General features: G+C 46.0%; 1 protein-coding gene across 1 annotated transcript; it reads left to right on the top strand.

Moving 5' to 3' along the window:
- The first annotated feature begins 36,431 nt into the window (after positions 1-36,431).
- Positions 36,432-122,312, top strand: TNKS2 (tankyrase 2). The gene is made up of 27 exons (XM_068257506.1): positions 36,432-36,913; positions 49,633-49,857; positions 61,839-61,934; positions 65,156-65,192; positions 68,087-68,162; positions 70,395-70,489; positions 71,495-71,561; positions 72,304-72,490; positions 73,432-73,553; positions 76,722-76,813; positions 76,911-76,989; positions 79,771-79,942; positions 80,063-80,142; positions 81,860-82,005; positions 91,869-92,034; positions 94,065-94,284; positions 94,480-94,589; positions 96,233-96,421; positions 98,479-98,731; positions 100,247-100,329; positions 102,680-102,800; positions 104,057-104,154; positions 105,542-105,616; positions 108,280-108,385; positions 110,221-110,407; positions 111,429-111,585; positions 113,489-122,312. Exons 1-27 carry the CDS (start codon positions 36,724-36,726, stop codon positions 113,549-113,551), a joined length of 3,492 nt encoding a protein of 1,163 aa, XP_068113607.1. The 5' UTR covers positions 36,432-36,723; the 3' UTR covers positions 113,552-122,312.
- Positions 122,313-144,179: the final 21,867 nt, after the last annotated feature.

Genomic DNA, 144,179 nt, shown 5'->3' with positions numbered 1-144,179 from the left:
GAGGTGTGGAGCCAGTGTCAGCTGACCAGCCTGGTCAGCTGACTACCTCTGGCTACCACATAAGCCCTGCCTTAGTGCGCGCGCACGCGTCACTCTAAAACCAGGGGGACTACGAGTCCCAGCCGCACCAGCACCGCTCTGCAGTGTTCCAGCAAGGGGCCTATGCGCGCTAACTGCCGCGTCCAACGCGGCGGTTCCTCCGCGCTCCGCACAGCCCTGCATGGAGGCAGCCGCCTCACGCTGAGAGGAGGCGGCTGTCCCTCCGCACTCTGCCCTGCCATCACGGGAAGCAGCCGCCCCACGCCGAGTGGAGGCGGCTGCTTTCCCGCAAAGCCTCACAAAAGTACAATGTTTACATTCTTATTATTATTAATTTATTTATTTTTTAGTAAACATTTCTTTTCTTTTGACTAAAAAGAATTAAAAGCACAACAATTTGTAATTTCTATTTCACACCTCACAACACAAAACAGGAACATGTAACACATTTTTAAAGCTAATTTACTTTGTGCACAAAATCTTCTTCCTCTATTCCTTGTGCCTAATTTGGTTGTTCCTTAAAACACTTTTTAAACGGAAACTGATACATCTGTGATGTTTGCTCTGTCTGTCACACACTTTTTAAACGGAAACTGATACATCTGTGATGTTTGCTTTTACTGTCTGTCACACACAGTGGCTTGCAAGTGCACATTTACACAAAGTTATAAAAAGAAAAAAAATAGTTGCCAATCCTATCTTACTTAAATTGAACTTGAACCAAGTAAAATTATTTAAAATAAACACGTGCAAATTAATTTTTCATACTTACCTCACCGTCAGTTCCTCTCAGAAGCTCACAATTTCTTCTAACAATTATTCCTTCCAGTTCTGACTAGGTTTAGTCAGACTTGTCTTTGAGTTCTTTTTCAGCATATAAGTTGCTGTCAGTTATAACTGAAAGAACAACTGATGTGCAAGGTATTGTCCATGTTTCCCTGTGGCTCAAGCGATATTACTGGTTAACAGACTGCTTTTGAAGCCCGCTCATCGAGATTTTTAAAATGGAGGACAGAGAATTCCATTCATCCCAGTGGACAAACATGACACGGGAGAGGAGAAAGATATTGATGGGCAGACTACATAGGAGGCAAGTATGGCGTGTGTATGTTTTTGTTTTTTACTTTTATTTTTCAGTTCAGGTTTACTTTAAAGAAAACCTAAGATATCAGGTACTGCAGTACTGATACTTACCCGGGGCTTCCTCCAGCCTCATGTGGTCCGTGGGCTCACTCGTTATTCTCCCCGCCCGCTCTGTTCTCCCGTGGTCACTTCCTCTAATTCAACCAGTTGTGCTCTTCAGCATATACGTGGCCCAGCTGCACCCACCCCTGCAGCAGTCCCGTGGCTGGGAGTGTCCTGCGCAGTAGTACAGCACAGGTGCAGTATGCTCCTGGTTTCGGTAGCTTGACGGCAGGTGCATGCTCGGCCGCACTGCGTATGTGCAGGAGAGCACAACTGGCCACGACTAGACGAAATAGCGGAGGTGACCACGGGAGAACAGAGCAGCCGGGGAGGATGGCGAGGTAGCCCAAGGACCACAAGGGGCTTGGGGAAGACCCAGGTAAGTATAAATACTGCTGTACCTACAATCGCAGGTACAATTTACATTTCTATGACACCTTTATTTTTCATCATTACATTTACCTCCAAATGTAGGAAAAGTAAACAAAACTGTACATTAAAGAGGAACTCCAGTTAAAATAATGTAATAAAAAAGTGCTTCATTTTTACAATAATTATTCATTAATGATTTATTCAGTGTTTGCCCATTGTAAAATCTTTCCTTTCCCTGATTTACATTCTGACATTTACCACATGGTGATATTTTTACTGCTGGCAGGTGATGTCACTGGAAGTAACTGCTGCTTGCTTTTTTGGCAGTTGGACCCAGTTATAAACAGCTGTTTCCCACAATGCAACGATGTTCACAGACAGGAAACTGCCAGGACCATGGTCCTCACAGTCTCCTGTGTTAGGGGTTTCACCACAATATCAGCCACACAGAGCCCCCTGATGATCCTTTTGTGAAAAGGAAAAGATTTGTCATGGGAAAGGGGGTATCAGCTACTGATTGGGATGAAGTTCAAATCTTGGTCATGGTTTCTCTTTAGAGAGTCTGAAGTGTTTTATATTACCTCTTTTTATTCTGCAGCCATCTTCAGCATTAAAAACCAAACTGATGTGCCGCATCCCCGTGGCAGAACAAGGTATTTATCCCCCTGAAATGCCCGGGCAAAATTCCACAACAGGAAGTAGCAGATTTTGCTGCCTGGGAGAGGTAGAGCTGTGCGCAGTAGCTCTGCCTCTTCTCCAGTCAATCAGCGGAGATTGACTGGAGAAGAGGCAGAGCTACTGCGCACAGCTCTGCCACTACCAGGAAGCAAAATGACACGATCGCAGAATCTTTGTATGGCATTTCTGGGGCATAAATATTTGTGCCCCGGGGATGCGGCAAATCAGTTTGGATTTAAATGCTGAAGATGGCTGCAGAATAAAAAGAGGCAATAACGCTTCAGACTCTCTTTAAAGGACCACTGCAGCGAAAAAAGTAAGAAATTAAAGTACCCCTGAACTGAGAGGGGGGTTGATTGTGCTATGTGCTGTTGTGTGAATGGTGCTGTGACACGTCAGGACATTCTTTCAGTCGAGTGCCCCAGGGATCCCCATTCTAGTCAGTCGAAATCTTCAACTGACTAGAACGTTGAATATGGGCGGGGAGGAAATGGCATTTATCCTCCCTAGGAACACCCCCTTGGACTTGCCGTACTTTTAAGACCTGTTAAAAACAACACCACAGCGCAACTCACCTACTCTGGCTTCCCTTTGCTGTCTTTTCTGCCCTGTCAGCTCTGCTGTTCCGCCACCGTGTCCTTCATATCTCATATCTCAGGTCAACAGATTTTGAGTACTTTACTATGAACATGAACAGATTGTGTAAGTAAACTCTATTCATACTACGGTAAATAGAGGTGGTAAAATTGGTTTGAAGGTGTATATCGATCTTGTCATAGGGGCCCTCATGATCACATTTTGTTCTCAGAAGAGGTAAACATATTAGGGAATCCCTAATAACGACTATATACAGAATATAGGTAAAAAGGTGTAGATAACTCAGGTTCCTTAGCACTCCTGTTTGTGGCACTTTTCCTTTCCACAGCTGTATCGGCATTGTTGGGGCAATGTCATTGTTTACCCCTTATCGGGCTTTCGGATAATGATCAAAGGATACTACACTTGCATATAAAAGAAGTAAGTCTGCGCTAAGGAAAAAACACACAATTCAAACAACGTGGTGCGCTTTAACTAATGTACTGCCATATACATAAATTGTCCAAAAGAATTAATGTTAATAAGCGCTCAGAGGCTAGGATAAAGTTCAGTCTCACAAATCACCACTCCAGAAGTCTTCAACAACCGCTGTAAAAAAGCTTAAAATTTCAAGGATACACTCACAAGGATCCGTAGGTCATGCACATATAACAGATACGCGTTTCGTCATAGGAATGACTCATCAGGGGCCCCTGATGAGTCATTCCTATGACGAAACGCGTAGGGCGGAGCTACGCATCACGTGACCGGCAGTAGTGAGGAGACGCAAGGAGGCAAGGCGGCATACGCAGCAGCGGCTATCCGGGACCGCTTCAAGTTATCTGTTATATGCGCATGACCTACGGATCCTTGTGAGTGTATCCTTGAAATTTTAAGCTTTTATATTAAATGGTTTTACACTATTGGAGCCTTCTTTGAGTTTTAGACTTGCAACGTGACTGGTTCATTGATCCCCACATTGCCTGTATATCCATACCTCCGGATCGATTGGAGGCTATCTGGGTGAGTGCGGACACACAGGGGGAGTGTGTTACTGCACCAGGTGCTGGGATAGTGTGCACTATAGAGGTGACGGGCATTTAATGTACTACTGGATTACGCTATGTCCTGTATCTCTTTTCTTATATGACGTGTTGGCTGGATACTGTGGAGGTGGTCGTGTGTCCTGGATCTTTATAGGATCTACTTTACAGCGGTTGTTGAAGACTTCTGGAGTGGTGATTTGTGAGACTGAACTTTATCCTAGCCTCTGAGCGCTTATTAACATTAATTCTTTTGGATACTACACTTGCAGTTCATCTCAAGTGTATACATGATCATGCGGTCACGCCTTTGTAGACCAGACCTCAAGGAAAGTCTGTATTCAACTTAAAGAACTCAAGTTTATCATCCACACTACCAACCTTCGATGGTGACTTATTCTAGTCACAAGAATGCTGTACAGTTGTGAATAAAACCAGTGATTCTTCTTTAGCCAAACACTTGATGTCAGACTGTTACCATATCTTTCCACTAGATGGCGATGCTGACTGGAATTGTTGACCTACCGTATAATAAGCAACTAAAAGGTTATGTAGTGAATCCTAGGTGCTGTTTATGGATATACACTCACCTAAAGGATTATTAGGAACACCTGTTCAATTTCTCATTAATGCTATTATTTAATCGACCAATCACATGGTAGTTGCTTCAATGCATTTCGGGGTGTGGTCCTGGTCAAGACAATCTCCTGAACTCCAAACTGAATATCAGAATGGGAATGAATTGTGATTTAAGCAATTTTGAGCGTGTCATGGTTGTTGGTGCCAGACTGGGCCGGTCTGAGAATTTCACAATCTGCTCAGTTACCGGGATGTTCACACACAACCATTTCTAGGGTTTACAAAGAATGGTGGGAAAAGGGAAAAACATCCAGTATGCGGCAGTCCTGTGGGCGAAAATGCCTTGTTGATGCTAGAGATCAGAGGAGAATGGGCCAGAGGCGTATCTAGAGGGGTACAGGCATTTCTTGTGCTATGGGCGCCACAGGACCATGGGCACTATGCATTCCCCTGTGCTGCACCACCATGCCTGACCCCATGTCTCTCAGTCACTCAGACTTCAGATCATATTAATTCGGTTATCTGGGGAACATGGCAAATTAATTTCTGTATGCAGGGCGCAATTGACTAGGTGTTAGAGAAGAGGACAGAGAGGAAATAAGTAGATATTTCCAAAAAAAGTAACTTCAGCAATCTCCCAAGCCAAAAAACACAGGCAAACATAACACATGTATACTAGAAAGCATGTTGTTTTTAGAGGGGAAGGGGGCTCTGACTAGTGTTGGGCGAACATCTAGATGTTCGGGTTCGGGCCGAACAGGCCGAACATGGCCGCGATGTTCGGGTGTTCGACCCGAACTCCGAACATAATGGAAGTCAATGGGGACCCGAACTTTTGTGGTTTGTAAAGCCTCCTTACATGCTACATACCCCAAATTTACAGGGTATGTGCACCTTGGGAGTGGGTACAAGAGGAAAAAATTTTTTAGCAAAAAGAGCTTATAGTTTTTGAGAAAATCGATTTTAAAGTTTCAAAGGGAAAACTGTCTTTTAAATGCGGGAAATGTCTGTTTTCTTTGCACAGGTAACATGCTTTTTGTCGGCATGCAGTCATAAATGTAATACATATAAGAGGTTCCAGGAAAAGGGACCGGTAATGCTAACCCAGCAGCAGCACACGTGATGGAACAGGAGGAGGGTGGCGCAGGAGGAGAAGGCCACGCTTTGAGACACAACAACCCAGGCCTTGCATGAGGACAAGAAGCGTGCGGATAGCATGCTTTGTACCACCATGCAGTCATAAATGTAATAAAGATAAGTGGTTCAATAAACAGGGACCACGCGGCAACGCTAACCCAGCAGCAGCACACGTGATGGAACAGGAGGAGGCGCAGGAGGAGAAGGCCACGCTTTGTGAGACACAACAACCCAGGCCTTGCATGAGGACAAAAAGCGTGCGGATAGCATGCTTTGTACCGCCATGTAGTCATAAATGTAATAAAGATAAGAGGTTCAATAAACAGGGACCACGCGGCAACGCTAACCCAGCAGCAGCAGCAGCAGCAGCAGCAGCAGCACACGTGATGGAACAGGAGGAGGCGCAGGAGGAGAAGGCCACGCTTTGTGAGACACAACAACCCAGGCCTTGCATGAGGACAAAAAGCGTGCGGATAGCATGCTTTGTACCGCCATGTAGTCATAAATGTAATAAAGATAAGAGGTTCCATAAACAGGGACCGGCAACGGTAACCCAGCAGCAGCAGCAGCAGCAGCAGCACACGTGATGGAACAGGAGGAGGCGCAGGAGGAGAAGGCCACGCTTTGTGAGACACAACAACCCAGGCCTTGCATGAGGACAAAAAGCGTGCGGATATAGCAGCAATGCTTTTTGCCGCCATGCAGTCATAAATGTAATACAGATGAGAGGTTCAATAAACAGGGACCGGAAACGCTAAACCATCCCAGATGTTCATCGGTCATGTTACTTGGTTGGGGTCCAGGAGTGTTGCGTAGTCGTTTCCAATCCAGGATTGATTCATTTTAATTTGAGTCAGACGGTCTGCATTTTCTGTGGAGAGGCGGATACGCCGATCTGTGATGATGCCTCCGGCAGCACTGAAACAGCGTTCCGACATAACGCTGGCTGCCGGGCAAGCCAGCACCTCTATTGCGTACATTGCCAGTTCGTGCCAGGTGTCTAGCTTCATGCCCGGTTTCAGGTCCAGCGGTGCCAGCCACAAATCCGTCTGTTCCTTTATTCCCCTCCAAATTTCCTCCCCTGTGTGCTGCTTATCCCCAAGGCAGATCAGCTTCAGCAACGCTTGCTGACGCATGCCAACAGCTGTGCTGCACTGCTTCCACGATCCTACTGCTGCTGGTGCTGGGTTAGCATTTCCGGATGAGGTACAGCTTTGAGATGCATTGGAGGAGAAGGAGTCAGAGAGGTAGGTGCTGCTGTTGTTATCCAGCTGTTTGCGGCGTGGGCAACACCCGCGCCGTAGCAGGTGAGGAATCGCTGCCAGGCTCCACAAGGTTCACCCAGTGCGCGGTAAGGGAGATGTATCGACCCTGGCCGAACGCACTCGTCCAGGTGTCAGTGGTGAGGTGAACCTTGCAGGCAACGGCATTCTTCAAGCTTCGGGTTATTTAGCTGACCACGTGCTCATGCAACTCAGGCACTGCAGAGCGCGCAAAGTGGTAGCGGCTGGGAACCACGTAACGTGGGATGGCCACTGACATCATGCCCTTGAAGCTGTTTGTCTCCACCACTCGATATGGCAGCATTTCGCAGGCCAGAAGCTTGGCTATGCTGGCTGGCTGTTACTGCCACGGCCCGGGGGTCATTTGCTGGCAATTTCCTCTTGTGCTCAAACATCTCAGAGACAGACAACTCAACCGTAGCGCTGCACACCGAAGGGCTGTTGGTTGTTGTGTTTGATGAACACTGGGAGACCTCAAGAGCACTAGTCCGGAAAGTGACAGTGTCAGCATCGTCTGATGTTTGTGAATGTTGTGAACCACGCAATGGCTGGGCTACTGCTGCTGCTGAGGCGGGTCTGGTGGTGAGTCTGGTGAACCCAAGGGAGGCAGTGTTGCTGGTGGTACCCTGTCCTGCCGCGTTTGCCCACAGAGTGGGATGTTTGGATAGAATGTGGCGGCTCATGCTGGTGGTGGAGAGGTTGTTAATACTTTTCCCCCTGCTCAGGCGGGTCTTGCACACCTTGCAAATCGCCATGGTAACATCCTCAGTGCAGTCTTCAAAGAAAGCCCAGACTTTAACTGGCTGAGGACTCGGACCTCGTGCGTGATGTGCTGGTGCTGCTTAACCCACTGCTGGACGCTTGAGAGGTCATCCAAGTAATTATCTGGTCCTGTTCTTTTGGATCTGTGAGGGTTGTTGTCCTGGACAACATGGGCAGTATTGAGTGGGTTTTCTTGGGTGCTCCCCTGTGGCCTGTACGTGAACCGTCAGGGGAAACACCTCTTCCCTTGCCCCTCCCTCTTTCACCGGATTTCTTCCTCATTTCACTTATCCTTAAAGTACACGCTGACTGGCAGCAGTACAGTGGCAGTACAGAAATGCTATACAGTGGTGGGTGAGCGGTGTACCACTATTGTCAGCAGTGACACAGAGCACAATGCTATACAGTGGCGGGTGAGCGGTGTACTACTGTTCCCAGCAGACACAGAGTGGAAGTAAACACAATGCTATATAGTGTGGCTGAGCCGTGTACACAGAGTGGCATTAAACACAATGCTATATAGTCTGCTATATAGTCACCCCGAACAGGGTGATGTTCTGCAGAACCCGAACAGTGGCAAACACTGTTCGCCCAACACTACTGGGAGGGAACGCAGATTTTAGTACCTAAACACACGATACAACATGTTTTCCGGGGTCGGACTCTGAGGCACATACAGATGGTCCCGATCATCATCCTCATCATACAACTCTTCTCCTGAGTCTGACCCACCCACCACCTCTGCCACCCCAACATCCCCAGACACAGACCCCTCATCGTCCTCAACATTAACTTGGGATGCTGGCCTGAGCCAGACCTCCTCCTCCACATCAGGCCCCATCATCTCCTCAATGGCAGCCCTCATTAATCGCTCTGGCGACGGACTGATGGACACAACGTTCTCCTCCGGGGAGGGCTGCTGCTGACCACTGGCTGCTGGGGTGGATGTTATAGCTTGCGTGGGGCGTTGGCTGTTGCTGTTGTTGGGAGTGCTGCTCACAGCGGAGGTCTCTGGGGAACTCATGTTGAGCTCATATAGTGGTTGATGGTGAGTGGAGTATTACTGATCCCAGCAATATACACACTGACTGGCAGAGTACGCAATGCTATATAGTGTGGCTGAGCGGTGTACACAGAGTGGCAGTAAACACAATGCTATATAGTCTGGCTGAGCGAGCGGTGTACTACTGTTCCCAGCAGAATCAGAGTGGCAGTAAACAATGGTATATAGTCTGGCTGAGCGGTGTACACAGAGTGTCAGTAAACAATGGTATATAGTCTGGCTGAGCGGTGTACACAGAGTGTCAGTAAACAATGGTATATAGTCTGGCTGAGCGGTGTACACAGAGTGGCAGTAAACACAATGCTATATACTCTGGCTGAGCGAGCGGTGTACTACTGTTCCCAGCAGACACAGAACAGTAAACAGAATGCTATATAGTGTGGCTGAGCGAGCGGTGTACCACTATTCCCAGCAGACACAGAACAGTGAACAGAATGCTATATAGTGTGGCTGAGCGAGCGGTGTACCACTATTCCCAGCAGACACAGAACAGTGAACAGAATGCTATATAGTGTGGCTGAGCGAGCGGTGTACCACTATTCCCAGCAGACACAGAACAGTAAACAGAATGCTATATAGTGTGGCTGAGCGAGCGGTGTACCACTATTCCCAGCAGACACAGAACAGTAAACAGAATGCTATATAGTGTGGCTGAGCGAGCGGTGTACCACTATTCCAAGCAGACACAGAACAGTGAACAGAATGCTATATAGTGTGGCTGAGCGAGCGGTGTACCACTATTCCCAGCAGACACAGAGTGGCAGTAAACAGAATGCTATATAGTGTGGCTGAGCGAGGTACACAGAGTGGCAGTAAACAGAATGCTATATAGTGTGGCTGAGCAAGCGGTGAACTACTATTCCCAGCAGACACAGAGTGGCAGTAAACAGAATGCTATATAGTGTGGCTGAGCGAGGTACACAGAGTGGCAGTAAACAGAATGCTATATAGTGTGGCTGAGCAAGCGGTGTACTACTGTTCCCAGCAGTGACACAATGACAGGGGGGACCCTGGCTAGCGTGGCTGGAGCGCGAACTACCCTGCCTGCCTACCCAAAGCTAAACCCACAGACAAATGGCGGAGATATGACGTGGTTCGGGTATTTATTTACCCGAACCACGTGACCGTTCGGCCAATCAGAGCGCGTTCGGGTCCGAACCACGTGACCTGTTCGGCCAATCACAGCGCTAGCCGAACGTTCGGGGAACGTTCGGCCATGCGCTCTTAGTTCGGCCATATGGCCGAACGGTTTGGCCGAGCACCGTCAGGTGTTCGGCCGAACTCGAACATCACCCGAACAGGGTGATGTTCTGCAGAACCCGAACAGTGGCGAACACTGTTCGCCCAACACTAGCTCTGACCAGGAGAGGGGGCGCAATTTCAGTGTTTGCCATAGGCTCTATATTACCCAGATATGCCCCTGGAATAGGCTGACTGATTCAAGCTGATAGAAGAGCAACGTTGACTGAAATAACCACTCGTTACAACCAAGGTATGCAGAAAAGCATTTGTGAAGCCACAACACACACAACCTTGAGGCAGATGGGCTACAACAGCAGAAGACCCCACCGGGTACCACTCATCTCCATTACAAATAGGAAAAAGAGGCTACAATTTGCACAAGTTCACCAAAATTGGACAGTTGAAGGCTGGAAAAATGTTGCCTGGTCTGATGAGTCTCGATAGTCAGAATTTGGCATAAACAGAATGAGAACATGGATCCATCATGCCTTGTTACCACTGTGCAGGCTGGTGGTGGTGGTGTAATGGTGTGGGGCATGTTTTCTTGGCACACTTTAGGCCCCTTCGTGCCAATTGGGCATCATTTAAATGCCACGGGCTACCTGAGCATTGTTTCTGACCATGTCCATCCCTTCATGACCACCATGTACCGATCTTCTGATGGCTACTTCCAGCAGGATAATGCACCATGTCACAAAGCTCAAATCATTTCAAATTGGTTTCTTGAACATGACAATGAGTTCACTGTACTAAAATGGCCCCCACAGTCACCAAATCTCAACCCAATAGAGCATCTTTGGGATGTGATGGAACGTGAGCTTCGTGCCCTGGATGTGCATCCCACAAATCTCCATCAACTGCAAGATGATATCCTATCAATATGGGCCAACATTTCTAAAGAATGCTTTCAGCACCTTGTTGAATCAATGCAGTTCTGAAGGCGAAAGGGGGTCATTAGTATGGTGTTCCTAATAATGTTTCAGGTTAGTGTATAAAACATCCACTGATTTGTCATCTTTGGCTTCAGAAGCCCTGCAAAGACTATTCATTCCTTTGCCAACTGAAAAAGACAAATTACAGAGGGCGATCAGATGAGCGGAGAGAATTATTGGGAAACCCCTTCCCCCACTTGACCTCCTCTACAGCTCCAGACTGCACTCTAGAGCGTTGAGGATAGCCAGCGATCCCTCTTATCCAGGCCACCACTTCTTCAGTCCGCTCACCGCCAGTGATTCCGGGCCATCTCCTCCAGGATTGCAAGGCACAGAAACTCTTTTTCCCACACGTCTGTCAACCTCTTGAACTCCTTCTATGCCCTCCTGCTCACCAGTACTCCTCCCCCTTAGGTTTAAGGTCGTTGGTGGTTGTTCTCAATAAACTGTCTGCAAGGCTGTAACTGTTCTGACTATTGAGTCACTGCCTCTTTAATGTTTCCGCTCACACTGCTGTATATTGTGTGCCCTATCTACTACTTTGAGCCCTTTATGTGCCAAATCCAGTTCTCATGACCCAGTTGATGGCGCAACTAAGAAGTTTGTGGCCCCAGTGCGACTTTTACATGGGGCCTCAAGAACTTTATTGATATGGAGCCTCAAAACTTACGAAGGACAGCTGCAGTGTCAGAGAGGTGTAATCAGAGAGGGCTCAAACCCACTAGCAGCCTTTTTTAAGCACTAGTGTAATGATCTGGAGTCGCTTTCCACTGTCAGCGCACAGCAAGTGCGCTGAAACAGATGGAAATCCCCACAATCACAGAAGCAGAGTACCCAGTATATATTTGTAGAGGAGAATTCCAACCAGTAGGTGGAGCTGTGGAGTACAGAGGAATACGTCCTCTGTACAGCCACAGATGCCAGATTGAAATTGCACGATTAAGCAACACTGGGCAATATAAACAAAGTAGCAACTCAGAAGAAAGCAAGAACAGAGACAGACTATATCAATGTCTACCAATCTAGTCGCCACCCAGCGACAGTAGACATATCACATCAGAACAGACCAGAATGAGAAAGCCAATCATAAGAAAGGCGATTGCTATCAGCAACACAAGACTGAGTAAAGACAGAGCATGAATTGAGTAAAGGAAGACACAGCAAATAACTACAATCTGAACGCCAAGGAAAATAACTAATGAACTAACTAAACGAGGTCACCGCACGTTATGCGCAACAGTGACAAGCACGTTAATAGCACGGTCACTGCACGTTAAGCGCAACAGTGACAAACTGTACCAACCCTGACTAACGAATGAACACGGAAAATAAAGACAAAGAGATAGCGAGAACGCTTGGTAATCGGTTGCCTAACACCAGACAACAGCAAGCGTTCGCTCCAGACAAAACAGACTGAAGGAGTGACCAATAGCAACCGCTGCCAAGGATATACTCCAAGACTCAGACAAGGGAGATCCACCACCTCTAGCGCTAGGGCGAATGCGATCTAGGAACAGGACTAAACGATTCACTATCAGCCACCGCAGGAGATAGTACAATCGCCAGGACAGGACAAGACAAGACAAGCCTAGGCAGTACAAATAATATACAACCTGACTGCACTAGTAGGAGTGCAAAGTGCACTCCCCAAGAATTAACTACCCTAGAATATTAGCAACCAGATACCAAGAGGCTGAGGCTCTAAAGTTAGTCTCACTAAACAGAAACTATGACGAGCAAGGAATTCTGTCAGGAAGTGACATTTATACTGAAAACCTTCAAAGGAAGCAGACAAGCAGATTGCAAGATAAGTGAATGCAAATCAGTCAGCCTTGCAAACTGACAAAAAGGCCTCTTTTCCCTGGACTGAACTATGCAATCTGCATAGGAAACCAACAAACTGTCCAGGGAATCAAGGCCAGCAGAGAGGATTCTGACAACTAGTGATTTAGAAAAAACTCTTGCTAATGCAATGCTATGAGGGATTTTTATAAAATCACATCGCTAAAGTGGGATCACACCAATAGCATTACATTAGCAAGAGCTCTGCAAATCACAAAGTACTCAGAAAAGCGCTCCTAGTGGGTTCTGGTCCTTAGGAATAGTTCAGTGTTTCTCAAACCTGTCCTCGTGACTCCCCAACGGTGCATGTTTTGCAGACAACCTCACCTATGCACAGGTGGTGTAATAAGTGTCTCAGCTAGGTGGATGCCATGTAGCTGAGACACTGATTACCCAACCTGTGCATAGGTGGGGTTTCCTGCAAAACACCGTTGGGGAGTCAGGAGGACAGGTGTGAGAAACACTGGAATAGTTTGTGAAGGATTACCACTATGCACAGCACATATAGAGGTGTTCATAACCAGCATAGCACCAATAAAAAGCTAATAATATGGATGAAGGAGGGCCCCTAGTCGGCCCCAGTGTGGTCGCACCCTCTGCACCCTCTATCGCTACTCCACTGGACCCATTCATGCTTGGTGAAATAAAAGGATTCTGATATAACAGTGCTGAGCTGAAAATTATTTACATGCAAACCTTGATTAGGTATTGGAATTCACATTTCCCAATAAAATGTAGTAATTAACCATTTGGCAGCTAACTAATCAGCACCTAGTGGCTTAAATTCCCAAATTGTGCTTCCACCTGTAGAGATGGCCCGAATGGTTCACCAGAGAACTTGTTTGCGTGAACTTAGCTGGTTCGAGTTTGCGGTGAACCGCGAACACTTAGCGAGTTCGAACCCGCCCCCTATATTACATCATTGGCCTAAACTTTGACCCTCGGCAGACACATGGCAGCCAATCAGGCTGCACTTCCTCCTGGATCCCCCCTCCTTATAAAAGGCAGCCATGTTCTCACTCTGTGTGCTGCTGTATTAGTGAGAGAAGGGAGAGACATTGGAGAGATAGGGAAAGCGATAGTTAGGAGGTCTGTTAGCTTGCTCCTTGCTGATATTCGTTGATGAAAAGCACCCCAAAACAGCTCTTTTGAGAGCTAATGTTCTTCTGCTGTGTGTGTGGTGTGTGTGTGTGTGTGTGTGTGTGTGTGTGTGTGTGTGTGTGTGTGTGTGTGTGTGTGTGTGTGTGTGTGTGTGTGTGTGTGTGTGTGTGTGTGTGTGTGTGTGTGTGTGTGTGTGTGTGTGTGTGTGTGTGTGTGTGTGTGTGTGTGTGTGTGTGTGTGTGTGTGTGTGTGTGTGTGTGCCACTGACACTGCATATACAACCCTGTCTGTCGCAGCTGGCCCTTGCTAATTGCTGTACTGTGCCAGGCCCAGCACATTCAGTGCATACCTTTCACTGCCTCTGTGTGACTGCACTTTGTATTATACAATACCACCACCAGTCAGTGCATACCTTTTCCCTGCACCTGTGTGACTGCACAATTGTATTATAGCAGCAGTCAGTGCATACTTTTTCCCTGTACCTGTGTGAGTGCACAATTGTATTATAGCAGCAGTCAGTGCATACCTTTTCCCTGCACCTGTGTGACTGCACAATTGTATTATTGCAGCAGTCAGTGCATACCTTTTCCCTGTACCTGTGTGACTGCACAATTGTATTATAGCAGCAGTCAGTGCATACCTTTTCCCTGCACCTGTGTGACTGCACAATTGTATTATAGCAGCAGTCAGAGCATACCTTTTCCCTGTACCTGTGTAACTACACATTGTATTATACCACCAGCAGTCAGGTCAAAAAAGTATTCAGTACCTCACCTCTTTATCAAAATGAATGAGGCATGGATCCCGGGGGGCTACTGCCTGCCCGAAGACTAAATCAGGCCCCACACACAGCATCTTTGCCTGCACTCCATGTGACTGCCTGCCCCAAGACTAAGTCAGTCCCCCACACAGCATCTCTGCCAGCTGGCCGCTGCTGCCTGCCCCAAGACTAAGTCAGTCCCCACACAGAATCGCTGCCTGCAGGCTGCTTGACTGCCTTCTCTGCCACCACCAACAGGGTCCAGGACTCCAGGTGGATTCCTGAATTTTTATGACCTGCTACCAAACAGAATAATAATTTTTCTGGTGCTCGTACATGCCTAATTTTTCTGGCTGCATTGCGGCTGCAATAACAAAACAAAAGGCATGTACATGTCTCAATTCCTCTTCGTGATCGTTACCTTGCCGCGGTGAAGGGACTTGCATATCACAATGAAGCAATGACCGGCTATATGAGTATGTTGGGGGGGGGGGGGGCACACCCAAAATAATAAGGTCGTTGCTAGGGATGCTCGGGTAGTGCTTTTTATTACCCGCCCGGATCCGGGTACCCAGATATCCGACCTTGCGGATATCCGGATCCGATCCGGATATCCGACCAAATTACCCGCGGGTACCCGACCTATTCGGGTATCCGGATAGAAAACCCGGAAGTGCCCTTTAAATAGCTTTAAAATGGTTTTTAGGGTAAATGATGCATGTAGCATTATGTTTTTTTTAAAGGGAAATACTAATTAATTATTTGGTGGACATAAAATGAAAAAAAAAAAAAAGCTGTCAATTAACATCAGGACTAGGTTCCAGACAGCGGTCGTGCAGCCCACATTGTGTCCAAAGTCCAATCGCACAACTGGGACATGACAGTTTTCAGCCCAGACACCTCCAAAAAAATGACACCGCAATTGTGTTTTGGGTTGAATATAGGTGGCGGTATCAGCAGCAGTGGCCTGTGGCACCGTGGCGGCCAGATTGGGGAGGTGAAGATTCTCCTACGGCCTGAATGGGATGCTGCGGCTTTTCTCCCTGTGGCGGTTGGGGGTTGAGTGGTGCGGCTGGTGGTAGCGGCAGAAGGATGTGGTGGGTCCCGCATTCCACGGCCACTGTCTGCAATGCTGATCCTCCGTGCCAAACACACCGACGCATCCTCCTCCTCAGAGTCAGAGCTGACATCCCCATCCTGTGGATGGTAGTCACGGTCCTTCATCCCATCATCAACATCATACCCCCCCTCCTCAAAACCCAGAACATCCTCCTCAAACTCCTTGCGGCTAACAGCCCTGAGTTCAATCGCGGCGCCTGGAGCAAAAAGCTCGCTGACTGAGGGTAGGCTGCCCGCTGGGATCAACACTGACACGGCAGACCTTCTGAGTGTGGCTGTAATGTTGCTCCCTGTCCTCTTGCCCTTGCTGCCCCTCCCCCAGCTGCCGGTGCCAGCAGACATAGTACAACTTATACGTGATGATGTCACCAGATGATGTGGGGTACTCTTACTTTAATAAAATCGGGGTTGGACTTTACATCAAATCAGCACGGAGTGACAGACCGCAGAGTAGAGGACAGACAGTGCACACTGTGTTATGGTGGCGGCCTGGCGGGTACACGCGGTGCGTTCCTGCACTCGATTTCCCGCTCGATTCCCGTCGACTCGATTATTTCCGCCATGTCCGATTTGCGTTTCGATGGATGGTTAGGTCGATTTGGCATATTTTACATGCGAATCGACCTAACGATCCAACGAAACACAAATCGGACATGTCGGAAATAATCGAGTCGACGGGAATCGAGCAGGAAATCGAGTGCGGGAACGCATCGTGTGTACCCGCCAGGCCGCCGCCATAACAGCTAACTGCAGTACTAACTACAATACAATAAGACAGTAATGCTCCTATTCCATATACTGTCCTGCTGGCCTACACAGACACAGACAGGACCTAACTGAGTAAATGAAAGCAAACAATTACAAGCTAGCTAGCTAAAAACATAATAGAACAATAGTGTAGTGAAGGTGTTTAGCACTCAAAGCTTTAGGTTTATCACTGTATACAGCACTTGCTAAGCCAGCACTGGAGCAAGTCTGTCAGTGACCAGCCAGCCACACAAGCAAGGACGATCTGTCTCATCATGCCAGCCCTCCTTATTACACAGGGGGGCTGGCCAGGGTTCCCTTCTGTGATTGGGTGCCAGGACTTAGGCTGGGAGGCCTCTGATTGGCTCAATGAGGTCAGGTGGGGCTGGCCAGGGTTCCCCTCTGTGATTGGTTGCTAGGGCTTCTGCTGGGAGCCCTCTGATTGGCAGAATGAAATCATCTCCTTACTAGTTACACTATCCGGATCCGGATATCTGGACGGATACCCGCGGGTATCCGGATTATGCAGCTAGCTATCCGGATAGAATCCGGATAGTGCTATCCAGATAGTGGCCCAGGTATCCGGATCCGGATCCGACCCGGATAGCGGAAAAATGGTCGGATACCCGAGTTTACCCGGGTACCCGGATCCGGATGAGCATCCCTGGTCGTTGCTTCATTGTGGACAGACCAAATTCGATCAGCTGGACAGTTACTGTTGTTCTGTCTTAGAGCTACCTCAGCCCGACCATATGGGCTTGAAAACTGCCATCGCCTGCACTCTCGCCATTGTGCACACCAGTCCAGCACGGCCGTCACTACACAAACAGCTGTTTGTGGTGCGTTTCACAGTAAGTTTGGTCTGTCATTGTGAAGCAGTACACTAATTACACTAACTGCTGATCCATGTATACACACGCAAGATGTTTTCAAGCACTTTAGGCCTCCAGTTTAGCAATGCAATGTGACTTCTGCCTTTTAGGGATTATAACCCTGCTGTGCGTCAAACCCGTAATTTTCCCCAGGACTTTTGGCGTGTATCCCACTCCGCCATGCCCCCCTCCAAGTGTTAGACCTCTTGAAACATCATTTCCATCACTTTTGTGGCCAGAAACAGTGTTTGTAGTTTTTCAAGTTCACCTGCCCGTTGAATTCTATTGCGTTTGCAGGTTCGCAAACTTTTTTGGCAGTACGAGTTTGAGGTTCGCGGACGAAAAATCAGAGGTTCGAGCCATCTCTATTCACCTGCTGGGTCAGGGGCAAGCCCAGGAATTTCAAGTCGGGGGGGGGGGGGGGGATTCCTGAAAGGTCTCGCTCAGCCTCACATAATACAGTATAATAATATGGTAGGAGATCATGCTGTAGCAGGGAAAGAAAGGGGGCAGTGCTGTGAACTGCAGGATGCCTACAGATATTCTGATGTCTCAACTTATAACTTTCCCCAGACACTGCACCAGCCATGGCCTGAGGGGATTCTGGGCAGCTGTAATCCTCCCCTGCGTTTGCCTATGGGGTCACTGGAGATTTGTATGCTGTGATCATTTTCTGCTCATCGCTACCTGATGACGGACTGTTACGGTATCTTTCCTCTAGATGGCGATGCTGACTAAAGTAAGAAAGTCTTCACTTTCCAAATTAGCATTCACAGTGGAAATACACTTTACTCCAACTCAATGCAAATCTCCTAAAAATAAATGATCAAGAAAGAAAAGATGGGTGTTTTATGAGTTGCATTCAGCTCTCAGAAAACAGAATAAAGCATTAAAAGTCATTGGGAACACGTTATATAAAAAAAAAGCCAGCTACTTACCTAAGGAGAGGGAAGGCTCTGGGTCCAGTAGAGCCTTCTCGCTCCTCTCCCGGTCACCGTTTCAGCTCTGGTTCCCCTGTAGCAGTGTTCAAACAATTTGGTCAAATACTACTTTGTACACCGCCGAACAGAGGCTTCAGAAGTCTTTGGGAGCCTGAGTGCTCCCGAAGACAGTTGCTCCATACTGCACAGCAGTGAGCGGCCTCTCTTACGCACTCGCACGTGTGCAGTATGGAGCCGCCTGTCTACGGGGGGACTCGGCTCCTGTAGACTTCCGAAGTCCCTCGCGGCAGAGGATTCAAAAGGGGAAACCTAGCGCTGCATCGGGGGCACCGGGAGAGGAGAGGGAAGGCTCTATAGGACCCAGAGCCTTCCCTCTCCTTAGGCAAGTACCTGGCTTTTTTTTTTATTTGAATCCCAATGACTTTAACCTGTTCTGCAGATTAGAGCCACACCCTACTGCATCATTCTGAAGGTGAGTAATTTAGAAAATATTTCCTTGTTCCGGCCAAGTTGACATTTTGAAATTTGCATTAATTACAGAGAAAATCAACTGCTTAATACCATGAAGTTTTTCTCCTTTAAAGGACCACTCCCACGAATCAATAAATGTTTAACCATCCAACATTATATATATATGGTATATATGAGCCTTGCTGTGTATTTTTTTGTTTTGTTTTGTGATGTTTCTTTAATTTACTGTTTGACACTGAAATCAGAGTCCGTCAGCCCCTTGCATAACGTTGACGGACTTTTGTATCTAAATAAACATCGCAGGGGGAGCCTTTGCAGGGTTTGGTAGAAAAAAGAGGAGATGGTTTTGCCCTGCAATCCTGCGCCTGCGGGTCTGCCAATGATGACTGGAGGAGTGGAGCTCAATGCGCCACACGTCATCGGGGCTGGAGGCGCGGCAAAAGACAGAAGCTGTACGCTCTGTCAGTACAGCAGAGCGAGCTCTGCGCTCATTACGCCGCACGTCATAAGGACGTGAGCCGCGGCGATGGACAGAGGGAAGCCCATACTGACTCTGCCACCGCAGAGTCATTCAGCTCCTCCACGCGTCATCATTGGCAGACCCGCAGGCGAATGAAGGTAGAGGGAGAGCGGCTCATTGCGCAGCAAAGTCTGCGCTGACAGCTGCCTCCCTGAAAGCCTGTGGGATGCCTAAGTGCGGAGGGGTCCTTATAAATAACGGCTACTGCAGAGGGTAAGCATGAGCGCAATGATATTCACAATTAGGATTGCAGGGCAAAACCATGTCCTCCATCTACCAAACCCTGCAAAGGCTCCCCCTGCGATGTTTATTTAGATACAAAAGTCCGTCAACGTTATGCAAGGGGCTGACGGACTCTGATTTCAGTGTCAAACAGTAAATTAAAGAAACATCACAAAAAAAAAAAAAATACACAGCAAGGCTCATATATACCATATATATATACTGTTGGATGGTTAAAAATTTATTGATTCGTGGGAGTGGTCCTTTAAGTATAAGGCTACTTTCACATTGGGGTATTGTGTAACTTGCTTTGCACATCCGGTAAAAACAGTATCGCAACTGTGGGGAAACATTATGCGTACAATGCAATGTGTACAGTGAAGCTGTACTATGTAAAAAGCATGCTTCACCGCAACTGTAAATGCGCACGTTGTCCAGTACCACACAGCATGCCTGCCGCACCGCACTGCTAACGCACCAGTGATTATGTGGTCCGATGCAGTGCAGCGTATCAGTGTAAGGGGGAACACAATGCGACACTCACTGTGATCCCAGCCTTAACCTCATTAACATTATAGTCTATCTTAAAACGCAGCAGAACCGCGGCTGAAAACCCCCTCGATACATATAATGTATTTTTTCTTAAAAGTGCTGGGGAAATCGCTATCCCAAGCCCTTTTTCAAGCGTTTTGCGATTTCCCTATACCTGCCATTATAGGGAAATCGTCCCAAAGATGGTACAGGTAGCGCTTTGCTGAGCGGAGCGGAAACGAACCACTCAGATGTGAACATTCTCATAGGGAATCATTGCACAAGCGTTTTTAGGGTGATTTAGAAAATCGCCGGTGTATAAAAAGAAAACACAAAATGCCCTAGGTGTGAACAAGCCCTTAGAATAACACAATCTGAGACAACGCATTGATGTGAACCGCCTCATAGAATTGTATGGCCGGTGGGTTGACTTGCAGAATTATTCTGCAACCCTACAGATGCAGTGTGCAAAGAAACATAGACTGACCTCCACAAAACAAGTATCCCTCCCCCTTTCCCCCCCAACATCAGGAAGGCCCCCTACAAATAAAACTACGCCCCTATATACTTTTAGCTGACAGGATCATGAATATTAATTACAGGCAATGAATCTAACTAGCTTTATTTAAATCCTGTGAGACATTGCTATCCACCAAGCCAAGTATTGCACATCCCTGGCAATTCAGGCACGCATAGCATGATTCATCATTAAATTATAAACTGTTCAAGGTTTGCAGCTTTACTGGTGATGTTTCTGTCATCCACATTCATTGTGATGCTATGCAATGTGAGTTTCTACTCACATCACAATGCCATTTAAACATGGACTTAAAGCAACTTGTGTCAAGCAAAGGCTTGTCACGTGAAAGTGTATGGACCTGTTCCAAGATTTTACGCAGTGCTACTGTCACAGACTGCAAGGGCTGATTCATGATTGGGTTAATCGCTTTTGATTCAGAAACTCACTGTCATTTTGCCCATATGTGGATTTGCGATCTATGAACCGACTAGCCGAGAGGAGCGTTCTGACTGCAAAGGATTCACCACACACATACAATTTCAATTGCTTGCCACCACGTGTTTAACGGAGCATGACTGTAAACTATAATAACACACTGAGAACACTGTAACTTAACCCTTTATTATTACTATTTTTTATTTATATAGCGCCTACATGCCTACATCTTCCGTAGCGCTGAACATAGTACAAAACAATCAATAGGGAACAAATATACTGTACATAATACAAAAGACTGTATAGTCATGACATTGAATAGTAGAAATACACGGGCCACTCCGTACTGCACATGAAGCTCTCTGTCCAGCTCTCGATGCTCCGGGGGCGGTGACCAGACAGCCCACCCATCCAGCTCTTTATGCTCCGGGGTAACAGTGACCAGACAGCCCTTCCATCCAGCCCTCTATGCTCCGGGGGCGGTGACCAGACAGACCACCCACCCAACTCTCTATGCTCCGGGGGCAGTGACCAGATAGCTCACTCATCCAGCCCTCTATGCTCGGGGGGCAGTGACCAGACAGCCCACTCATCCAACTCTCTATGCTCCAGGGGCAAGGACCTTCCAGCTCACCCTTCCAGCTCTCTATGTTATGGTGACCAGACAACCCACCCATCCAGCTCTGTATGCTTTGGAGACCAGACAGCCCACCCACCCAGCTCTCTATTCTCCGGGGGGAAGTGACCAGACAGCCCACCCATCCAGCCCTCTATGCTCCAGGAGCGGTGACCAGACAGCCCACCCATCCAGCCCTCTATGCTCCAGGAGCGGTGACCAGACAGCCCACCCATCCAGCTCTCTATGTTATGGTGACCAGACAACCCACCCATCCAGCTCTCTGTGCTCTGGTGACCAGACAACCCACCCATCCAGCTCTCTATGCTCTGGTGACCAAACAGCCCACCCATCCAGCTCTCTATGCTCTGGTGACCAGACAGCTCACCCATCCAGCTCTCTATGCTCTGGTGACCAGACAACCCACCCATCCAGCTCTCTATGCTTTGGTGACCAGACAGCTCACCCATCCAGCTCTCTACAGTGGCGCACGGAAGGGGGTATTCCGGGTGTACGGAACACCCCACTACACACGTCTGATTTTTACTATCAACACAATTATGACCCTGTTTTGAGACAGTATTAAAAAATAACTTTTAATTCACAATAGTATAAAATGATCTTTGAGTATATAACTTTTTGTTTATTTTCCCTTTTATTTAGTTTACAAGTACCTGGTTGGGCAGCAAAAAATTGCGTATCCCCCCCATGGAGACCCTATATACAGCTAGGTCACCTGGGGTTTCTGCCCCTTACCAGATAAAAAAATGCTGATAAGATTCTACATAAATAAAGAAACCCTCCACCTAAACCAACATGTTTCGGCTCATAAAACTAGAGCCGTCGTCAGGGCATGAATAAATAAAGTGCTAGGGTGCAAAGTGCATTATAGAAGAATCATATAGCCAGTTACAAACACATAGATAAGGAAAACAACAAATGAGAGATGTACTCTCAAGCCAAGTCAGCCATCAAGTGAATGAGTCTACCCATCTGCCTTATATAGTCATGGAGGTGGGTGGAGCCGATTATTTAATACCACCCATCCATCTCTGGAATCCCCATTGGTTAGATAGGCTGTCATTCATAATCCTTTACTTCCTATTGGATCCTCTATCCATATCCATGTATTTAAAAAGACCTATTTCTGTACATCCTAGGCCCCCAAAAAGTTCGCTATGGTCTTTCCTCTCCTTCCATAAAACAGTAGTTTACAGTCCGCATCTCTTGTAATGATAAATCCTATAAAACGCCGTCCTCGGCGCCGGACTCCATAGGATTACATTGGAGCTTCCCCATTGGTCCATCTCTCCATGTGACCTGACGTCATCCCTCCTTCCAGACAGCAGCGAATAGGGAGAGGGCGACTACGTCATCCCTTCCTTTCATCTCCCTCAAAGCGTATGGGCGTATCGTCGCACGCATCCCTGTTGTCATAGCAGCGGTGGACGCTTAACCCTCCGCACTTGTAGCCAACGTTTACGGGATAACTCACGTCATATCTCAGAGCTTCTCTCTGTTGTCATAGTAACATCAACGGCCATATTTTCCTTCTCTATGACCGATACCAATAATATGTCCTAATAAAGCACATTCTTATATCTCACTTGGCGAAATATTTTTAATATTTTTGTTGTATTTTTGTCTCTTGCCCTTATACCATCGCTACATGTTTTCAAAACATTTCTCCTATGAGAGCTTACACGGCCTTATATTTACTGAGTAATAAACTACTCACCGGTCCTTCTAAATATCAAATACATGTGTAGTGATCAAGATAAGTTTATCAACCCATTTTGTGCATAATTATGGTTATAATAGGATGGGAACAAAATACGAATGTATCTCATACTCTTTAATAAAGCACACATGGGATCTAGATATATTACTTTCCCTATACAATTCTGATTCTAACTGTTATGAATGTACCAACAGTGAAGGGCATTTGTGAGAATAATAAATTGTCTGACTAGCTGTGGCTGAAAGATATTATGGATTAGGCTATTTGTTTGAATTAGCAAAAATTTCTTTACCTATTTTGCTGTAGCGATGGTATAAGGGCAAGAGACAAAAATACAACAAAAATATTAAAAATATTTCGCCAAGTGAGATATAAGAATGTGCTTTATTAGGACATATTATTGGTATCGGTCATAGAGAAGGAAAATATGGCCGTTGATGTTACTATGACAACAGAGAGAAGCTCTGAGATATGACGTGAGTTATCCCGTAAACGTTGGCTACAAGTGCGGAGGGTTAAGCGTCCACCGCTGCTATGACAACAGGGATGCGTGCGACGATACGCCCATACGCTTTGAGGGAGATGAAAGGAAGGGATGACGTAGTCGCCCTCTCCCTATTCGCTGCTGTCTGGAAGGAGGGATGACGTCAGGTCACATGGAGAGATGGACCAATGGGGAAGCTCCAATGTAATCCTATGGAGTCCGGCGCCGAGGACGGCGTTTTATAGGATTTATCATTACAAGAGATGCGGACTGTAAACTACTGTTTTATGGAAGGAGAGGAAAGACCATAGCGAACTTTTTGGGGGCCTAGGATGTACAGAAATAGGTCTTTTTAAATACATGGATATGGATAGAGGATCCAATAGGAAGTAAAGGATTATGAATGACAGCCTATCTAACCAATGGGGATTCCAGAGATGGATGGGTGGTATTAAATAATCGGCTCCACCCACCTCCATGACTATATAAGGCAGATGGGTAGACTCATTCACTTGATGGCTGACTTGGCTTGAGAGTACATCTCTCATTTGTTGTTTTCCTTATCTATGTGTTTGTAACTGGCTATATGATTCTTCTATAATGCACTTTGCACCCTAGCACTTTATTTATTCATGCCCTGACGACGGCTCTAGTTTTATGAGCCGAAACATGTTGGTTTAGGTGGAGGGTTTCTTTATTTATGTAGAATCTTATCAGCATTTTTTTATCTGGTAAGGGGCAGAAACCCCAGGTGACCTAGCTGTATATAGGGTCTCCATGGGGGGGATACGCAATTTTTTGCTGCCCAACCAGGTACTTGTAAACTAAATAAAAGGGAAAATAAACAAAAAGTTATATACTCAAAGATCATTTTATACTATTGTGAATTAAAAGTTATTTTTTAATACTGTCTCAAAACAGGGTCATAATTGTGTTGAATGTACGGAACACCCCCCTGCACCGAGACCGGAAGTGGTATTTCCCATGATGGCGACCTCCTCTGAATCCGAGCAGTGGCAGCTGCAGATGGTATAGCGCAGCTGCCGCCTGCTCGTGTGTGCGGCGAGGAGGTCGTCTCTCTGACTAGAGCGGAGGGGGGCCCCGGACAGCGGCGCACTGCTGTGCAGATACATTACCTGTCTCGGCAGCGGGCGGCGGAGGTGATGGCGTCCCACTGATCTCCATGGCTACCGATGACTGAAGACGTGACGTCACCACGCCACGCATCCATGATCCACAGCGGGCGCGCTCCTTCCCCTGATTGGACTGACTACTTGTCTTCAGTAGTGATGCTGGATGAGCTCGGGCGGTCTCTCCCCTCAGGGAAGTGCAGCTAGGGCTCACTTAGGAGGCAGGGCCGGCGCCGGGGGGGATGTTTGGAAGCCAGACATTCTGTCTACGTATACTGGGCATATATCCCTGTTTCATAACTGGGCACATATACCCCTGCTTCATAACTGGGCACATATACCCCTGCTTCATATACTGGGGACATATACCTCTGCTTCATATACTGGGCACATATACCCCTGCTTCATATACTGGGCACATATACCCCTGCTTCATATACTCGGGGGCATATACCTATCTAATTTATACTGGGGGGCATATACCTATTTAATCTATACTGGGGGGCATATACCTATCTAAGCTATACTGGGGGCATATACCTATCTAATCTATACTGGGGGGCATATACCTATCTAATCTATACTGGGGGCATATACCTATCTAATCTATAGTGGAGGCATATACCTATCTAAGATATACTGGGGGGCATATGCCTATCTAAGATATACTGTGGGGCATATACCTATCTAATCTATACTGGGGGGCATATACCTATCTAAGCTATACTGGGGGCATATACCTATCTAATCTATACTGGGGGGCATATACCTATCTAATCTATACTGGGGGCATATACCTATCTAATCTATAGTGGAGGCATATACCTATCTAAGATATACTGGGGGGCATATACCTATCTAAGATATACTGTGGGGCATATACCTATCTAATCTATACTGGGCATATACTTATCTAATCTATACTGGGGGGCATATACCTATCTAAGCTATACTGGGGGGCATATACCTATCTAATCTATACTGGGGGGCATATACCTATCAAATCTATACTGGGGGCATATACCTATCTAATCTATAGTGGAGGCATATACCTATCTAAGATATACTGGGGGGCATATACCTATCTAAGATATACTGTGGGGCATATACCTATCTAAGATATACTGGGGGGCATATACCTATCTAATCTATACTGGGCATATACTTATCTAATCTATACTGGGGGGCATATACCTATCTTTTTACCTATCGTTTTAGCCATTTATTTAGGAAAGGGTTCTTTACAGTTAGAGTGATTAAGATGTGGAATGCATTGCCACAGGAAGTCGTTATGGCAAACTCTATACCTGCATTTAAAGGGGGCTTAGATGCTTTCCTTGCGTTGAAAGACATCCATGGCTACAATTACTAGGTAATGCCTAATGATGTTGATCCAGGGATTTTATCTGATTGCCATCTGGAGTCGGGAAGGAATTTTTCCCTTTAGGGGCTAATTGGACCATGCCTTGTAAGGGTTTTTTCGCCTTCCTCTGGATCAACAGGGATATGGGAGGGAGCAGGCTGGTGTTGTACTTTATACTGGTTGAACTCGATGGACGTATGTCTTTTTTCAACCAAAATAACTATGTAACTATCTAATCTATACTGGGGGGCATATACCTATCTAATCTATACTGGGGGGCATATACCTATCTAAGCTATACAGGGGGGCATATACCTATCTAATCTATACTGGGGGGCATATACCTATCTAAGCTATACTGGGGGGCATATACCTATCTAATCTATACTGGGGGGCATATACCTATCTAATCTATACTGGGGGGTATATACCTATCTAATCTATACTGGGCATATACTTATCTAATCTATACTGGGCATATACTTATCTAATCTATACTGGGGGGCATATACCTATCTAATCTATACTGGGGGGTATATACCTATCTAATCTATACTGGGCATATACTTATCTAATCTATACTGGGCATATACTTATCTAATCTATACTGGGGGGCATATACCTATCTAATCTATACTGGGGGGTATATACCTATCTAATCTATACTGGGCATATACTTATCTAATCTATACTGGGGGACATATACCTATCTAATCTACACTGCGGACATATACCTATCTAACCTATACTGGGGGCAACCATATGGGCTACCTATACTGGGGGGATGACCTATAGCTGGCTACCTATACTGCGGGCACCTATACCTGTCTCCACGTTGGGGGCGTATTTTACGCCCTCACCCTGGGTGCAATTTAGCCTAGAAACTGCTAGTATTTGGCTCCACCGACACCATGTTTTGGCCACGCCCACACGCCGCTTTCAGGAATCCCCGCCTTGGAAATCCTGGATTTGCCCCTGCTCTATGCCCTGGTGACCAGACAGCCCACCCATCCAGCTTTCTATGCTCTGGTGACCAGACAGCCCACCCATCCAGCTCTCTATGCTCTGGTGACCAGACAACCCACCCATCCAGCTCTCTATGCTTTGGTGACCAGACAGCCCACCCATCCAGCTTTCTATGCTCTGGTGACCAGACAGCCCACCCATCCAGCTCTCTATGCTCTGGTGACCAGACAACCCACCCATCCAGCTCTCTATGCTTTGGTGACCAGACAGCCCACCCATCCAGCTTTCTATGCTCTGGTGACCAGACAGCCCACCCATCCAGCTCTCTATGCTCTGGTGACGGTGAGAGATCATGACGGTGGAATAGGGCAAATGGCATGCAGCTTGGTTCAGTGGGCAGACAGGGAACCCTGTATTGAGCACTTTTAGGTTTTTAGGATTTGAAAACACTGGTTTGCAAACTTGTTTGGCCCACTAAACTGTCATCTCTACATAGCATTTCAGTGTCCTCTCTCACTATTTCTCTCAGCATTCCGATATCCTCCTCATTCAGGGGCATAACTAGAGGGAAGCAACCCTTGGGATTGCAGGGGGGCCCCAAGCTGTTTAGGTGTTTTTGTTCAGATTAGGTGTTTTTGTGGCTACACTTGTTATGGGGTGAATATCCTGTGTTTTCATATTAGCTGTGTCTGCAGAGGTCTGCCTAATTTCTGTGCTGACACAGCTGAGAGATCAAATTACACTTGTGATCACTTGAAGATGAGGGGGAATTAGACAGGTTCTTCTCTGTAAAAACACACAAGGTGTATTTCTCTTTGTTTCCTTGTGTCCTGTGCAAACGTTCAGGTCCACTTTAACCACCTTAGCGGTATGGACGAGCTCAGCTTGTCCATTACCGCCAGAGGGTGCCGCTCAGGCCCTGCTGGGCCGATTTACATGAAATAAAGAGCAGCACACGCAGCCGGCACTTTGCCAGCCGCGTGTGCTGCCCGATCGCCGCCGCTCTGCGGCGATCCGCCGCGAGCAGCGGCGAAAGAGGGTCCCCCCAGCCGCCTGAGCCCTGCGCAGCCGGAACAAATAGTTCCGGCCAGCGCTAAGGGCTGGATCGGAGGCGGCAGACGTCAGGACGTCGGCTGACGTCCATGACGTCACTCCGCTCGTCGCTATGGCGACGATCTAAGCAAAACAAGGAAGGCCGCTCATTGCGGCCTTCCTTGTTTATTCTGGGCGCCGGAGGCGATCAGAAGAACGCCTCCGGAGCGCCATCTAGTGGGCTTTCATGCAGCCAACTTTCAGTTGGCTGCATGAAATATTTTTTTTTTTATTTAAAAAAAAACCCTCATGCAGCTGCCCTGGCGATCTTAATAGAACGCCAGGGTGGTTAAAGAGAACCCGAGGTGAACTTCGGATCAAAAATGAAATACTTACTTAAAGGACTTACGAGGCCTGTTTGCGCCCAAAAAAATAAAAAAGTGAGATACCTGTGTCAGTTTGTGAGACACGGAGGACGCCGTCTGCGCCCTCCGTGCCGTTCCGCCGGGTCCCCGCCGCTCAGTATCCCCCCGAACGTCCCCTGACCGCACGGCCCGGGTCGGGCTCATCAGCCTTCACAAAGATGGCAGCCGTGCGGCTGCGCAGCTCTAAGGCCAACCCCCGATCCACGTAACAGGCTGTTTCCTGTAGCATGGATTGGGGGGTTGGCCTTAGAGCTGCGCAGCCGCACTCGCGGCTATGCGGACTGCGCAGCCGCGGCCAGCTTTGTGGAGGCTGAAGATCCCGACCCGGGCCGTGCGGTCGGGGGACGTTCGGGGGGATACTGAGCGGTGGGGACCCGGCGGAACGGCACCCAGGACCCTCCTGCCCATCGCGACTGCGCTATTCTTCATGCATGGCCACAGCTGTGTGGTAGCATTGAGCCGCTTGTGCCCAGACAGAGATGTAAACCTGATAGAGGTTCAAACACTTCCCTACTCTCCCCAAATCTACAATAAAATGTGTGGCTAGAGTTTTACTTTAATTACGCTGAAGGGATACTCTGCATGGCCTCACAGCAACATTGGGAAAATAAAGGACAAATATGGAAAGATTGTAGTAAAGGACACCAGCCTGAATGGATCATAAAAGGGTAGCTCCACTTAAATTAAAAATATTATGCTGCATATGGAATTGATGCACAAACCTTTTCTTGAGTATTCTCTGTGATTTTTCTAGATGTGCTGAATTTTACAGGGTTTTTGCATTTCGTTGGTTGTTGAGTGTCAGCATCCTAAATGTTTGCTCACAGCTCATGTGCAGCCACATCAACTTACACAACTTCCTGCTGTAAATCTGTGAGACAAAATTTGAAGAAAGTGGGTGGATCATAAAACAGCCAATCAAATTTCAGCCATTTATTTTTAATGGGAAAATGTTAACTGCAGCCATTCTGTTAATCGCAAGGTGTTACAGTTGGTCACTGGGTGACTGGGATTACTATTCAGGAAAGTGGGTGTTAAAGTCATTTTTTTGCACTTAAATATTCCTTTAAAGAGAATCTGTATTGTTAAAATCGCACAAAAGTACATATACCAGTGCGCACCTATTCTCCTCTGTCACATTTTCGCTGCTCCCCGTCCCATTAAAAGTAGTCAAAAACAGTTTTAAAAAGTTTGTTTGTAAACAAACAAAATGGCCACCAAAACAGGTTGATGTACAGTATGTCCGCACATAGAAAATACATCCATACTCAAGCAGGCTTCCTTTTAAATCTTAAGTGATCATTTGTGTGTTTCTTTCCCCCTGCAGCTCTCATCCACCGAAGAGTTACAAGCTGATTGTTTCTTCCTGCATATACTAAACTGAAAAGAAGATTGGTTACACAGCCTCATAAAGTATACCAAGTCACGTTTATTGTATCAAATGTTAAAAGACACCGATCCTCAGACAATTTGCCATAGGTCAGTTGTTCCCCAGATAGTCCCCATAAAAACAGTTACTGCGGATAACATATATGACGCTGACTGCGTTCCAGATAGCAACAATTCAATGTGTTAAGCATATAAACAAAACTGTGTCTGGCCAGAAACATCAATTTTGCTGCACTTATCCTTGCATCCGCGCATTCATTCACCACATATACATGTGCCCAGATATTGGATATGGGGGGCCCCCTTTATATTAACTTGGATTCCTCCAAATGGTTCAGTTCATCATGGTATTATCAGAACTTGAATTAGCAGCCACTTGATCACAGCAAACAAGGGTAGATCTCACCCATATCAATTGTAGGTATCTCATCCAGGAAACTTCCGCTGGTCCGTGTGGCAGAGTCCTGTTGACAGGCTTGGGAGCGTGATGCTGTTAGCTCCAACATGCCGCTGCTCTCTTGCACGGAGAACGCCAGCCCGGAATTCCGTGCCCCACGTGTGTGTGATGTTGTCCTCATGGATGAGGAAAAATATGTGCAGGAGATTCAAAGACAACTAAATGATACCAATACATACCGAAAACTTCGGGACAATCCTTTCCCGTTAATCAAGGAACAGGTCAATAGCCTTGTTGATGAAGGTCTATGTGAAAAAATATTAACCAAGAAAGAGTATGATTATTTGACTGTGACTACCTTTAATGTGCCAACCCTATATATCATCCCCAAGGTGCACAAATCTATGGAAAATCCTCCAGGACGACCAATCGTTTCGGCGATTGGGAGTCCCACTCAGCGTTTGGGACAGTACATAGATAGAAAGGTTTGCCCATTGGTCCAAGCATTACCGTCCTACATACAGGACACACGTGATGTTCTGAGTGTCCTGGCCGGGTTCGAGGTGCCCCCGGGATCCGTCCTTGTCGGGATCGACGTGGAGTCTCTCTACACGTCGATCCCACACGAGGAGGGGCTCCGGGCAATGTCCTTCTTCCTCCGTGAGCGGCATCCCTCTGCAACAGCCCACAATGCATTTATTGTGGAGGCAATGAAATTAATTCTTACTAGGAATTGTTTCGTATTTGAAGGACAATTTTATCAACAATTACGCGGTACGTCGATGGGGGCGTCGTGTGCACCAGCCTATGCATGTTTACATTTGGGACTCTGGGAACGGGAACAGGTTTATCCCAGCCCAGAGTTCGGTGCACACGTCGCCCTCTGGATTAGATTTATTGACGACGTGTTAATGGTATGGAGAGGTACCGTTGAGGAGTTGGAACAATTCATACTTAAATTGAACATCAATACTAAGAATATTCGTCTGACCTTCACCTTTGGGAGGGAGATCCCATTTTTGGATCTCTTGTTGAAAGTGGAGGGTCAGGCGATAATAACCACATCGTATCGTAAGCCTACGGCTGGCAATACGGTATTACACGCGACCAGCCACCACCCGTCGTCTCTAAAGAAGGGAATCCCATACGGGCAGTTCCTCCGTTTAAGGAGGAATTGCTGCAGGGATGAAGACTTCAGAAATGAAGCACGCAATATGTATCAGCGGTTTCGCGAGCGCGGATACCCGCATTCGGTATTGCGGAATGCTTTGCGGCGGGCTTGGGACCTGGACCGGCAGAAATTGCTGGCCCCTAGGGGGATGCCGCACAAAACGGAGGGAGATGGGCACATGCGCCTCGTGACCGGCTTTGGGGCCCATTGGAACAATCTACGTGAACTATTGAGCAGATTTTGGCCAATACTCACCTCTGATAAAGAAATTGAAAAAATAGTGGGTCCGAGGCCACTCTTAACTGCCAGAAGAGCGCCCAATTTAAAGGATCGGTTGGTGCATAGTGAACTACAAAAGAACCCTGTGACGTGGCTTGACAGTAGGAAGCCCACAGGGATGTTCAAGTGTTCTAAATGTAAGCTATGCCCATATGTTGATCATGCCAATGTGTTCTATGATAGTAGTGGCAACAAAAAGTTTGCCATTAGATCCTTTATAAACTGTGACACTAAAAAGGTAGTTTATATGATACAGTGTCCCTGTGGACTAGGCTATATTGGCAAGACCAAAAGGGCATTGAAGGAGAGGATTCTCGAACATTTTGGAAAGATAACCAAGGGGAAATCGACAGGGGTCATTTATGACCATTATAGAGAATGTCATCAGAACAGCTTGAAGGGAACCACAGTCAAGGGGATTTATAATTTAAAGATATCGAACAGATGTGGTGATTTTGATGAAATACTCTATTGTAAGGAGGCAATGTGGATCTTTAAACTTGGTACAGTGGCACCTAAAGGGTTAAATGCCGAATTAGACCTGTCCCCCTTCCTTAGAGCCAATAGATATTGATATGTTGAACCAACCTTATCATTTGGCATCAAATTGCTGTCCACTGTAGGGCTTGCCCATGATCAGTTGGTGCATATTCTAACTAATTTTGAGAAGAAATGGGTAAAGCATGGGTATGGATGGATCCGCAATGAATGACTATTGTGCCTTTAAGGACAATATATGCCCAAGTAATAGTCAACCATACTTGGAACTGTCATGTAAATGTACAGCATGAATTGACCTGATAGGCTAATCATGACATCCCTGAACGATGAACTATGCTATGAATTGCATGTATGGACTCTCTTTCCTTGCGGTCTTCCTCCGCTATGGACGTTTACTGTGCAGATGTGGCGTGTCCACTAAACTCAATTGTTATAAAGGAAAACGTTTTTGAGAATGACATACATATGAACTCAAAACATCAAGTATAGATATGGTCTGCCTGAATATAATAACATGAAAGGCTGTCTTACAGAGTGTTATGTATACAAGCCGCACCGCATACAGTCTATGCAGTAAATACGAATGGTGAACATGGCAACGGAGATGCGGTGGGCGGAGCCTAAACCACTACATAGGAGGTGACGTTTGCTAGTAAGACCACACCCTGATGAAACGTCCAATTGGGACGTGAAACGCGTCGGTGGGCGGAGCTGACGCGGCTGCGTGCACCGCAGCATCATCACACACACGTGGGGCACGGAATTCCGGGCTGGCGTTCTCCGTGCAAGAGAGCAGCGGCATGTTGGAGCTAACAGCATCACGCTCCCAAGCCTGTCAACAGGACTCTGCCACACGGACCAGCGGAAGTTTCCTGGATGAGATACCTACAATTGATATGGGTGAGATCTACCCTTGTTTGCTGTGATCAAGTGGCTGCTAATTCAAGTTCTGATAATACCATGATGAACTGAACCATTTGGAGGAATCCAAGTTAATATAAAGGGGGCCCCCCATATCCAATATCTGGGCACATGTATATGTGGTGAATGAATGCGCGGATGCAAGGATAAGTGCAGCAAAATTGATGTTTCTGGCCAGACACAGTTTTGTTTATATGCTTAACACATTGAATTGTTGCTATCTGGAACGCAGTCAGCGTCATATATGTTATCCGCAGTAACTGTTTTTATGGGGACTATCTGGGGAACAACTGACCTATGGCAAATTGTCTGAGGATCGGTGTCTTTTAACATTTGATACAATAAACGTGACTTGGTATACTTTATGAGGCTGTGTAACCAATCTTCTTTTCAGTTTAGTATATGTTCACAGTTCAGGTTGGCCTCATCTCCACATTTGAGTGAGTAATAAGTCCCAAGCAATTAATGACACGGCTTGTGCATAAAATTGATTAGTATTGTTTCTTCCTGCAGTCAGCTCTGCCCGGTGTCTGTAATTCCTCAGCATGTGACTCCTTTCACAACAGAGGAGGATTTATCCAGCTTGTAAAAGATAAGAGAGCAGAGAAAAGCTGGCTAATGTAAATAACACACACATGAGAGTGTGAATAGAGGGGGCCTGGAAGGGGGGGTGTGCATCACAGATCCACAACACTGAAGTTGGCAGCCTTCCAGACACAGGGCGACAAGTCCGACAGGGGAAAGATAAGCTGATTTATTACAGAGATGGTGATAGTAGAAAGTGCTGCAGTAAAGGCTCGTACACACGTCATACTGAAGCCAACGACGGGTCCATCGGCACCACCCGCTGGGCGTGTTTTCAGCAGACAGTACAGCGTGTGTACAGTCGGGCGGATCGCTCAAAAACAGCCTTATCAGTCCGCTGACACTGTACACACGCTGTACTGCCTGCTTAAAACCCGCCCAGCGGGAGGTGCAGACGGACCCGTCGTTGGCTTCAGTATGACGTGTGTACGAGCCTTAAGCCAGAGCACATTAGAACAGGTTTAGAAACTTGTAGGATGGTAGAAAACAGGATGAAATTTTTGTTACAGAGTCTCTTTAATGACAGAGCCCTCAAATCTGGTACAGTCAGTCATTGGGAGACTGGAGTTCACATTCAGAAAAGGGGGCAGAGCCACAAACAGCAAATCAGATTTGTTTCAGTTCAATGGGAAAATTAACACCATTGATGCCAAGGACCCCAAAACTCATAAACTTGGTCACTGAGTGACTCTGTGTCAAGGTTAGAAAAAGTGAGCGGAGCAAACAACAACCAAATACATACCTGTAAAATGCTGGGTCATCAGCTAGTGGAGATACATTTTAAGGTCTATCCATATTCTTAATTTATAGGAAATGTGTGCCTTTTTATAGTTTTATTATGATTATTTGGTGCTGGTGGTTTTCTATATGAATGTCTTTCTTCTCTAATACTGTATATCTATGAATGTATTGTATATGTAATTTATACAGTGCAAATACAATAAATGGATTGCACTCTACGGTACTTGTACAGAGCACATTGTCCACCTGCAAATAAAAGTCTTATTCAAAGTGGAGTCCTGACTGTGTTGTTCTTTAATGTAAACCTATAATAAAGTTTCATCCACTTGAGCCCATTTCTGGTGCATTCTACAAATATTCATTTTACTGGAGGCCAGAGTGATACCTTGTCTTGCTGCCCAAGCTGGAGAATCTGCTATCTGTGTCACAGGGTGGCCATCTTGCTTTCTGGGAATGCCCTTAGCTTGCAGTGGGGATGTTCTAGGGGAAAGCATGTTCTAGGCCAAATGGTGATGTTAATGAGTTGCCAGTAATTTCAGCAAGTTCATGCAAATGTTAGGTTATATATGGAATTGGAGCACTCAGAGTCATCAACTATTTTCTGAGTGCCGCCACTGCCACAGTGGTTTTGCGGAATGGGGGGGGGGGGGGATAAAAACCCCTTGTGGCCAGCAGTCAGGATGCTGATCTGCCTGACAAGCGAGAACTTTACACACTGCTGTGCATGAGAATCCCACGGAATCAGCAGTTACAGAAACCCTTATATTATAGAAACGAGCAGCAGTATGATTGAGATGTTGAGGGCTCTTGTTGTATGTGTGTGTCAGTCGGCTGGTGATATAATTGCACAGCATTTGCAACAGGCCTGGAGAAGCTAAGTGACGACACTGACTTGCACGTCTGCCATGTGTCAGTATGCATTCTCGTGCATGCGCCCAGCTTGTATTTTTCCTGTGTCACCTGATGGTCGGAGTCACAAAGGAGGATAGAAGGAGGCACAGGGGGCTGAAGTAGGCACACAGGGGACAGAAAGAGGCACAAAGGGGGGGGGGGGGGGGGGCAGGGCAGAAGAAGGCAGAGGGGGACTGAAGGAGGCACAGGAAGACAGAAGGAGGCACAGGTGGACAGACAGAGGCACAGGGGGACAGAAGAAGGCAAAAAGTGGCACAGAAGGAGGCACAGGGGGACAGAAGTTGAAAGGGGGACTGAAGAGGCACATGGAGACAGAAGGAGGCACAGGGAGACAGAAGGAGGTACGGGAGGACAGACGGAGGCACAGGGAGAAAGAAGGAGGCACAGGTGGACAGACAGAGGCACAGGGAGACAGAATGCAAAAAGAGGCACAGAAGGGGACAGAGGTTGAACAGGGGGACTGAATAGGCACATGAAGACAGAATGAAGCACAAAGGCAGACAGAAGGAGGCACATGAGGACAGAAGCAGGCAGAGGGGGGCTGAAGGAGGAACAGGGGGCAGAGGTAGCACAAGGGGATAAAGGGAGGCATAGGAGGACAGAAGTCATCTTGTGAAGCTGCCCTACATCGTTCTTTGTAATGACAGAGAACACCAACCAGCACAGCTCTCCTCTGCATGTGCTCACACGTCTCCATGGTGACCAACGACCCTCCCTCCGCCCGGCCTGGAGAGAACTTCAGTGACGTCACAGACGTGCGCGTGCCATGTGTCGGTATGCGTTCTCGTGCACGCGCCCATCTTGTGTGTTTTTCCTCTGTGTCACGTGACGTTCGGGGCGAGCTCCGCTGCCTGTTTCCCGTCGCTGCTGTGTTGTGCATCTCCCCGGGGTCGGACTCGTTATGGAGTGCGGGGAGAGGAGCGCCGCCACACACTGATCATCACGGCGGCTCGCGGGTGCCAGGGTCGGGCGGACTCCCCCGGGGATGGGCTCCGGGGGTTGCTGAGCCGCCCGGGTGGAAGTAAGGGGGAGTGCGGCCTGGGTGCCCAGGCGCTGCACGGGAGCCCCGGCCAGTCGGGCGGGGACTGCTGGTGGAGGATGTCCGGCCGCCGCTGCGCTGGGGCTTCCGCTCACGTAGAGAGCACGGCTGGCGGGGAGCCGGCCCGGGAGCTGTTCGAGGCCTGCAGAAACGGAGACGTGGAGCGGGTGAGGAAGCTGGTCAGCACTGACAACGTGAACAGCCGAGACACCGCCGGCAGGAAGTCCACCCCGCTGCACTTCGCTGCAGGTAATGAGAAGCAATAGGCCTGATGGGGAGACTAACTGGGCAAGTCCTCATCACATGGCTGACAGGACAGGACCATGGATGCCTGTCCTTCCCTGACCATCATCCTGAACTGCTCCACTCTAGGCCTGGCACTGCCACCCCTGACAATCATCTCAAAGCCCTCTATTGTAGGCAGCCCTGGCAGAGCCACCCCTCCATCATCCCAAGCCCCTCTGCTCTAGGCCTGGCACTGCCACCCTTGACCATCATCCCAAACCTCTCCATTCAAGGCCTGGCACAGCCACCGCTGACCATCATCCCAAACCACTCCATTCTAGGCCTGGCACTTCCACCCCTGACCATCATCTGGAACTTCTCCACTCTAGGCCTGGCACTGCCACCTCTAACCATCATCCCAAACCTCTCCATTCTAGGCCTGGCACTGCAACCCCTGACCTTCATCCTGAACTCCTCCACTCTAGGCCTTGGACTGCCACCCCTGACCATTATCCTGATTCCTTCCACTCTAGGCCTGGTGCTGCCACCCCTGATCTCATCCCGAACTCCTCCACTCTAGGCCTGGTGCTGCCACCCCTGATCTCATCCCAAACTCCTCCACTCTAGGCCTGGTGCTGCCACCCCTGATCTCATCCCGAACTCCTCCACTCTAGGCCTGGTGCTGCCACCCCTGATCTCATCCCGAACTCCTCCACTCTAGGCCTGGTGCTGCCACCCCTGATCTCACCCTGAACTCCTCCACTCTAGGCCTGGCACTGCTACCTCTGACTATCATCCCACCCCTTCCACTCTAAGCCTTGCACTGCCACCCTTGACCATCATCACCAAACCACTCCACTCTAGACCTGGCACTGCCATCCATGAATATCATCCTTAACCTCTCCACTCTAGGCCTGGCACTGCCACTCCTGACCGCCATCCTGAACCCCTCCACTATAAGCCTAGCACTGCCACCCCTGACCACCATCCTGAATTCTTCCACTCCAGGCCTGGAACTGCCACCATTGACCATCATCCTGAACGCCTTCATTCTAGGCCTGGCACTACCACTTCCCACTATCATCCTGAAGTGCGCACAACAGAGCGGCTTGTTGAAATAAATGTGTATGTATAGTACAAAACATATAACCAGGCTGTTTTGCTTGTTTTATTTTGCTGTCTGAAAGTTAATTTCTAGGCATGGAAGTGACAGCTTCTGTCTTGTAGCTACTGGGAATATAGTAAACATCACTGATAAATTACGGCCATAAAAAGTTTTCTGGCAGAATACAACTTCTAAGGGCAGGGAGAGATAAAATGCATGAACTATTGGCCTTTTTCTAACTCTGGGACACGTAATACGCTGCCACTGATTAGAGACCTTAAAACATTCAACCTACTGGTACTTTTTGAAAATGTTAAAATATGAAAAAAAAAACCTGGAATAATTTTTTTTTTAGGAGTAGGAGGACAAATATAATTGTTTATCTCATCAGTTTATTTTCACCTCAGTTTCACTTTAAGTAATGCAATTGGATAGCTCCTTTTTATTCCTGCAGTGATTATTCTTGTGCACGTGTGGCGATGCAATCCAGGAGATGTAGTCTGTGGTGGGTGCAAGTACAGAGCTGTGCTCTCATCCATGGACTACATCTCCTAGCATGCATTGCGGCATGCACAAGTCACTGGCAAGAACTACAAAATCCGGCAGGTGCTGCTGGATGGGTGAAGTACATGGCACATCCTGTAAGGCCAGGGGCCCAGAGATGCAGCACCCCTTAGGTAAGCAAAAAATCATTTACAAAACATTATGGCTCAGGTCATGTTCAAGAAAATCGCGTAGCACAGCATTTGCTCTCTCATTGACTTTAACACAATCACGGGAGAAATATAGCAGGCATTACATTTGCATTTGGGCATAAATGAACTGCACCAAGGCCTGTTTCCACTGCTGCGTATTTGTAGCGCTTCCAGCATGCTATTCGGGCAGGAAAATGCATCCTACTGAAATCAATAAGTTTCCGTTTGTCACGTGGGGTGGAAAAAAAGACAGCATGCTGCATAATTTATCATCATGCACGCAATTCCCCTATGCATGGCACAGCTACAGGGAGTCACACGCGTACACGCATTATAACAAGTGCTAGCCTGCAGTTTTGAAGCGGGCCCTAATGGAAACCTGTTTCTGTGATTTACATTGAATTGCTGAGATCTCAAGCTTGCCTCACAGTGACAAAGTGGGTAGAGTGGAGAACAGGCCTAATAACCACCTGGGCTGTGAGTAGAGTTATATACAGGTGCGACTGAGTTTTGCCAGTGTTGTGAAATAGTGATACATCATTAAGTGACAGAACATGTACGGGGGAGGGGGGTTGTATGTTGGTCCTAGGAATAGATGTAGGAAAAATACTAGGAAGCTGTTTACATCATTTTATTTCAGACCTGTTAAAGGGAACGAAGCACCCTTTCACTGGAATTTCTCCTGGCATAGAAGCTGCCATTTCCCCTCCTTCTCACAGTCCTTATTAACAGAAGTCAGAGATTACTATCTTGACACATTAACTCTAAATGCTCTCTTTGAAGAAACTGTTCTAATTACCCACCCCCCTCTGTTGAGGAAAAGGTATTGTTTACTTCTAGGTAATGAGTGCAATAAAACAATTAGCTTCCTGAAATCTCTGGGGATGGACGTTTAAAGGGATACTGTAGGGGGGTCGGGGGAAAATGAGTTGAACTTACCTGGGGCTTCTAATGGTCCCCCGCAGGCATCCTGTGCCCGTGCAGCCACTCACCGATGCTCCGGCCCCGCCTCCGGTTCACTTCTGAAATTTCAGACTTTAAAGTCTGGAAACCACTGAGCCTGCGTTGCCGTGTCCTCGCTTCCCCTGATGTCACCAGGAGTGCACGGCGCAGGCACAGACCATACTAGGCCTGCACAGTACACTCCTGGAGCCATCAGCAGGAGTGAGGACATGGCAACTCAGGCGCAGTGGTTTTCAGACTTTAAAGTCTGAAATTCCAGAAGTGAACCGGAGGCGGCACCGGAGCATCGGTGAGTGGCTGCGCGGGCACAGGATGTCTGTGAGGGACCATTAGAAGCCCCGGGTAACTTCAACTCATTTTCCCCCGACCCCCCTACAGTATCCCTTTAATGTAAAATGAAAGTTTTTATATTAATAATGAGACCTATTGTTGGCATGTATTTTTCGTGTTATTGGGATGCCCTGTGTTAAACATGGTGCCAGGTTCACTGTAATGCATGATTATCTGGATCTTTTTCTGCAAGGCGGAGCATCTTGATGCGCTGTGTAGCGCCTGAAATGGGTGCCATGATAGCCACAGTGGGGTGAGCTTTCATTTGGCTCCTCCTGCACCAATTTTACCCGGCGGAAAACTGCCATGTAAGCATTATCTGTTGTTTTATTCACCCAGCAGCAGTACATAGATTTGTTGTACTCATGCACTGACACAGGCCTCTTACATCGGCAGCTGCTTTTCTGTATCTTGAAAATGACACGCGCGTGTGACTGTGGGACCGCTGCGGGAACATGTGTGGACATGTCCTTCTATTTGGACATTACTGTGTGAATGGGCTTTGAAAATCTCCTGCATTCACTTCTAGCGAGCTTTTCAACACAGATTAAAAGAGATCATTATGTTTTCTACACCGTCTGGAAAAACGGGCAATTCAAATTCAGTATCTCAGTTATTATATCAGTATATCTATTTGGGTAAAGTGTATCGGAGGCGACATGGGACATAATGAGAAAACCATGTCTATGTACAGTACAGAACATAAATAACCAGGCTGTTTTACTTGTTTTATTTTGCAGCCTGAAAGAGTTAATGTTTAGGCATGGAAGTGACAGCTTCTGTCTTGTAGGTACAGTGGGTTGCAAAAGTATTCGGCCCCCTTGAAGTTTTCCACATTTTGTCACATTACTGCCACAAACATGCATCAATTTTATTGGAATTCCACGTGAAAGACCAATACAAAGTGGTGTACATGTGAGAAGTGGATTGAAAATCATACATCATTCCAAACATTTTTTACAAATAACTGCAAAGTGGGGTGTGCGTAATTATTCGGCCCCCTGAGTCAATCCTTTGTAGAACCACCTTTTGCTGCAATTACAGCTGCCAGTCTTTAAGGGTATGTCTCTACCAGCTTTGCACATCCAGAGACTGAAATCCTTGCCCATTCTTCTTTGCAAAACAGCTCCAGCTCAGTCAGATTAGATGGATTTCAGATCTTGCCACAGGTTTTCGATTGGATTTAGATCTGGACTTTGACTGGGCCATTCTAACACATGGATAGGTTTTGTTTTAAACCATTCCATTGTTGCCCTGGCTTTATGTTTAGGGTCATTGTCCTGCTGAACCTCCGCCTCAGTCTCAAGTCTTTTGCAGACTCCAAGAGGTTTTCTTCCAAGATTGCCCTGTATTTGGCTCCATCCATCTTCCCATCAACTCTGACCAGCTTCCTTGTCCCTGCTGAAGAGATGCACCCCCCCCCGAGCATGATGCTGCCACCACCATATTTGACAGTGGGGATGGTGTGTTCAGAGTGATGTGCAGTGTTAGTTTTCTGCCACACATAGCGTTTTGCATTTTGGCCAAAAAGTTCCATTTTGGTCTCATCTGACCAAAGGACCTTCTTCCACATGGTTGCTGTGTCCCCCACAAGGCTTGTGGCAAACTGCAAACGGTACTTCTTATGCTTTCTGTTAACAATGGCTTTCTTCTTGCCAGTCTTCCATAAAGGCCAATTTTGTACAGTGCATGACTAATTGTCCTATGAACAGAGTCTCCCACCTGAGCTGTAGATCTCTGCAGCTCGTCCAGAATCACCATGGGCCTCTTGACTGCATTTCTGAACAGCGCTCTCCTTGTTCGGCCTGTGAGTTTAGGTGGATGGCCTTGTCTTGGTAGGTTTACAGTTGTGCCATACTGGTTCCATTTCTGAATGATTGCTTCAACAGTGCTCCGTGGGAGGTTCAAGGCTTTGGAAATCTTTTTGTAGCCTAAGCCTGCTTTAAATTTCTCAATAACTTTATCCCTGACCTGTCTTGTGTGTTCTTTGGACTTCACGGTGTTGTTGCTCCCAATATTCTCTTAGACAACCTCTGAGGCCCTCACAGAGCAGCTGTATTTGTACTGACATTAGATTACACACAGGTGCACTCTATTTAGTCATTAGCACTCATCAGGCAATGTCTATAGGCAACTGACTGCACTCAGATCAAAGGGGGCCGAATAATTATGCACACACCACTTTGCAGTTATTTATTTGTAAAACATGTTTGGAATCATGTATGATTTTTGTTCCACTTCTCACGTGTACACCACTTTGTGTTGGTCTTTCATGTGGAATTCCAATAAAATTGATTCATGTTTGTGGCAGTAATATGACAAAATGTGGAAAACTTCGAGGGGGCTGAATACTTTTGCAACCCACTGTACCTTGTGGGGAATATATATTACACACCTCTGATACGCAAATTACAGCCATAAAAGTGTTCCTGGCAGAACACAACTTCTGAGGGCAGGGGAAGATAAAAAAAAATAGTTCGCTTATTTCCGTTTAGGGACTTCACTAAGCAGACAAAACATTCAATCTACTTTGTAAATGTCTAAATATAAAATAAAACCATGGGATATCTAAAGCCATTTTTAAAAGAAGGAGCATAATAAATAGAATTGTTTATCTCATCAGTTTTTTGTTCAACTCGGGTTCACTTTAAAGAAAACTTGTAACAGAAAACAAAAGTGCCCCTGGGAGGTGTACTTAGCTGAGGGGGAAACCTCTGGATCATATCGAGGCTTCCCCAGTCCTCCCACGTCCCATGGTGGTCTCGCTGGAAAAGAAATAACATAAATACAGGTAGTCCCCGGTTTACGAGCGACCCGCTGAACCCCCCCCCCCCCCCCCCGTTATGACGTCACGCAAACGGGGACTACCTCTTCTGCTTCCGTTTTTAAAGCAGAGTAGGCACAGCGGAAGGCAGATAGGAGACATCTCTCCTGTTCCGCTGTGGTGTAAGGTCCCGGTGTGCTGCCCGGAAGCTGCGCTGCCCGTCCTCTCTCTTTGTTCACTATTTGCCCCCCCCCAACGGCTTCTCATGCGTCACATAATGATGCAGTCAGGAAAAGCCTTCTAGTGGCGGCTCTTCATGATGCGTCATTATGCGACTCATGAGAAGCCGCCGGGGGGACAGTGAATGAAGGGAGAGGACGGGCCGCGCAGCTTCCGGGCAGCACACTGGCACCTTCTACCGCCATGTAACAGGTGAGATGTCCCCTATCTGCCTTCTGCTGCGCCTACTCTGCTTAAAGAATGGGGGCAAAGGTGGCTGGCACAGCGTCCCGAGTTAAGAACGAACCTACAGTCCCTATCTTGTTCGTTAACCGGGGACTACCTGTGTTTATAAAAAAAATTAAATAAACACGGGGGGCAATCAGACCCCAGCAACAGAGCTCTGTTGGTGGGGAGAAAAGGGGGGGGAATCACGTGTGAGCTGTGTTCGGCCGCCTTGCAGCTTGGCCTTAAAGCTGCAGCTGCCAATTTAGTAAAAAAATGGCCTGGTCTTTAGGGATTTAACACTGCGGTCCTCAAGAGATTAAGGATATAATAGACATCTACAGAAACTGTAGTCTGTAACATATGAGACAGTATCTCAATGTTGTTGATGGCGATTGCTGCCATGAGATTTCATCAATCACTTTCACATAAATCTAAAATGACTAATCCACATTTATAAGTGTGTTTTGATGGCAAAATAACCCTACATTTCGGTAGTTTATAAATGCCTGTAAATCTTTTGCATTGAAATGGTGTCTTATAGAAAATGTAGCACAGATCTGCCGGCTCCCGCAGGTGTTTCTATTTATGGCGCTATGCTGATCATATAGAACTAAAGCTGTAGAAAACTGCTGCCTCACATTGTTTTATAATGCAGTCAGTTCTGCATTGACTAAATTACAGAGTTTCAGGAGATTACATTGCCCTTGTTTATATATTGTATTTTTATTTCTTCCTTGTGTGGCCATATGAATATTTTATCTTCATTCAGACTTAATATAAGTATATAACAAAATGTAACTGCGAAAAGTGAAGATTGATTATGTAATCATTTATTCAACAATAATGGATATGCCATAGCTGACTGCCTGATTAACAGTGGGTTGTTTTTCATGCACCACAGCTCCAGCAAGTAGACCAGTGATGTGAATAGCATGTGGCAGCCTAAGGGCTGGGTTACACTGAGGGCTCATTTCCTCTATCGCGAATTCGCATGCGTTTTTCGCATTCAAATTTGCATAGCAATACAAGTGAATGGGACTGTTTCCACTTGTCAGGATTCCTTTGCGTTTTTCTGTGCAGAAAAAATTCGCATGGCAGAGCCATCAGAATTCGCATACCGCTATGCGAATCGCATACAATGTATTTAATAGGAAATTCGCATGAGGTTTGGGTATGCAAATTCGCATGAAAATTCGCATAGAAACAATGGAAAAGCACACCAGCACTGCCATGGTTAAATTTGCATACATGGTCATCCATGCGAATTTTCATGCAAATTCGCATGAAAATTCGCAGCGATTCGCACCGCACAAGTGGAAATGCAGCCTGACTCTTGTAACACAACACATAGCTGATACACAGGTTAAAGGACCACTACAGCAAAAAAGAAAGTAAACAGTTGGAATCTAGTCTAGTCCATCTCCTCATGGGGGATTCTGAGGGTTTTTTTTGTTTTCAATAGCATTTCCTGAACAGCCGTTGCTAAGTAATTGCCAAAATAGTAAAATGTCAGCCAGCCTCTGCTGTTCAGAAAATACTTTTGAAAATCCTGAGAATCCCCATAAGGAGATGAACTAGTCTAAGGCTGCATTTCCACTTGTGCGGTGGGAATCGTCGCGGGAAAAATTTGCATGCGGATGCGAATTCGCATGGATGACGATGTATGCGAATTTAACCATGGCAGTGCTGGTGTGATTTTTCCATTGTTTTTATGCGAATTAGCATGAAAATTTGCATACCTAAACCGCAATCGAATTTCCTATTAAATACATTGTATGCGATTCGCATAGCGGTATGCGAATTCTGATGGCTCTGCCATGCAAATTTTTTCTGCACAGAAAAACGCAAAGGATTCCTGACAAGTGGAAACTGTCCCATTCACTTGTATTGCTATGCGAAAAACACATGCAAATTCACGATAGTGGAAATGGGCCCTAAAACCTTTTGGTTCTGTCAGGGCTCGTTTCCACTATAGCGAATCCGCATACAGGCACTGCATGCGGATTCGCATAGGCAATACAAGTGGATGGGATTGTTTTCACTTGTGCGTCGTGCGGGTGCATTTTGGTGTGCGGGGGAAATCTGCACGGCAGAGCCGTCAGATATCGCGTGCGGCAGGAATGTGGACGAATCGCCCGCAATGTATTTAACCACTTCCGGATTCTCGGAGCGTATATACACGCCCCTGAATCCTGAAGTGTATTCCTGAGCGGCCGTTCCATGTCAGCTCACGGAGGGTGTCTCCGTGAACACCCTGCGAGCCGATCAGCGGCTCGCAGGGTAAATGTAAACACACGGGGAAGACCTTCCCCGGTGTTTACATGTATACGGCGCTGCTGCGCAGCAGCGCCGTAGAGGAGATCGGTGATCCCCGGCCTCTGATTGGCCGGGGATCACCGGCATCTGATAGGCTAAAGCCTATTCCATCAGGCGCAGGACGGAAATCCGTCCTGCGCCGCTCACAGGGGGAGGGAGAGGGAGGGAAGGGGAAGGAGGCCAGGAAGCGCTGCGGAGGGGGGCTTTGAAGAGCCCCCCCCGCAAGCGCAAGCAGCCGGCGGCGATCAGACCCCCCCCAGCAGGACATCCCCCTAGTGGGAAAAAAAGGGGGGAAGTCTGATCGGCCTGGCTGCTAGCTGATCGGTGCTGCGGGCTGGAGAGCCCACGCAGCACCGATCAGCACAAAATAGTGTGGTAGGGAAGTGGTTAATAGGGAAATCGCATGCGGCTTTGTCATGCGGGTTTTCCCGCGATTTCGCGTGCGATTTCACATGTAATGGTATGGCAATTTACACAGGCAGTGACATGGTTAAATTCGCCTGCTTCTTAGCCATGCGAAGTCGCATGCGAAATCGCGGGGAAAACCGCATGCAGAAACGCATCCGCATGCAATTTCGTCCACGGTGGAATCCAGACGATTCCGCACCGCAACAGTGGAAACGAGCCCTCAGATTTTAGCTGCTAACTTTTCTCGCTGGAGTAGTCCTTTAACCACTTGAGGACTGCCCTAAAGACCATTTCTCACTAAATAGGCCACTGCAGCTTTAAAGGGGAACTGAAGTAAGAGGTATACGGAGGCTGCCATATTTATTTCCTTTTAATCAATACCAGTTTCCTGGCAGCCCTGCTGGTCTATTTCTCTGCAGTAGTATCTGAATAACACCAGAAACACGCATGTAGCTAATCTTGTCAGCTCTGACACTAATGTCAGAAAGACCTGATCTGCTGCATGCTTGTTCAGGGGCTATGGCTAATAGTATTAGAAGCAGAGGATCAGCAGGGCTGCCAGGCAACTGGTATTGCTTAAAAGGAAATAAACATGGCAGCCTCCATATAACTCTCTCTTCAGTTCCCCTTTAAGGCCTCGCTACAGGGCCTTCCAACTCAGCACACAAGTGATTCCCCCCCCCCCCCCCTTCTCTCCCCACCAACAGAGCTTTCTGTTGGTGGGTCAGATCACCCCCCAGATGTTTTTTATTATTTTTTATAAATATTTATTACAATATGTTTTTACATAAATTTGCCTATTTATTTATTTATTTTTTTGCACCCTCCCTCCCCCTCTCAGCCAATCAGCGTGATCGGCTGTCATAGGCTTCAGCCTATGACAGCCGATCACTTCCTGCTGAGACACAATGCACTTTCTAGTGCAGAGCTGGGTGGGAGTGCCTGAAGACTGGGAGGCCAGGCAATGCATACACAATCAGGCAGTCTCCCCTTACATCAGCATTGGCTTCAAGATAGACACAGTTAAAATGGAGAATCCTAAAAAGTATTTTTTTTTTTTTACTATAGAAAAATCACTAAAATCATAACTTGGACAGTGCAATACATATGTTATTTAAGTAGAACAAGTATTTGTCTACTTATATATGTGGTTTTTTTCTGGGCTAGTATTTCTGACGGCTCCTCTTTAGGGAATTGTACATGTTTACCAATAGGTCAGTTTACATCTATGCATTATAACTGAAAGCTTGGTCACTGCCTGCAGCTTTTTTTTTTTTTTTTTTAAATTTAAGGGCCTAACACATAATAAAAGCTGATGAAAACGGACAGCAACTGATGATAGCTGATCAGTTAAAACACATCAGTTGCCCATTTAAAGTGCAGCTGACCTTGCTGTAAAATAACATACATTTAATGATTTTATTTGCAGTGCTGAGACATAAATCGCAGCACCTTCCTCTCCCTTTAGCGCGCCCCTGTTCCCCGTTCTGCTCAGCCAAAATCTTCGACTGGAGCAGAACATCGAGGATGGGTGTGGAGGAATTGTCAGTACTTCCTCCTCTCTGCCCGTTATCAGGCACTGCCCCTCCACTCCCCGCTATTGGTTCCTATCTGCACAGTGCACTGGGGAGCTGCACTGTATGCAGTCTTGGGGTAATTTAGCTCAGAACAATGGTGTACTAATAGCTGTATTAGTACACTACCGTCCTGAGCTAAATTACCTTAATGCTGGGTACACGCGTTACATTTTTCCACTCGATTTTCCCACCTGATCGTTTTTCTACTTGATTCTGCGCTCGATTATCTTATCTTCGCTCGGTTGTCTTATCTATTTCCATTCACTTCTATGAGAAATTGAACGCAAAATTGATCGGAAAGAATATCTGGTATGCCGGATATTATCTATCGGATCCATCTATCGAGCGGAAAATCGTACCGTGTGTACCCAGCATATGACTGCACACAGCGCCGCAGTGCGCAATGTAGATAGGAACTAATAACAGCAAGTGGAGGGCCGTTCCTGATGATGGGCAGAGTGGAGGAAGTACTGACACTTCCTCCCTGCCCATGAGAGACGTCTGCATTTCGGCTAAGCAGAGCAGGAGACAGAGGGAGCGCTAAAGGGGAAGGATGGTGCTGTGACTAATATGTCACAACACAGCATGTTAGAAAGCATTAAAAACATTTTACATAAAAACGAGGTCAAGGGTACGTTAAACCTAGCCTAAAGCCTAATCTACACGGAGCGATCCGGCGGCTCGATTAGCTGCCGGATCGACTCTGCCGCATCCCCGCCGTCCCAGCTCACCCACGCATGCGTCGGATTCTATCCCCGCCGGCGCCGCTTATCTTCCGCTCGATTCCCTGCCATTGTCCGCTCGTGGGGAAAGAGCAGGGAATCGGCCGCAGCGAGATCGGACCTGTCGGATCTTATCAATCGAGCCGCATCAGCTGCTCGATTGATAAGACACATCGCTCCATGTAGACCCAGCTAAAAGGTGGCCACACTATAACATTTTTTTAAATAACTTTTTCAATTCAAGAATTGCAATCAATTTTTCTGACTGGTTGTAACATTGATCATAAAAATCCAACAATCCTGATCTTTTATCCAATAAAATCTGGTCAGATTTGTCGAACAAATGAAAAAAATTGGTGTAAAATTGGGTCTTTAAAGCCGCTCCTGCACTGTAGCTAGGAAGGTGAATATTGCAGGTACACCTGCACCACATGTATTTTTGGTGGCTGACAGCGATGGATCCTGGAGGCTGAAAAGGACGGGGGAAAGTCTTATTAGGATCCTGAGGCGAGTACCCCCCAGGGGCTGTTTTTTTGCTACCGTTTTACTTTAAAATGTGGCTAACTTTAGGCTTATTTCACACCAGGACGTTGCGTTAGAGGGGGCGTTAAGGTCGCATAACGTCCCCCTAACTTAACGCCTGGTGGTGCTGGATCTGGACGTCAGAGTGAGCCGCGTTGTGCAGCTCACTCTGGCGTCAGTGATGCCGTGATGCGCACTCTTGTGCGCATGCGGCATCACGTGGTCCCGCCGGCCAATCGCCGCACAGAGCGGCTGCTCCAGGATGTAAACACTGCACGTCACAACGTGCAGTGCATAATAATTAGCCATGTGCCTGGCCGCTCTCCGCTCCTCCCCAACATTACTGAGCATGTGCAAGCAGTCTAACGCGGCTCAGCCGCGTCCAAAGTACTGCATGCAGTACGTTGTCTTGTGACGCAGCGTTACAATGTAACGCAACGTCCGCACTGTGAACAGCCTCATTGATTTTTCATTGCTGTGCGGTGGGCTGCGTTACAGGCTGCTCTAACGTGCGCCTGTAACGTCCCACTGTGAAACCAGCCTAAAGATTCATTTTTTAAGAGGCTGGCAAGGATTTGTAGGCCTTGCCAGCCTCTTAAAAGGCTTTTGTAGGCCTCTTTGGTGATGTCTTGTTAAGCTTCCCTGATCAGCCCCCACCCAGTTTGTTAGAAAAGCCCAGACTTGTACAACTGGTTCTTGCTGAACATATCTGCTTTTGTACAAGCTGATTTTTTTTCATTGCTTCCTTTTATTACATATCTTTATCACCCCTGAGGTAGGATGTGTGTGTGGATTTGATTTCTATGTTCTCTGCACTGACTCTACTGGTAGCCCTCAGGGAGTTTCTCGCCACCCCCTTCTGATGTTTACAGTGGTTTTATTTTTCTTTCCCAGGATTTGGCCGGAAGGATGTGGTGGAATATTTACTGCAAAGCGGTGCCAACGTCCATGCCCGTGATGATGGCGGCCTCATCCCTCTCCACAACGCCTGTTCTTTTGGTCATGCTGAAGTGGTCAACCTCCTGCTGAGACACGGTGCAGATCCCAATTCCCGTGACAATTGGAATTATACTCCACTCCATGAAGCAGCCATAAAGGGGAAGATAGATGTTTGCATAGGTGGGCATCTTTTATGGTACAATGTGTTCAGTGCACAACTAAAGTGTTTGAGGAATGTTCATTGAACTCGGTGTCAATGTAATGCAAGAGGTTGGGGGGAAAACTCCTGGTGCAGTTCCTTAGGGCTGCTTCACATTCTGAACGTTAATTGTGACTGCGGGTTTTTGGCATTACAATTTTGCCGTGACTTGCGTTGAGATTCCCGTTAATAGAACGAGAATCCCAACGCAATCGCCCCCAAAGCGCTGTATGCTGCGTGTTTGCGATTTATGAAAATCGCAAAATCTGCAGTGAGAACGATCCCATAGGGATACATTAGCAGCAGCCCTTTGCTGATCGCCGTGATCAGCAAATCGCTGAAAATCGCTCATGTGTGAACCAGCTCTTAACAACAAGGGATAAGTTGTGATGCTGAAATGACAAGAGGGAGTGGAGCGCTCCTAAAGTGTATTATCCTTTTATTCACAATTGCAGTAATGCGTAAAGTATTGCATATACAAGAAGATATTAAAATAGAGCTTTTGTGGAACAAAAAGAATGAGGAAAGGGCTTGCACTGTAATGACATGTGCAGTGACGACAACAGGGGGGCAAAACACTCTAGATCCGCAATCTTTTCAGCGTGCCCAGGCTGTAACCATATCTGTATAAGCCAAAGAGAGGAGATAGAACGCCGTCACTGCTGTGAACTGCTTTATTTGGATTCCCTAATAGTGAACATCATACGGATAGAATAATATGAGAAATAAACATCTTCACATACCGGAATGTGTCTGGATACAAGGTTGCAGTGGGTGCTGGGCGTGAAAGCCTTACGGCCTTTTTGTGCAGTAAACACTTTTATTTTGATTTAGATAGGGCCCCTCACGGCAGAGGATGACCTCATCGTGGTGGGAGGGACGATAATTTGCACGCAAGCTATTATGGAAACCAACATCCTCCTATGGTAGTCAGGTGCCTCTCATTTGAGTGCAGGGTGTGTGCTTTGTCTATTAGTAGTCCTTGCACACTTCGTGCTGGTAGTCATATGGATGCAGTCTGTCCTAAGTAGCCCTGTCCATTGTTCGCTATGTTGTTTGGTTAGAGCTGAGCAACACCTACTGCTTTATGGAGAAGGGAGAAAAAGCAATGGGCATCTGTGGTGCAGGACACAAAATGCAACAATACACTTCTAGGCATATTGCTGTTTTACATGGCTAAACGACTAGAGGAGGCAGCTGTACACACGTCCAGTTTTGATTGGTCAATCATTGGCCAATTTTTTTTTTTTCACAATAAATATCATTGGCCAATTTTACCACTTCCAAGTAATATAAGGGCCTACCTACACATTCCGTTCATAGCGTTCAAAATCAGCTTGCCTTCATACTACATGGAGGTGGTGAAGTCAGTCTTTGGCCAATCAAAATTGGATGTGTGTGCAAGGCTTTAGACATCCCTGGCTGAGACTGAGGTTTATGCAGCATGTGCACATCACTACAATAGGTCAAGCTCAGTTGTAGTGTAACCCATAATGCATTGCAGGGCTGTAGAGTCGGAGCAATTTTAGGTGCCTGGAGTCGGGAAAAAATGCACAGACTCCGACTCCTAATGAATTTAAACTGTAATTAAAATAAAAAATATGATAAAATATTCTATTTCTCAGATAATAGTCATCATAAATAATTTATATATACAGTAATAGCTGCGCTTAGTCCACAAAAATGAAATAAACTAATAAAAATTAGTTACTTGTGCTGCAGTCCCCGTATTTTTAAAGTCAGATATACATATCCAGTGTTCTCCCCAGAATTTTTTTTCCAGCCGGGTGGCATGAAAATGTAGCCGGTTGGGGGTAGATAGGAGAATGCAGGGCTTCTGTGAGCAACTATGCTTACAGCATACTGGAGCAATGAGACACAGCGCAAAATCAGAGTGGTGTGCAGCTACAAGGTGGAGGCGAGTCCCAAGCCCCAAAAGTAAAAAATAAAAGCAACAATGTACCTAAGCGCACTAATGGACAGTGGATGGCTATTCCTGCAGGTGCAGTGATGTCTCAACAAGACAGGTCAGCCGATATAAAGAGCATAAGGAGCAATACAGTACCTCTTCCAGCCGTGTGTGTGGTGGATGGTACCTCTTTCTGTGCATAAATCTTGCTGTAATCCCGATATCCAGGGACAAGCTGGTGCTCTGCTCAGCGTGGATGGAAACTGACCACGTGATCTCCTGGTCAGCTGATACCCAGACTTCCTGTTCCTGGCTTCTCTGCACTCCACCAGTGGCTCCAATCCCAGTAGCAGTGAAGGCAAACAGCAGCACTTCCTGGTTGAGGGAAAATGAGCAGAAATAGTGTACACTGTGCGCTTAAAGAAGCCACGCAGGGGGTTATCACTTACTAGATAAGAGCTTGTTTATTTGCACATAAAAAAATCTGCAGCCTCACTACCCGACTCGAGTTTCGGCATTGTGCCTTCGTCAGGGGGTAGATGGGAGAATGCAGGGCTTCTGTGAGCAACTATGCTTACAGCATAGGAGGTGCGGAGCCAATAACAGCCGGGTGCTCACCAAAACTAGCTGAGTGGAGCACCGGCTAAAAGTGCCTGGGGAGATCACTGATATCTGATTGTGACTGTACAGTATATATGATGTGTACACAGGAATCTTATATACATTAAATAACTACTATGCTGTAAGAATAAAGCCTGATGTGTAGCCGTGTCGCTAAATTGTACGCACAAGCTGTTATGTTGTCCTATGTCTATGTATGTACCATGCTTAACCTCAGCCGCGCAGGAGGTTTTCTCCGGCCCTGCTGGGCCGATTTGTTTAATTTTTTTTTTTGTACGCAGCTAGCACTTTGCTAGCTGCGTCAGCACACTGATCGCCGCCCGCGCTCGATCGCCGCTATCCGTCGCGCCGCGTGGCCCCCCCCCCAGACCCCGTGCGCTGCCTGCCCAATCAGTGCCAGACAGCGCTGGGAGGTGGTTCAGGGCTCCCAATGAAGTCCCGACATCGGTGACGTCATCCCGCCCCGTCGCCATGGCGACGGGGGAAGCCCTCCAGGAAATCCCGTTCTTTGAACGGGATTTCCTGATCGGGGGGATGCCGCTACATGATATATTACATCGCTACATGATATATTAAAAAAAACAAAACTGCTGCGCTGCCTCCTGGCGGAATTTTTTTATACCGCCAGGGGAGTTAACCGTGCTAGTTTCTTGTGTTCATCAACGACCCTGTATGCGCCAAAACCAATTCCGGATACAATCCACCGTTGTACTTGGCGAAAATAAATTCTGATTCTGATAATAGAGATGGTCAATGAGATGGAAATAATTCTGTGTTGATGCTGATTTGCTCGTGAAATCAAATAATTTGATATGTTAAAATTTGGTTTGGTGACTACGAATTAAAGGGTACCTGAGATGGATGAAAAATTTTTTTTTATACATACCTGGGGCTTCCTCCAGCCCCCTTCAGGCCAATCGGTCCCTCGCTGTCCTCCGCCGCCGCTTGGATCTTCTGCTATGAGTCCTGGTAATTCAGCCAGTCAGCGCAGTCCGGCCACGTGCTGCTCCTACAGCCAGGAGCATTCTGTACCTGCGCAATAGTGCTGCGCAGGTGTAATACGCTCCCAGCGGCGGAGTGTGTGCATGCGACTTACGCCAGACTGGCTCAAGTACCTGGATTCATAGCACAAGATCCAGGTGGCGGAGGAGGACAGCGAGGGACTGATTAGCCTGAAGGGGGCTGGAGGAAGCCCCAAGTATGTATAAAACTTTAATTTCATCTGTCTCAGGTTTACTTTGTTACACAGTAGTACTATACTCTACATATGCACTCCCAACAGAGCTGCAGGGAATCCACTGAGAATGTTGTGCACATTGAACACAGAGGTGTTGTCTGTCACCCATAAACCTTGTTCAGATTGTGCATGAAGAATGTGTAATAGAGGAAGAATCTCCTCATTCCCCTGCAGAGTACCTGCACATCACTCTTACATGTACCCACAGTTACATTGCCTAGGGCCTGATAGATGTTCTTTGTTGCGGTCTGTACCTGTTACAAGTACTTTTACCGATGACTAGTTTTAGTCTAAAGGGAATAAATATGGCAGTCTACATATCCTTCTCACTTCAGTTGTCTTGTAAAATTCCTAAGCGTTGGCAGTTAAGAGACGAATTTCATGTTACATACTTTCAATCAACAAGATTGTAATATGCAAATTAGAGGAGTCGGAGTCGATGGAATCCTAAACTGAGGAGTCTTAAGTCGGTGGATTTTTGTACCGACTCCACAGCCCTGATGCATTGTATAGAGAAATGGTCCCCTGTTTTGTTTAACCAATTCCTGCAAAATGGACGTTTAACATCTTATTTGTGCACTTTTAGTGCAAACAGGGCGTATATGAACGTCTAGCTAATCCGCTAAACTGAGTGTGCATGAGCGCCTGCACGCATTTAACCTCTTGCCAGCCGCCTAATGTCATATGGTGGCAGCAGAGTGGCTCTGCTGTTCCTCCTCCCCGCCATATTGACAGGATCACACACGAGCGCAAGCTCCCGTCACTGTGCATGTGGGACCCCATAGATAAGCCTGCCAGCCAGTGATCCGGAGCTGGCAGGCTGTTTATTTAGGTGATTAATTATATAAATATTTCTATAGTGCTGACATCTTATGTAGTGCTGTACACCATATATAGTCTTGTCACTTAACTGTCCCTTGGAGGGGCTCACATTCTAATCCCTGCCATAGCCATATGTCTATATAAGTATTGTGTAGTGTATGTTAAGTAGTCTAGGGACCAATTGGGCGGGGGGGGGGGGGTAGAATAAAAAAAAGCTTTTGTTTTTAGTTTTTTCAAAATATAGGTGTTTTTTTTTTGTTAATAAAAAAAATTAATCGCAGCAGCAATCAAATACCACCAAAAGAAAGCTATATTTGTGAGAAGAAAAGGAGGTGAAATTCATTTGGGTGCTAAGTTGTTTGACCGAGCAAAGAACCATTAAAGCTGTGAAGTACTGCATTGTAAAAAATTGCCTGGTAACTAGGGGGTATAAACCTCTGGGGCTCAAGTGGTTGAACCATTCAGCTCAAGGCAAGAAGTGGTTGATTGTAGATCTTAAATTATCAGTTGAATGTAATGGCAAGAGTACACATCGCCACTGGTTTTACTTTTCTAGAATGAATGCTAAAGTATTTTTGCTTTTTGGCAAAGCTTCTATGTTATGCCATTTTGGTGGCATCTACCTGAATCAATTCAATCACTTTGAATTGTTTTTTATTTTCCCCTATTTGTTTCAAGAAGCTAGTTGTTAATTGCCTCATTAGTAGCAGTCAATCCAAACCATTGTGCATTGGCTCAAATAGTATACTGTATTACTATATAGCTCTATCGCTTTCTGCCCTGTTTCTCCCTCATACATTGCTTCACCCGAATAGCTTTTAGATTTCCATCTGTTGTGAGCTCTGTTATCAGTCTCTGTATTACTGCATTTAAATTAACTTGGTGTCTGTTTATGGCATTAGACTCAGGCCTGAGTCATAAATTATGCACTTTGCTAACTTACCTCCATTGGCCAGATGTCACTGGACCAGTGCCCATAAATCCTGATAGCGATATCACATGACTAGAGATGGCATCAGTTGCCCAGTGAGAACAGCCCAATGTGTCAAAAGGGCGGGCACAATTTACAGTTGAGGATTAAATATCACCTCCTACACATTTCAATATAGGTTCATTATAAACCTGAAATAAGAGGAACATAGGGAGTTCCATTTTTTGCTACAATTTTAAAGAGACTCTAACAACATTTTCAGCCTTATTTCTTCTATTCTATAACTGCCTATACCTGTTCTAATGTTGTCTAGATTACTGCAGCCTTTTCTAGTTGCACTGTCTCTTTAATATATCTAATCTTCTTTGTCAAGCTTTGTCGAACCAGGGAGGAATGCACTGCCTCTGCTGGGATAGGGACAAGTTATGCACGCCCCTCTCTGCTCTCCTGTGTGTGAGTCACAGGCAAGGTCTCTGCTCACAGTCAGTGTGTCTGCAGGCTCAGGAGCCTATGACCTTATGAACAGCTGTGAGTGCAGAGGATCAGTGCAGAGCCCAAGCAGCTAAGGCAACAAGTGGAGTAACATTCCAGCAGTCAAGTGACGTTTGAGAGGAGCCTCTGCAAACAGGCACCTGCTCTGATGATGTATTTCCTTTTTGCCGGCCATCTTCATTGTTTACAAAAACAATGACTAAAACTGTGATTTTTTTTTTTCTCTCAAGAAAGCGGGGGGGGGGGGGGGGGGGGGGGGGGGCGGCGAAAATGTCACAGTGGGGGCTAGGAGAAGGCTACAAACAGGCTGGGACGTTTATTTATGTAAGATTTTCACAGTACAGATTCTATTTAAAGCACACTTAAAGTGAGAGGAATATGGAGGCTGCCATGTGTCAGTGAATCCAAAGGAGTAACAGGGTCCCTATTGATTCAAACTACCAGATGTAATCTAGTAATGGAAGACCAAATTCCAAAAGGTCATCATCCTCTATTCCAAGCCTTAGAGCTTCCGTTGACTAAGATGCTATAATTTTGGTATAGCTATAATTTCAGATAATGTATTATACTGACCTCTCTCGTAATCTACTTCCCAGTAATAATGAATTCCTCTAGGCAGGCGTTTTCTCCCTACCCTCTGGTACTCACTCTCACTGACTAGGCAAACTTTTTATATGTCACCTGATCTACCACAGACTGATAGAAGATAGATCTCGCGCGACATTCTGTTTGTGTAGTATGTTAAATAAGGTTGTTTACGCCCTGTTCTTTACCGCCTGTAGTTTGAACACGTTCTATTTTTGTCTTTTCTTATCAGACTTATTATACTAATTGTACAGTTACGCCTTTGACTGCCTACTCAAACCTTTGTTGATCACTCTTGTGACAAATCTAACTGAGATTTTTGTTACCATAGTCTTAAGGGGCCCATACACTTACCGATTTTTCCCACCGATACACAGCCGGTTCGATCACAGGCTGTGAAATCGGCGTGCAAACGCTGACCGAACGAGCGATTTCCATCCGAAATTGAGCGTTCCTGTCTGTGCGGAAGATTTCGCTCGATTGCTGGCGGGTCGGGATTGCGTCGATAGCGGCGTTCGAATGCCCGACGTCCGACGCGATATTTTACCTGTTCCGCCGGCGTAAGTCCCCACTGTTACTGCTGCTCCGTCTCCGCGCTGGGCTCAGTCTGGCAGGCTTCACTTCTTCCTGTCCCGACAGGAAGTTTAAACAGTAGAGCGCCCTCTACTGTTTAAACTTCCCCTGGCAGGAAGTAAAGTGCAGCTGGAGGAGCCCAGACCAGAGAAAAGACAGCGGAGACCTGGGGACTTGCGCCGGCCGGAGCAGGTAATGTATAGGTGGCGGGAGGGCGGCAGCTCCACAGATGGGGAACCGAGTTCATGCTGGAATCAATTCACAATCTGTTTGTAGCAAAGGCAGCCATACGATCCCTCTCTGATCAGATTCAATCAGGGATCTATCTGCTGGTCGATCTGATGGCAAATCGACCAGTGTATGGCCACCTTTATACACATGTACCAACACTCTTTCCAACTATCTTCAAAACTTGTCTGTTGGAAGATAAATTGGGCGAACTTACGGCTGGCAAACAACCAGATGACCAACTGATAACAACAGGTTATTTGCCAGATCAACCGGTGGATCAATCTGCCCAACTATCAGGCAGGTTGGAATGTGTGTACAAGTCTTTTGAACAACTTTTTTGTTTTTGAATGCAGACGTTGTGCAGTTTGTCATTTAGCTTGCAGGTATAGTATTTAAGTGAGTTTGCTGTTTAGCTGATTGGTGTGTGTGTACTTACTGTTAGGTCATGTTGTGCGGTTAGTTGTTCATTAAGTTGGATGTGTGTAAGCCAAATAAGTAAGCTCAGCTTTTAAATGTAATGTCTGTATATAAAACCTAATAATTTATGGAAAAAAAATAATCAGGGAATGCCAGGCTGTCCCTTCCCGTCCCCCCAATTGCGGTTCATCCTAAACCCTGTACACATGCTGAGAATTCACTCCTTTCGGCCACCCCTGCCTAACGTCCTAGAGCATTTTCCATTTTGAACAATACCAGTTGCCTGGCAACCCAGCTGATCTATTTGGCTGCAGTAGTGTCTGAATAACACCAGAAACAAGCATGGAGCTAATCTTGGTAGATCTAACAATAATGTCAGAAACACCTGATCTGCATATGCTTGTTCAGGGTCTATGGCTAAAAGTAGTAGAGGCATAGGGCCAGCAGGCTAGCCAGGTAACTTGTATTGCTTAAAAGGTAATAAATATGGCAGCCACCGTATCCCTCTCTTTACAGTTGCCCTTTAAAGTGAACCAGAGGTGAGCGTTCTATGAACGCTGCCATATTTGCAAAACCAGTTGCCTGGCTATCCTGCTGATCTTCTGCCTCTAATACTTTCAGCCATAGACACTGAACAAGCATGCAGCAGATCTGGTGTTTCTGACGGTGACAAGGTTAGCTGCATGCTTGTTTCTGGTGTACTTCAGACACTACTGCAGCCAAACAGATCAGCAGGGCTGCCAGGCAACTAGTATTGTTTAAAAGGAAACCAATATGGCAGCCTCCATATAATTCTCACCTCGGGTTCACTTTAAACTCCCCACCCCCTTTGCATAGGAACAGAACATGTTGTTAGCCTGCAGACAAATGAAAGTCATGAAGCCTTGGCCCAATCTTGTCACTTGAGAGATCGGATACCGATCCCTGACGTTCGATAGGCCTCATAAGTGTTTGATTTTCCCAGGAGGCCCTGCTGCTTACTTTCCCCCTCAAATCAGTGCTGATGATTGATATTACTAGCGATCAGATAGATGAGCGCTGTGTACATACTCACAACTGCTGCTGCTGGTCATTTCTTGATCACCTCTCTGATACTGTAAGGGAACATTCACATCTGAAAGTGGTAAAACTACAGTTTTGCGCGATCAATGCTTTTTTAATAGGATTGGTCCAGGTCTCTGGAGGTCCCTTCACAATGGGAGTGGAGATCCTTTGGCCTGTAGAAAGAGGGAGAGACCGGGAGCCCAATAGTGCAGTAACGTCTGGTATTAAACGGTGGGGGATTGTGGATATTTTATACTCCCAAGGATGGGTTGCAGTCCTGCAATCACCATATAGGCATGCGGAAAAGAACCGTTCCCGCTCGGTATCCCGGAATATTCTGGAACAGGGTGGTCGCTCTCCTCCTGTCGGCTTTTCCACTGGTATAATGGATATACAAGTGGGAAGTGCTAACACCCCTTTTGTGGGTGTGGGTAACAACTGTTAACTCAGCCCCCACTAGCAAAGAACTTGGGCGCCTCCCCAAACCTTCTTAATGCTTTAAGCACTGTATCGCAATCGCTCCAGAATCCCGAAAAAAATGCTGCATGTTATGTTTTGTGATTGCCATTTATTGCCAAACGCCCACGATCCAGGGCAATTGAGGCAGTGAGATCACTGCCATATGGTTACAATTGCGCTAGCGCTTCAGCTATTAGAGGGAATCACCCGTTAATCGCCCTTAAGTAATACAAGCTGCTGAAAAAATGCATTTCTTTTCAAGGTGATTGTAATCTTGGATTAGCACGGTGGCAATCACGGCCCAATTGATTGTGCTCTTGTATTGCTGTTCAGTATTAATGAGATACTGATCTCCTTGTTAAGCACTATGTATTTTTCTAGCTGCTCCTGCTATTCATTGCGTGCGGCATTATATTAGCACAGCAATCAACTCTAGTAGCTACGGATGGGAGGATATCCTACAGCGCTGATCAGGCACATCGCTAGGACCGCAGCAATGATTAGTGCTGACTGACGGCGCTGCAAATAGAAGTGCTTAACCAGAACTAGATGACATTCAAGAGCATATATAATCTTTATTGCTCTTGTTGGCCGCGTAAACTGTTTGTATTGATTGTATTCTAGATGAATTGTTCAGTGCTGCAGAAGATGCTGCCTCAGTAGGAAGGAGAAGTAATATATGTGACCGGGGAGGGTTATAATTGCAACACAGCTATATGTATGCATTTAGTGGTGTAGCTGAGGGGTCTGTGGCTGCCTATGGGAAGGTGTGTGCTGGAAAGGTCAGGTAACCAGCTACCTAGCAATAATATGCTGCCTCAGAGGTTCCTAGCTTATTATTCTATTTAGAATCTTCTATAGCACCAAAATCTTCTGCAGCTCATGTCACTGTCCCTCAGAGGAGCTCACAATCTAGTTCATATCACAATCGTATTGCCATTGTAGTCTAGGGCCAATCTAGGGGGAAACCAGTTAACTTAACTTATCTTTGTTTTGGGGATGTGGAAGGAAAACTGAGTGCCTGGAGGAAACCCTTGCAGACACAGGGAGAAAATGCAAACTCAGTGCAGATAGTGCCATGAATGAGATTCAAAACCGGGACCCAGCAATGCAAGGTGAAAGTGCTATCCATTATGCCACCGTGCTACCCCAACAGATATTGAATAGGGATGGCCCTGCCTAGGAGAACTCACGGAGGAGCATGTGATCAGTTTGGTCAGCTGATAGACTTGTAAGGCTCTGATTTGCTGGTCATGATCCTGCGTTAAACCAAGAAGTCCTCACAGCAAATCAGTCTTACAAATCTATCAGCTGACAACTGACCACATGCTCCACTGTGAGTTCTCCTAGGTAGGGCCATCCCTAATATTGAATACCTTAAAGCTGGCCGGCTACATGCTTCCTCATTACAGCCCCGTGCATGGCAGCAGTCTGCAGCATACGGGAAAATCGCTACTGCGCATGCGCAGTACCTGCTACAGGCCATGACCGGCCTGCTTTGAAGTGGTTGCCGCTGCGGGTTGGAGGGTCTCGTAAGGACAGCGCGGATACAGGATGACCACAGGGGACTACAAGAACCCCCAGGTGAGTTAAACTGTTTTTCTATTTTTGACTTGAATAACGCTTTAAAGAACAACTGTAGTGAGAAGGATATGGAGGCTGCCATATTTATTTCCTTTTAAACAATACTATCTGCCTGGCAGCCCTGCTGATCTATTTGGCTGCAGTAGTGTCTGAAGTACACTAGAAACAAGCGTGCAGGAAATCTGGCAGCCTCCATAGTACTTTCGCTACAGTTGTCATTTAAAGAGACTCTGTAACAAAAGAAAATATCCCCTGGGGGGACTCACCTCGGGAGGGGGAAGCCTCAGCATCTCAATGAGGCTTCCCCCATCCCTGTAGCTGCAGGTAATCCAAACGTCCCCGGAATCCTTCTCCTGATGAGCGCTGATTTATTTACCTTCCCTGGCTCCAGCGGTGGCGCTGTTGCGGCTCTCAGCAGTAGAGCGGCCCAATCTCCGTCGGGTCTGCTCTACGGCGCTGCTGCAGGAAACTTGCGCCTGGGAAATAGAGCGGACCGACAGCGATCGGCTATTTCTGCCTATCTCTGAGTGTAGAGGCGATACTGCGCTGGAGCTGGGAAGGTAAATATTTACATCCCCACTATTCGGAGGGGCACAGTGAGACCGTTGTGGGACACAGGAGGATGGGGGACGCCTTGATCGGATCCGGAGGCTTCCCCCACCCGAGGTGAGTACCCCCCCAGGGGAACTTTTTTAGTGACAGGTTTTCTTTAAGGCTAGCACACCAATTGTCGTCGGCTGGCTTGACGTCCATATTTCATGAAGTTTGATTGATGATTGATCTTATAGAAATATTTTTTTGTATTTATTTGCAAAATTTTGGACCCCCAACAAAACTCTTGTGGTTTCTATTGAACTGTGTTATCCTTCTAATGCAGCAAGTGTGTATCCAACCAAACATCTCTTATCGTGGGTATTTAAAGCAGAAAATGTTCCTTGTTACCAAACATGGTAAAAGTTCCTTTTTAAAATAGAAAAAAATCCTCGGTTTGGAGTTCAGTGTGACCTTATGTTACATTTTTGTACTAAGTGTTTTTTTTCCTTTTTTCTTAATGAAGTGCTACTTCAACATGGAGCAGATCCAACAATTCGCAACACAGACAACAGGACAGCTGTGGATTTATCGGATCCATCCGCAAAAGCAGTACTGACAGGTAAAACTTTGCAGTTTTGTTTTTTCATTCTAATTGACAAACTCCTATTTTTACTGAGGTCCTCCTAAGTTTCTCCCAGAGGGATAAATCTCTAATTTACAAAAATCACACCCTTGAAAGGATCTATAAAAAAAAATAACAGCAATAATACCGGCTGGCCTTCCCCCTCACGTACTGTTGCACTCAGTAACTGACCTTTAGCAAATACCTTTGAATATAAAGACAACCCTGAGAATCCACTATGACATTGGAGTAGTCCAACATTTGTGAGATTTTTGCTTCTTACTGTAAGTGACAAAAGGCTAGGGGGGAGGTAGGGAGTTCCATAGCGTTGGAGCAGCTCTTGAGAAGTCCTGAAGGCTTGCATGGGATTGGGTGATGCGGGGTGCAGTCAGGCGAAGTTCATTGAAGGAGTGGAGTGAGCGGCTAGGCGTGTACCTCTGGGTAAGATCGGAAATGTAGGTTGGGCAGGTTTTGTCAACAGATTTGTAGGCCAGACAGTATCTTGAATCTGATTCTGGACTGGATAGGAAGCCAGTGGAGGGACTCAGAGGGGATCCGCCGTGGTGGAGCGATGGGAGGAGTGGATAATTCTGGCTGCCGCATTCATGGGGGACTGCAGTAGGGCAATTCGGGTCATAGGGAGACCAGATAGAAGGATGTTGCCGTAGTCCAGTTACTGTAAGTGACAGTGACATAGGAAAAGTAATTTATAGTGCATTTTACTCAGAAGTACAACTGATATGTATACATCTGAAAGATATGAGTGGGAAACAAAAAATCTTGATGTTGCAGAGTGAGAAGTTTAAAAAAAGAATATAGGTCAACAAAGCTCTCTACAGCTTGTAAGCCATAGCTGTGGTGCCCCCCCCCCCCCCTTTTTGCATGCCTGTAAGTTATCAATCACCACTGTAGCAGTAACAGCTACTAATTAGCAGCCGCCACTGTGCCAGCAGCAGTAACAGCCACTGATTAGCAACCGTCACTGTGCCAGCAGCAGTAGCTGCCACTGTACCGGCAGCAATAACAGCCACTGATCAGCAGCTGCCACTATGCCAACAGCTGTAGCAGCCACTGATTAGCAGCCGCCACTGTGCCAGCAGCAGTAATGGTGTCAGTAGCACTATGCCTATATACTGAAAGGGACATGCTAACTGCACACATTGTATGGGTTATTTCCCATGGAAATGTTTTATTTGACAAAATGTCACAGGCATGGTGTAACTCAGGGTTGCCCACACTCTTTCGGTTTGCGAGCTACTTTAGAAATTGCTGAGCCCAGGAGATCTACCCCACCCTCCCCAGTGTCTCGATGTTGGCCCCCCCGCCCCCCCCCCCCCCCCCCCGTGTCTCGATTCTACCCCCATACCCCAGCATAGTTAGGCATAGTTCTGAATAGAGAAAAAGTAGTTTCTGGCTGTGCCAGATTCTGGCTATACAGCAGGAAGTTAACTCAGTAGACACACACAGAACTGCTGCTACCATATTGCCATTATTAAGATAAAACAATGCATTTGCAGTTTCAGAGCAGAGTGCTATTTACAGGATAATTATTTACACAAAGCTCAGCTCTGGTTTCTGCTGAAAATCACACTCTCCTTCACACCCGACCTCATCAACCGCCATGCCTTGCCTGGAGAACAGCTTCCCCCTTCTCTCATCACTCCCGTGACCCCATGCTGTTTTCCAGGAAGGGTGACCATGCTTATCACATTTCAGCACGGAGGCATCCTCAGCTGTGCTGCTGTTGCATGCAGCTCCCTCATTGCTGACAGCTTATCAGTGGGCAGTGGCTGGAGGATGCATGCTGTGAATATGTCTGACGATACAGCTGCAAAGCAGCAGAAGCAGGACACAGAGGAAGATGGCACTCGGGCAGCACTACTGACCTAAGGAGAGCTTTCTCTGCTCTCTCTATGCTAGCCGGGAACTGGATGCCGTCTGTACGGTTGGCAACTTTGGAAGAGGCTCTGAGTCACAGGCAGGTTGGAGGGGAGGAGACGCTGTACAAGTCCTCCTAGCCTTGTGGGGAGGAGATGCGATATCCTCATTTGCTCCTCTCCTCAGCCACGCCTCCCATTCAGCCGCACCTCTCCCCTCTCCTCACTGATGCTGCTATGGCAGCAAAATCTGACAGCCGCGGTTATGCGGCTGCAGATTCTGACAAGACACAGCCACCCGGCCGCGATCTACTCTACAGGAGGTCGCAATCTACCGGTAGATCGCGATCTACCTATTGGGCAGCCCTGGTGTAACTAATGCCAATCAGAAAAAAAAATGTTTCATATTGTTATTTCGGCCCCTTAGCACCCTCAAGAACAGCAATATGACCCTTTGTCTAAAAAGTTTGGACACCCCTGGGTAAGAGGGTTTTTATTTTGTCTTTTTTTTTTTTTTTATGCACAGAGAGAGGTGCTGCTTGCTTGGCAACAGCACATGCATTATCTCCCACAATGCAACAAGGTTAACAGCCAGGAAAATGTCATAGCCACGGCTAAAATATCACACCGTGGGAGGGGGTTCTCCTCCATATCAGCCACTCAGATGTCCCTAGTGAACTATTACACAAAATGTAAAGCTTTCTTGTAGGAAAGAGGGTATCTGTTACTAATTGGGATGAAGTTCAGTCCTGGGTTAAAGTTGCCCTTTAACCTCTTGAGGACCACAGTGTTAACCCCCCCCCCCCCCAACGACCAGGCCTTTTTTTTTTTTTTTTTTTTTTGTATAATAGGCCACTGCAGTTTTAATGCCAAGCTGCAGGGCCGCACAACACATCACACGAGTGATTCCTTCTCCCCACCAACAGAGCTCTCTGGTGGGGTCTGATGCCACCTGTGTTTGTTTTTATTTTTTTTATTTTTGTTACATTTCCCCCCACCCCCCGCCAGCTAATCAAGGCGATCGGCTGTCATAGGCTTCAGCCTATGAGAGCCAGTCGCTCTCTGGTGCCCAAGGGGGACAGCCGTGTCGAAGACTGCTCGGAGACTGAAGGCGGAGCTCCCACTAAGCAGTAAATGCGCGCGATCTCCTGCAAAAGAGAGCCCCAAGACTTTACGCCGATCGGCGTTAGGCGGTCCTGAGGCTACCGCCACGCCCATCGGCGTGACCCGGTTGGCTAGAGGGTAAACTTTTACAATTTTCATGTTGTTGGTCCATTAAATGCCTTCTGACTGTTAAATTATTACTTGCACAGTATTGATTGTGGTGTTTTCTCTCTGCAGGGGACTACAAGAAGGATGAATTGTTGGAAAGTGCTCGGTATGTGGTCTTAAAAAATCAGAACCATTTTATTTGGCCAAATAAGTTTGCACTTACAAGGAATTTTACTTGGCAGCTGCTTAACACACAAAGACCATGTAAAGAAGCTAAAATGTTTTTTAATCTCAGCTGACAAAATAAATACTTAAAGGGAACCTTAACCGGCGGGGAAAAATAAATTCACTTACCTGGGGGCTTTCCCAAGCCTCCTGCAGCCGTCCTGTGCCCGCGCCGGTCCTTCGGTGCCCTCCGGTCTCCCTCCGCCGCTAAGTTTCGTTTTCGGCCGACCGCCAGTCGTCCTCCGGCAAAGCGTCCTCTTCTTCCGCATTCCCCGTCGTAAAGAGCCGTAAAGCGTGTCCGCATGACGCCAAACGCGCCCGATCGCCGCTATCCGTTGCGGCGCGCGCCCCCCCCCGACCCCGTGCGCTGCCTGGCCAATCAGTGCCAGGCAGCGCCAAGGGGTGGATCGGGACTCCCAATGACGTCGGTGACGTCATCCCGCCCTGTCGCCATGGCGATGGGGGGGAAGCCCTCCAGGAAATCCCGTTCTTTGAACGGGATTTCCTGATCGGAGGGCGGGGGGGTGCCGCTGAGCAGCGGCTATCATGTAGCGAGCCCTGGGCTCGCTACATGATTTAAAAAAACTGCCGTGCTGCCTCCTGGCGGAATTTTTCATACCGCCAGGAGGGTTAAAGGGAACCTGAAGTGAAAGGTGTACGAAGGCTGCCATAATTATTACCTTTTAAACAATACCAGTTACCTGGCAGTCCTGATCCTCTGCCTTGAACACCTATACCCTGAACAAGCATGCTCATCAGCTGTGTCTGACTAAAGTTTGACTAGATTAGCCACATGCTTGTCTCAGGTGTGTGTAATTCAGAAACTACTGATGCCAGACAGATCAGCAGGACTGCCAGGGAGCTGGTATTGTTTAAAAGATAATACATATGGCAGCCTCCATATACCTCTTTTCAGGTTCCCTTTATCCCATGCTTTAATACAAATAATCTTAAAACCTTGTTCCAAATAGTACATAAAATACTCATCATGACTGTTACACTTACATCGTTAGAAGCCAGTTGTTTTATTCCTAGCAGGACCTGAGGTTTTGAATTTGCTTTTATAGAAGCTACTGCAGTGAAAAGGATCTGAAGAGCAATGAGATCCAAATTGACATTCTGAGTTACATGAGGGAGATGCACGCTGTTCTCCTTGTCCAGTGACCTGTGAGACTGGTCAGGTCTATAGGCTGCAGGCTCACGCAACATAGGCCTGGCATGTCAAACTCTGTGTGGACTAGAACCCTATATTGTGTTGTAAACTTCATTGAAGTACAACTATAATGTGCTTGGTGGATCTTGCACGATTCTTCAGACAACGCGTGCCACTGCATGTGTGAGCCAACGTAATCACCTAGTTCAGATAAATTTATCACACTTTAACCACTTTGGGACTGAACACCTCTGGCTCCTTTTAAATGAACCTGAGACTAGGTAGAACAAAAGTTTTATACATACCTTGGGCTTCCTGTAGCCCCCTCTGTGCAGAACGCTCCAATGCCACGGTCCAAAGCATCCTAGATCCTTTGGTAGCAGCCCCATTCTCCGCAGCCAGTTGGGCATACTGCACATGCCTGCCCTGCTCCCGTCAGCTGCGAGATGGGGGAGCGTGCTTGGCCGCACGGCGCCTGCGCCAACAGGCTGCAGAGAATGGGGCTGCTACAGGAGGATCTATTAGGCTCTAGACCACGGTAAAAGAGCTGTCTGCATGGAGGGAGCTGGAGGAAGCCCCAAGTATGTAGAAAACTTTTGTTCTACCTCGTCTCAGGTACACTTTAAGGATTAAAGGCAACAAGGGATAATTTGCATATTAAAGCGGAATATAACCCTGCATTTCAACTTTGCTCTAAAACATTATTTACAGCATATTATATGCAACCACCATTTTTTTACTAGACCAGCATTGAAAGGGTTACACACAGAGCTTTACAGTTCCGTGGAGAGAAAAGCAGACGCATCCGAAGTTTATATAGATACATTTAAGTAAACACAATGTAACAAGTGAGGAATGTGACTCACTCTCTCTGACTGTGCAGGAGCTGGAGGACAGCCAAAGAGTGTGTAACATTCACCACTTGTTACATTGTGTTTACTTAAATGTATATATTTAAGCTTTGGATGCGTCTGCATGTCTCTCCATGGAACTTTAAAGCTCTGTGTGTAACCCTTCCAATGCTGGTCTAGTAAAAAAAAAAAATGCTGGTTGCATATAATATGCTGTAAATCATGTTTTAGAGCAAAGTTGAAATGTAGGGTTATATTCCGCTTTAAGCAGTGATGCATCATGGGAGACATCACATGCTCACTCCAACCTGCATTATTGCAAATTTCTTCTGTTTTAACTTTTGATTTTCCATTCTGTGATTACTGTGATTGGTTCACTGTGATTGGTTCACTGTGATTGATCACAAAATCAGGAGCCAATGAAATTGACTCCTAACTAGCAGACAAAGCTCAGCTTTTATGCTGAATACACACGGTTCGTTCCCGCATCGAATGCGCCGCTCTATTCCCGGCGAATCGATTATTCCCGAACATTTCCGAGCGCATTTCGATGATTTTTAGGTCGATTGCCATGCAAAGTATGGCAAATCGACCCAACGATCCATCGAAACGCGAATCGGACATGTTGGAAATAAACGAATCGACGGGAATCAAGCGGCGCATCGACTGGAATCTAGTGCGGGAACGAACAGTGTGTATCCAGCATTAGACGGCTGAGCAAGCAGGCTGCAGCTACACCAGAGCGACAGGACTGTGCTTCTTTAAAAAGAGTTTAGTTGCAACTTCTAGTCTTCACATCATGACAAAAAGCTGTCCTTTTTCTAAATCTAGGAGCGGAAATGAGGAGAAAATGATGGCATTGCTCACCCCTCTTAATGTCAATTGCCACGCAAGCGATGGAAGAAAGGTGAGATTATTAACCGCTGTTATTTAGCATGTTGTGCACCTATGCTGCTTTGTTTTGTTTTGTTTTTTCGTAACAAACATACAGTTTAAAAGAGCCTTTCTCAACCTTTTTACCCTGGAGGAACCCTGCAAATTGCAGGGGTTCCTTGAGATCCAAAAGCTAACAATTTTTTGATCTCGAGGAACCCCCGCATTTATTTTGCAGGAGGCATGGTCTTTAAAAGTATGTGTGGCTGTTTATTTCACTACCCCTATTGCACTGCCACTCATACTGCCTCCTAAGCCCCTAATTTAGTGCTTCTTGTTACAGTACCACCTATTATAGTGTGCTCTATTATACATCCCCACGATGTGGAAAAATGCCAAGGAACCCCTGCAGAGTACTCAAGGAACCCTGGTTGAGAAAGCCTGGTTTAAACCCTCTTTACTACGTTACATTTTTATGGATTAAAGGAAAATTACGGGCAAAGAGCTGGAAAGATTTGTTGTTCCTGTGTATTTAGTGACGATATTGCTGCATTTTTTGCTAGTCTGTCATCTCTTGTACTCCTCTGTAAAATTTACTTAAACATGGTTTCACTTTTGGTATTGACATAACAAATGATTAGTTACTGACAATTTACAAACCATTGTCGCAGGACAAACAGATCTACGAAATGACATCAGCTCTGTAACACCCACCAGCCACTGCTAGGGATCATGGGATTTGTAGTTCTGTGTCTAGTAAACAGTGCTGGACACAGTGTCCGCTCTCACACTAGGACTTATTCCTAGTGGATGGAAACCTGTCGATGGCTCGAGCATGTGCAGTAGCAAGAATCAGATCGGGCTGTGCTTTTTTCCGCCAAAGGCCAAACAGGTCCGTGTTACTGCGCAGGCGGAGTGCGGTCATGCACTCGCGATCTTCAGGTCTCAACGCTGGAATGCCTTGTTGGAGCATGATGGGAGAAGCCTCTGCCTTATCCAAAATGTGTTAAAGGGAAGCTCCAGGATAAATAAAAAGGTAAATATCTGCTTACCTGGGGCTTCCTCCAGCAACTGGCAGCCGTCCTGTGCCCTCGCCGCAGCTCCAGTGCCTCCCGGTCCCCTCCGCTGCAGATGCAGACCTGGCTTGCGCTTCACCATGCGGCTCAAACTGACATCATCCGGACTATACTGCGCAGCACAGTCCGGATGGCGTCAGCGCGACTACGTGAGCCGCACGCTGGAACGCAAGTAGGCCTCTTGTACGGGACTCCGGGCCACCGGCTGGGAGCGGAGCTGCGACGAGGGCACAGGACGGCTGCCAAGGATCAGCTTTAAAGGTAGCCACACACGATACAATAAACTGAGCCGATTTTACGGCAATTTGATAAAAAAAGATCGGATTTCCTGAAATATCTAAAGCGTTTTTTTTTTTTTTTTTCATTCGACTGAGAATCGGATTTCCCGTTTTTTATCGATCTGGAATGCTGGAAATATTTCTTCAATTTTTCTAAAGATTGTATGGTGTGTGGTAGATTGTCACTTTATTAATATACACACCCTAGCATTTTTTTCAGAGTTTCTAATCATTTTGATCATAATTGGGGAAAAATTGGACATAGGTGAGTGGCGCATTGGTCAGATTTTTGAAATGTCAGAAAAAATGTATTGCAATTCTTAAATTGGACAGATATTTTAAAAATTGATGTGTGGCCACCTTTAGTCTGTGTGTATCCAGTGCACTGCTTCAGGCAGACGCAGAAGAGATTTTTTAAACTTGAAAGGTTCTATTCTCCACATTATGCTTATTGCTTTGAAAATTTGCCTTGTTCAGTATGGTGTTTAGCTGCCCTTTTAAAAGTTGATTGAATCATTTAATTAGGAAGAAAATAATTTCTTACTTGTAACTAAAGCCCCATCTACACGATACGATTCTTTATACGATTCGATTAAGATTCTATTTACGATCCGATTAAATCCAACATGTCCGATCAGGATTCGATTCAATTCAATTTGCCATTGTCTTGCAATGGCAAATCGAATTGAATCGAATCCCGATCGGACATGTCGGATTTAATCGGATCGTAAATAGAATCTTAATCGAATCGTATAAAGAATCGTATCGTGTAGATGGGGCTTAACAGCCATTGTAATGCAATTAGTAAATTAAAGCCCAAGTTCAGTAATACTTGTATTGTTACTGTGTGTTAGATAATTAAGCTTCTTTACTTTCAGTGTGGTTTCAATGACATTTCTTTTTTGCTTGCAGTCAACTCCTCTCCATTTAGCGGCAGGCTATAATCGTGTCAAAGTTGTCCAGCTGCTACTTCAGTATGGAGCAGATGTTCATGCCAAGGATAAAGGGTACGACCGCTCAGCTCAATGATCCGCTAGCCATGTGCTAGAATTGACCTTCAGCAAATAAGTCTTTTATCGGATAGTATTGGCCATAATCCAGTAATGCAAAAATGGGTGAAATGCAATATAAGTAGGCAGAAAGAGAAGTTTTCAGTCCCATACAAACACTGTCTGTGTTGCCCTTATCAATCTTTGCTCAGTTGTTGGGTTGAAACTGTAGGGCATGAGTACGGTACAGACATGCTATCTGGCTATATAGCCTAGAGAGAGGGTATGTTCACACTAGGGCGTTGTGGTATGTTGCGTTGAACACTGTAATCGCATTGCTAAGGCACGGTGCAATCGCATCAGTGCCTTCATGGTACAAAGGATGGGTTGGCATAACGCGAGGCATGCTGTGCGGCACCAGACAACATGGATGTTTTAAGTTGCGGTAAAGCATACTGAAATGACTGGATGCGTCGCATGTGTAACGCACAATGCAACTTTTTCCTTTTTTTTTTTTTTTTTTTTTATAGCGCCAAAATTTTCCATATGCTTTGCATTCCTGTTCTTACAGGGTATGCAATACAACTCCTCAGTGTGAACCCAGCTGAAGTGGCACAAAAGCAAACTGCTTCAAGTGGGCAAATGCTGAAACACAGGCTCTGTTTGCCATAAACATTTGGCGCCCATTTTTTAAGGTGTACCCGAGGCTGCACGGGGCATACGACGACACAGTGGAGACGGGTACACGGGCACATTCCCTGGTGGTCCATGACCTGCCTCTGCGCACCACTCTCCGTGCAGTGGCAGCAAAGAATATTGTTCGCATTTCTTTTCCCTTCAGATTTCCGGCTGCTGCATTTCACTTTTTTGTTTTTATCATCAACATTCACATACTGTGCATTTTTTTTATATACTCTGGAGGTGTGTGTCTATATATAAATATCTATATATATTTCATTGTGAGTGTACGCTATTCTGATGTGTGGCCAGCGTTATTGAAATCTTTCTTCCTGTTTGATTTAGGGATTTGGTGCCACTTCACAATGCCTGTTCCTATGGCCACTTTGAAGTAACAGAACTTCTAGTAAAGGTAATCTTTTAGTCTACTGTTTGATGTGCTTGTATGGGTTTGATCATTGAATGTTAAGTACAGTATTTATAGCTGCGCATCCAGCTATAAAGACGGCACAGCTTTATCACACTCTCCGCCGTACTCTGAGAGAGAGGAGGATGCAGGTTCTCTTGTCATGTTCTGCTGCTTGTGGCTGTCGCTGTATAGAAACCTAACAACTTTAGTCCTGATGATCGCGTAGTTGTTAGCGCACTCACCTTGCAGCGCTGGATCGAATCCTAGTTAAGGCACCATCTGTGCAGATTTTGTATGTTCTCTGTGTCTGTGTGGGTTTCCTCTGGGCACTCCGGTTTCCTCCCACATCCCCAAAAAATACAGATAAGTTAATTGGCTTTCCTCTAAATTGACGAGAAACGGAACTTTTCTTGTGGCGGACTCGAAGCGCCAAAGCTCCAGCCACTATGGTGCGCTCAGTAGGGAGTAGCCGTGTTAGGGAGTCTTGCCCAAGGTCTCCTCACTGAATAGGTGCTGGATTACTGAACAGGAACAGCCAAGATTCAAACGCAAGTTTCCTGTGTCAGAGGCAGAGCCCTTAACCTGTACACTATCCAGAGCAGGTACACTTCTTCATGGCTGGGGCACGCAAAGTAAAACACGCGGCTTCTGCTGCATGTAGTTGAGCATTATTTGTCTGTTTGAAATAACTGTAGAACATGAATGAACTGATAATGATTCATGACCAGAATCTGCTTGTCTTTAGCATGGTGCCTGTGTGAATGCGATGGACCTCTGGCAATTCACTCCTCTCCATGAAGCGGCCTCCAAGAACCGAGTGGAGGTGTGCTCCCTTCTGCTGAGCTACGGAGCAGATCCCAACATGCTCAACTGCCATAACAAGAGTGCAATTGATCTGGCTCCAACTCCGCAGCTCAAGGAATGCTTAGCATGTAAGTTGTGGCATGTTGATCTGTGGTTAGCATCCAGGGATTTTCAGAGTAGTATAGTTTGTCTTTCAGTTGCAGTCCTATTCTGTTCCCTCTTATCCTATAAATTAAACAAAGGCTATAAGTGTGTATGGAGGCTGCTGTGTGAATGCACAACTACCGCACTAAGCCACTGCCCACAACAAAGATGTCTTTGGCGACTCCATAGCCTACGTTGCCCAAACTAAGCAGTCGCCCACAACACAAAGGCTTTAGGAACGCACGGATGCACCTGCATGCATTATTCTTTTGAAAATCAGGGTTTACTGAAGGCTGTAAGCAGGGCTGTGGAGTTGGCGACATTTTTGGGTTCCTGGAGTAGGTGGTTTCATCAACTGAGGAGTCTGAGTCAGGTGATCTTTGTACGGACTCCACAGCTCTAGCTGTAAGTATGCACGGATCCTCCTGCAGGGATGCAAGAGCATGGCCGTACTGCACCTGTATGGGCATGACTGCACCTACGCAGTAGAACGGAGCACGAGCAGCTCTGACTTACTGCAGAGCCGCATCCACCATACTCGTGTAGTAATAGTACGGCCGCGCTTGTGTATAAAAAGGCGTGCGGCCAGGATCAGAAATCTGACTAAGCTCTTGTCAGAATTCTTTCTGGGGTCCATGAGCAGCAAAAGTGGTCCTTAGGTAAGTATCCATTTTTTGACCCGAGGTTCGTCTCGAGTACACTTTATTTCAACCCAATTAGTTATAGAGATCAAGGCTTCTGTGTGATTTTTCTTCTCCAACAGTGTTTGGTTGCCCAATAATTTGTTTCTCTATGGGGATCTCGGGTTTTCTATCTGAAGAAGGAAGTTGAAGAGTGTATAATTTCAGTTAGGAATGCTTCTTCAGGTAGGAATTTGTGCATTTCTTTTTTACACTTAGTGACCTGCCTCTCTTTTCCCATCCAGATGAATTTAAAGGTCACTCATTGCTGCTGGCAGCGAGAGAAGCCGATGCGGCGCGTGTGAAAAAGCACCTCTCTCTTGAAATGGTCAACTTCAAACATCCCCAAACTCACGAAACTGCTCTGGTGAGTTTTCTGAAGGAAGTATGTTGCGGTTCCTGGGCGGATGAACTTTGCAGAGTTTAAACACGAAATAATCTGAAAAGTCCTGCACAAACTGTCCGCAGTAAATACACAGTAATAATAATTGTAGACTCTCGCAAGTCAAATGGATATTTAATTGAAAATATTGAGTTAAAGCAAACCTGTGAGATCCAGTGAAGAAAAAAAAATCACATAATTACGTCATCCAGAGGCTTTCCACCTCCTCCTCCTAACTAGGGATGGTCATTGAGATGCAACCAATCAAATCCTGCTGAGGTATATAATTCGATTGGTCCATTTTCAAGATGCATAAATTTGCTTATCGGTAATCCTGCATCAACTAGAATTTATTTGCATCTCATTGACTGTCTGTACTCCTGACCACCGATTGAGTGCTGGCACCCTCCTAAGTTCGCCCATGACAGAATGTGTGCCTGTTTGCACAGTGTTGCTTGGGGTTTTTCTGCTGAGCCTGAGCAACTCTTCGCTACTGTGCAGATGTGAGGCAACCTGCTTAGTGCGGTTGTGCTTGTTTACGGAGGGTAACTCTCTCCTGCGCTCTGCTTGACAAGGCCCTTGTTGGCGAAGTAATGGGGGTCCCATCGCTGGATTGGAGGAGGTGAGGGGGGTCGGGGAAGTCTATTGGAGTGGTGGCAGTGCACAATGCTGCAACTCCTCTTCCTGTAGTGTGGCCGGACGAGCCCGCATGCGCAGTAAGCTGGAGCCGCGGTCTCCGTGCTACTGCGCATGCAGACTTGCGTGGCCATGCTATAGGAAGAGGAGCTGCGCGGCCCCGATGTGGAGTCACGGGGGGTCACGGTGTAGCGAGGGAATCCTGAATAAGATCCTGAGACTTCCCTCTTTTAAAGCAAGTATCCTATTTTGATCTCCAGCTTCTGCTTGGAATCACTTTAAGCAGCCACAAATGCAGCATCGTTTTAACTAGCGGTGGTCTGGAAGCAGTTGATGGTAACATTTGTATAGGTTTTTTTTCTCCTGTCTGACTTGAAATACTCAAATAACTGCAGCCCCTAAGGACACACTCAATTGGCCACACTGCAGTGTTAGGTGGTCTTGCCTACTGAATACGTACTGGCACCAGCCAGGTTTTATACCCTATGTCAACAGGGGCATAGCAATAGCCATAGCAGCTGTGGCAACTGCCAAGGTCCCTGGAGCAAAGGGGCCCAAGCGGTACTTGATGTGTTCACTATTTATTTTCCTGATTTTCTCCACCCTCTGACTTTTTTCTCAGTGCACATAGACTGTTTGGATTGTACACTGCATAGGAAAGTACATTGCCCAGTCAACTTATATCCCATAGGATTAGTACAGGTGCCATAGCTCACGAGTGCGTAGGTCTGATGGCCCTATCGAATTTCTGCAATGGAGCCCCATAATTTCTAGCTATGCCCCTGAGTGGTGCTCTTAACCAGTACACTATCCGGACATCTCTAGGTACTTTCTCTCCAGCCGCTAGAGCACTTTACCTTGTGGTGAGAGGGTTATCTGTGTATCACAATACATGTAAAAAGCTGTACTGAGTCATTGGCTTCAGGCTTGTCATCTTATTTCCTGCAGTACCCTGAAAGTACCTCTAACATTAGATGAGTTTCCACTTTCTCATGAGAATTCTGTCCCGCCTCTGCTATCCTGGAAAAGCAATGGATGTCATACTGCAGAGTGAAGTAACACAGATTCAATGTTATTCATGCCTTAAACTATTCAGAGGTCATCTGTCTGACCCCATTTCCTAGCATGATGGTACTCCAGGGAAAATAGACTTCTCTCCGCCGCATTTCTCTCCCCCCCCAAAAAGCGGTTTTTCCCCCAGTGAAAGAATGTTGCTTTTCTTCTTCCTGATGTTCTTTACATTTCTTTGCTAATTTTACTTTGCTTAAAAATGTATTTTAAAATTGTATTTGCCATCATTCTGAATTCTTCCTCCCTTTTTTCGTCATTAGTTGCAATATGAGAATCCTGAGGCATATGGTGATACGGAAGTATCTAGGGAAGTTTCCTGTAGGGAAAAAAGGGCCCCTGGGAGGGTACTTACCTCATGAGGGGAAGCCTCTGGATCCTAATGAGGCTTCCCCTGTTCTCCTCAGCCAGCTGTTCCAGCGCTGGCAGGCCCCGCAGTGACAATAATATTGAATATCGGATTTCAGCATGAAATCTTTCAGGAATCGGCCTAGTGAAGTCGCCACACAGCCCCCGGCAGCGTCCCCACAAATGTACATGTACCCCCCCATGTAAGCAATGCTGGTGTATTAATACTTTACCTGTCCACCTCGGTCTCCGCACTCTGGTTCCTCGTTCATGCCCACGTTGTATTGCAAGTGGGGCGCGAGTGTGAAACGGCCAGGGGTTTCCGTTGCTTTTGTTGTTCGCAATTATCACACAGTAATATAGCCACACACCAGATCGAGCATGTCAGCCTGATATTTTCCAGCCTGACACATTTGACCAATTTAGGACCAAATTTGGTAACATTTTAATATATTATTACTATTATTGTTGTTAATTTTAATAATTATCGGATCTGATGGTTGATTGGCCACTAGGTCTACAGATGTATGGCCACCTTTAGTTTCCTGTTTATATGTTCTTATTTGCTGAATTTTTTGAATGTGCATATTAAGTGTACATGTATGTGCATATTTAGTTAGCAGGATGCAACATTGAAAAATGGGACATATGGCAGTTCAGTCATTTATACAGGAAACTGGGCTATTTCGGTTGATCCTACAAACAGACACCAAAACTAGAAGAAAATGGTTCTGTGAAGGTCTTCTATAGGGAAAAAACAAAACAAAACAAAAACAGAGACTGTGGTATGATTAGAAAAATGCAAGGAGAGATGTACACCACCCACCTCCCCAGAGCAGGAAGCCACCCTGTCATCCTACTGTATCACTTTTGACTGGCTTCATGCTTTTGCGGATGTGTCTCCAAAATAACCAAAAGGTCAGTAATGGCAGCTATACAACTGCCATACTCCTTTAAAAATTGAGTAAAAATGGCAGCATTCATATTGATCTCACTTCAGGTTTCTTTTACATCATATTAATGCTTATTCAGACAATCTGGTGTACAAGTTGTTTTTTTTAATGTTTATTTTGATTTTAATTGTCATTCGATTCTTTCTAGCATTTGGCTGCGTGCTCCCCTTACCCCAAGAGGAAACAAGTGTGCGAGCTGCTTCTTAGGAAAGGAGCAAATGTTAACGAAAAGACCAAAGAGTATGTGTTTACCTGCTTACATGCATGTGATTGTACTGGGATCAGATTTGCTATGTGGCTTTTTTTTTACATCTGTATTTCTTTCCTTCTTCACCAGCTTTCTGACCCCGCTCCATGTCGCCGCAGAGAAAGGTCATAATGACGTTATGGAAGTGTTGCTGAAACATGAAGCGAAGGTGGGCATCCTGCTGGAAGAAACCTTTCCAATAAATTGCTGTAGTCAGAGGAAAAATGAATCGGCACAAGATGCCAGACTAGCAGCTCAGGAGCCTCCGGTGCAGACGACTGTGCCTCCAGATAACAAGATCAATCCAAAAAGCAAAAACAGTGCACAATCCGGGCACCAGTTGAATTTGCAAGTCACCTATTTATTTAGCTCCCGACACCTTCAAACATACATGCAATAAATATTGGCCTTACAGCCGTTTCGCAGAGCTACCCTGTTTCTTCAGAGGCAGCAGATTATACCAATATCCTATAAAGTGCATTTATACCAGAAACTGCTCATCCTCTATAATATGAAAGTGTCCCTTTGCCTGTCTTTCTATGTGTGTGTGTCCGTGCAGGCAGGGACGCAGAGACTGTAGAGCGGAGGGAGGATGGGGCCAGAAGGGACGGGCGTGCGCATGCGCGCCTGGAGAAGTGCAGGCAGACCTAGCCCGTTATTAAACGGGCTAAGGTTACTAGTATAAAATAGCAGAATCCTCCTAGATTAGGAGACCAGTCTAATTGTATTTCCTTTGATGGCTGTGTATGGGGTACCTGTAGTGATGGGTATGTTATATGCTGTCCATTGCACAAATACAAGTTCTACAGACTTTTGCTCTCTCCTGCCAACTATGGGTGGGCGGCATGCCGATTATTGCCACTCCCCATCCTGCAATTACCCGTGAGAGGAGGGCGGTGGCTGCAGAAGCCTCTTGTCCTCCTTTCCCTTGCACTGGTTCCTGGATTGTGGTTGGAGGCAGAGTTCACAATCCATTTACCCTCCCACCTTGGCTTCGGGGATTTGGTTTGGGGATTGAAGAGGTGTGGCTGATGACTCTGTTCTCATCGCATTTCCGTGGCCGGGAGTGTTCTGCACCTGCACATTAGTATTGATGCACAGCTAAGTATGCCCTGAAGTGAGCGGCATATAGAGGCTTCCATATTTATTTCCGTTTAAAGTGGACCTGAACTCAGAACTCCTTTCTGCTCTAAAAGATACACAACAGCACAATAACCTTCACAAAAAAAAACATTCTTTGTTACAGCGGATACAAATCCTAAAATAAATCTACACAGTTTCTAGTTTCCTGATTCATGGAAGCAGACATATTGTTTACAGCCTGTACCTTCAAATGGGATTATCTGCCATTGGCAGTCACGTGACACAGGGAGAGGTCAAATTACAATTTGTGATTAGACACAAATGAGGGAGAATTAGGCTAAACTTTCTAAATACATATAGGGTGTATGTCCCTTTTGTCCTGTGCAAGAGTCCAGGTCCACTTTAAGCAATACCGTTTTCCTGGCAGCCCTGCTCATCTGTTTTGCTGCAGTAGTGTATGAATCACACCAGAAACAAGCATGCAGCTAATCTTGTCCGATATGACAATAATGACAAAACGCCTGATCTGCTGCATGCTTGTTCAGGGTCTATGGCTAAAAGTATTAGAGGCAGAGGATCAGCAGGACTGCCCTGAAACTTGTATTGCTTAAAAGGCAATAAATATGGCAGCCTCCATATACCTCTCACTTCAGTTGTCCTTAAAGTAAGGTGCTTTGCATCCAGACCCTGGCACAGCAATGCTTCTTCATGATGCGTCTGTGATTATGGGCAAACACAGGAGATTCCTAGGAAAATGCACTGGATGGAAGCTCTGCAGCATGTAGTGATGCTGGCATGTGTCGAGACGGTTTCTTGGTTGTTCTGTACTTGGTCATGTGATAGGAAATGCATGAACGAGTGCCAGTTCAACATCCTCTGTTTCTGGATAATCTGTAGTGCCTCCATCCAGCATGATTGCTGTGGAATGGTTATCTCTGAAAATTATCTGGTTTCAGGACAAGGAGGGTAGATCCAGCCCTGTCTGATGCATCTGTGTATTGAAAACAATCTGAAACCTGGTGTACTTGCATTTCATTTATTGTTCTAAATCATTTTTTATACCCACTGGTAATTGCAATTGGGGTCATTTCCAAGCAGGACTGCACTGTGTGCTGTGCTTAAAGAGAACCCGAGGTGTGTTTAAAGAATGTTATCTGCATACAGAGGCTGGATCTGCCTATACAGCCCAGCCTCTGTTGCTATCCCAAACCCCACTAAGGTCCCCCTGCACTCTGCAATCCCTCATAAATCACAGCCATGGTCTGAGGCTGTGTTTACATCTGTAGTGTCAGTCTCAGCTGCTCCCTCGCCTCCTGCATAGCTCCAGTCCCTGCCCCCGTCCCTTCCCTCCAATCAGCAGGGAGGGAAGGGATGCAGGCGGGGACTGCAGTTCTGCAGGAGGCGGGGAGAGCAGCAGACTGACACTATAGAGATAAACACAGCCAGCTCTGACAAGCTGTTTGTCAGCAGCGTGGCTGTGATTTATGAGGGATTGCAGAGTGCAGGGGGGCCTTAGGGGGTTTGGGATAGCAACAGAGTCTGGGCTGTATAGGCAGATCCAGCCTCTGTATGCAGATAATATTCTTCAAACCCACCTCGGGTTCTCTTTAAAAGATGCGTCCGCTCTGTTATTCCAATATGTGTCTTTTAAAATGGATCTGTAACCAAGGTTTGAACTTCATTCCAATCAGTGGCCAATTCCCCCTTTCCCACAAGAAATCTTCACCTTTTCTCGAATAGATCGGGAGGAAGGATATGGTTGATACTGTGGTGAAACCCCTCCTACAATTCTCTCCTGTAATGTTCTGAAGCATCTGCTCTGGCTGAACTGCCTTGTAATTTCTACCTCACGTTTTCCTCTTTCTAGGCCAATGCATTGGACAACTTGGGACAGACATGTCTCCATCGGGCAGCTCATCATGGCCAGTTACAAACCTGCCGAATTCTGCTAAACTCAGGTTGTGACCAAGCAATTGTATCTCTGCAGGGATTCACCGCTCTTCAAATGGGCAATGAGAGTGTACAGCAGCTTCTTCAGGGTATGGGAAATGTTTATATAAAAACAAAGTTGCATGTTATGTTTATCAAACGCTGACTCATTCTGCTTTTGCTTCACTTTTTTTTTTTTTTATTAAAATTTTGCTGTCTTCACCCTCCAGAAGGTATACCGCTCAGCAACTCTGATGCCGATCGCCAGCTTCTAGAAGCTGCCAAAGCTGGAGACATTGATATTGTTAAGGTAAGTATAGTTAATTGTGCTGTTTTTTGCATTTACAGACTTCTGATATTTTTCCTCAGCACTTTACAGAGTCTGTGGTCATGTCACCTATTGTTTCTCAGAGGAACTTAAAATCTAATGTCCGTACGCAAGTCATAGTTTTATGTGTGTAGGTGCAAGATAGAAGACGCTGGTATCCTCCACAGACCAGCACACCTGAGTGCATACCATGCGCACTTACATTGCATCCAGTTGGGGTCGAATGTTAAGACAGGACGGATGCTGCACGACTAACTGGCAGTACTTACCACTGGAGGGGTAGTCTGTGATCTAAAGAGGCTTCCCCCGTCCTACTCAGAGGGGATCCAGCGCTAGGATCCCGGAAGATCTGCTTGTCGGGAGCCTTGAGCAGGCGCAGTATCCTAATGAGGCTTTACCTCTTATGAGGATCCTATTGAGACATTCCTCGCCTTCCTTAGTCAGTCTGATCCAGCGCTGGCAGGGGGAAAAAAAAACAAAAGATAAACAAAGCTTGCAGGTGCACTAGTGGCTTCCTGCTCGGGCTCCAGCGGAAATGGCCAAACCCGATCGTGTCCACTCTACTGCGCATGTGCAAGTCGTCTGCGCAGTAGAGCAGACACAGTCGTCTTTGCAGTAGAGCAGCCACAGGCGACCTGGGTTAGACTCTCAGCACTTCCTGTTCAGTAAGCCAGCACCTATTCAGTAAGGAGTCCTTGGGCTAGACTACCCAACACTGCCACTGCCTATAGAGCGTGTCCTAGTGGCTGCAGCTCTGGTGCTTTGAGTCCACCAGGAGAAAAGCGCAATATAAATGTTATTTGTCTTGTCTAAAATACTTTATCCCATCTATTTCAACTGTCTACAACATCCAGTTCTGGCGTAGCTGTGCTGCAACCGCTGAGCATGACTACCATAGAGCCACTGGAGTATGAACGACTCCTGCTTACTGCACAGGCATGCACATACTCGTGCTGGTGCAGTATAGCCAGGCTCATACTAGAAGAGGCGTGTGGCCCTGATGTGATTCTCGACAAGCTTTTGTCTATAGTCTTTGGGGGTATGGGGTTCTGTACTCGCCGACGGGGCACTGGAGGATACAGAGGCTTCCCTCTCCTTGGGTATAAGCTTGGGTACACTTTAAAGGAAACCTAAATTGGGGGGGGGGGGAATTGCCCATCTACTTACCTGGGGATTCTTCCAGCCCCCTGAAGTCTTCCTGGTCCCTCACGGTCACTGAGCCGTTCCTCTGGTGTCCCCCTCCAACACTGGGCACTGTGCTGCGTGCCTACTCCAACACGCTCTCATGGCCGGGAGCGCTCTGTGCTTGCGCAGTTAGCAAAAATTGGTACCACGTATGCGCAGAACGCTCCCAGACCTTGGAGCGCAATAGAGCATGCGCAGTGGCCAGGCAACTCCTTAGTCTGAAGGTTTGCAGAGGGGAGCAGCTCAGGAACGGTTGAGCGCAGAATTGCAGTGAGGGAGCAGAAGGACTTCAGGGAGCTGGAAGAAGCCCCAGGTAAGTAAATGGGCAATTTTTTTTTACTTAGGATTTACTTTAAGTTAAGCCTTGTATTGCCACCTCATTTCCCCCCCCCCCCCCCATCCTCCATTTGTGACTGCTCATCCTTTAACACTGATGTTCTTTATCTCCTCTCTGTTTTCCTCCATTCTTTCTGAAAGTGACATGTTTTGTTTTTTGTGTCCATGTTTATTGTAGAAACTCTGCAATGCACAGACCGTTAATTGTAGAGATATAGAAGGCCGGCAGTCCACCCCGCTCCATTTTGCAGCAGGATATAATCGAGTGGCTGTGGTGGAATATCTGTTGGAACATGGAGCAGATGTTCATGCTAAAGATAAAGGGTAAGCAGCTAATGTTAAAAATAACCAACTCCCCAAGGAGCACGTTATGCAAAAATCCCTTCTGTGTGTCAGCCAGTCTCCAGATTATAACCATCTTGTTGGTGTGTAGACAGGAAGTTGCACAATCAGCCTCACAGAATCTATGCCTGGTTTATTTATTTTTTTGCCTTCAATTAAAATGTGTGCGCGGTGGTCCTGATTTACTAAGACGTTGCAAATCATAACTGACCAAGCAAAGCTTGCCTGGATTTATTAAAGTTCCTTTAACTTGACAGGGCTTACACCCCTCCTCACAAAGCTTTCTCACCTGTTTTCCTCTGTTTTTACTTTATGTATGTTACATTTTTAAGTTCCCAAGGAGCAAAAATATAATATAATTATGGCAAGAAAAGTAATATTGAAATGAAGTTAAGAACGACTTACTTTGAGTGATTATTTTGCTTGTACCGTATATACTTGCAAGCAAGCCGAATTTTTGACCCCCAAAAAGTGGGCCAAAAGTTGGGGGGTCGGCTTGCGAGTCATGTTGGCTGGGCACTTTACTAGCTAAACTGGGCACTTTACTAGCTATACTGAGCACTACCTAACTATACTGGGGCACTATACTAGCTATACTAGGGCACTATACTAGCTATACTGGGCACTATACTAGCTATACTGGGCACTTTACTAGCTATACTGGGCACTTTACTAGCTATACTGGGCACTTTACTAGCTATACTGGGCACTATACTAGCTGTACTGGGCACTATACTAGCTGTACTGGGCACTATACTAGCTGTACTGGGCACTATACTAGCTGTACTGGGCACTATACTAGCTGTACTGGGCACTTTACTAGCTATACTGGGCACTATACTAGCTGTACTGGGCACTATACTAGCTGTACTGGGCACTATACTAGCTATACTGGGACACACTGGGGGGATCACGCGTCCAGCATTTTCTACCCCTGGCTTAATTGCGGGTCATTTTTTTCCTGTGTTTTTTTTTTTGTTTTTAGGTAAAAGTTGGGGGGTCGGCTTATATGCGGGTCGGCTTGCTTGCGAGTATATACGGTAAATGTGCTGAAAGGTTATTTTTATCAATTAGGTGATAAATGCTATACTTTTGACTATAAGACTCCCTTTTTCCCGGATCGTCACTCGGACAGCACCCCTGGATGAGACTTGTCTCCCTCCCCACCGTGGACAGGAACTGCAAAAGAAACAATTTGCATAAGCAATAGGCAGCCAGGTATATAAGCTACTTACTTGCCACTATACTTCAGTATAGTTTCCTGTCCCGGACGGAGCGGAGGGAGAGGTCTCCAGGGAGCCATCCATGTCAGTTCGGCAGGGGCAGCGTGTGGCAGGACTCCCAATAGAGCTGAGCAGTGATCAGTGGGGAGTCCTGCAGCGTTTGGGAGGCTTCTCCGGAGAAGGCAGCAGTATTATGCGTGCAGGCGCGCGCATGAAGAGGTCACTTCCGGTTTACCCGGAAGTAGTCACGCGCTGGCGTCCCGCGTGATCTGAGGTCTGCAGAGCGGCAGGGGCCGCGGCGGGGAAATACTAAATCAACGAAACAGCTGATTACATTTGCATCACAGTGACGCTGGACTAATTAAGCGGCAGGAGCCGCGGCGGTGTATGGTAATCAGCTTCAGCTGATGCATCAAGGTATGTGAAGCTGATTAATTATGCAGCAGGGCGGCGTTAGCTGTGGTCAGCTGGGTCTGTTTGAGGGTATATATGTGGAAGTAAGTCCATGATTCAGATGTGGCTGGCAATCATGGAGGACGCTTCAGGTTCAGCTCCTTTGCAATCTGCTAAGTCTGGACAAGATCCCTCTCTGGCAAGTAGATGTGGTACCTGTATACTCCTGCTTGTTATGGTTTTTTACTATGTAACCTTTAGTAACGATTGTCCCTTGTTTGTGTTTTTTTATAGCCTAAAAAACATGACAAGTCGGACAAATCTGATAAAAGTGAAAAAACTGACAAGGCTGCTGTTCAGATCAGTCAGCATAGTTCAAGCAGGTCGGAGAGGAAATGCGCAATTTGTAACAGTCGTTTTTCTTCATCTTCTTCTAAAAAATTATGTCAGAGCTGTACAGAGAAAGTAGTCAAGGATGAATCTCCGGTCATACTTAAAGATTTAATGGGCTGGATGAGATCTGAGATGTCTTCAGCGATTAAAGAGATCAAAGATTCTGCCATTGCTTCCAATTCTATAGTTCCTTCTGATGTCCCAGGAACTACTGGTAATATGGACACAATACCTGCAGTTGCTATCCCTGCTTCCCCTGTTTTGGCTCAACCAGGGCCCTCGGGATCCAAACGTAGAAGAGAGAGTGAGATGGAGGGTTCTGAGTTATCTGAGGGGGAGATATCGGAGCTAGATCAGCTATCAGATATGGAGGAAGAGGTCTCAAATGTGGACAGATCAAAATTTGCTTTTTCAACCGATTTAATGAAGGATTTATTAAGCGCTATGTATGATACAATGGGTATCAAGACAGAAAGAAAATCTTTGACACCTTTGGATGAGATGTACAGGACTTTGGCGGACCCCCAGCCTCAGTTTATCCCAGTCCATTCCACCCTTAAGGGTATGATTAAGAAGGAATGGGATAACCCTGAGAAGAGAGCTTTTTGGCCGAGATCCTTGTCTAATCGTTATCCTTTTTCTCCGGAAGATCAGGAGTTTTGGGGTACTCCGCCTAGGTTAGACCCGTCTTTTTCTAGGGTGTCAAAGAAAACAGATCTGTTATTTGAAGACTTTGGTTGTCTGAAGGACCCAATCGACAAAAAAATGGACAATCTCCTGCGGAGAGCATGGGAATCCTCTTCCTTAACATTCAAGCCTGCAGTAGCGTCCACGGCAGTGAGTCGATCATTAAAAACATGGTTATTAGAAATGCAGGATAAGATTGCTTCTGGGGTCCCGCGAGAAGAAATTCTTAATGATTTTCCGAAAGTTTTAAATGCCTCTAATTATATGGTAGATGCATCAGACGACACTGTTAAACTTACAGCCAGAACTACTGCTTTAGTTAACTCAGCCAGAAGAGGTATATGGGTTAAAACCTGGAATGGGGATAATTCCTCAAAATCTAAGTTATGTGGTATACCATGTGAAGGCAGGCTGCTTTTTGGATCCAATTTAGATGATACTTTAGATAGGTCATCAGATAGAAAGAAAAACTTTCCAGAAAAGAAAAGACCTTTCCAGTATAAGCGGCCATTTCGTCCCCCCATCAGGTCTGACCAAAACCCCAAGTCCTCCAAGGGTAAACGTTGGGTCCCATACAGATCACAGAAACCGAAACCCAATTTCAATCCTGCCAGGAGGCAGGATAAGCAATGACGCCAGGATTCCAGTGGGGGGGAGAATTGCAAACTTTTTAGAAGTATGGCAGCCTCAGTTCACAAGTCAGTGGTTACTAAGGATTGTATCAGAAGGGTACCGGATAGAGTTCAATCATCATCCTCCCCTGAGGTTTTGCATTACTCCCCAACCACAAGATCAAAGAAAGTGTCGTGCACTACAAAGCGAGGTCCTATCTCTATTAGAAAAGGGGGTGATAAGATATGTACCGAGTTGTCAGAAACAGGAGGGGTTCTATTCGCCAGTATTTCTCGTAAAAAAACCACAGGGATCTTACCGATTCATCTTAAACCTAAAGAAATTAAATCTAGATGTAAAATACAGAAGATTCAGGATGGACAATATAAAATCTGTGATTCATCTCTTGCAGAAAGACGATTTTCTTGTTTCTCTAGATCTCAAGGATGCATATCTTCACCTACCTATTCATCCGTCATCACAACAGTATCTAAGATTTGCAGTCCACATGGGGGAAGAGGTAAGACATTTTCAATTTATTGCTCTTCCTTTTGGACTTTCTTCTGCCCCTTGGCTGTTTACCAAAGTCATGTCTGAGGTTCTAGCAGAGCTTAGGCTGATGGGATTTAATATCCTTGGATATTTAGATGATTTTTTAATTTGGGGACCTACAGCGGAAAGGGTAAGATTGCAGATGCAGTCAACGTTAGATTATCTGCAGCATTTAGGTTGGCTTATTAATTGGGAGAAGTCTTCACTAGTTCCTTCCCAGGTTCTTGAGTTATCGGATTTAGCATTGATACTAGGAATGAAAGAATCTTCTTGCCCGATAGAAAGATTACTGCAATTCTAAATGCTATTTTTTCCTTTCAGAATGCAAGGACAGTATCACTGAGGAAAGCAATGGCAGTCCTCGGGCTCCTAACAGCCTCGTTTCCCGCAGTTCAGTGGGGGCAGTTCCACACAAGGATTCTGCAGTTATGGATCCTCAGATCATGGAACAGAAGCCTCACGGTATTAGACAAGAAGATCCCTATCCCTCACAGCATAAAAGTGTCCCTACTTTGGTGGCAAAACCAAGGTCATCTTTCATCAGGCCGTGTATGGAGTTATCCAGAGCAGAGGATAATTACAACAGATGCCAGTTTATGGGGTTGGGGAGCACATTTGGATGCTCTTCTGGCTCAGGGACAATGGTCAGTACAGATCAGCTCAAGATCATCCAACAGCAGGGAACTAGAAGCTGTATGGAGGGCACTGCTACACTTCAGGGATCAGATCAAGGGAACGCATGTGACGATAAGGACCGACAACAAGTCTGTGGTAGCATTCCTAAACAGACAAGGAGGCACGAAGAGCCAGATGTTATGGAAACAAACATCAAAAATTTTGTTCTGGTCAGAAAACAATATCATGTCATTACAAGCACGTCATCTAAAGGGGACATCAAACCAGTTGGCAGATTATCTAAGCAGGGAGAAGCTGGACCAGAACGAATGGTCACTCAATCCGAAGGTGTTTCAAACGATAACGTCACAGTGGGGATATCCAGAACTGGATCTATTCGCCAGGAAAAGGAACTCAAAATGCCGGAAGTTTTGTGCCCTGTTTCAGGAGGACTTACCTTGGGCAATGGATGCGTTCACAATCAGTTGGGGAGGCAGGATGATGTATGCCTTTCCGCCAATTCCATTACTTTCCAGAGTATTGAAGAAAATCATTCAGGACAGAGCGAGAATCATATTGATTGCTCCAATGTGGCCCAAACGTCCATGGTTCACATTACTACAGTCTCTAGCGATATCAGAACCAATAATCCTCCCACTGACTCAGGACTTGTTATCCCAGGGGCCAGTATTACATCCAGATCCGAGTCTACTTCACCTATCAGCTTGGAACCTGAATGGGAAATACTGAAGTCTAAGGGTTTCTCAGATGATCTGTCAGAAACACTACTCAATAGTAGAAAGAAGGTAACTCGATTAATTTACCGGAAGGCTTGGAGAGTTTTTAATCACTGGTGTATAGATAGATCCTGCAACAATAGATCGCTTAGATCAGTTTTGGAATTCTTACAGTGTGGCTATAAGAAGGGTCTTAGTATTAGTACTTTGAAAGTTCAGGTGTCAGCCTTGAGTGTGTTCCTAGAAAGGAAATTAGCACAGGAGGATTATATAATCCGTTTCTTTCAGGCTTTAAGAAGACTAAAACCATCTATACGGTCAAGAGTTCCTTCTTGGGATCTTAATACAGTGTTACAGGGTCTATGTGAGTCTCCGTTTGAACCCTTATCTCAAGTTTCGGACAAATTCCTGACATTGAAAACCATATTCCTTCTAGCAATTACTACAGCAAGAAGAATAGGTGAGCTACAAGCACTATCGATTAAGGAGCCGTACTGTGTTGTTTCAGAGGATAGAATAACATTGCGTCCGGACGCAACATTTCTTCCGAAGGTGGTTTCTTCTTTCCACAGGAACCAAGAAATTTATATCCCGTCATTTTGTGAGAATCCGGCAAATGATAAGGAAGAGAGACTACATTTGTTGGACGTGAGGAGGTGTCTGTTACAGTATTTAGAAAGATCTAATGCCTGGAGAAAATCAGATGCAATTTTTGTCCTGTTTGCAGGAAAAACAAGAGGGAACAGAGCTTCTAAGACAACCTTAGCACGCTGGATCAAACAGACAATTGTATCAGCATACCAGATACGGGGAAAGACGTTAACCTCTTCGGTCAGGGCTCATTCTACAAGAGGCATTTCTACGTCATGGGCAGAGAGGGCAGGGGCCTCCATTGAGCAGATATGCAGGGCTGCAACATGGTCAAGTCATAACACTTTTGTGAAGCATTATCGACTTAATGTATCGGCAGCTACAGATTTATCCTTTGGAAGAAAGGTTCTGCAAGCAGTGGTCCCGCCCTAAGCCTGATCTTTAGTATATCGTCTCATCCAGGGGTGCTGTCCGAGTGACGATCCGGGAAAGACAACTTTACTTACGGTAACGTCTCTTCCGGTAGTCAGGAGGACAGCACCCCTACAACCCGCCCTTATTGGGTGGAATATCAGAGGTTTGTATAAGCATTATTAAGTGTCCGTATTATCTTTTATATTAACTGAAGTATAGTGGCAAGTAAGTAGCTTATATACCTGGCTGCCTATTGCTTATGCAAATTGTTTCTTTTGCAGTTCCTGTCCACGGTGGGGAGGGAGACAAGTCTCATCCAGGGGTGCTGTCCTCCTGACTACCGGAAAAGACGTTACCGTAAGTAAAGTTGTCTTTTTCCACAAAAGTAGGTGAAAGGTAATTGCGTCTTATAGTTCAAATGCAGGGAGATCCTGACTTGTGAACACCTGACAATCTGAACCTTCAACCTGCCGCAGTGTCGGGGACTCCCTGTAATGTGCCATGCAGAGGAGGACATGGGGACACAAAGGGGCATAGAGGAGGACACAAGGGGGACACAAAGGGGCATAGAGGACAAAGAAGGGCTGAGGGCACAAGGGAGACAGAGGACACAAGGAGGAACAAGAGATGCAAGGGGGCATGAGGTACAAAGAGGGCATAATCCACAAAATCGGAGCAGTACTTTTCAGCGCTGCTAGATTTGGGCCCAGCCATAGACTATAATAGGAATCACATCTATAGCTGCGCTCAGTGAGTAACGTTGGCGCCATCAGAAGACGGAGCCGAAGTTGCTTAAAAAACACAATAATTCGGCCTCCAATTATATCATTCTCCCACTATCCATGTCAGCCTGAACTTGTGCAGAAGCAGGATCAGCCATACCGGCTTTATCCTGCACCCAAGTCTACCGGCGCCGATTTCAAATGTATGCCACAAAATGCCCCTTCACAATGGGTGCACCAGGTTTAGTATATTTATTTCCCCCCCCCCTCTTTTTGTCCTCTAAACCTGCGTGCGTCTTATGGTCAGGAGCATTTTATAGACTGAAAAATATGGTAAGTCATGTATTAGAGGTTTTGTGAATATGTGTGCATGTGCGTTTAAGAATATATTTTCATGGATGTCCTTTATGTTGGTTTTACCAATGGATGCCATTTTTGTAACAGAATGTTTAGGTAAGTCTCTTGGTATAAGCAGTCCCAGAAGTACACAAACCTTCGCCCATTCCCCTTCTTAATTTAGCATGTGCACTACAGTGTTATAATGTTAATACAGATATGCTTCAAGCCCTTGTGTCCTGATGGCAACCATGACAGTTTTGTAGAATACCTAACCTTTAATAATATCCAGCATGGGGAATCCTTAAAGGGAACCTAAAGCAAAAGAGAACAGTTTAACTTACCTGGGGCTTCTACCAGCACCCCTGCACCCGCCCTGTGCCCGCACTGTCACTGCACAGTGCTCCAGTTCACTGCAGCACCCCTCTTTCGCCAGGCAAGTCGATGGCCACTGCGCATGAGTCATTGATCGCGCTTCCACCGTAGGATGTGTTCTGCGCATTCGCAGAGCGCCCCCAACCACAGGAGCACGATCAGAAGGGGTGCTGCGGGTGGCAGGAACATTGCTGATTGACAACGTGGGGACGGCGGCTGGTAGAAGCCCCGGGTAAAATAACGGGGTTTTTTTGTTTTAGATTCCCTTTAATACAGGGAGTGCAGAATTATTAGGCAAATGAGTATTTTGACCACATCATCCTCTTTATGCATGTTGTCTTACTCCAAGCTGTATAGGCCCGAAAGCCTACTACCAATTAAGCATATTAGGTGATGTGCATCTCTGTAATGAGAAGGGGTGTGGTCTAATGACATCCACACCCAATAACAGGTGTGCATAATTATTAGGCAACTTCCTTTCCTTTGGCAAAATGGGTCAAAAGAAGGACTTGACAGGCTCAGAAAAGTCAAAAATAGTGAGATATCTTGCAGAGGGATGCAGCACTCTTAAAATTGCAAAGCTTCTGAAGCGTGATCATCGAACAATCAAGCGTTTCATTCAAAATAGTCAACAGGGTCGCAAGAAGCGTGTGGAAAAGCCAAGGCGCAAAATAACTGCCCATGAACTGAGAAAAGTCAAGCGTGCAGCTGCCAAGATGCCACTTGCCACCAGTTTGGCCATATTTCAGAGCTGCAACATCACTGGAGTGCCCAAAAGCACAAGGTGTGCAATACTCAGAGACATGGCCAAGGTAAGAAAGGCTGAAAGACGACCACCACTGAACAAGACACACAAGCTGAAACGTCAAGACTGGGCCAAGAAATATCTCAAGACTGATTTTTCTAAGGTTTTATGGACTGATGAAATGACAGTGAGTCTTGATGGGCCAGATGGATGGGCTCGTGGCTGGATTGGTAAAGGGCAGAGAGCTCCAGTCCGACTCAGACGCCAGCAAGGTGGAGGTGGAGTACTGGTTTGGGCTGGTATCCTCAAAGATGAGCTTGTGGGGCCTTTTCGGGTTGAGGATGGAGTCAAGCTCAACTCCCAGTCCTACTGCCAGTTTCTGGAAGACACCTTCTTCAAGCAGTGGTACAGGAAGAAGTCTGCATCCTTCAAGAAAAACATGATTTTCATGCAGGACAATGCTCCATCACACGCGTCCAAGCACTCCACAGCGTGGCTGGCAAGAAAGGGTATAAAAGAAGAAAAACTAATGACATGGCGTCCTTGTTCACCAGATCTGAACCCCATTGAGAACCTGTGGTCCATCATAAAATGTGAGATTTACAAGGAGGGAAAACAGTACACCTCTCTGAACAGCGTCTGGGAGGCTGTGGTTGCTGCTGCACGCAATGTTGATGGTGAACAGATCAAAACACTGACAGAATCCATGGATGGCAGGCTTTTGAGTGTCCTTGCAAAGAAAGGTGGCTATATTGGTCACTGATTTGTTTTTGTTTTGTTTTTGAATGTCAGAAACGTATATTTGTGAATGTTGAGATGTTATATTGGTTTCACTGGTAAAAAAATAATTGAAATAGGTATATATTTGTTTTTTGTTAAGTTGTCTAATAATTATGCACAGTAATAGTCACCTGCACACACAGATATCCCCCTAAAATAGCTAAAACTAAAAACAAACTAAAAGTTACTTTCAAAAATATTCAGCTTTGATATTAATGAGATTTTTGGGTTCATTGAGAACATGGTTGTTGTTCAATAATAAAATTATTCCTCAAAAATACAACTTGCCTAATAATTCTGCACTCCCTGTAAAGAGAACTACAGAATACCCAGATAGCTTTGGTGACCCTGAACAAACAGGAAGGTATAGGGGGGCTAAAAGAGACTAAAAAGCCCTTACATTCAGTATTAATAAATTAAGCTCTGTGTGTTTTCATTGAAATCTTGTGAACGTTTGTAGACTTCTTTGTACATTTAAATCAGGTAAAATAATGTGTTCATTAGAGGCAGGAGGGTGTAGTCATGAAACATTTTGTGTAGTGTTACCTTATTACACTCCAACTCTAACCCCCCCCCCCCCCCCCCCCCCCCGTTTATAGTCACACTTCTCCCTGATGACTTCTACTTGGATGGTACCTTTATGTCTAAACCTATTCCCTTTGTTTTCCAGAGGTCTGGTCCCATTGCACAATGCCTGTTCCTATGGACATTATGAAGTAACTGAGCTACTTGTTAAGCACGGTGCACTAATTAATGTTGCTGATTTGTGGAAATTCACGCCATTACATGAAGCTGCAGCAAAAGGGAAATACGAGATCTGCAAGCTTCTCCTACAGGTAGGATCATGACTTTCAGTGAAATGGGATTCGTAAAGTGTGTTTGTTTCTTGCATTCCAGCTGAAACCTTCTCTTTTGCTGAGGCTTTTCTGCCACACACACATATTTTAGCCTTCCTGCTGCTCCCCCTATATCTAGGAATAATATTGTTGTCTAGATTATCAAGCAGAATACTGATGCAGTTTCAGTGGCGGGTTAATGATCTGGGTTGTTAGTCCCCATTCCATTGTAGTAAGGTGTTCAACCAAAGTATTTCCCATCATTCAGTAGCAGTGTTTGCACTGACACTTTACAGTTCTTTTCATCCTTTGTTTCCATACTTATAAAAACAGATTTAACCTCCCTGGCAATACGATTATTCGAATTTTAGGGTCTAAAAGCGGTGCAATTTTTTGCACGCCTTTAGACCCTACAACCAGGAAAACAATCATACTGCAGTGAGATCAGCGACAGCTCAGCACTTACCTTCCTGGGATCCAGCGCTGCAATTCTCCAGGTGGCACTGTAACCCTGTAGTGAGATTGCCACCTGTCGTCATGACGACAAATAGCAGGCGATCCCACCGAGGGATCCAGAGCCTCTGAGGACCGGAAGAAGAATGGCTACCAACGTTTGAATTCCGGGGGAGGTGAGTTGAAATGCCTGCTGTGCTGAAGGCTCTGCATAGACCCCCCGGAGGCTACCCCGACACTGGGGAGAATAGACATGTTAGCATATGATCTGATGATATGTCTGCTGGAGCGTAACTACAGAGAATGAGTCCCTATGATGGCGGGGAGCCCAGAGCTCTAAGGGAGCCTCAACTACTTCATTCCTTCTGATCAGGTGTTTTCGTAGCTACGTTTGGCATGTGTGACATTTATGATGTCCGAACTTGTTGTAGGACCCTTGCAAGACACAAGGGGTGGGCAAGGGTGAGAACATTGGGGGGACCCCATGAAAGTTTTGCTGGGGGGGGTCCCATGATTTGTAGTTAAGCTCAGCGTTTGTCATATGTTGTGGTTCATTTTGTGTATCAGACCGTTTTAGTCTCACCCAGCAAAAAAGCGTTTCATTATTTACCCTCTTTCCTTGAATATAAGACCGACTCTGAAAATAAGCCCTAGCTGGAATTTTGAGCATGCTTGAAATATAAGCCCTCCCCTGAAAATAAGCCCTAGCAGAAGTTAGAGGAGGAAGAGGAGGCCAGCATGTGGGGACACAGCGGTGCAATGCCAATAGGGCACTAGTCCTGTCATCCCACCTCCCAGCAAGGTTATCGGCTGTGTACAGAGATCACAGGGCAAGTGCCTGGTCAGTACAGTAGCATACCTTCAAATCCAGGAACAGCACAGTACAAAGGAACAGGAAATGTTCTGCTGAGAGACTCTTCCTGGTAGAAATATGACATCCCCTGAAAATAAGCCCTAGCAAAATTATAGAGCAAAAATTAATATGATAGTCTTATTTTCGGGGAAACACGGTAGCAGATCTAAGGCTTTAATGATTTCACTCCATTATCTCTCAAAGCAAACCTTTAACTTTCAAAGGGTTAAATATTTAAGTAGTGGGAATCCTCAGGATGGTCCCATGTCCTCTACCCGACCAGTACTGGCTAAGACCCTCTGTTAGTGGCCTCACTCCCATCCCCATACAAGTGCAGCCATACTGTGCATGCATGTATAGGGTCTGCACCTGCGCAGTGGTATGAAGCTGTTCATCCATGGAGGAAAAAAAATGTGCATGAGCAGGTTTGTGCCACTACTTGCGCATGAGCAGTACAGCAGCACTTAGATGGAAGTGTGGCCACAAGAGCATGACTGATGCCCTTGTTGAATAAGTTTAGAGAGACCCAGTTCTGGATTGTCGGGGTGGAAGGCTATCTAGAGGCTTACTTCTTCTGTGGTAAGTAACCTTTTTCTTTTGGCCCCGCTTCAGGTTCACTCTCTCTGTGGTGACCAGAGCTAGAAACCACTGCTGTTCTGCACCTTTCTGTTACATTTATCTTCACTTGTTACTCCATAACACCGAAGTGTTTCATGTTAAATAGCATGGAGCTGATTCCACGAAGAAGAACAGAGATGGAAACACGGCATTAGACCTGGTTAAAGACGGAGATACAGATATCCAGGACCTCCTCCGGGGAGATGCGGCCTTGTTAGATGCGGCCAAAAGAGGGTGTGCAGCTCGAGTTAAGAAACTTTGCTCATCGGAGAATGTCAACTGTAGAGATACCCAAGGCAGACATTCCACGCCATTGCACTTAGCAGGTGGGTGTGTTTGGGAATGCAGGGCACCTATATTTGCATTCCATTTTTGTTGTTTTTTTGCTAATTGACTACAATCTACATAGTTGTGTTCTGTTTAATATGTTGCATGTTAAAAGTGTTCCTGCTGCACAATCCCATATCAGAATATATTTTGGATATGATTTGTTAGAAATGTATTTATTCTTTCTTTTCCAGCTGGGTACAATAATTTAGAAGTTGCGGAGTACTTGTTACAGCATGGCGCTGATGTTAATGCACAAGATAAAGGGGGCCTTATTCCATTGCATAACGCTGCATCATATGGGGTAAGTTGCGATTTTAAACTTCAATTTACAGTAAGCTTCCAGCCTCCAGGCATAAATCTTTTCTTAGCCTCTAGAAACCTTCATTAGCTAGTGTAAAATCAGGCCCTGGCCACGGCAGACTGTGCAATAGGTTGCATTTTCTCTGTCAGATACAGCTTGTGCCTACCCCCTTGCGTTGTGAGCAGTGGAGATGATGTAGTACAGGCAGCAGCAGTTTAGCCACACCCACAGACTCTAGAACAAAACCCAAAACAAAATACTCTTCTGCTTCTGGTTGCACAAAAAGGTTCCATCAGAGATCTCTTAAGGTGGCCACACACCATACATTTTTTTAAATGTCTATTCAACTCAAGAATAGCAATCAATTTTTCAGATTGATTTTAACATTTAAAAAATCTGACCAATGTACCACACACCTATGTTAAATTTTTCCTCAATTATGATAAAAATTATTGGAAACTGAGAGAAAATAGCTTGGGTGTATACATTGACAATCTACCACACACCATTCAATTTTCTTAAAAATTGATCAATAAAATGCACCATTCCCAATTGAATTTTATCGTATAAAAATGGTAAATCTGATTGGATTTCTTGCTCGAATAAAACAAAAACGTTAGATTTTTCGTGAAATCCAATCTTTTTATTTGAATTGCCGTAAAATCCGATCATTTTATTGTATCATGTGTGGCCACCTATAAGCTTGCATGGGTCTCCCATTACCATGGTAAAAAATTAAATCTTAACACTTGTACACTGCTTTACTCCAGTGTGACTCTAAAAGTGCTAGGGGGGGGGGGGGGGGGACTCTTCCCCATGAACGCTACTGATTTGGGGGAGGGGGAAGGCACCGTAGTTCTGCGGCTTTGCAGTACGCGCACACACACACACACGATATGGAGGATGCCATTTTTATTTCAGTTATTTTAAACAAAGCAGATTGCCTGGCTCTCCTGCTGAACCTCTGTCTACAATGCCCTTAGCCATTCACTCTAAACAAGCATGCCGATCAGATGTTTCTGATCCAAGTCTGACAAGATTAACTGCTTGCTTGTTTTGGGTGTGTGATTCAGACACTACTTCAGTTAAAGAGATCAGCGGAATAGCCAGGCAACTGGTATTAATAAAGGGAAATGAATATGGCAGACTCCATATCCCTCTCACTCCAGGTGTCCTTTGTTCTCCCCAGGCTTTTTTAGCCGGGTAATCCACCTGGTTTTGGTGAGCACCCGGCTGTCATCGGCTCGCCTCCATATCCTCCTCCCTATGTTGTAAGCAGAGTTGCACAGGTCCTGCATTCACTTGGCTGCGCCCCACCCGGCTACTTTTTCGTGCCACCCAGCTGGGAAAAAATTGGGGGGGAAAACACTAGAGGACATTTGTATCTGACTTTCTGTTGCTACTTCTGAACAAGCAGAAACAGATATTATCCATCCTTCTGGCACTAGTGGTCACACCCTTTTCACCTTCTGCCAGAACATGCCTCATCTGTTCAGTGTGCGTGGGTAGCCCATGTGGGACGATTTATTTATTTTTTATGGGCTCATACATGTAATTATATATTATGTAGTCATTTCTGCTTCTTTGTACATATTTCTGGTCTTTTAGCTTATGGTGCAGTAACCAAACCTCTTGTTTTTCAGCATGTGGATGTAGCTGCCTTACTTATAAAGTTCAATGCTTCTGTGAATGCCACTGACAAGTGGGCTTTTACGCCACTGCATGAAGCTGCTCAGAAAGGGAGAACGCAGCTCTGCGCATTGCTTCTGGCACATGGTGCTGATCCAACACTGAAAAATCAGGAGGGCCAAACACCATTAGACTTGGTCACGGTACGTCATTAACTGATCATCTATGTGTGAGTGTTGCTGAAAGCGTCTAGTGGTTGCCTCACCCTGGGGCCTTGTTCACACGTACATCTGCACATTTCTGGTCCTGTCCTGTCAGTTCTCTATCAGTTTTCCTGACTGGACCAGAAAGGTACAAATTTATGTGTGAACACCTTTATTAAAACGCAAACAAAACTGATGCCAATTGTCAAAAACTGACAGGACTGGACACTTTTTACGTGTGAACCAAGCCTTAGGCCCCATTCAGCTTGTCTGCAAATCACTAGTTCTTGAATATGCTCGGTGGCTATGCAAATCATTGGTAGTATTCACACTGTAGCGATCCCCCGCAATTAGCGATTTGCTGAAATCTCAAACATGCGATTATATTTCAATGTTAAAGGATCACAAAACGCAATCGCTCCAAAATCTCTTTCCTATACAGTGAAAAACCACAGGAAAACCGATTTGCAAAACGCTAGTGATTCTTGCTAGTGGTTTCCGATTCCCAGTGTGAATGGTGCCTTATGGTGCTAGTGCTGAATTTTTAAGTCACCCTCCAACTTTCAGTTAAAAAACAAAACAAAAACGCAAATGCTTCCGCTGAGCGGAGGGAGATCTGTTGAGCTGTAGCTGCAGTGGAGGCCATGAAGAGTTCTCCTCTCTGCAGCACTCTTTTATGCATAGTCCATTTTAAATGTTCTATTGAATTCATGTAAGACAAACTGTACCTGACCTGGGAATTTCACTGTACTCCTGCTTGTTTGCCCAATCCAAATAAACCTCATGGAGCTCTTGTAAGTAGTCTGATCCGTCAAGCTTTTCATTTGGGTTGAATGGTGCTAGCATTCTTGCCTTACGGTGCTGGAGTCCCAGGCCTGATTATCAGACAAGGATCTAACTGGCATTTGCATGGTCGTTGGGAGTGGGGCTCCTCCAAGCATTCTACTCTCTTTCTAGGTCTCAAAAACATTCAGGCAGCTCTTTGGCTTCTTCCTAGGTGGGTCCCAAGAGGTGGTAAGGGATGTTAGACTACAGTGTTCTCCCCAGAAATTTTTTCCAGCCGGGTGGCATGCAAATGTAGCCGGGTGGGAAATCGATGGGAGAATGCTGAGCTGGCGCAACTCTGCTTACACCATAGGAGGAGGATGAGGAAGTGAGCTGATGACAGCCAGGTGATCACCAAAATTAGCCAGGTGGAACACCCGGCTAAAAGACCCTAGGGAGAACACTGGACTATAACTATGTTGGGGACACCAGATAGTGAGCTTCTTTGAGGTATAGTCAGTGACCTGAACTGTTCTGTGTACACTGTTAGGCCCAGTGCACACCGGGCGGATCCGCGGCCGAATCCGCCTGAAAATCCGCATGGCTAATATATCTCTATGGGCCGGTGCACACCGGCGGTTTGAGGTTTTTAGCAAGCGCAAACGTGCCTCTTGCTGCACGTTTGCGGTTTGCTTAAAACCTCAAACCGCCGGTGTGCACCAGCCCATAGAGATACATTAGCCACACGGATGCGGCCGGCGGATCTCATACAAAATCCACCCGGTGTGCACCCGGCAAATATCGCCTCTCTGCTCCCAAAACCGCTAGCGTTTTGACGATCTGCTAGCGGTTTTGGTGTGCACTGGGCCTTAAAGAGACTTTGAGATGAAGAAAGTGGCTGTTTTTTACTTACCGTGGCCTCTTTCAGCCCCATAAGCATGGATGCGTCCCTCGCCGTCCACCCGCAATCCTCTGTTCAGCCGCAATCAAACCCCGGTACACGGCTCAGTCTGACTGACGTCAGCCGGTGTCTTCTGCGTTTGCACAGAAGGTCCATGCGTGCGCAGAAGGCCCCCTGCTGATGTCACTGAGCCCCATACTGGAGAAGATTGCGGCTTAACGGAGGCACGCGGGAGGACAGTGAGGGACGCATCCATGCATATGGGGCTGGAGGAAGCCCCAAGTAAATGAAAAAACTGCCCCTTCATCTTTAAGTGCTGTGGAAAATGTCAGGGCTATGTAAATGAATGAGGATAATAAATTAACACATTTTTCCTTTGTTGTTTGATCAGGCCGATGATGTCCGTGCTCTTCTAGCAGCAGCTATGCCCCTTGCTGCGTTACCAGCCATTTATAAACCACAGCTTATCACAGTTTCCCAGCCTGCATCTGCACCAGCAGGAGTCCTATCTTCAGTTCCCTCCAGTCCGCCTACTCTGTCTGCCGCCAGCAGCCTGGATAACCTGGCAGCCAGTTTTCCGGATGCACCGTCAGCAGCGAGCGGTGGTGCCGAGGGGGCGGTGGCTTTAGAGAAGAAGGAAGAAGGTAAATCTCTTCACAGATCTTTATGGAAAACACTCTCATATGCAGCACACTCTATGGAAAATCTGTTTTTATGTAGTTTAAAAGTCATTGATCTAAATTTCCAGTCTCTTTCCTTTTCTCCTTTCCTTCTCTTTCCTTTCCTTTTAATAAGAGCACTTTCCTGTGTGAATTGTTCACTGTCTGGGTCAGACTATAGAATAGCCCTCGCTAATAAGGAATTACAGCCATAAAACTTTTTCCTGTTAGAAAATGGCTTATGAGAGAAGGAAAGCTATAAAAAGGGTCAATCGTTCAGAGATTTTAGCTCTGGCATACTTCAATAAATGTGGCATTGAGAAGAGACAATGAAACCATAAAAACTTAAAAAGTAGATTTAACCCTCCTGGCGGTTTGTCAAAATCCGCCAGGGGGCAGCAAATACGTTTAAAAAAAAAAAAAAAAAAAATTTTTTTTCATGTAGCGGGACGAGGTCTCGCTACATGATAGCCGCTGCTCAGCGGCATCCCCCCAGCCCCTCCGATCGGAGATCAGGAGATCCCGTTCAAAGAACGGGATCTCCTGGAGGGCTTCCCCCGTCGCCATGGCGTCATCGACGTTGTGACGTCAAAGGGGACTCCGATCCACCCCACGGCGCTGATTGGCCAGGCAGCGCACGGGGTCTGGGGGCGGCTGCGGCGACGCGTATAGCGGCGGCGATCGGGCACTGCACACAGCTAGCAAAGTGCTAGCTGCGTGCAGCAAAAAAAAATTATGCAAATCGGCCCAGCGGGGCCTGAGCGGTGCCTCCCGGCGGCATAGCCCGTGCTCAGCACGGGCTTACCGCCAGGGAGGTTAAATATAAAATAAAACCGTGAAATAGCTAAAGAAGTCCTTTTTAGGAGGAGAATAGACACAATTGTTTAGCTCATAAGTTTATTTTTACCTCGGATGTCCTTTACGGATCTTAAGAGTCAAAAAGGTATAATCAAGGGTGGAATCATGCTTTATTTAGAGTGGAAAACTGATTAGATTTCTCACTGCAGGCTAGTGCTATACCTTATATTGTGGTTGAACTCGATGGACGTATTTTTTTATTTTTTAACCCAAATTACTATGTAAGGACACATAGTTTTTTGTTTTTTTTTTTATTTTTACATTCCGTTATAGTTTAAATATCCATGGTGCCCAAATGGATGGAAATTACTCATTCATAGCTAAAGGAAGAGGGCTGCGGTGGGCTGAAGCGGGTCTGAAATTTGTAAATTTTAAAGTGTAACTGTCGGGCATAAAATCAAAAAATCTATTCTTTATTTTTTAATCTGGTAAACAAGTAATACGGATGCTAATCAGGCAGTCCAAAAGTTAAAAATCACTCTTACTATTCTTATCCATAAAAGATAATGCCCCAGTTTCCCTGGCTCTTATTTGGTACATCTGCCGCACAAAGGATGTTGCAGGGCATGCTGGGTTCTCTTTTTTTCCTTCTTTACTTCCCCTCATTATGGAGTCTGTAATGTCCTTTCTCTTTTTATTTAGTACCAGGATTTGACCTGAGCATTAATCAGTTTTTAAGGAACCTGGGACTTGAACACTTAATTGATATTTTTGAGAGTGAGCAGGTGAGTTTGTTTGCCGTGTGTGTGCGTTTTATTAATAAATCCTGCTAGTATGTTGTATTGTAAATTATAATAAACACCATTATTTTATTTTTTTGTATGTTTTGTTTATGTATTTACGGTTTGTGTAAACTCTAGTCTAACATTTGTTGTTTAAAATACTTCCCTTTTATTGTAGTAACAAATTAATTGTTCTTTGTTCACATTTTGAATATATATAATTTCCTTTGAGGTCGCATTCACAGTGGCACGTTGCGGAGTACCGAACTACAATGATAATCTTATGGGCCGTTCACAGTGCAACGTTAACATCGAGTTGAAAAATGTTGCATTATGGCAACTCACTGCTTGCAGTGCGTTACCTCTGAACGCAGACACGTTGCGACTTTAACGTTGCATTAAACTGCAACATCCCACTGTGAATACAGCCTTAAAGAGAAACCGTGACCAAGAATTGAACTTCATCCCAATCAGTAGCTGATACCCCCTTTTACATGAGAAATCTATTCCTTATCCCAAACGGATCATCAGGGGGGCTCTGTATGGCTGATATTGTGGTGAAACCCCTCCCACAAGAAACTCTGAGGACCATGGTCCTGGCAGTTTCCTGTCTGTGAACCTTGTTGCATTGTGGGAAATAGCTGTATACAGCTGTTTCCAACTGCTAAAAAGCAAGCAGCAGCTACATCACCTGCCAGAAGTAAAAATGTCACCATGTGATAAATGTCAATGTAAATCAGGGTTTTAAAATATTTTACCATGGGCAAACACAGACTAAATCATTTATACAGAATTATTTAAAAATTAAGCACTTTATTACATTATTTTCACTGGAGTTCCTCTTTAAGGTGCCCGGTAATTATCATTTTTTTTTTTATTATTTTTTTTTTTTTTACCAATCTTACTAAATCTATTTAGCAGAAGGATAAACTGAGTGAATATATTTTGAATGGATATTCTCAAACTATTTATCTATTACATAGAAGCTGTAAGATTAGACAAAAAAATTGTCATTAGCGGGCACCTGTAGTGTTGGAGAGAGTGTACCCTCATAAGTTTGCTATGAGCCCAGACTGGCGATGCACAAGTCTTTTTCTGTCATTTTATAGTAAAAATCTGCCTTGCATTCCTGTTTGCATTGAGATAAGAACATCCAAACTGACTGCACAAACTGCACAGCTTTGCAAACATACACGCCTAAAAGCCGTAGTTTAAGCACTTGAGGACCGCGGTGTTAAACCCCCCTAGTGACCAGGCCATTTTTTACTAAATGGGCCACTGCAGCTTTAAGGGCTCGCTGCAGGGCCGCACAACTCAGCACACAAGTGATTCCCCTCCTGTGTCCCCGGGGGACAGCCGTGTCATGCTGCTGTCCCCAGTACAGCGCTGCCTTAGATCGCAGTGCTGTACATAGTTATTAGACGCGGTTTCGCCATCTTACAGTCTGGGAGACTGAAGGCGGAGCTCTGTAATCAGAGCGGAGATGCGCACGCTCTCCTGCAAGCTTCATTAGAAGCCATTCATGCCAATCGCGCGGAGTGGTTGTGGGGCTGCCGCCGCGTTCACGCCAATTGACATGGAGTGGTCGGCAGGTAGTTAATTGCAAAAGCTAGTCGCTTTTAGAAGTGATTTTTCGAAGCGATTCTAGGTATGTGCCTAGCGATTTTTTTGGAGCGTTTAGGTGTATCAATTTTTTTATTTTTTTGTACAGTAGAGCTGGACGTGAACAGCTTTTGTAAAACGCTTGGAAAATTGCTCGGCTCTAGCGCTTTTTAGAGCGAGTTTCCACTTTCCTATACTTAACATTGAGGCCGAATCGCCTCAGAAATGCTGCAGGACCCACATTTGCGTTTGGGGAAAAAACACATCGCTCTGGTGTGATCCATCCCATTCAAATACTAAATACGCATTTTAAAGCGCTAGCATTTTGGAAAGCGCTCAGAAGCGCTCTAGGTGTGCACTAGCCCTCTGAAATACAGATTGTCCCAAAGCTCCCACCTCGGTATAAAACATAAACCCTCTGCTGCCCAAGTAGTTAATTGAAATAGTAACAATGCTGGCTTTTGTGTGAATTTAACACAAATTACATGAAGATTGGAATTGGGCCAATCAAAATAAACCTTTATTATAATTTTTTTTTTAAATCTTGATTGGTGTGCGATTTTAAGCTTCTTTGCTCTTTTTTTCCAACACTTGTTTTAATTCATTTTCTACCAGTGGGTTTTGCCCCTCCCATCTACCACTAAACAAGCTGAAATAAAGTTTGCCGTCAATCCCTGCAATTTATAGAGCTGAATTAAGTTATTTTCAAGGCTATTTTCCTGTAATATTCAAATGTAATTTTATTTTGTAGATCACACTCGATGTCCTAATCGAAATGGGACACAAGGAATTTAAGGAGATTGGAATTAATGCTTATGGACACAGACATAAAATAATCAAAGGTGTGGAGAGACTCATTTCAGGCCAGCAAGGTAATGAATGCGTTCTCTGATACAAAACTAGAATTTACTTCCTGTTCACCCCCCACATAGCAAGGATTATTCATTTCTAGGGTGGTTTGTAGTTGCAGATCATTTATTTATGCTTTTGCAAGTCAGTACCACTAGTCTGTATTATGACTATAGCTTCATTTTATAGAGCCATGTTATTTGAGCTTCAGTAGAGGCCTTTCGTGTTTCTTTATTCCCCACTCACAGTAGGGCGTTGCATTGTGACATAATGGACGCATTGTAATGCGGAAAGTCATCCCGCAATGTTATATCTATGCAACATTCATAGTACGTCCAGTGTGGTGTGATCTAACAGAGTGCGATATCCCAACGCACTGTATGCAGTGTGTTACTTTGTAAAGCATGCATTAACCTCCTTAGCGGTAACCCCGAGTCAGGCTTGGGCCAGAAATCCGCAGCACAGAGCGGTAATCCCGAGCTGGATGCATGGGAGGTGAGTAATGTGCAGGGCTGCCGCAGATCTATCTAGCGGTATGATTTTTAGGGTCTAATGCTGGGAATACACCATATGTTTTTTTGTCAGATAGTTCGATAAATAATTTCCGACATGTCCGATCTGATTTTCGATCGTTTTTTTTTGTGATCATTCTTTCATAGAAGTGAATGGAAATAGATAAAAAAAAAATAAGAGAATCGAGCGGAAAATCGAATTGATCGGATGGAAAATCGACTGAAAAAATGCATCGTGTATTCCCAGCATAAAAGCTTGTGAGAAAATTGCACCGCTTTTAGACCATAAAATCTGGAAGTAATTATACTGCTAGGGAAGTGTCAGTGAAGCATTCTTTTCATTGACTTTGCTAGAGAACAGAGGCGCCAACAGGATAAAAACTTTAAAATTGCTAGGGAGGCAGTGGTGGACTTCCGGAAAGCAGACACTAACAACTGTCTGACTCAAACAATTGAATTTATTAAGAGTACCCCAAGAAATGCAACGCTTCATCAGGCAATAGAATAGGGGACAAAAAACAGTAGCTCGGTAGAAACACCATAAAATATTGCCGTCACCAGATATTTTGGCTCACAATCGTCTTGGGTGAAAATCCTATAGAGGGGTCCCATGAGCCAGGCTGAAGTCAAACCCGCTCATTGTCAGAATGGTGCAGATCACATGTCATTATTTGTAGGAGTTTTTGGCAGAATGAAGAATGTTCTTAATATATTGAGTGGCTTTTGTGTTCTACTTCTGATGCAGTATTCCTATGACTCATTTGTAGGTCTGAATCCTTACTTGACACTGAATACCTCTGGCAGTGGAACAATCTTAATTGATCTAGCTCCAGATGACAAGGAGTTCCTGTCTGTGGAGGAGGAGGTAAGAGCATTTGTAGCTTCTGTTAGTTACAGATTACCCGGCAAGCTCATGGTTAACCAGAACTCCCAGGAGTGTGTATGGGTCTACAAATGACCAAAAAAGCCCTCTTACTAAAATGTTATGCAAAACAAAAGTTTGCAGTCTTAACCACTTACTGCCCGCCTAACGCCGATAGGTGGAGGGAGAGAGGGCAGGCACAGGACCGCCTAACGCCAATAGGTGGTGGAAGAGAGGGCAGGCACAGGACCGCCTAACGCCGATTTGCGTCATGGCATTCCGCGCGTGATTAGCAGGGAATGAGCGCTCTTAAGCGCGCGTTCCCTGCAGGGGGACACAGGAGGCCACCGCGATCAGCCTGCCAGCCATGGGAAAAAAAAAGACAATCACAGCAGCAATCAGAGACCACCAGAAGATGGCTGTATTAGGGGTACGAAAAGTAGTTAAAATTCATGTGGGTGCTAAATTCTATGACTGCGCAATAAACCGATAAAGCTGTGTAGTGCTAAATTGTAAAAAATGGCCTGGTCTCTTGGGGGGGTGTAAACCTGTGTTTCCTCAAGAGGTTAAAGCAGGAGGTGTTTGTGATAATTCAGGTTGGAGTGAGCAAATGAGGTCACCCACAATGGCTTTGTACAATTAAAGAGAGTCTGAAGCGAGAATAAATCTCGCTTCAGACCTCATAGATAGCAGGGGCATGTGTGCCCCTGCTAAAACGCCGCTATCCCGCGGCTTAACGGGGGTCCCTTCACCCCCAAATCCCCTCCGTGCAGCGGGGGAGCACTTCCTGGTTGGGGCAGGGCTAACCGCCGCAGCCCTGCCCCACGCGCGTCTGTCAGCGCGTATCTCCGCCTCTCCCCCGCCCCTCTGTCTTCCTTCACTGAGCGGGGCGGCGATGCGCCGCTGATAGACGTGACTGATGGCAGGGCTGCGGCCGTTAGCCCTGCCTCCAGGAAAAGATAATATACGACCAAGTTTGCGACCAAGGCTTGCGGGGGGGGGGGGCGGTTGGGGGTGAAGGGACCCCCGTTTAACCGCGGGATAGCGGCGTTTTAGCAGGGGCACACAGGCCCCTGCTATCTATGAGGTCTGAAGCGAGAATTATTCTCGCTTCAGAGTCTCTAACAAGCTGACACATCATTGATTTCCAGTGGTTCTGGAGGTGTGGTTAGCGATCAGGGACAACAAAGGATGAGTTGCATATTCAGCAGTGATGCATCGTGGGAGGCATCATATGCTCACTCAAATCTGAATTAACGCAAATACCTTCTGTTTTGAGAAGGCAAAACTTTTGTTTTGTATAGCTTCTATATTAGAACTGCTTTTGTTGGGTTTCAGTCATTCTTGTTTTTAGTGTTTTGAATGGAATAAAATGTGCTTTTATTTCTAGATGCAAAGTACAGTCAGAGAGCACCGGGATGGAGGACATGCTGGCGGAGTCTTTAACAGATATAACATATCAAAGGTATGCCACACTTCAGCAATCAACTTACAGTGCAGTTTAAAGTGGTCATATTGGCTTGTAAGGAAATAAATTCCTTCCTCTCTGCTCCACAATCAGGTTAAAGGGATACTGTAGGGTGGTCGGGGAAAAATTAGTTGAAGTTACCCGGGGCTTCTAATGGTCCCCCGCAGGCATCCTGTGCCCGCGCAGCCACTCCCCGATGCTCCGGCCCCGCCTCCAGTTCACTTCTGGAATTTCAGACTTTAAAGTCTGAAAACCACTGCGCCTGCGTTTCCGTGTCCTCGCTTCCCCTGATGTCACCAGGAGCATACGGCGCAGATACAGACCATACTGGGTCTGCGCAGTACACTCTTGGTGCCATCCGCGGGAGTGAGGACATGGCAACGCAGACACAGTGGATTTCAGACTTTTAAAGTCTGAAATTCCAGAAGTGAACCGGAGGCGGGGCCGGAGAATTGAGGAGTGGCTTCGCGGGCACAGGATGTCTGTGGGGGACCATTAGAAGCTCCGGGTAACTTCAACTCATTTTCCCCCGACCACCCTACAGTATCCCTTTAAGGGTTTATGGAGACTTAACACGAGATGCCTAACAGCCCAGTGGGTGTGGGTGTGTGTGTGTGTGGGGGGGGGGGGGGATGGATATGCATATTGCTTGACAGTCTGTGCTCTTTTTAAAGGACACCTGAAGTGAGAGGGATATGGAGGCTTCCATATTTATTTCCTTTTAAACTATACCTGTTGCCTGGCAGTCCTGCTGATCCTCTGCTTCTAATACTTTTATCCATAGGCCCTGAACAAGCATGCAGCAGGTCTGATGTTTAACTGAAGTGACTGGATTAACTGCATGCTTGTGTCAGGTGTGTGATTCAGACCACTAGTGATGCCAGGAGGATCGGTAGGGCACCAGACAACTGGTATTGATTAAATGGCAGCTGAAGCAAGAGGTATATGGAGGCTGCCATATTTCATTCCTTTTAAGCAATACCAGTTGCCCGGCTATCCTGCTGATTCTCTGCCTCTAATACTTGGCTGGATAGTGTACTAGTTAAGGGCACCGCCTTTGACATGGGAGACCAGGGTTCAAATCCTGGCTAGGATCAGTACCTATTCAGTAAGGAGTTCAAGGCAAGACTCCTTAATTTTAGGGTGGCCTCTTGAGCGCGCCCTTAGTGGCTGCAGCTCCTGAGTGGTTTGAGTCCAACAGGAGAAGAGTACTAGTATGGACTAATAAGTTTAATTTTCATGCAAATATCATGCAAGTTGTTTGCAGCCTGCAAATGAGCCAAACGTTTTCATGATTTTTGGAATCAATTCCAAGCTGAAAACAGTTTGCTTCAAAGGACACCTTAAAGGGAAGGTCCAAGCAAAAAAAAAAAATGAGTTTTACTTACCTGGGGCTTCTACCAGCCCCATGTAGCCATCCTGTGCCCTTGTAGTCACTCACTGCTGCTCCAGTCCCCCGCTGGCAGCTTTCTGACCTCGGAGGTCAGGGCCACATTGCATACATTTTTACGCATTCCAGCTAGTGCAGGAACAAAAATTTACGCGTCGCACCACTAACGCGTAAAAATGTATGCGTTAATGTTCCTGCACTAGCGGGAATGTGTAAAAATGTACGCAATTCGGCCCTGACCTCCGAGGTCAGAAAGCTGCCAGCGGGGGACTGGAGCAGCAGTGAGTGACTACGAGGGCACAGGATGGCTGCATGGGGCTGGTAGAAGCCCCAGGTAAGTGAAACTCATTTTTTATTTTTTTTTGCTTGAACCTTCCCTTTAAGTGACAGGGATATGGAGGCTGCCATATTTATTTCCTTTTAAACAATACCAGTTGCCTGACTGTCCTGCTGATCCTTTGCCTTTAAAGAGACACTGAAGCGAGACTAAATCTCGCTTCAGGTCTTATATATAGCAGGGGCACGTGTGCCCCTGCTAAAACGCCGCTATCCCGCGGCTTAACGGGGGTCCCTTCACCCCCAACCCACCCCCCGCAAACCTGGGTCGGAAAAAGGTCGCTGGAGCTGATCTTCCTGGAGGCAGGGCTAACGGCTGCAGCCCTGCCTCCAGTCGCGTCTATCAGACGCGCATCGCCGCCTCTCCCCCGCCCCTCTCAGTGAAGGAAGACTGAGAGGGGCGGGGGAGAGGCGGAGGTACGCGTCTGACAGACGCGCATGGGGCAGGGCTGCGGCGCTTAGCCCTGCCCCAACCAGGAAGCGCTCCCCCGCATTACGGAGGGGATTTGGGGGGACAGGGACCCCCGTTAAGCCGCGCTATAGCGGCGTTTTAGCAGGGGCACGCATGCCCCTGCTAGCTATGAGGTCTGAAGCGAGATCTATTCTCGCTTCAGACTCTCTTTAATACTTTTAGCCATAGGCCCTGAACAAGCATGCAGCACATCAGGTGTTTCTGACATTTGTCAGATCTGGCAAGATTGTTTCTGGTGTTATTCAGACACTAAAATTGGTCAGCAGGACTGCCAGGCAACTGGTATTGTTTGAGGAAATAAATATAGCAGCCTCCATATCCCTCTCACTTGTCCTTGCCAAACTGCAGCATTCCTGTTGCTAGGAGTGTAATTATAATACTGATAACTCTTCGAAGGTCGTACTTTTGCTCTGGGATCCTACTTTGAGCTTCTGCTGATCATCCATTGTAATGTCCTTGCAGATTCAGAAAGTATGCAATAAGAAACTCTGGGAAAAATACACACACCGGCGAAAAGAGGTTACAGAGGAAAATCATAATCATTCCAATGAGAGGATGCTCTTTCATGGTAAGTCTATAACAAGAGTTTATAACAAGACAGACAGAAACTGAGTGAGAGCCACACTGTCACCCAATTGTCAGCTGCTACAGATCACATTGTGCTTCTGCTTGGGAATGCATTTTCACTGTAGTATTTGCCGATATTCTGGGTACAGGAAGCGCATGGATACATGGCTAATAACTTCATGTCAGAGAGAGAACTGGATCTACCTCGCTATACATGATTGAAGTGGCTGCCTCACCAATTAAGATTTTTAATAAAAAACAAAGCACGTCTGCCTTTATGTAACATACAATACTGGATACACACATAGGACTAGGGTAGGGATTAAATTGTGAGCCCCTCTGAGGGACAGTTATGTGACAAGACAACTCTGTACAGTGCTGCAGAAGAGGTTGGCGCTATATAAATACTAAATAGTAATAAAATCATCTGAAGGAGGTGGGCTGGAAGACGGGATTATGTGTTGTGATCACCATTTCCTAGATCACCTATGTCCAAAACACATGACAGATTGTTATGCCGTTTTTGTCAATGCCTCAATAAATGTTTGTTGATTTTTATGGTGGAGACTTGCAGGTGCATCTACCTTGGACTGTTCATGGTCACACTGTGACAGAGCCAGTTTCCAGAAATAACATTTCCACTTCCTGTTCTTTGGGGTTTCACAATAGCGGAGCCTGTTTGTGCTTCAATAAATGTGCTGTATTTTTCTCCTCAAATTTTTTTTCACATCATGAATGTAATTAAATTAAAGAGAAGTATACTTAAGGTGGCCATACATCTCTTAACTTGGCAGCTGATAGACCATCCAATAATTATTGAATCAAAAACAAAACGGTGCAATCCAGATGCAACCAAATTCGGGGCCGAAATCTGTTGCATGTATCCAGATCGGACATGCTGCAAGATGTCAGGCCGTTGTGGTTGATCAGGTGTGCGGCGGTAGCAGCGACCGTGACAAAACACCGGCGCAGCCCCCCCCTAATGTCAAATGTACCCGGTGCACTATACCTGTCCGTGTCCGCCGCTGGCTAAGGGCTCTATTCCCAATCCGCATACACGAGCCTCATGTGGTTGCCGTGTATGCGGTAACGTGAGCACATGTGTGATGTCACACGCACCGGAAACCACATGGGGCACTTGTATGCGGGTGGAGCCCGGAGACAGCGGCTGACACAGGAAGGTAAAGTATAGTGGGGAGGCACATTTGCCATTCGGGGGACGGCATCGGCGAGGTGGTGGATGCGGTGTCACTAGGCCAAATCCTGATTGATTTCAGAATTAAATCAATTGGAAATTGGCCTGCGGGGTATAGGCTATCTCTCTAATCAGATTCGATCAGAAAGAAATGTGTCTCTTGGTTGAATCTGCCCATCATCGCTAGAAGTATGCCTATTTTTAGAAAATATGGTTAGCCTATAAGAGAGTTTTGGCTGCCTTGATACCTCCCCCCAAAGGCTCAATACCTGCTTTCCCAGTCTGTGATCATCTTACAGGTACCAAGCCCTAACGTAGCCATAGAAACATCTGTATAGCAATTGGTCGGCGGACTCCTGGCCTACCTACCATCTTCAGAGTAAGCCTATAGGCCTTGCAGAAATGGTGCAATGCTGATGACCTGACATGCATTCAATAGTGAGGCAGTTAATGCTCTTCCACACTGGGCAGGAGTTTTGGCTCCATACATTATGTAACATGGGTAACGTTAACGCTTTGTAGATAGGTTAAGATAGGCTTCAGGTTACTGTATGTGATGAACTTTTAAACCGACAAAATGTAAATATTCTTCATGGATAGAAGACTGGAATAAACTGTGTTTACCTCCCATTTGTTCCCAGGTTCCCCATTTGTAAATGCAATCATTCACAAAGGGTTTGATGAAAGGCACGCTTACATTGGCGGGATGTTTGGTGCAGGCATATACTTTGCTGAAAATTCTTCAAAAAGCAACCAGTATGTCTACGGCATAGGAGGCGGCACTGGCTGCCCTGTCCACAAAGACAGATCTTGTTATGTTTGCCACAGGTATGTGCTTTTACTATATTGCATGTAGCCCCGTTAAATAACACTGCTAGCAAATGATGGTAATTTATTATTGTATGTACCACCAGATGGCAGCATTTCTACATTCTCCTCTTTTTTGTTTATTCCACCCTTCTTAGACACATGTCTTTTATAGCCTTTTGATCTTGGAAAAACATATTTTAAAGTAACAAATCAAATCTTCTCATTGGAATGTCTGCCTTTTAACATGCACTTTATTCTACATCTTTACACTGTTTAGATGTGATCCATAGTTCACTCCATGTAGTATCTTGATCGTTTGTTGATATATGTGTGCTCTTAAACAGGCCTTAAACTCTTGAGGGGCCTATACACTGGTCGATTTCAGTGAACGATTCTATAGAATCGATGAGAAGTCGATTCTTTCAAATCTATCGATCGATTTTAATGGATTTGATCTATCTGACAGGATGGAAGATCTAGGTTGATCTGCTGCTGGTAGCAAATCCATGGCCCATAGAGTTGCGTTGGATTTAATAGTGCAATAATTTCATTCTTAAATCTATTGGAAATCTGTTCCTAGTGTGTGGCACTCATCAGATTCCCATCAGATTCGACTTGAACAGGCATCTGCCAGAAATCTATCTGATATTTGAATCTGCTGCAAATCTATAAGTGTATTCCTTTACACAGGACAGAAGGCAAACACTGAGAAACCCACCCTGTATGTATTTAGAGATAGCCTGTCTGATTCTCCCTTATCTGCTAGCAATGAGCCACTGTAGTTTGAGCTGTCTGATCTGTGCTTTCAGACAGGCTATATGTAAACACAGGAGGTTAACTAGTTCAGTGGTCCCATGAAACCAGAAAGTGCAGCATCTCAGTAGGAGTTCTGTGGGCTGCAACAAAGAAAAGTTTTTCTTTAAAGGGTTTGATGCTGTTGCTTATTTTTTTTTAGAGCACAGAGAAAGGTCTGGAGTTAGGTCCGCTTTGAGATCTAGTCTTAGTTTATTTGTCAAAAGCACTCTTTTCTTCCCTGCAGGCAGCTGCTGTTTTGCCGGGTGACTCTGGGTAAATCTTTCCTGCAGTTCAGTGCAATGAAAATGGCCCATTCACCTCCTGGTCATCATTCCGTCACTGGGCGGCCTAGTGTTAATGGTCTGGCGCTGGCAGAGTACGTCATCTACAGGGGAGAGCAGGTAAATACTTGTACACACCATGCTGGTTTTGAATTGATGATATTTTGGGGCTCTGCACATTGCTACTGCTTGAATTTTTGTTTTTCTTTATACCCGGTTATACATTTTGTAAAGTGGATTGTGGGTTTTCTCATGTTGATGAGAAAAAGTGGAACTATGTCACACTTGCCAACCTTTTTTGTTGCATTATGAAAAGGGAATAGTAACACCCAAAGATTATTTGAATCACATGCATCTCGCTGCATAGCAGAAAACATATACGAAATTGCACACAATGAGTCTATGGGCTGCATTGCAAGTTTCAGCTGTCTGATTTGCTATGTAAAATTGCATGCATGCTTGTTATTCCTGTATTTAATGCCCGTATGTGGTGTGGTGCTGGTGAGTTGGGCGCATGGTCAGCCGAATGCTGCTCAAATTCCCAGTGGCAATACTCTTCCCCTCTGAGTCATAGCAACTTGGAGGGAGCAGTAATTCTGGGGTTCGAATTACCCTCACGCACCCCACGCACTAGCATTAGTGTTATAGCGGCGCCCAGCTTTGGCGCTGAGTGGCGAAATCACCTGCTTCGCAAAAATGCAAGCGTTTTTTGGTTTAAAAAAAACAACAAAACAACCATACTGTATATTTTCAATAGTTGAAAATGCAGATTATAAAAAAACGCAAATGTGTTGTTCAAATTCTACTACAGCCAAAGAAACCCGCTGGTCTGGCAGACAAATGTCGTAATTTAAGAAAAAAAAATAAAATATGGCTGCCTCCATATCACTCTCACTACAGAGTTTCTTTAACAAAGGCAAAACGTGTGGTAATGGTATTTAGTAGGGATCTGTACCTCGCAGTGCTTTGGGCCCTTTCCTACATGTATATTATTAGTCCTGTGTGGTATAACGCTGGGCAGTAGACTGAGTGTGAACTGACCCTGAGGAAAGGATCTTTTCATAGGTAGTCTATATCGCTTCATTGTTTATTATACTGGTAGGTACCACATCATTAAAGGCTGCAGGCTCTTTGCATTTTATCAACCCATTAGCAGCTTCAATAGAATTGCCTTGTTTGAGATAAGGGCACTGCTTTTCACCTCAGTCAGTAGAACTCATACTGTAAATTCTTGGAATACTTTGAACTCTCTATACTAGCAGAACATATAGAAAGTGAAAGCAGAAGTCCTCTGTTATTGTCTCACACTGCCCCCTAGTGACAAGTCGCCATAAACACACATTACAGCAATGTATATACGCGCGGCTTATACATGAGTCACGGGCAACTCTGAGCACACTGAGAGTAATGTGTGTGTGTACTAATAGTGACCTTCCCATTTGCAGTAATTTACCCAGTGGTAAGTGATACTTTGAGGAAAGGAAATGCCAAGAAAATACATGTCTGCAAGTCCTGGCCACAACAAAGAAAGGGGCAGGGGGGGGGGGGGATACTTTGCTGCATAAAAGGGAGTGAATAATTGCAGCACTTGGGGGCCTGGAGTAGTTATTGTCTGCACTTAGGGGAGGGGGGGGGGGGTAATGGCTGCAATACTGTATACAGTGCAGTCATTATTAACCCCCTCCTGAGCCCCAAGTGCAGCCATTAACTTTGCTGGGTAGACTTATACTTGAGTCAATACAAAATTCCAGCATAAGAGGGTTGAATATTGGAATTGACTTATACACGAGATGGACATGTATTCGAGTATATACAGTAATTAGAAGCAAAGAAAGTGTAACAAACATTTTATTTAAATGTGCTAAACTAAATTGGCTTGGAGCACTTGCAAGCTTCTAAATAAATTGGCTGCTAAAGGGTTGAGCTTCACTGTTTCTTGTATTATCATTTTTTCCCTTTGAGTCATGAAGTAACACAGGTGAACTGATAGACTAATGATGGATGCTCTTGATCTTTTCCACAGGCCTACCCAGAATACCTAATAACCTACCAGATAGTGAAGCCTGACACTGCAGCAGAGGGATGAGCACAGCGCTATGGCCCCGCCCGGACTTACATGCAGAGTGACCAATGGGAGAGACTTTACTAAGCAATGTGAATACATTGTAATTTCTTCAGAGACTAAAGCTTTAAGATGTTTAGTGTATTTCCTGAACATTCACAAAATACCTTATCAGCACTTTAACAGACCCCATTCTTGATATAAAAAATGGGTTTGTCTATATTTAATTCTACACCAAGAGACATATTGCGTTAACTTGAATTTTTAGTTCTCTTTTTTTTTTTTTTCTTCTTCTTTTTAATACATGTCTAAGCATCTAACTGAATACGTTATAATTCCTGTACAAAGAAAAAAAAAAGTAACTCGCATTAATGGAATTGTGTATTTTAAAACACAACATTTACACTGAATACAGTTAATTTGTAAAACTGTAAATAAGAGCTTTTTGTACTAGCGCTGTATTTATTTACATTGCTTTGTAATATAGTTTTTAAAATGGCAACCTTGTACGAAAGAGACGTCGCTCATTTTACGGGACTGAAGCCTTGAGCAGTTCTTTGCGTATTGCAATGCTGGTCATTATGTACCGAATACCAGGGTGGTCTCGTGTAGAGATGGTCACTGTGGTGTTAATTATTGCACCTTGCATGCAGATTTAAATGGAACCCGAGATGTGAGACCTGTGGAAAGCTGCAATATTTATTTCCTTTTAAACAATACCAGTTACCTGGCAGTCCTGATCTTGTCAGTAGGGTCTAAATCACACACCTGAAACAAGCATGCAGCTAATCTTGTCAGATTTTGTCATAGACATCTGATCTGTATGCTTGTGCTGGGGTCTATGGCTTAAAGCGGACATGAACTCTTGCACAGGAGAGATGGAAGACAAAAAGAAATCCACCCTGTGTGCGTTTGTAGAGAACAACCTGTCTAATTTTCCCTTCTTAGCAAGTAATGAGCTAGTTGAGAGCTAATATATAGTTGAGCGCTAATATATAAACACAGGAGGTTAACTCTTTTTGTGCTCCCAGCAAACCAGGAAGTAAGTAACTACACTGCAGCCTCTCTGTGGAATTCTATGAGCTGCGACAAGGAAATGCTTTTCGGTTATTATGCTGTTGCTAATCTTTTAGAGCAGAGAGGAGGGTCTGAATTCAGGTCTGCATTCAAGTATTAGAGACAGAGGATTAGCAGGACAGCCAGGCAATGTGCATTGTTTAAAAGGAAATAAACATGTCAGTCTCCATATCCCTCTCACCACAGGTTCCCTTTAAAGTGTACCTGAAGTGGAAAAAAAGTTCTCCAAATGAGTACTTGCGTCAATAAAGGGAAGACTCTGGACAATCTGAGCCGTCCCCCTCCAACTCGCTGTTCCAGCACTGGGGCTCCCTGGACCCCTTCGACAAGGGCTTATGGAAGGACGCACGCGGCCGCGCTCCCATCCGTGAATGAGCATGGCTGTACCGCACAGGAAGCCTGCACAGTAGCATGTAGCCGGTGGGGCTTGGCCTTTCTGCTGAAGCCTGAGTGACTCTATTGCGCAGGTGCTAGTTGTCCTGCGCAGCCACGCTAGTTCACAGACAGGAAACTGCCAGAGGGTCCCAGCGCTAGATCGGGAGTTTGGAGGAGGACATGGGAAGCCTCTGGCGGATCCAGAAGCTTTGCTCTACCAAGGTAACTAAATTGATTTTTTTATTTACTGGTTTATTTTAAAGGACAACTGAATAGAGAAGAATATGGAGGCTGCCATATTGATTTCCTTTTAAACAATACCCGTTGCCCGGCATCCTGCTGATCTGTTTGGCTGCAGTAGTGTCTGAATCACACCAGAAACAAGCATGCAGCTAATCTTGTCAGATCTGACAATAATGTCAGAAACACCTAATCTGTTGCATGCTTGTTCAGGGTCTATGGCTAAAAGTATTAAAGGCAAAGGATCAGCAAGACAGTAAGACAACTGGTATTGTTTAAAAGAAAATAAATATGGCCGCCTCCATATCCCCCTCACTTAAGGTGTCCTTTGAAGCAAACTGTATTCAGCTTGGAATTGATTCCAAAGATCATGAAAAAGTTTGGCTCATTTGCAGGCTGCTTACAACTTGCATGATATTTGCATGAAAATCAAACTTATTAGCATCTTAAAGAGACACTGAAGCGAAAAAAAATCATGATATTATGATTTGTATGTGTAGTACAGCTAAGAAATAAAACATTAAGATCAGATACATCAGTCTAATTGTTTCCAGTACAGGAAGCGTTGAGAAACTCCAGTTGTTATCTCTATGCAAACAAGCCATTAAGCTCTCCGACTAAGTTAGTCCTGGAGAGGGCTGTTATCTGACTTTTATTATCTCAACTGTTTCTGGACTATTTACTTTTCCTCTGCTAGAGGAGAGGTCATTACTTCAAAGACTGCTCTGAAAGACTCATTTTGAATGCTGAGTGTTGTGTAATCTGCACATATTATAGAATAATGCAATGTTAGAAAAAACACTTTATACCTGAAAATAAAAGTATGAGAATATTTTCTTTGCTGCTAATCTTCTAGTAATTATTCATAGTACACAACCAATTCACTATATCATATATTTTTTTTTCGCTTCAGTGTCTCTTTAATGAACTTCACTTATGAGTTTCAGATTTCCTTTGGCCCTAAAAGAACCACTATTGCAAAACATTTTAGCATTTAAAATGCATGTAAACACATACATTTCTTCCAAAGTAAAAGCAGCCATAAATTACTTTTCTCCTATGTTGCTGTCACTTACAGTAGATAGAAATCTGACAGAACTGACAGGTTTTAGACTAGTCCATTTCAGCATGGCCTTTGTTTATAAAGACACTTTCTGAAAAGTGTTTGTACAGAGATGCTGCCCAGCCTCCCTGATGACTGCACACTTTTTTTGGCAGTTGGATGGAGCAACTGCCATTTACGAAGTGCTTTTGAATGTAAAGAAAACTTTGAGAATCCCCATGAGGAGATGGGCTAGTTCAAAACATGTCGGTTCTGTCAGGTTTATACCACCTGCTGTGACATTAGCATAGGGGAAAAAAGTAATTTATGGCTAATTTTACTCTGGATTAGACTTGCTTCTTGTTTGTATATATATTTGCAGGTATTAAAAATTTTTGAATTTTTGTGATATTGGGTCCTTTAGGTAACGTCCCTGTTGTTCTGTGCTATTTTCCCACCTAGAAATTGGATTTGTGGAGCATCACTTTGAGCGTTTCTGTACATGGAGGACAGTTTAACCTTTTTTGTGTGTCAGGTAACCAAACCAGATTTTTCCTTTAGCCTGTAAAGAATTGTTCGGAAGCAGAAATGAGTGCTAGTTTTAAACTTGAAAGAAAGACCTTTCTGTTCACCTTTGCACCCTTGTTTAATTAGATGAGTGTCATTTTATCTGCAATCGCACCCTGAAAATCGTGTGATTTATGCCCAGTGATGGAGTGAAAATGTCTCCTAACCCCCTCACCAGGAAGAGGAGGAAGCTGGGGCTTGCAATTGGTCGGTGATTTACACAACAGCTGATTAAACTGCTACCAGAAGCTTTGATTTGCTAATAACCATGAATGCCATGTGATTGGGGACATATTAGTGTATTAGATTTTTTTTCATAGCTGTTACCAAAATGTTGTCCAAGTTTAAACCAGTGGGCCTGTGCAACGGTGACTAGAGGTGAACCTGGATGATAATGTTAGGAACACATGCAGCAAGGGGGACTTGGCTTGTGCTATATACCTGGTAGTCACAATCAGGCATGCTCTTGGTGGCACCAATTTTCATCCAGTTCGATGATAATGGAATCTGATGGTCGATCGGCCGCCAAGTCTATAGACCTATGGCCACCTTGGAGTACCTGAGCCAAATCTCAGGTACAAAATGGAATACTTACCTAAAGAGAGCGGAGCCTCAGGATCCTATTGAGACTTCCCTCTCTGGTCTGATGGCCCCCGTCGCTGAGCGTGGCCCACTGAAGATTAGTGACAAGGCATTGTCACTAATCATATATGGGCCGCGCAGCTCCTCTTAGACTCATTCCTCGATTCATAGACGCGTGGGACCGCCCACTCTTTAGACCCGCAAAACCGCATGCGCAAGTGGGCTCGCGCATCTACTGCATGGCTGCGTATTAGACAGAGTAGCTGTATGGCTCCGACGTGGAGGGGGCAACGGAGGGGCTTTAGACTAGCAAGGGGAGTCTCAATAGGATCCTGAGGCTTCCCTCTTTTCAGGGTAAGTGCTTGTTTTGAACCCGAGCTTCACTTTAAAGGTTCACTTTATAGCACCACTCCTCAAGAGTCTTAATGCATTAATACTCAAATCTTTATGGCAAGCTATTAAACGTTTTTTTTTGGATGGGAACGGTACAAGATAAATGTCTGCTTAGCTTTGTATTGCATCAAGCAGTACAAAGCTAGCAGTGATCATAGCAATCTGTTCTCAAGTGGCGCAGTATGGCTTACCAAATGAGCTACTGATATTGAGGAGCTATCAAAGATTTCCTTATGTACATAAATCCTGTAGTGAATATTAAACAAGCTGTTGATCAGAACCTATGCAGTGTGTGTTCCTAGCTTTTCAGAACATCCTCACTCCTGCAAGGGGTAAGACAATGTTGCATCAGGTCCTAGATATGATTCCCCCATGCGTAGCAAAGCAATAATGTGTAAGAAACAAACATAAGGCCTGTGTGAAATTAACTCTATGGACTCGCTAGTATTATTTAGAGCCACATTGATTTTGTGAGACTGTTGGGATGTTGAGGATAACGTATTATTTTATAGTTGGTGTGTTATCAGGATAGATTTCCATTGCACTGGCTGGGCCAAATGATCTGTTGAAACATTTAAATAGGCTGATTGTGTAGGTGATGGAGGAGGCCACTATTTGTTGTATTATAGGCGGGCCCAAACCTACACGTATAAAACTAACAGACTTTGCCACCAGTGGGATTTGCTTCTTTAGGTCCCTCATTACTGCCTGTGTCCCTTACAGGGTATTTGGAGGTGTCATTAGCAGCTTCCCCACCCCACTGCCATGATGCTTTTTGGCTTCTCTTGGGGGAAAGGGGGGGTGGGGTGATGCTGCTGATACCTCCAACTCCCTCTGTTGTTCAGGAACCTGGGTGGGAAGAGTGCCAGCTGTAGTGCACTATATTTACCCAAGGCAATCCTAATGGAAAGAATAAGATACTTGTGTATGAAGTGGGAAACGTGGATCCTCCAGAGGCTTCCTGTATCCTGGAGACATCCATTTCTGTGCACGGACCCCCGAAACGTGTCTGACGAGCTTGTTGGGTATGTTATCGTGGCCTTGCTCCCCACTGTGTCAAGTGTCCCTTTACTGCTCCTGTGAGAGTACCACCACTGCGTGTAGGTCAGACCTTCAAGAGGTTCCCGGCCAGTGGCGGTGGTCCAGAGGATCAAGTGGCTTTCCTCTTCGTGGGCAAGGATCTCATTTTTTTCCATTAGGTTCCCCTCAGGATTGCTTTAAACATAACCCATGGATGGGGTGGTAAGTGGTCTTCCAGTTATGCAGCCTATTGATTGTGTGTTCAGGCCTCTAACTGCTACTGACCAAGAGAGAAGGTCTGTCAGATGCTTATCATTTCAAGTTGATGATGGTTTTATGCAAACTTACTCAGCTTGTATTTGGACAAACCAAACTTATCAGCTACGGCATTTGATTGATCCAATTCCGAGCTCTATTAAGTTCCATAAGCTTTAAAATTATTGGTGTCTCATAGACCGTTTGCATTGACCAATGGGTCAATGACATGCTAATTATTCCAGCTTGCATGCAGATTTAATGTAAATATTATGCAGATTGGTATTTCTTCAATCAAATGAACTTCCTGCTGAATTTTCCCAATGCCAAACCTCATATACATGAAATTTGCATGTAAATGAGAAGTATTTGCATCTTATTGGCCATCTCTAAACAATGATCGACTTTTTTTGTTAAAGGAGAATTCCATTAAGTGTTGTTGGATTGGCCATTACATTTAAATATTTGTAATTTTTGCCCTTTAAAACTTAGGCTTGTTAGACTGTTAAAATGTTTGCAGCTACTAGCTCATCTGTCAGTTTTCTAGCTGCGAGTACGATATTGTTATCTTTAAAGAGGGATTGTCCGCCACAAAATCAAATTCCATTTACCCACTGCTTTGTGTTTATTATGCAGCCTGGAACCTCACCCTGCATTGCAAGCACTCCACTCTATTCGGACATGTTTCTCTGTAATAAATCGTATCTCAGTCAGCCTGGCTCTATTTTTGCCATTGCCAATGAGAAGGAAGCTTGTCATCACCCCTCCCACGTTACTGCTCCTCACTGTCCTCACTGATTGGCTGAGGGCAAAAGAAAAAAGTAAGGGAGGAAATTACATCAGGATTAGCTTCTGTTAGAGAGAATCAATATGCCACATGGCAGGAACATAATTCTCTATTTACTATATAAAATCCACAGAAATCGAAACATGGACAGTACAATGCATTTGTTATGTAAGTAGAACAAGTAGTTATCTACTTAACGACCGCCTAACGCCGATAGGCGTCGGCGGGTCGTTAGTGGTATAGCATGGAAACGGCCGCTTCCATGCTAGTTCACGGAGCCTGCCTCCGTGAACAGCGTGCGAGCCGCCGATCACGGCTTGCACGCATAATGTAAACATCCGGGGAAGAAATCCCCGCTGTTTACATCACACGGCGCTGCTGCGCAGCAGCGCCGTGACGTAGATCGGCGATCCCCGGCCTCTGATTGGCCGGGGATCGCCGTCATCTGATAGGCAGAAGCCTATCCTATCAGGCGCAGGACGGAATTCCGTCCTGCGCCGCTCAGAAAAAAAGGTAGAGGGAGGGAAAGCCGGGGAGCCCAGAAAACGCTGCGGAGGGGGGCTTTGAGGAGCCCCCCCGCAAATCAGTAGTAGCTGGCGGCGATCAGACCCCCCCTGCAGGACATCCCCCTAGTGGGGAAAAAAGGGGGGGAAGTCTGATCGCCCTGCCACATTCCTGATCGGTGCTGCGGGCTGTGGAGCCCACGTAGCACCGATCAGTGCAAAATCCCCTAGTCCTTAAGTGGTTAAATCTGTTTTGTTTCCCAATATGATAGTATGGCTGACCCTGCTGCTGCTTTAAAAGATAATTGAGCGGCTGTGTTCTGCCTGTGAGATGCTGCTTATTAGCCCAGCAGGAGGCAGGGATACCAGCTTCTGACAACTCTTTTTAAACTTCATCCAGGCTACAGTGTTTACAGCGCAGGACTCAATGTTCTTAGTATTTCAAAGCACGCTATAAGCAATGGAAAAACAGTATACAAAGATTAACCCATCCTGGAGTTCTCTATACTGTATATGTGTACTTTGCAACCTGCCCTTGAATAGTCCATTCTTTTGTATTTCCCATACCCAGTAGGCTTTGAATCGTAATTGAAAGGCTTCGGGTGAATTCAATTGTTGGTAAGAAGAGTGACCTTTCACCTGTGCGGTGCTTGGAGTTCTAACTTTAGCAGAAAATACCGTAGCAAAAGGCTTTTTACATGGTCTGTCACTTGGTACTTTGAAAAGTTAGTTTTCAGTTTTACAAAAATGTTTTGTTTTTTAAGCGAAAACACTACATATATTTACAAACGCCATAACCTCCATTGTCCTGTTGTTTTTTCCTGCAGCGCTTGTGTTTGTACATAAGTGTCTGTATTGTTCACGGACTGTGTAAGGGCTGGTTCAGACGGACGCTTGCAGAGCGTTTACTGCCAGCGTTCAGGGCTTGGCGTTAAACGCTCCCATTCAAGTGAATGGGAGCGTTTGTACCAAGCTTTTACGCGCGTTTGCACGAACGCGGCGTTCGGGTCCCGATTTTCACTGGCGTTCAAGGAGCCCCTGGAAGCTACATGTTGCTTCCAGGGGCGGTTAACCGCGACGGGTAATGTCCCCCTAGGGGAAGAAAACACGCGACCGCATCCGAACGCAATGCGAACACTGCTAAAAGCCCGAACGCATTGCCGCCGCGACGCCAACTAACGAGACGCCTCCAAACGTCCGTCTGAACCAGCCCTAAAGCTGGCCTCACTTGTATACATTTTTCTGGCCCATTTGATCAAATCTTCCAGGATATGTTGTCCCCAATATGCCCAGTTCGGTTTTGGCCAGTTGGTCCTCAGAAAGGGTGATTGGGCACGTTGTAATTTCCACAATCGGTGAATTCCAGACGTGCTTTAGTGATCAGCTATGGCCCTCTGAAAGATCACCCATCTGGGCTACAGAACGCCACAGGATTGTGCGCATCTGGGACCGCACATGCGCAGTACCTCCGACTGATGAGACTTTTAGAGGGGCTCAGCTGCTGAAAGAAATAGGATGGGAGAAACCGCTTTGAGGGCTGGTGGCAGCCCCAGTTAAATAAAATAGAAACACCCCATCCCCCCCCCCCCATGACAGGTACACTTTAAGGCTATATTTTAATTAACCCTGTTTTCAGGACTGTTTTGTGTCCATATACAGTGGACTCTACATAACTTGGTTGCATATGTTTTTGCTGGCTAAACCATATATAAATATATATATATATATATATATATACTCTGCTTTGCCGTTAGTCTGTAGCTTTGGATGATTGTGTTCTGTGCTTTCCTGTGTCCGGTAACAATAAAACATGTATGTGCATTTGTTTTGTTGAAAATTGTGATGTTGATAAAGAACTTTTATTGTAAGTGCTATGGAAGAGGTTTTCGTAGAGTTTTTACAGTCATGCCTGCCTGCTCTATTAAACTTTTGTGATGTTTAAAACTGTTTTTTCCCCCTCATTGCTGTTTGATGTCATTTTCCATGAATGTTTTATATTTTACAAGAGCTTGCATTTCCACCATAACTATACTTTTGTTTCTCATCTGATATATAAGGTTGACATTTGAGAAAAAAAAAAAAAAACCTGCAGTAAATCTTTGCCACATTCCTCCTTCCCCCACCATGTGACAACTTCCCAGCATGCCCCTTGCCCAAGCAGTCATGCTTCCATCTTCTTCACTGGTGTAATCTAGCATCCGTGGCCAACATTCTTTATGGTTCCAACTGTTGCCTGTCAGTGATGTGCATTGGTGATATTCCTGGCATGAGGACAAATAAGTGACCATGCAGGAACTTTTTTCTACATTAGGGCGTCATATGTTCTTTAGGGCCCGTTTCCACTTGCCGTCGTGCGTCTTACGAGACTCGCAACTGCACTTCCTGTTGTGAGTACGCAGCTGCATCCCGCAAACCGTGCCACTGCGGCTATAGCTGCAATGCTATAGTCCATGCCCTGTGTACAGGTAATTCGGGGATCCGGCAATTGCCAAAACCCAGAAAAATGTGGGTAGTCCCCCACCCGAGTGTGGTCAGCACCCATAGCGGAACCCCCATGAACAGAGCCTTGCCTGACAGCGAACATTTTCATCCAAATTGGTGTGAATACCCTGGGAGCTGCACTCCAAAATGGTGGGGGAAGGAAGGAGGGCACAGACAGCTCCCCACCCCCATCAGTGATGTCTCTCCCAGGTCACGCTGTTTGCATGCTTTTGCTTTCAAGTAGGAATCTCTTCTTTGGGGGAGCAACTGTGGTCAATCCTCCCAGGAAGTGACTAACTTCCGGAAGGGGGCTGTCTGCAGTTTCTCTGTCCTCCCCCCTCTTACTGGGTGCAGTCTCTGTGCTTCCAGGCAGACTCCTGCAGGAAAAAGCAGTATAGTCAGTTTAAACCCTACATATTCTTGCATGCAGATACAATTTGCATGTGCTGTACCTTTTAAATGTAATGAGTGGCACTTATGCAGTTATAAGTCAGGTGATACCTGGTTTGGTAGCACACTTTTTTGTTTCTTCTGTGCAACACATTTTCAATTATGATTGGCCACTCACTGACCAATTTTACCACCTCTATGTAGTATGAGGGTCAACAGATATTGAACACTATGGGATTGTTTAGGCAAACCTCATATTACATGGAGGTGATAAAATTGGTAATTCATTGGCAATTTAAAACTGAAAGTGTGTACCAGGCTTTAGTCGTTTGAAATGGGATGAAACACTGATTTTAAAATCATAAAAAAATCAATTCATCATTGATTAACATTACTGGCGGTATGGACAAGCCTGACTCGGCCAGGAAAAAATAGCTGAAAACTGTATGGATGAGTCAGGCTCATTCAGCAGTTGTAAAGGTAACCATACACTTATAGATTTGCAGCAGATTTGACCATCAGATAGATTTCTGTCAGATGCCTGTCAAATCGAATCTGACAGGAATCTATCTGATGTGTGCCACACACTAGGAACAGATTTCAGAATGAAATCTATTGGAAATCGATCTAAATGCATTATTGGACCATTAGATTCAATGAAACTCTATGGCACATCGAACTGCTGCCAGCATCAGATCGACCTAGATCTTCCATCCTGTCAGATCAAATTGATCGAAATCGGTTGCAAATCGATTGAATGGGACATTTGATAGAATCGATTTCTGATCGATCGATTCTATAGAATTGATCGATCGAAGGCTGAAATCGACCAGTGTATAGGCCCCTTAAAGGAATACTTAAGTCTGAAAAAAAAAATATTTACTCACCTGGGGCATCCCTCAGCCCCCTGAAGCTGTATGGTGCTCTCGCAGCCCCGCTCCGATCGTCCTGTCCCCGCCGGCGTTTTTTACAATTTGTGTTCATATGCACATTTTTGCATGCTCTGGAAACCTGCATGCAAAATTTAGCGCACAAACGCAAATTTTGATGCAGAAAAAAAACGCATGTGAAAAATTGCATGCTTTCTGCCAAAAAGCTGAAGAGTGGGGAAATTGTGGCCTGGCAGAAGGGGAAAAAAATTTTTGACATGATTTTGTCTGAAACTTTTACTATGCTCAAAATGTATACTTAGACCCTTGCTTGACACAAGCCTGTCCCCACTCAGGAATAAGACGTCGCTCTCTGTGGATAGGAGGAAATTGTAGGGTATGTCACCCTTCCACCAAGGGTGGACTTCTAGATGCGCGGAGATGTACAGAGGCGCCGGTAGGATAAAAGTCAATAAAAGGTTTAAAATTGTTTCGGCTGTGGTGGTGGACCAGCCAACCAAAAACAGACACATGTACTGTAGGAATTCAAATAATGTACAATTTATTCATTTACTCCCAATGAAAATCGCAACGCGTTTCACGGGCGAGAACCCGCTTCTTCAGGCAATAAAAGACAGGAGCAATACACTGAAAAAAAATTTCAGTGTATTGCTCCTGTCTTTTATTGCCTGAGGAAGCGGGTTCTCGCCCGTGAAACGCGTTGCGACTTTCATTGGGAGTAAATGAATAAATTGTACATTATTTGAATTCCTACAGTACATGTGTCTGTTTTTGGTTGGCTGGTCCACCACCGCAACCGAAACAATTCTAAACTAAGTTGTAGGAAGCAGATTTTTCTGTGATTGCAATTTTTTGAGTGAATTCACAAAACTTCTTATACGTGACTTATCACCTATTTGCTAAAATAACCTTGCAGTACATTTACAAGCAAAATAATCACTCAGTTGTTCCTGATAAACTTCATTTCAATATTACTTTTCTTACCTTAACTATATTATATTTTTGTCCTTTGGGAGCTTAACCTCTTGCCGCCCGCGTCACGCCGATGGGCATGGCCACGGAGGCAGCCCCAGGACCGCCTAACGCCAATTGGCGTAAAGTCCTGGAGCTCTGTTTTGCAGGAGATCGCGCGCATCTCCTGCTTGGGGGGCGGAGCTCCGCCCCGCCTTCAGTCTCCGAGCGGCTATTGCCGCTCGGGAGACTGTTAGACGGCGATCTCGCCGTCTATTTACATGGTGCAGCGCTGTGATCAGCAGCAGCGCTGCACTGGTTACAGCCGTGTGACACGGCTGTCCCCCTGGGGGACAAGAGAGCGATCGGCTCTCATAGGCTATGACAGCCGATCGCCATAATTGGCTGCCTGGAGGGAGGACGGGAGGGAAGGGATTTAAAGAAACAAATGTTGTCATTTTTTTTAAAAAAAAAAACCTCTATTTATAAAAAAATAAACATGGGGTGAGCGATCAGACCCCACCAACAGTGAGCTCTGTTGGTGGGGAGAAAAGGGGGCAATCACTTGTGTGCTGTGTTGTGCGGCCCTGCAGCTTGGCCTTAAAGCTGCAGTGGCCAATTTTACTGAAAATGGCCTGGTCACTAGGGGGGTTTAGCACTGCAGTCCTCAAGAGGTTAAAGAGAAGATCCGAGGAGTATCAAAATAAAGAATCCACTTACCTGGGGCTTTCTCCAGGCCCTGGCAGACGTCCTGTGCCCTCGCCGCAGCGCCTCTCCGGTACCAGAGGCCTACATGCATTCCAGCGCGTCTTGTGTAGTAGTCGCACTGACATCCTCCAGATGCGCCTGCACAGTACAGACCGGATGATGTCAGCGTGACTACTACACGAGACGGGCTGGGACGTATGGTACCGGAGCTGCAGAGAGGACATAGGACGTCTGCCAGGGCCTGGAGGAAGCCCCACGTAAGTGGATTTTACTAGTGTGCCGTGCTTTGGATACAGGAAAAGGTGTTACCGGAACAGTACATTTATTGTGAGGGTGCCATTTTTTTTAACTCATTTATAGAGTTCAAAGAAGGAGAACAAGGAGCGCTCTATCGGGCATTAACCATTTTTATTTTCAAATCCTAAAACCATATTGCTCTTACTAGAAGGTACAAGTTGCAGGCATATAACAAACTCAAGGATTTCCCTCCAGTAGTACCTAATCTCATCCTTCCTCCTCAAGCCTTGACCAGTAGCCTCAGATCTGATGAAGGCGAAGATCACCGAAACACATTATGACGCAACAGCATGCGGACACTGGATCCACCTCTCAGCGGGCTCCTCTGCCAGTTGATTTGAGTACTTCAATTTACACCCCCACTCTTCAAGAATCCACATTGCAGTAGAATTTCCTGCACTGGGCTGTCAAAATGTCCATACTTATGTCAATTTTTCTGATCAACCTCTAGTTTAGAATTTACCGGTCATCTATTGCCCCAGCATATTCAGTCAATGTATCTTTGATTTCTAGGGCAGCTTGACAGTCAGGACATTTTGGAAAATTCCAGGAGGGGGATGGAGCAGTAGGGCATCAATGGCCCCGTTGCATTGCGCTGCATCAAGCAGTACAAAATTTGCAATTCAATAGGTTTCAGCTGAGATCTATCAAAATTGAGTTGCCGTGTGGTATTGAAAACTACCCAATCTAATTCCAATTTGATACAAATCAAAGTCCTGGGAAATACAGATCAGCGTGTCCTGTGCAAATGCAGAAGTTGCTCAGATCAAAAGTTAGTGCTGATCATGTTAGTAAAGATCCAAAACGGTTCATAATAAGTAGAGAGAAATTGTCATTGGCCCCAAATTCTACCTGTGCTTCTGTGTTTTTTGTGGATTTTTTATGATTCCTTTAAAATGTAGCGCTAAACATCCCTTTTCAGACTTCATTATAGGATAAAAGATTGTTCTATCAGTGGAAAAGCCAAGTCTATCATCTCTTTTCAGCAATCATCAAAAAAATCACTTGTACTTTTCTACGATTAAACATGTGGCTGTGAACATTATAATTACAAAACCTGCCTAAATCACCTTTTAAATAAAATACCATATAATAATAGAAAAAGCCTTGATTGAACCAGGGTAAGAGACATTCACAGAAGAATGAGGATGTTAAGGAACATCCAATGTCCGCTTCTCATCACAGAAGGTGTAATTTACTAAAATGAGCACAGAATTCAACTACTGTGCACTTTCACCCTGCTCCTAAACTGTCCTCTGCTGTAGACCTCAAGAAATATATTGTAAAGATGTGAAAGATTCTCTGATTGTTAACAGAAAGCAATAAACAACAGTTATCTCTTGAAAAAGGTATTAACCCCTTTTAGTCCTATTTCCCGATAACGCACATGCGATGACTTAATTTTAATTTTCTCCAGTGTACTGGAAGGGATGTGGGTGATCGGGATGTTTGGGTATCGCCTTTTTGGAGATATAATTGCAGCCTGGTATCTTCCACTGCGGTGTCCCAATGGCCACAAATTTTCGGAAGGCCTCAGAGTCCACCAGCTGGTATGGTAACAGCTGGCGAGCTAATGGTTCCGCCAAGCCAGCTGTCAGACGCTGGGCAAGGGTGAACTGGCAGACATTGTCTTCTTCCGCTCAAAGATTTCCCTCACGGACACCTGGCTGCTGCTGTGGACAGAGGAGCAGGAACCGCTCAAGGTGAGAGGCGGAGTGGAGGCGGGTGGCTGTGATTGTGAAGGTGAAAGTGGGAAAGCGGCTGAAGATGCTGTACCTGAAGGAGGAAGAGGAGAAGGAGGGTGGCTTTGCTTTTGTGTGCTGCTTTTCCTCAGGTGGTCTTGCCATTGCAGTTTGTGCCTTTTCTCCATGTGCCTTCGTAAGGCAGTTGTCCCAACGCGGGTGTTGGCCTTTCCACGGCTCAATTTTTGGCGGCAGAGAGAACAGATGGCATTGCTCTGATCTGAGGCAGACATTTCCACACCACTGAGCCCAGGGATGTGGGCACTATGGTGGCCTCAGCAGCTGATGTTGAAGGGCATGTTGGCTGGCTGTCCATAGGTGGCGATACATGGCGCCGGACACTGCCACCAGCTTTTTCTGATGACGAGCTTCCCCTGCTTCTTTCAGGAACTCGTCTCCTCCTACTCCTGTCTGACTCCCCCTCTGAACTGTCTCCCTGTTCATCTCCTCTATTGGGAACCCACGTGCGATCCGTATCATCATAAACATCCTCCCCAACTTCGCTTGTATCAGACACCTCCAAAACTGCACCAACAGCAGGTACTTCATCATCCTCCTCCTCACACCTTACGTCCATAGTGTCGCCTAACTCAGACATATGAGGTGGTGTAATTTGCTTAGCGCTTTCATCTTGTAACAATAATGGCTGTGAATCAGTGAATTCCCCACCAAATAACCCCTGCGAAGTGTCAAATGCAGCGGATGTGGTGCTTGTAGTAGCGCTGGTGGCTGCAGAAGATGAGGTGTTCTGTGTTAAATAGTCAACCACGTCCTGATAATCTTGGGAGTTGATGGGACGTGCCTTCTTCTAAGCACTATACTTTGGTCCAGGGCCGCTCGAAATCACGTCAGCATGACCTCGAACAGACCTGCCGGGTGGCCTGCCTCTGGCTCTGCCTCTGCCTGTTTTGTCCATATCAGGGGGGATGAAGTGAAAGGTATGCACTGACTTGACTAATACAATGTGCAGTCACACAGGTGCAGTGAAAGGTATGCAGTGACTGGTATTACAATATAATGTGCCTCTGTCACACAGGTGCAGTTAACAGGTATGCACGGACTGGTATATTAAACAGCGTGCGGTCACTCAGGTACTGTGAACAATTATGCAATGACTTGTACTATAAATGTGCAGCTGTCACACACACACAGGTACTGTGAACAGGTGCAGTGACTAGTATATAATATAACACTGCGTGCGCTCACGTAGGTAGGTTCACTGAACAGGTAGGTATGCAGTGATTGGTATTACAAATGTGCAACTGTCACACACACAGGTACTGTGAACAGGTGCAGTGACTGGTATATAATATAACACTGCGTGCGCTCACGTAGGTAGGTTCACTGAACAGGTAGGTATGCAGTGATTGGTATTACAAATGTGCAGCTGTCACACACACAGGTACCGTGAACAGGTTCAGTGACTGGTATATAAATATATCACTGCATGCGCTTACATAGGTAGGCACACTGAACAGGTGGGTATGCAGTGATTGGTATTGCAAATGTGCAGCTGTCACACACACAGGTACCGTGAACAGGTGCAGTGACTGGTGGTCTATAACACTGCGTGCGCTCACATAGATAGGTGCACTGAACAGGTAGGTATGCAGTGATTGGTATTACAAATGTGCAGCTGTCACACACACAGGTAGTCATTGAATGTGCTAGGCCTAGCAGTGGCACAGTAGGAATTACCAAGGGGCCAAGGGCCAGCTGCAAAAGACTGACAGGGCTGTATATGCAACACAAGTGTCTGTGGGACACACACACACAAAAAAAAAATCACAAGAACAACATTAGCTCTCAAAAGAGCTGTTGAAGGGTGCGTTTTAGCAATAAGTATCAGCAAGGAACAAACTAACAAGCCTAACAAGAGCCTAACTAAGCTTTCCCTATGTCTACAGCAGGTTCTCTCCCTTCTCTAATTACTGCAGCCACACGAGTGAGTGAAAAAGTGAAAAATGCTGCCTGCCTTTTATAAGGAGGGGGGGCTCCAGGAGGGAGTGTAGCCTGATTCAGGGGCGGACATACGGCCGTGCCAGCGCACGAGGGCCCCTCGAATTCCGTTTCTCCAGGGGCCCATAAGTGTCGCCAGGTTATTTATTTATTCTTTAAACTTCTTTTCCCCCGGGGGCCCCGACTCCTATCCTCCCCCCCTCCCTCACCTCGCGGCCCCCCTCCTATTTAGAGCGGCGGTTTTAGCAAGGCTCCGGCGGGGTAAATTAGACACTAGAGGTCCAGCTGCCTCCCGGTCTTCGCTGTCTCCACTGTATGGCGCCTCCCACTGCTTCCTGGATTAGTGTAAGCAGGAATTACAGAGGAGACAGTGTAGACCGGGAGGCAGCTGGACCTCGATCTTCTGCTTTACCCTGCCAGAACCTTGCTGTAACCGCCGCTCTCCCGCCGCTTGTAATAGGAGGGGGGACACCCAGGTGAGGCAGGGAGCATAGAAGTCGGGGGCCCTACTGAGCTACCCAACTACCCACCCAGCTACCTAACTGCCCACCCGGCTACCTATCTACCCACCTGGCTACCTAACTGCTTACCTGGCTACCTAACTGCCCACCCAGCTACCTAACTGCCTACCCTCCCACCCGGCTACCTATCTACCCACCCGGCTACCTAACTGCCTACCTGGCTACCTACAGTGGGTTGCGAAAGTATTTCGGCCCCCTTGAAGTTTTCCACATTTTGTCACATTACTGCCACAAACATGCATCAATTTTATTGGAAGTCCACGTGAAAGACCAATACAAAGTGGTGTACATGTGAGAAGTGGATCGAAAATCATACATCATTCCAAACATTTTTACAAATAAATAATTGCAAAGTGGGGTGTGCGTAATTATTCGGCCCCCTGAGTCAATACTTTGTAGAACCACCTTTTGCTGCAATTACAGCTGCCAGTCTTTTAGGGTATGTCTACCAGCTTTGCACATCTAGATACTGAAATCCTTGCCCATTCCTCTTTGCAAAACAGCTCCAGCTCAGTCAGATTAGATGGACAGCGTTTGTTAACATCAGTTTTCAGATCTTGCCACAGATTCTCGATTGGATTTAGATCTGGACTTTGACTGGGCTATTCTAACACATGGATATGTTTTGTTTTAAACCATTCCATTGTTGCCCTGGCTTTATGTTTAGGGTCATTGTCCTGCTAGAAGGTGAACCTCCGCCCTAGTCTCAAGTCTTTTGCAGCCTCCAAGAGGTTTTCTTCCAATTTTGCCCTGTATTTGGCTCCATCCATCTTCCCATCAACTTTGACCAGCTTCCGTGTCCCTGCTGAAGAGATGCACCCCCCGAGCATGATGCTGCCACCACCATATTTGACAGTGGGAATGGTGCGTTCAGAGTGATGTGCAGTGTTAATTTTCTGCCACACATAGCGTTTTGCATTTTGGCCAAAAAGTTCCATTTTGGTCTCATCTGACCAGAGCACCTTCTTCCACATGGTTACTGTGTCCCCCACATGGCTTGTGGCAAACTGCAAACGGGACTTCTTATGCTTTCTGTTAACAATGCCTTTCTTCTAGACACTCTTCCATAAAGGCCAACTTTGTACAGTGCATGACTAATAGTTGTCCTATGGACAGAGTCTCCCACCTGAGCTGTAGATCTCTGCAGCTCGTCCAGAGTCACCATGGGCCTCTTGACTGCATTTCTGATCAGCGCTCTCCTTGTCTGGCCTGTGAGTTTAGGTGGATGGCCTTGTCTTGGTAGGTGTACAGTTGTGCCATACTCCTTCCATTTCTGAATGATCGCTTGAACAGTGCTCCGTGGGATGTTCAAGTCTTTGGAAATCTTTTTGTAGCCTAAGCCTGCTTTAAATTTCTCAATAACTTAATCCCTGACCTGTCTTGTGTGTTCTTTGGACTTCACGGTGTTGTTGCTCCCAATATTCTCTTAGACAACCTCTGAGGCCCTCACAGAGCAGCTGTATTTGTACTGACATTAGATTACACACAGATGCACTCTATTTAGTCATTAGCACTCATCAGGCAATGTCTAAAGGCAACTGACTGCACTCAGATCAAAGGGGGGCGAATAATTATGCACACACCACTTTGCAGTTATTTATTTGTAAAAAAATGTTTGGAATCATGTATGGTTTTCATTCTACTTCTCATGTGTACACCACTTTGTGTTGGTCTTTCATGTGGAATTCCAATAAAATTGATTCATGTTTGTAGCAGTAATATGACAAAATGTGGAAAACTTCAAGGGGGCCGAATACTTTTGCAACCCACTGTATCTACCCACACGGCTACCTATCTGCCTATCCTCCCACCCGGCTACCTAACTGCCCACCCGGCTACCTATCTGCCTACCCTCCCACCTGGCTACCTAACTGCCCACCCGGCTACCTCTCTGCCTACCCTCCCACCAGGCTACCTATCTACCCATCCGGCTACCTATCTGCCCACCCAGGGGCACCCGGCTACCGATCTACCTAACTTCCCACCCGGCTACCTATCTACCCATCCAGGGGCACCTATCTGCCTACTTTCCCACCCGGCTGCCTAACTGCCCACCCAGCTACCTAACTGCCTAGTGCCTACCCTCCCACCGGCTACCTAACTGCCCACCCAGCTACCTATCTGCCTACCCTCCAACCCGGCTACTTAACTGCCCAGCCGGCTACCTAACTGCCCACCCGGCTACCTATCTGCCTACCCTCCCACCCAGCTCCCTATCTGCCCACCCTGCCTACCTGGCCATGTCCGTCCCTACATATGGCAAAATGGGGCATGAGCACTCCCCTGGCTAGCTGCTGCCCCCCCCTAGCCACCCGAACACAGAAGTGGCCGGCCCGCCCACCCTGGGGTGGCAGCGGAGAGAGAAGAGAACACAGTGGCGCTGCCTGCCGCAACACTTAATTCTAAGGGGGGAGCGAGAGAGTGGGAACCCCAAGGTAAGGGAAGTGGGGGGTAAACATCCTCTCTTCCCCACCGCTTCTCTTCTCTCTCCACTGCCACTGGGGACACCTATAGATCTGGCTATCTAAACTGGGGACACCTATAGACCTGGCTATCTATACTGGGGGGCACCTGTCACTTTCCTAAACTGAGGGGCACCTGTCACTGCATAAACTAGGGGCTCCTGACACTACATACACTGGGGGGGGGGGGGTCCCTGTCACTTCCTGAATTGGAGGGCACCTGTCACTGCATACACTGGGGGGCTCCTGTCATACCTAAACTGGGGGGTACCAGTCACTTACTGAACTGGGGGGCACCTGTCACTACCTGAACTAGGGGGGCCCGGTCACTACCTAAACTGGGGGTTTCTGTCACTACATACACTGGGGGATCCCTTTCACTACCTGAACCAGCATCACCGCCAGCCAGGTCACAGCATCACCGCCTCACCGCCAGCCAGCCCGGCCACAGCATCACCGCCAGCCAGCCGGCCACAGCATCACCGCCAGCCCAACCACAGCATCACCGCCAGGCTTTTCAGCCCACACATCATCCCCAATCCAGCCAAAAACAGTATTGCCAGGCACAGCAGCCAGTAGAGGAGAATTCAGAAGCCAGGTGGGAGGTGTCTACCATATTAAGGCTGCATTCTGCCTATTTATGTACTGCCTATTTACCATATTAAGGGGGCATTCTACCTAGCTACCTACCCGGCTACCTACCTATCTACCCACCCACCCGGCTATTTACCCACCCACCCACCAGGCTACCTACCTACCCACCCACCAGGCTACCTACCCACCCACCCATAGGAGCTGCGCGCCGGACGGAGGCTGGGTCAGGAGGTCTGCTGCCGCAGGTGAGTAAATGTTTGTTTGTTTTTTTCATATTAGCAGGTGTATGTTCTTGGCAGGTCTGCCACATGATTGCATGTATTTTATGGGCAAATCTGCCGACATGATTGCATGTATTTTATGGGCAAATCTGCCGACATGATTGCACGCATTTTCTGGTCAAATCTGCCACATGATTGAACATGTTTTTTGGTCAAATCTGCCTACATGATTGAATGTATTTTCTGGTCAAATCTGCCGACATGATTTAACGTATTTTCTGGTCAAATCTGCTGACATGATTGCACGTATTTTCTGGTCAAATCTGCCGACATGATTGCACGTATTTTCTGGTCAAATCTGCCACATGATTGCACGTATTTTCTGGTCAAATCTGCCGACATGATTGCACGTATTTTCTGGTCAAATCTGCTACATGATTGCACGTATTTTCTGGTCAAATCTGCCGACATGATTGAACGCGTTTTCTGGTCAAATCTGCCACATGATTGAACGTGTTTTTTGGTCAAATCTGCTGACATGATTGAATGCATTTTCTGGTCAAATCTGCTCACATTATGTGTATTTTCTTGAGAAAACCTGCACAATTATGTGAATTTTCTGGGGAAAGGGTCACCAAAACTTGGGCCCACTGTCTTTGCGTTGCACTTTTAAAGGGAACCTGAGGTGAGAATAATATTGAGGCTGACATATTTATCTCCTTTTAAGCAATACCAGTTGCCTGGCTGCCGTGCTGGTCCTCTGCCTCTTATTTTTTCAACCATAGACCCTGAACAAGCATGCAGCAGGTCAGGGGTTTCTGACAATGTTGTCAGAACTGAGAAGATTAGCTGCATGCTTGTTTCTGGTGTAATTCAGTTCATTACTGCAGCCAAATGGATCAGCAGGGCTGCCAGGCAACTAGTATTGTTTAAAAGGAAATAAATATGGCAGCCTCCATATCACTTTCACTCCGGGTTCACGTTAAATTACAGTTAGCTCCGCCCTCATCCGGTCATTGCCACGCCCATTTTTTTTGCCGGCGCAGGTTGTAGCCACGCCCATTTTTTGCCGCAGCGGGTCATGGGGGCCCCCAATTGGAATTTTGCACAGGGGCCCGCTGCTGGCTGTGTCCGCCACTGGCCTGATTGGCTGATCTGTGTCTGCTGACTGTGATGTAGGGGGTCAAAGTTGACCCTAATGATGTAATATAGGTGGCGGGTCGAACTCACATATAGTTCGCGGTTCATCGCGAACGTGAGCCACTGAAGTTCGCGCGAATCGGTTCATGGTCAAACTGTTCGGGCCATCTCTAGTGAAGAAATGGTTAGCAGACAACAACTTTAACATTTTGGGGTGGCCCAGCCACAGTCCTAACTTGAATCCAATTGAGAATCTGTGGAGGGAGCTAAAAATCAAGGTGACGGCAAGACCTGAAAGATTTGGAGCTCATTGCTGAAGATGAATGGGCAAAAATACCTTTGGAGACATGCAAAAAGCTGGTCTGCAATTATAGGAAGCATTTGATTGCTGTAATAGCCAATAAAGTCTTTTCTATTGTTTATTGAGAAGGGTATGAAAAATTTTGGACTGGACACTTTTTGCTTAAAGCAGATCCGAGATGAAAAAGTAACTATAACAAGTAACTTGTCTATATAGCTAAAGTTTAGATAGTTTACACAGCAAATCCAGCTGCAAACAGCTTCAAAAGTATATGCTTATTGATTGCTGTGATACAATAAGGGCAGCCATATTCTGTTAGTCACACTACACTGAGGCAAGCTGATAGCATCTCCAGTCCTCAGCCTTTGGAAAATTTCACTTCCCTCCCTCCTCCCCTCTGCCTCTGAAATTTCTGGCTAGTAACCTCCTCCTCCTGCCCAGACTGAGCTCCCATAAGCCCTTGCTACCTGGGACTGTGTGCCAAGGCTCTCTGAAAAGCTGTGGGCGAGGCTTGTTTAGTTTATAGGCAATTAGAGTATTAAAACAAAACAAAAAAGTATTTGGCTTGAGGAATGCCCTATAAACTATATGAAAGAAACACAATTATGCAATGAGTACAAGTTTATCTCGGATCCACTTTAAATGTAAATAAAAGCTGAACATTTTTCTTTCACAATAATGCCTCTTGTACATCGTCTTATTATCTTTTGGGAGACACCTATGTCATTTCCCGTCAAAAAATTACCGTACTTGCTGGTTGAATAAAAGTAAGTTGAAAGGGACTCCGAGCTCAAAAAAAAAAAGAAAGTTGTACTCACCATGGGCTTTCTCCAGCCCAGTGCTGGTCGGGAGGTCCCACGCCGGCGTCCTGGCTCCTCTCCTTCTCCCCGCTCCGGAATGGCTGGCAGGCCGCAGCCCGGGCGACACTCTCCCGAGTGTGTTCGCGCATGCGCAGTACTTTCACGCCGGCCGCCATGATGACGCGAGGCGGCCGGCGTGTGACGTAATCCGCGTCATATGCGGAAGAAGAAGCCCGACACTCGGGAGAGTGTCGCCCGGGCTGCGGCCTGCCAGCCATTCCGGAGCGGGGAGAAGGAGAGGAGCCAGGACGCCGGCGTGGGACCTCCCGACCAGCACTGGGCTGGAGAAAGCCCATGGTGAGTACAACTTTCTTTTTTTTTTTGAGCTCGGAGTCCCTTTAAGTCAAAATTTGTCAGGCATATGAATAATTATGGGCAGCCCTGTACATGTGCATTAAAATACAGCGGGGCCATCTTACATATTCCTCTTACATCAAGTTTCAAACAAAGCTTTGGTTGGCATTTCACATTTTTTGAACTAGAAGCAACTTCTATCTTTTGTTGAAAAGCCTTTTAAAAAATTCATGAATTGCAAATGTGTTCTCTGCACATCCATTTCGGTAAAAGACTTAGATAAATTCAGCAGGTTCCTTTGTATAATTTCCTTCTGTTTTACAGTCAGGAGAACGGTTCATGCTTGTGTTTGATACACTCTGGGTAACATGGAAGCCTGGGCAGTGTAGTGCAACTTAGCTTAGGGCTTGTTGTGAAGTGATGAGGGGAGGGGCTTTTTTCCTGGAAGGGGTGGTAAGCTATGAGTAAAATCACACCATACTTATCAGGCCATTTTGTCTATTCATGGGTCCTGGGGGTGGGCAGAGTTATAGGCACTCGGTTCAGCCCACATGTCCTTATTTCCAAAAGCCACACGCATTATTAACCATGCAAATGCCTGACAAAAGAATCACATTTCCCACGGTCTTATACAGGGAAACAGCACTGAATCACTGCCTCTGAAAGGGAACTTCACCCCTTCTGCTCCAGCTGTGAATGGATCTTTTAAAAGTCGCTTTTGCATATTGAATTTCAGAAATCACAATACTCCAGCGTTTCATGAGGGAAACAAAAACCTGTGTTGAGTAATTAGTATATTTATGTTCAATAAACGCACATAACTGGTGACCCGACCTCCCTTCATTCGCAAGAATGTAGAGAACAACAGGTTTCTGCCATCTAATTACTACTAGAGTTCCTGGCTTACTATGTGGTTAAGGGAACATAATTACCCAGGGTGCATCTCTCCTGGGGCCTTGGCTCAGCGCAGGTACCTCGTTGTCATGTATTCCTGCTGTCTTCTCATGTTACATTCTCTTCAGCATTCTTCAGGAAACAAACAAATACCAACATTCCCCCTTCACGTGCTCTCTTCATTTAGTTGTCTGCTCTATAACCTATAGCGTAGGTGGATTTCTTAGAAGACATTAATGGACCAATATCGCGAAAATCTTAAAATTTAAAAATATATGTAAAGACATAAAATATAAGAAGTGCGCTTCTTCCAGAGTAAAATAAAATTACTTTTCTTCTATCTTGCTGCCACTTACAGTAGGTAGTAGAAATCTTGACAGAACTGACAGGTTTTGGACTAGCCTATCTCCTCATAGGGGATTCTCAGGGTTTTGTTTAATTTCAAAAGCACTGGCAGTTGCTCCATCCAACTGCCAAAAAAGTGTGCAGCGAGCAGGGAAGGTGGTCAGCATCTTTGTATAAATCCTTTTCAGGGAGTGTCTTTATAAAGAATAAAAGACTTGCTGAGAATCCCCCATGAATAGATGGACTAGTTCACAACCTGTCGGTTCTGTCAGATTTCTACTACCTACTGTAAGTGACAGCAACATAGGAGAAAAGTAATTTATGGCTTATTTTACTCTGGAAGAAACATACTTCTTATTGGTATGTGTTTACATGTATTTTAAGTTTACAGCGCAGGTATCCCATTGTCATGTGTTCCTGCTTTTTTCTCATGTTACATTCTCTTCAGCATTCTTCAGGAAAAATAATACCAACATTCCCCCTTCACATGCTCTCTTCATTCAGTTGTCTGCTCTTATAACCTATAGCGTAGGTGGATTTCTTAGAAGACATTAACAACAGCAAAACTACAATTGCTGCCCTCACACTGAACAGAGCCTGGCTATAACATCTTGAAGCATGTAGCTGTCTGTTACACCTCTATCTCATTAAAGTGAATCAAAAACCATTTTTAACACCCAGGGGATCTCTATAGCACATTAAAAATGCATGCCAACAATGTGACTCATTGTTATAGAAAACTTTAATGTGACCTGTTTTTACACTTAAAGGTTTAGCAGAAGCATTTATTACCATATTTCCTCCTACCTCCCTGGCCTGCTCAACCGCAGAGATTTAAAGGATACCCGAACTGAAATGTGACATGATGAGATAGACATGGGTATGAACAGTGCCTAGTACACAAATAACTATGCTGTGTTCCTTTTTTTCTTTCTCTGCCTGAAAGAGTTAAATATCAGGTATGTAAGTGGCTGACTCAGTTCTGACAGGAAGTGACTACAGTGTGACCCTCACTGATACCCATGTCTATATCATCATGTCACATGTCAGTTCGGGTATCCTTTAAGGCAGATAAGGACTGAAGTATTTATTTTATTGCACACATCAGCAGATAGCAAACACAAAAGGCTTTCATCAGCACGGGGTGGGTAGATAGGACACTGCTTCAAAGAGTTTAGAGAAGTCACAGATGCTATCTTCACACCTTTCCCTGGATAGATAATGGGCAGCTAGAAGGGGAGGGGGAAACATGGCAGCTCCTATAGCTATTAGAAACCAAGAAAAAAAAAGTGGTGCTTGCTCTTTAACCCCTAGACTACCACCAACATATATAGGCATTTCTGTGTTTCCGCATCCATAGGCCATGGATGACTAAAGGCATCTTAGTACAAAACTACTTCTATCTGCCATGGATGTCTAGGCCATGCCCGTTTCTTGGGCCGTGCGGGGCGTGCCGCCGCCCGGGGCGCTGTTGGGAGGGGGCGCTGTAATGGAGGGGGGAGCTGGAGCCGCGGGGAGGGCAGCCCGACCTCTCCCTCCCTCTCCTGGGCCGCCCTTCGTGCTCCCCCCTCAGACGCATACTCAGGCAGGAAGCGCCGCTGTTTACAACTCACCTCCCTGGCTCTAAGCGCTGCTCTCTCGCCGCAGGTCTCCTCTCTGTATACACGCTGATACACACGCTGCCGGAAGCAGCATGTGTATCAGCGTGTAGGCAGAGAGGAAAAGACCGGCGGCGAGAGACGAGCAGCGCTTGGAGCCAGGGAGGTGAGTTGTAAACAGCGGCGCTTCCACCCTGAGTATGCGTCTGAGGGGGGAGCACGAAGCGCGGCCCAGGAGAGGGAGGGAGAGGTCGGGCTGCCCTCCCCGCGGCTCCAGCTACCTATCTAACCTACGCTGGGGGGCCCCTACCTAATCTAACCTACGCTGGGGGGCAGCTACCTATCTAACATATAATGGGGGGGCACCTACCTAATCTAACCTATGCTGGGGGGCAGCTACCTAATCTAACCTATACTGGGGGGCAGCTACCTAATCTAACCTATACTGGGGGGCAGCTACCTAATCTAACCTACTCTGGGGGGCACCTACCTAATCTAACCTACACTGGGGGGCAGCTACCTATCTAACTAACACTGTGGGGCAGCTACCTATCTAACCTACACTGTGGGGCAGCTACCTAACTAACCTATACTAGGGGGGCACCTACCTAATCTAACCTACACTGGGGGGCAGCTACCTATCTAACCTATACTGGGAGGCACCTGTCTAATCTAGCCTATACTGGGGGGGGGAGCTACCTAATCTAACCTATACTGTGGGGCAGCTACCTATCTAACCTATACTGAAAGGCACCTGCCTATCTAACCTATACTGGGGGGCAGCTACCTATCTAACCTATACTGGGGGGGGGGGGGCAGCTACCTATCTAACCTATACTGGGGGGGCAACTGTCTAATCTAGCCTATACTGGGGGGGGGGGGAGCTACCTAATCTAACCTATACTGGGGGGCACCTACCTATCTAACCTACACTGGGGGGCAGCTACTTATCTAACCTACACTGGGGGGCAGCTACCTATCTAACCTACACTGGGGGGCAGCTAGCTACCTAATCTAACCTATACTGGGGGACAGCTACCTAATCTAACCTATACTGGGGGGCAGCTACCTATCTAACCTATACTGGGGGGCACCTGTCTAATCTAGTCTATACTGAGGGGGAGCTACCTAATGTAACCTATACTGGGGGGCACCTACCTATCTAACCTATACTGAGGGGCACCTACCTATATAACCTATACTGGGGGGCAGCTACCTATCTAACCTATACTGGGGGGGCAGCTACCTATCTAACCTATACTGGGGGTACTTATCTAACCTGTATTTGGGGCTACCTACCTAGCTAGCCTATACAGGTGGCAACTATACTGGCTACCTATTATGGAGACACCTACCTAAATAACCTATACTGGGGGCACCTACCTATCTAACCTATGCTGGGGGCAACTATTCTGGCTACCTATATTAGAGGCACCCACCTAGCTAACCTGTACTGGGGCGCCTACCTATCTAACTTATACCGAGGGCGCCTGCCTATCTAACCTATACTGGGGCAACTATACTGGCTACCTATACTGGAGGCGCTTACCTGGCTAACCTATAGCGGGGGCAACTATACTGGCTCACCTATGCCTGGCTACCTATACTGGGGGGACCTATAGCTGGCTACCTATACTGGGGTACCTATTCTTGGCTACCTATTCTGGGGGGACCTATACTAAGTGCAACTAGACCTGGCAAACCTATACTGCGGGCACCCATACCTTGCTCCGGGGGGGGAGAGGGCGCAATTTTTACACCTTCGCCCTTGGTGCATTTTAGCCTAGAAACTGCACTGGTCTAGGCATTTCTGTTTTCCCGTATTCCAGTGCTACGGATGTGTAAATGCATTTAGTTTAGTGCAAGGTTTTGGGTCAGTGCCAAATTCCAAGCTGATGCAGTACAAGTTTATGTAAGGGCAAGTTCACAGTGCTCAGCTGCATTGCAGAATAATTCTTCATGCCAACTCACTGCTCATCCAATCCTATGGGGCTGTTCCATAAAAACGCATACAAGGCCGCTCAAGGTGCAGCCCTGGGGAACTCTGATCATAGCCTGGTCCATCTGCTCCCAACCTACAGGAGACACCTTGAAATCGCTAAGCCTGTCACCAGGTCAGTCAAAAGGTGGACAGATGAGGCAAAGCTGGAGCTACAGGCCTGCCTTGATTGCACAGACTGGTCAGCACCGAAAGCTCCTTACCTGGAAGAATGGACGGTGAATGTCACCTCCTATATCGGGTTCTATGAGGACTTGTGCATCCCCAACAAGACCTTCCAGGACTTTCCCAATAACGAGCCCTGGTTCAACAGCAAGTTGCGGCGGCTCCGGAAGCTCAAAGAAGTGGCGCACAAGTCCAGCACCCCGGATGAGTTAAGAGAGGCCAGGAACACCCTGAAGAGGGAACTGAGGACTGCTAAGAGGGCCTACTCTGATAAGCTGAGATCTAGCCTCCAGGCCCACAACTTGCGGGAGGTATGGAATGGCCTCAGAGCAGCCACAAATTTCAAACCCTCCCCCCAGCAAGTGCTCCCAAGCACACAACTGGCCGAGGAGCTTAACAAGTACTACTGTAGATTCAAGCCGCAACCCGGGCAGCCTGGGGCCACCTCCTCCTCCCCCGCTTTAGACCCAAGTCCGACGTTCGAGCCTAAGGAGGCCTACAACTCCTCAGCACCGGTTGTAGTCCAGGAGGAAGTACTAAAACTCCTCCGAAAGCTCTACTCCAGGAAAGCCTCAGGCCCAGACGGCATGTCATCGACTTGCCTAAAAAGAACTTGTGTGGACCAGGTGGCTCCCATCCTTGCCTCCATTTTCAATAGGTCCCTAACGAAAGGTAAAGTGCCTTCATGTCTCAAGAGGGCCACGATCATCCCAGTCCCTAAAAAAATGGGCAATACAGAACTCAACATCTTGGTATACCTTGACAAACCAGAATCCTATGTGCGGATCCTGTTCCTAGACATCAGCTCCGCATTTAATACCATTCGCCCCGACATCCTGCTCAACAAGCAGCTAGGAGTTGACCACTCCCTCTGCAGGTGGGTCAGAGACTTCCTCTTGAACAGAACACAACGGGTGAAGCTGCTCCTCCAGCATGAAAACCACCAACATGGGCGCCCCGCAAGGATGTGTACTGTCCCCGCTCCTGTTCTCACTGTATACCAACAACTGTACCTCAAATGCGGATTCAGTCAAGGTCATCAAATTTGAAGGTGACACAACAATTATTGGTCTCATCAGCGGAAACAATGAGCTTATCTGCCATAGTGCGATAGAGAGGATCTGCACCTGGTGCAAAGACAACAACCTTGTCCTCAATGCGGCAAAGACTGTGGAACTGATCATAGATTTTAGGAAAAGCCCTCCCTCCCTCCACCCAGTGATCTGAAATGGGGGGAGAACACCTCTAAAATTCAGAAAAAGCACAGCAGAGGTTGTTCTTCCTGTGCCAGTTGAAAAAGTTTGGAATTCCACGGGAGCTGCTCACTAGCTTTTACTTGGCTACTGTTGAATCTACCCTTTGCTCCTCCCTCATTGTCTGGTATTCTGGGGCCACCGCCAGGGAAAAGTACAAGCTTACTAGAGTAATCAGCACTGAAGAGAGGATCACAGGCTCGCCCTTGCCCCCTCTTGACTTCCTCCACTCTGCCAGAATGAGGACGAGGGCCTCTAGGATTTTGCAAGATCCCTCCCACCCAGGCAGTCCATTCTTCGAGCTCCTTCCATTGAGACGTCACTACAGAGCTATTCCCTCCAATACCAACAGGCGCAAAAACTCCCTCTTTCCCCAGGCTGTCTGACTACTGAGCTCCAGCCCCCCCCCCCCCCCCCTGCTAGGTGGTGACACTCGGGTGACACTCTAGTCCCTGGTCAACTACTCACAGATCTTTTGATGGTGCCCCAACAGTCCCCGGTCATCAAATCATTCACCGAACTTTACGCTCCCGTCACTGTCCCCAGCCATCAATCCCCCTGAATGCATGCTTCCCACCTCTGTAGCTGATTGTAGTAATGTATTGTATGTACTGTATGTAATGTAACATAATGAAATATTCTAAGTAATGTAATGTCTACGTAATGTCTGTCACAATGTACCACTGCTACTGCCATGTGCACCACAAGTAATTCCTGGTACACCACCTGGCGTACTTGGCGAATAAATGCGATTCTGATTCTAATTCTGGAGACCGATGTGCTGAGGGCAGCAACTCTTGCAGCTTACCAACTGGGAACCGTGGAGTGAGAACAGGGACCTCCAGTTGGCACAGGGCAGGAGCGCTTGCAGAACCAAAGGTGTGATGACCAGGCGTGTGACCAGAAAGGAACTGGCTGAGTCTGGCACTGCAATGACTCAGGCACCAGGCAGATTTGGATACTAGTTCCCCAATAAAGCAGAAATTTGGACTGACTGGAACTGCCAACAAAGCGGATCCTCGGACAGGCACGGGTCTGGCAACAGAGAGGGTAGTCAGACGGGCAATGGTGAGCAACAGACCGGATCCTCGGACAAGCACTGGTCTGTCAACAGAGCAAGTAGTCAGACGGGCAATGGTCGGCAACCGAGCGGGCAGTCGTACGTAGCAGAGGTCTGCAACAGAGCGGGAAGTCAGACAAGCAGAACTAGGGCAGAACTAGTCAAGGCACGGGAGCACACACTCACGGAACTTGCTGCAATACTACAGCAACCAGAGAGGGGTACTCTCCAGGCTTAAATAGGCCATTTGGGCATGAACGGCATGATGCGAGTACGAGACAACGCACGCCGCACAGTCACACACCTCATAGCAACATGTACAAACAGATGCCCCTTACGCGTGCGCACAGTGCTCACAACAACGCCTTATGGCGCCATCCTTTACGTCGTGCAACGCACGTGAGTGCACAACGCCAGACCCCCAGCTGTGGAGACCCAACGAGATGCCACCGGACGCCTGCCGACATCCGTGCGTACCAGCCGCCTTGCCTGGTAACTGACAACGTGACAACAGTGCTGCATTGTAACTGATCAGGTTTTTCTATCCCGCTGCATGCAGGCTTTGTATTAAAGTCTATGTCCAGTCTCCATGGCAGTTCATGCATGGGTTTTGCAACGGACCACTATGTGGCTTGGAAATGGTTTCACTGCAAGATTTGATTAGTCCATTTACAATAATTAGCATA

Source organism: Hyperolius riggenbachi, chromosome 10 (assembly GCF_040937935.1).
Source record: "Hyperolius riggenbachi isolate aHypRig1 chromosome 10, aHypRig1.pri, whole genome shotgun sequence".
NCBI lineage: Eukaryota > Metazoa > Chordata > Amphibia > Anura > Hyperoliidae > Hyperolius > Hyperolius riggenbachi.
This window is presented reverse-complemented; position numbering and strand designations above follow the sequence as displayed.

Excerpts from the sequence above, each read along its gene's own strand:
- TNKS2 (XM_068257506.1), top strand. The coding sequence starts at position 36,724 with ATGTCCGGCCGCCGCTGCGCTGGGGCTTCCGCTCACGTAGAGAGCACG. Across the intron at positions 36,914-49,632 it reads CCCGCTGCACTTCGCTGCAG|GATTTGGCCGGAAGGATGTG; the intron begins GTAATGAGAAGC and ends TTTCTTTCCCAG. Across the intron at positions 104,155-105,541 it reads TCCTGTCTGTGGAGGAGGAG|ATGCAAAGTACAGTCAGAGA; the intron begins GTAAGAGCATTT and ends TTTTATTTCTAG.